The 118,179-nt window shown below is 54.2% G+C and overlaps 3 protein-coding genes across 6 annotated transcripts; 1 reads left to right on the top strand and 2 right to left on the bottom strand.

The window, feature by feature from the left end:
• Positions 1-2,483: 2,483 nt before the first annotated feature.
• Positions 2,484-77,863, bottom strand: PEBP4 (phosphatidylethanolamine binding protein 4). The gene is made up of 6 exons (XM_036396857.2): positions 77,313-77,863; positions 75,158-75,285; positions 72,800-72,932; positions 38,089-38,187; positions 3,627-3,672; positions 2,484-2,734 (listed from the first exon to the last, which is right to left on the bottom strand). Exons 2-6 carry the CDS (start codon positions 75,277-75,279, stop codon positions 2,499-2,501), a joined length of 636 nt encoding a protein of 211 aa, XP_036252750.1. The 5' UTR covers positions 75,280-75,285; positions 77,313-77,863; the 3' UTR covers positions 2,484-2,498.
• A 12,775-nt stretch (positions 77,864-90,638) lies between these two features.
• RHOBTB2 (Rho related BTB domain containing 2) lies at positions 90,639-102,433 on the top strand. 4 transcript variants are annotated; one of them, XM_036396635.2, is made up of 10 exons: positions 90,643-90,774; positions 95,479-95,680; positions 95,838-95,941; positions 96,031-96,216; positions 96,916-97,940; positions 98,757-98,875; positions 98,949-99,099; positions 99,184-99,272; positions 100,008-100,113; positions 100,192-102,433. In XM_036396635.2, the coding sequence occupies exons 1-10, from the start codon at positions 90,743-90,745 to the stop codon at positions 100,428-100,430; spliced, it is 2,253 nt and encodes a 750-aa protein (XP_036252528.1). In that variant the 5' UTR covers positions 90,643-90,742; the 3' UTR covers positions 100,431-102,433. The 4 variants fall into 4 exon arrangements, with proteins under 4 accessions (XP_054373473.1, XP_036252528.1, XP_054373472.1 ...); XM_036396634.2 differs by lacking the exon at positions 90,643-90,774 and adding an exon at positions 92,089-92,301; XM_054517498.1 differs by having other exon boundaries at positions 90,639-90,774; positions 98,949-99,272.
• Positions 102,245-113,705, bottom strand: LOC118695198 (tumor necrosis factor receptor superfamily member 10A-like). The gene is made up of 10 exons (XM_036396636.2): positions 113,500-113,705; positions 108,278-108,410; positions 107,470-107,598; positions 107,019-107,133; positions 106,849-106,934; positions 106,654-106,749; positions 106,241-106,278; positions 105,026-105,121; positions 104,201-104,273; positions 102,245-104,115 (listed from the first exon to the last, which is right to left on the bottom strand). Exons 1-10 carry the CDS (start codon positions 113,554-113,556, stop codon positions 103,838-103,840), a joined length of 1,101 nt encoding a protein of 366 aa, XP_036252529.1. The 5' UTR covers positions 113,557-113,705; the 3' UTR covers positions 102,245-103,837.
• Between the last annotated feature and the right edge of the window lie 4,474 nt (positions 113,706-118,179).

The following is a 118,179-nucleotide window of genomic DNA, read 5'->3' as shown; positions in this document are numbered from 1 at the left end:
GGGTGAGGGGCAGGAAGAGCTGTGGGGACACCCCAAACGTCCCCACCTTTGGTACTGAGCGGGGACGGAGCTGCTGCGTCGGTGACAATTTATTTGTGGTACAGCCAAAAACTGAAGTGAATCAGACTCCAGAGGAGAAACTGAGGCTCTGAGTTTTTTGCCTGAGGTCACACGGAGCTGGCTGGTGCCGGGATTGATCAGAAACACTCACAGGGAAGGACCAGAGTGGTTTTTACCCTGGTGAAACAAGATTTCTGCTCAAGAGTCACCCCGGAGAAAACACCCGGCCATAAACAACAGATTTCCACCTTGTCACGAGTGACAGGGGGACGTGTCCAGGTCCTGCAGCCCTCCCAGCACCCACCTGTGCCCGTCAGTGCCACCCCAACCGGGACACCCCCGCGGCAGGGTGGAAATGTCCCCACTCCCTCTGCACAGCCAGGCAAGGAGGGAGAAGAAGCCGGGATTTGTTTTCCACGCTCGCTGTTGCCCCTCGCGTTTTCAGTTCCCAGGGATCTTTTCCAGGAGCAGGGACAGGCGACGCGGGCAGGTCCTGGTTTAGTGCCCTCTTCTGGAGGCTCCGGCCGAGCTCCTGCCATCCCGCCTGGCACTGTCACCTCCCTGGCTCGGCCTTGCCTGGCCCGGCCGCCTGAACAGGCCCAGTGCCAGCAGGGAATTGAATTTTACTGGGAGCTCAACAGAAACACTCTGGTGGGGCTCAGCTCTGCCAGGGGATGAGCTGCCAGAGGGAGGGATGCCCAGCACGGGATGCAGCACTGGAGGCTGGACACATCCCGAGGCTGGCATGGGCCAGCGCCACTCCCTGTGCCTGGCTAGGACGCGTCCCTGTCCAGGGCTGGGGATGAAGGGTGTCCCCAGCCTCGGTGAGACACAGATGTCGCTGTCACCAGATGCAGGACGGAGTGAAAGCAGCAAGAAGGGGTTCATTTGAGGCCAAATAAGATGGGAAATTCTGAGCAAGGATGCAAACTGTGCCTGCGGCATCACCAGGAGAACCTGCATCGCTTCTGCTGCAGGAGAGGAGCCAGGCAGAGCCCGGGCTGGGCTCTCATCCTTTGGGATCCTTTGGGATTGGGGTCACCCCCTCCTTGTTCCCACCTTCTGCCAAGGTGTCTGCTCCTCCTCCCTGTGTGCTGCCTGTGCACCACAGGGCTGGAGGCGCACAGCAGATCCATCGGCGTTCATCCCACTGCCTTGGGGATGGATTTATTTAAAACCCTTGAGACACAAAAATCTCATCCTTTGGCTGCTTTTAGGGCTCATTCCCTGGGAATAAAGATGATGGGCTGTTGGTGTCTGAATCCAGCAGCATCCCCCGGCCAGCCGAGGATGTGATGCAGCAGTGCAAGGGTTAAAAATAACCTTTAACCGAGTCTCCCTGCCAGACCCCCACAGCTGCCTGACAAACGATGCTGAGGCATCGGATCCCGTGGAAAAATATCCAAAATATCCTCTGGGTCTTTCCCAGGAAGTGCGGGAAGGGCTGGGAAGCACAGATGGGATGGGGACAGCGGCAGCTGGGGAATGCCCGGCCACCCCCGCCCTGGGGACAGCGGGGGGACGCCGGGGGGACATCTGGGGGGCTGGAGCCGCAAATCCTGCTGAAAAGAGGATTTATCTGGAAAAAGCCTTGGTGGTGTCTCTGCTTCCCTTCCCAGCTCCGGTGGGAACGTGGGGACAACGCGCAGCCCCCTCCTCCCAGCGGGAATGAGGGGCTGGCAGGGGGGTGTGACATCGGCGGGGTCATTAAGAAGCGGAGCTAATGAGCCAGAAAACCAAGCCAAGGGCAGGGACAAACCGCAGGGAGCCTCGTGGCAGCCTCATCCCGCTCCGGCCATGGGCTGAGCACCGCGGCTCAGTGCCGGGGAGGGGGCAGGGGCTGTGTGAGAGCCCCCCGGGGCAGCCCCCGCTCCGGGCGGCCGCTGTGCGTTACCAGGCACGGGCTGAGTCAGGCAGAGCAGCCCAGACGCACCGACCTGACCTGCCCGTCGAGCCCTGCTCATGTGGTCCCAGCTGGGAAAGTTTTGAAATTTCCCTTGTGGAGGCCACGTGAGGCACAGAGCGCCGAGTTCCAGGCAGGGCAGGGAGGAACCCACGCCTGGCACAGGGCGCGATGGATCCCTGCCCATCCCGGGCTCCCGCAGCCCCAGCATGGAGCAGCAGCAACGGTTCCCTTGGCATTTCGGGGGTCTCGGCTGCTCCATCCCTTCCGTGAAAGGTTTTGGGAGGAGCTGGGAGTTGGCGAGCGTTGTGTCAGCCCGGTTTGAGCAATCCCTTGCTAAAGCTTCTCCGCCGCTGATCCTTATCCGCCCGCTCCGAGGAGCCGCTGATGCAACTGCCGCGGCTGGGGCTGGGGGGGATGTGCCAGCAAGGGCTGCATTTCACAGCCCACATCTCTCCCTGCTGCCGGTCCCGCTAGCCAGGCCGTTACCAGACGTTTTCCAAGGGTTTCTGCTGCCTGGCAAGGATTTAACACCTCACCCACGTCCCCTGGGAGGATCCCTTTGCACCGAGCCGGGCATCCCCAGCCCGCGGCGTTGCCCACAGCCCTGGAACAGCCCCTCGGGGCGGGGATCAGGGCCAGGCGGGTCCTTACCCAGCGATTGCTGCTCCTCGGAGCTCAGGGAGATGGTCTGGTGCTGCGACTGCCGGTACAGGCGGAACTGGTAGCGGTGGTAGCCGCTGTAGCGGGAGGGCTTGGGCCGGCTGTAATCTGGGGTGCACAAGAGAAGGGCTGAGTGTCCCTCTGAGCTCAAACTCCCACCAGAACCAGTCTTCCACCACCCTCCTGCAGGCTGGGATCAGCTCTCCCATGCAGATCCCTGCCGTGGATCAGCTCAGGGGTTCCCCCAAAACAATTCCTCACCACATCCTGGACCACCCTGACCCCTCCTCCATCCATCCCCTTCCCCTGTCTGCGCCCTCCCCTGGGCAGGGGGATGAACCTGGGCCCCCCAGCCCCCAGCAGGGCATGGCCAGCACCCCTTGGGCTGCCCCAGGGGGATTTTGGGGTCCACGCTGTGCTCCAGGCTGGGAGGGAGCAGGGCACAGCTGCCCAGATGTGGGGCCCACAGCTGGCTCAGGGCATGTCCAGCTGCTGAGGACAGAGGTTGTCCCTGGCAAAGGGACATCCATGGGATGCACAGCACAGCCACCCTTGGTCTCTATCAGGGACAGGAGGATGTGGCACCAAGGGGCTGAAGCTCCAGCAGGAGCCAGGGGAGCTCCCAGCCCCTCTCCCCTGGGCTGTGACCTCCCCGAGCCACGTCTGGCCCGTTTTGAACTGAAAGTCTTTGTTCCTGCAACATCACAGCAGTTGTTGGGATTCACCCACTTTTATCTTGTGTTTTTCTTTTGGGTTTTATCCCTCCCCCCTCTTTTTACCCTGGTTTGGAGCCTTTCCAGCCACTGGGGAGTTTTTAAACCACTTTTGCCTCTAGAAAAAGTTAGAGAAAAAGTGGCTCCTCTTTCAGACAGTGCCCAGCTGTGCCCTAGGGAGCTCCTTGTGTTCTCCCCTTGTGTCCCTCCCTCGTGTTGTGGTGTGCCCACCCCAGCCAGCACTGCCACCCTGAGACCCCGTCCCCCCATTTGGGGTCTGCACTCACCTGTCAGGACCTTCCCTTTGATCTTCCCAACCCTCAGATCCGAACCCTGAAAGGACAAAAAGAGGTTGGTTAGGTGAAACTGGCATCTTCAGGAGAAACACACAGAGGGTGCCCCCACAGCTGTGCCCACTTCTCCCCAGGGATTCATTTCCCAACCTTTTGCGTGTTTGCCTTGTAAAGATCATTCTCTCATCACTTCCTTGTAAAGAGAATTTTCTTCAGGTGGGTGGGAAGGAGCGTGCCAGGGCTTTTCTTTGGCTATTTGGGATTTAGGGCTTGATCCACAATGCCCTGGCACAGGTGACACTGCTGTCACCTGCACACAGAGACTGCTCACAGTCGGGAGACCCAGGGAATGTGACACCCTGGGAAAGCCACAATAATTCCCTTAAAATCCTCAGTGCTGCTCAGCACACCAGCATTTGGGAGAGCTGGCCCATTCCAGGTGGAATTGTGCTGATTTCCAGCATCATTCCCATAACAAAGCTCTGGCTTTGCTCTCCTGCTCACAGAGCTTGTCCCACTGCAGGCTTGGCTCTCCACTCCTGCCATGGCTCCCAGGAGCAGGGAGCCTTTCCTGGGACACCCAGCATCCTGTGGGGACTGCATGGGTGACAAAGGGACAACACCAGGAGCTGCATGCACATCCTGGCCCTGCACATCCCACCTCACCCCTGACCTGCTGTGCTATTCCCGGCCATTCCCAACCTCCCAGCGCTGGTGAATCCTCTCCTACAGCACCCGTTATTCCAGTCCTGCCCACACACGCTCCTCTGCCAGGCCTCCTCCGTCCTAACCTGCCCTGGGAGTTATTATCCCAAAAAAAAAAAGATGCCTCAGATAACTCCCAGCAAAGGTGCACGTGGGGAGCAGGGTTTGGTGCCTCGGCTCCCTGCGATCAAAGCTTCCCTTTCCCTCCAAAGGAAACTGCTCTGCCCTGAGTCACGGCTGGGGACAGCCTCCTGCCAGCTGCCCCTGGCACACCAAAGGTCACCAGGGATCCTGGGGTTTCGGCTCCCTGACTCTGGCTCGGCTGCAGCTGAAATCTGCCCGTGACAGGGAGGAGATGAGTGAGGACCTGGGCAGGTCCGGGTGCCTGGGATGGCAGCGGGAGGGGAAAGCAGGGCAGGATGTGAGGAGAGAAACACCCGGGGGGCGCCTGAGGGGACGCACGGGGCCGTGGGGCTGCTGTGGCCCTGCCCAGATGTGCAGAGCAGCGCCATCCAGATGTGCAGACCCCTGCCATCCAGATGTGCACACCGGCTCCGCCCAGATGCTCGGCAGCGCCCATCCAGATGTGCCCCGCCAGCCCCAAACGGGCTCGCCCCTCCTCCGCCCAGATGTGCGCACGTGCCCGAGCCCTCCAGCTGTGCCTGCTCCCCCAGATGTGCTGCTGCCCACAGGGGCGGGGGGGAAGCTGCCGGCGCATCCCGAGCTCATCCCGAGCCCACCCCGAGCTCATTCCAAACTCATCCCGAGCTCATTCCAAGCTCATCCCGAGCTCATTCCAAACTCATCCCGAGCTCATTCCAAACTCATCCCGAGCTCATTCCAAACTCATCCTGAGCCCGTTCCAAGCTCATTCCAAACTCATCCTGAGCCCTTTCCAAGCTCATCCCGAGCCCATCCCGAGCCCATCCCGAGCTCTCCGTGCAGCCGGGCCGGCTGCCAGCCCCAGCTCTTCAAAGGCACGGACTGCGGGTTTCTCTCCGCTCCGGGCAGCATCGCTGCCGTGCGGGGACCGCGCTGCTATTCCTGGCTTTGCCAGGGGCTTATCAGGCCGGGCAGGGCCTCCTCCCCGTGCCCTGCCCGCTGCTGTGGGCTGCCGGCTCGCCCCGAGATGCTGCGGCTTCCTTGCTAGCCCCGGGCATGGGAGAGTCAAAGGATAAAACTCCTTTTTAAGAGGCAAGAACAGGAAGAGGGCGGGAGGAGGGAGAAAGTCGGGATGAGCGCTCCAAACCCTACCTGCCACTTTTTTTTTTTTTTTTTTTCTCTTTGATAGTAAACAGCTATCCTGGGAGCAAGGAGCAAGCTCTGGGCACGGCTGCCGGGATACGGGAGGGATTGGAGAGGTGGGGTGTGACGCCCTGTGACATTTTCTCCTTGTTTTTTGCTCGGGGAATGGTTTGTCGGAGGAATAACTCCCCCCTCCAGCTCCTTTCCCCTTTGCTGACACGCCGGTGAGGGCGAGGGGAGCATCACACTCCGGCAGCTCCCAAAGATCCCTGCCACGAGCCGAGCTAATGGACACTGATGAGCTGCCGCGTTTATTAATGCCCTTTTATGAGAGCATTAATAGTTCCTAATGACACCATTTGAGCTTCCCAGCCTTTTAACTCCTCTTTCTCTCTTTCCCCTGCCGAGGACACGGTGTAGGAGGTGGAATTAGATATTCCCACCCTCCGGTCTGCGGCGGGGCACGGGATGCTCGTGCAGAGACCTGGGAAAGCTGAAAAATCTGTGCCACGCAGTTCGAGCGCCAGGAGCTGCTCTCCGCGATCTTTTCCTCGGCCAAAGGAGTGGGGGATTTTATCTCGGTCGTTTCTGGTGCCCTGGGCACCGAGCGAGGCTCCCTGGGCAGCCCTCGCTGCTGCCTGCACGTCGCAGCCGAGGGTGGGGGGAATAAATAAATAAACACAAATAAATTAAAGGCGGTGAGTCACCTTGTGTTTTCCTCTTGATCTTTTTTGTTTTCTTTTCACCCCCTTCCCTTTCTTCCCCCTCTCCAGAACGTGTCTGATCCCATCGGAGAGGAGGGGAAAGGGATGGGTGGCGAGCTCTCGCCAGCGATTCGCCCGGGCGAGGACGGAGGGTTTATGGAAAGTGGGTGTGGGAATCGGCACAATCGCTGGCAGGGGACCAGGACAAACAGATGACGGATGGGACCCGGGGAAGTGCAGCCGAGCAGGGCTGGGCTGCTCCTGCCTCGCCGGGAGCGCGTCCCAACCCGGCCCCGGGGACCTCGGGACACCGGGGGGGCTCAGCCAGGTGCGGGGGCTGCATCCCATGGGAAGGGCCCGGCCCGGCATTAACCAACGATTATCCGAGGGGAAGCTGATCCCCGACAGCCGCGGTTCCTCCCGCACTGCTCCTCACGAGCGGGAGTTTGATGGGGCTGAGCGGCTTCACAGCCGGCCCAGCGGGAGCCCAGGTTTGTTCTCCTCAGTTGCTGTGATCTTTGCAATGAGGTCAGGATGGAGGAATTGGCTCAGCATCCCGGGAAAGGCAGAGCCGCTGGGATGGCAACCCAGCTTCCCTGCGAGGCTGGAACGGGGAATGAAAGGATGAGATGCTAATTGCAGGTGGATCTGGATCTGTTCCACCGTGTCCTTGCAGAGGAAGGTGAAGGGTTTGGGGTTTCCTCCTCCCCACCAAAGCCAGCAGGACTGGGGAGGACCAATCCTCCCCCAGCTCCCAGAAACATCCAGGCTCGTCCTGCTTTCCAACAAGAAGCATGTGAGCAAAGAGCCATCCAAGAGAAACTCTCCCTCCAATTATCCCCGTGCTCAGGGAGGCCAGGACAGAGCAGGGCAGGGCCTGGGCAGCTCCCAGCACTCCCAAACTCTGGCATTTCCCATCTCAGCTGCCTGTTTGAGCAGCAGCTCACTTCTAGTGGGATTCTAGTGCTGCATCTGGGGCAGGGGATGCTCCCAGAGGGCTCTGGCTCGCCCACGACCCTCTCGCTCTCAGCCCAGCCTCGCTTTTCCTGTCAGCCTCAAGCCGGGGTTTGGTGCCTGAAGGAGCCTGTCAGCCCCGAGCCTGAGAGTCCTTTTGTGATGAGAAATGTCACATCCCATTATGCCAGCCCTGCTGTGCCGCTGGATTGGCGTGGGCTCTCCGTCGGGAAAGAAATTGGGAGAAAGAGGAAAAAATACGGAGAAACACAGAAATAGTTTTCATGCAAGAACCAGCATGGGAATGGTTTCATTGGGAATGGCCTCTCCTGGCTGCTCTATCACTCCAAAGCGTTTTGACAGCATTCCCAGGGCAGGGATGAGACCCCGCAGAGGTCGGATCCCATCACACCCCAGCTCCAGAGAAACCTCCCCTTCCTGCTGGAGCCAGCCCAGCTTCCCCAGCCCAAAGCTTCTCCTCAGCCTCCTGCTCTGGTGCTTCCCCAGAGCCCCAGTTCCTGGATCTGGCATGACTCAGGGCCTGGCTTCGTGCTTTGAGCTGGTTTCACTCGCTGGGCACAGCTGGAGACGTGGTCAGGCCGCCCCAGGCCTGAGGCAGGAACGGTTCCCAGAATTTCCCTGCGCGCCACGTCTCCATCCAAACTTCCCACCTGGATCCTCACTGCCCAGACTTTGCTTTGTAAGGAACAGGACTCAATGCTCTCTCCAGAGCCTCCTGCTCCTCTCACAGGCTCCAGGGATGTCCAGTCCAGCCCTGTGGTCCCCAAGGAGGGTGGGACACATGGAATCACCCCATCTCCAGCTGCCAACCCCCTTACCAGAGCCCATTGTTCTAATTTATTACATTTTATGTTCATGGAATTTCACCATTCCAAGTGATATTTGACTTGTTCCCCTGTCACTCTGCACCTGAAACATTGAGAAACCACTGTGATCTGAGCCCCATCCAGGCAGAAAAAGAGTGGAGAAGGCACTTTTCCTTCTACAGGGAACTTCTTTCCAGGGCAGATCCAGAACCTCAGGAAAGCTACACCTGGGTGGGTTGGATTTGTGTTTGAGGACTGACACAACCACAAGCACCAACAGTGGGTGATTTTAACCCCCAAATCATGCTAGGACACCCTGTCCCAGCAGGCACTGACCAACACTGACTGCACACCCTCATCCCAAAAAATTCTCTGAGGCTCATCACAACTCCTGGGAAAATGTGCTGAGGGTCCCCAAGGAGCAGGAGGGGTCCCATTGTCACCCTTGGGAGGCTCAGGTTGGAGCAGGCCCAGGAACGTCACCTCTCCAACACAGATCTGAAGAGCCTCTCCCACTTTTCCAGGGTCTGAACTCCAAGGATTTGCCCCTCCAGCCTTTAGGATCCTTAGGCAGCTCTTGGCACGGCCTGGACGTTTTTCTAGCTCACGATAAATGGGGAAGGCGACCATAAAAATATATTAAAAAATAAATATCGGGCACGGTTGTAATTTAAATGCAGCTTTGTCTGATCCACCCTAACGCCCCAGGGGAGGACGTGCCACAGGTTATTAACTGAGCAAAATAAACATAAATCACCTCTGTGCCTGGCTTTTGCAAGCTTTTCTTAATCTAGAAATAAACCCCTGCACTCCATAACCTGAACCATCCCTGGCAGGGACCTTCCCAGGCTCCTGGCTCCCTCCTGGCAGCCCCAGGATGGCATTCCCAGTGCCAGCATCTCCCTGTGCAATGAGGGAGGCTCTGCTGGGTGCCTTTCCAGCCAGACACTGATCCCTGCCCAGCTTAGGCTGCTGTGCCCATCTGCACCTTTCCTGCAGGATATAGGTGAGGGGTCTGAGCCAGAGGGGAGGAGGAGGCTGTGATGACACCAGGAGCGTTTTGAAACCTCAGACAAAACATTTGTGTTGGAAAAGGAGAGGGATTTTGTTGTTTTGGTTGTTTTTTTTTTTTTTTTACAAAACACCTGCAGGATTGTGGAGGCAGCTGGGGGTGGGGATGGGATGCAGGATGCTGGGCTCCCTTCCCAAAAATGCAGCAGGGCTGATGTGGGAGGGCAGGGGAGATGTGGCTTTGCCAGGACACTCCTGGCATGGGTTGGAACGCTGGATTTGGGAGTTGAGGCTGGTGGCTTTGCCAAGAAACTTCATGGAGGAGTTTCCCTGCTACCCCTTCCTCTGCATCCCTGCAGGGAAGCACCAGGGGTTTGCTGAAGTGAGAAAGTTGAGTGAGATGGAGGTTGAATAAAATCTAAGTTAAATAAAAGGGAAGTGGAATAAAATGAAGGTTGAATCAACCATGGCTGAATAAAATGGAAGTTGAATAAAATGGAAGTTGAATAAAATGGAAGTTGAATAAAATGATGGTTGAACAAACAATGGTGGAATAAAACGGAAGTTGAATAAAATGGAAGTTGAATAAAATGATGGTTGAACAAACGATGGTGGAATAAAATGGAAGTTGAATAAAATGGAAGTTGAATAAAATGATGGTTGAACCAATGATGGTGGAATAAAATGGAAGTTGAATAAAATGGAAGTTGAATAAAATGAAGGTTGAACCAATGATGGTTGCTCCAGGTTGTGGCCATGGTTGTTCACTCCCTGCTTGCCACGCTCTGGACCCCGGGGATTGGGGGGTGGCTGCACCCCAAGCCCTGCACGGTCCCACCCCGGCCCCTGGGCAGCTGCTGTAAAGCCGGGATGATAAACGAGGGATGCGATTGCTAAGAACAACAGGGATGTTGATAGCAACCCCAGGGGTGTGTTAGAGGCTGCCTGGATGCCGGGCTCGGCGCTGGCTGCCTTGAACAGCCCCGCGGTGTCGCAATGAGCTCCCGGCGGAGCTGGCTGCCGCATGAATCACCCTGACCCGCTGGCCCGGGGCTGGCCCCGCCAGGGCAGGGCTGGGCTGGGATTTGTCCGGCTCAGGATCCGGCCAGGACCCCCCTGGAGCATCCCCCACCTCCTCAGTGGGATGCTGCTCTGCTGGGGTGGGAAACGGTGCTGGATCTGGAGGAGGAGGAGGAGGGGGGGATGAGGATGGCTCAGGCACAAAGACAAGGGTACTGTGCGCCCATCAGTGTTCAAATGCCACTTGTGACACCCAGGTGAGACCACGCCTGCATTTGGTGCCCTGGGCTTTGTCACCAGCCCAGCCCTTCCCAGGAGCTCCACCAGTGTTGGGAAGGATGAAAGTTTGACAGGAAAGTCTCACAGATTTGTGTGCTTGGCAGAAAGATTTTTAAATGTAGAATCTGAAGAAGGAATAGAAATGGAAGCAAGTTTTGATATAGAAGAAAAGAATTGCTGAGCCAGTCTCACTGGATAACCAAGGAGCAAAGGGTGTGTGAGTTAGAAGGGGTTTTTATGACTTAGAGCAAAGGATAAACCCACCCCAAACAAGAAGATGTTTTCACCAAGCAGAAAGAGAGCACAGGCAAACAAGGCAGCAAATGTGGCAAATAGAAAAAACTCTCAGAATTTTCCACTGCAAGAAAACTGAAAAACAACTTCTGGCTTAAACTGCAATGTACTGACTGTGAGTGACTGGAGAACAGTACCATGAATATGGAAATTACAGCAGCTATGATAGGCTATAGGTAATAGTTAAGGTATAGATTGGTTCTATTGTATGAAGATGCTCAGCAAAGAAAAGTAAATAATGCATTGTAACCAAAACCAAAGGGTCTCCAGGCCTGCCTGCAGCTGGAGCTGACAGCTGTGGGCACAGCTCTGTCACCCACCAGCCTGGACTGCTGTAACCTCTTGGATGGAATAAACTGCATTTTGTGTACAATAAACTGCATTCTGGATACAATAAACTGCATTTTGTGTACAATAAACTGCATTTTGGATACAATAAACTGCATTTTGTGTACAATAAACTGCATTTTGGGTACAATAAACTGCATTTTGGATACAATAAGCTGCATTTTGGAGAGCTGCCTGGAGTCCCACATCCCTCATTTCGGCTCTTACACACCAGGACCTCCCTTCATCCACCCCATGGATCTGGGGTCCCTTGGGTCTCCCCCATCACCCCCAGTTCTGATGGGACATCCCCAAAATGCCACAAGAGCTCCCAAGAAAGGTGAACTACAAGAGGTCTCCACAAAGCCCCTGAGATTCCAGCAGGAGGAACAAGCTTGACCTGGCCAGAAAAAAGGGCTGGGTAGGACTGGGAAGGTCTTTTCCATCCCACTCCCTGAGAGTGGAAAACTTGCTCGCCCTGTGTGCGTGTAGCTTTAAGATGAGTTTGCTTTTCCAGCAGCAGATTTCCGGAGGATTCTTGGAGAAACACCAAATTTTGCCTAATTCAGTCAGTTAAAGGCCCGTAGCCTGAATTCTGTGTGCATGAGAGCGGAGCCTGCACTGGAACCTTCCCTTGGGATGCATCCCTGGGGAGGCTCTGCTGCTGTGTCACCTTTGGGGACAGGGATGGTTTCCTGTGCTGCTTGGGAAGCGCTGGCACATTCCCAGTGCCAGGCTGTGGTCACCAGCAACAACCACGGCCCTGGGGCACGAGGGCCTCCCCTCTGAGCCACTCATGCCTCTGTGAGGCACAGCCAGCCTGGAATCCCAGAATGGTTTGGTGGGAAGGGATTTAAACCCATCCAGTGCCACCCCTGCCATGCCCAGGGACACCTCCCAGTGTCCCAGGGGGCTCCAGCCTGGCCTTGGGCACTGCCAGGGGCAGCCACAGCTGCTCTGGGAATTCCATCCCAGCCCCTCCCCGCCCCCACAGCCAGGAATTCCCAATTCCCAGTATCCCATCCAGCCCTGCCCTGTGGCACTGGGAGCCATTCCCTGTGTCCTGTCCCTCCATCCCTTGTCCCCAGCCCCTCTCCAGCTCTCCTGGAGCCCCTTCAGGCCCTGCAAGGGGCTCTGAGCTCTCCCTGGAACTTTCCCTTCTCCCTTGGGTACTCCCAGGGATCCAGGGGCAGCCCCGGCTGCTCTGGGAATTCCATCCCAGCCCCTCCCCACACCCATTCCTTCCAAAAATCCCACCCCAATCTCACGTTTCCCAGTTTGAAGCCATTGCCTGTGTCCCCAGTCCCTCTGCAGCTCTCCTGAAGCCCCTTCAGGCCCTGCAAGGGTCTCTGAGCTCTCCCTGGAGCCTTCCCTGCTCCAGGTGAGCATTCCCAGCTCTCCCAGCCTGGCTCCAGCCCTGGAGCAGCTCCGTGTTCCCCTCTGGGCTCATTCCAGCAGCTCCACGTCCTTGTGACGTTGGGGACCCCGAGCTGCAGCTGGGGTGTCCCCAGAGTGGGGCAGAGAGGGAAGAACCCCCCCCCCGCCCTTTCTGGCTGTGCTGGGCTGATTTTGGGGCTTGCACCCAGCCCTGACCACCAACAGATCTCGGTGGTGTTTGGGATTTGGGATTTGGGGCCGGACCCTGAGCCCATCCCTGCCCCAGACCCCACACGGCACCGAACCCACCCCACAGCGGCCTGGGGGGGCTGTGGGGGCTGGGGCTGCTCCCAGAGCCCTCCCCTGCAAATTCCTCCTGCCTGGGGTGTCTGATCCCCGTCCCAGGCCCCGTCCCGGGCGCGGGGGAGGATCAAAGCCCGCGCGTGCCAGTCCTGCTCCCGCTCTGGGCCAATTTGGCTATTTCGGCTTCCTAATCTGATGGGAGCGAGAGCTTGGGCTTGGGGGGGCTCATTTATTCCTCTGACGCTTTTTTGGGGTGTTTTTGTGGGTTTGGTTTGTTTTGTTTTTTTGTTTTGTTTTTATTTTGGGGGGGATTTTTTGGGTTTTTGTTTTTTTTTTTTTTGTTTGCTTTGGGTTTTTTGTTTTGTTTTGGTTTTTTTTGCTTTTGTTGTTTGTTTTTTGGTTTTTTGTGTTTGTTTTTGGTTTTTTTTTAATGGGTTTTTTGTTTGGTTTTTTTGGGTTTTTTGGGGGGTTTTTTGTTTGTTTGTTTTTTGGTTTTTTTTGTTGTTGTTGTTGTTGTTTTTGGGGGTTTTTTGTGTTTTTTTATTTGTTTGTTTGTTTTAGTTTTTTGGGGTTTTTTTTGGTTTTTTTTTTTTGTTTGTTTGTGGTTTTTTTTGGTTTTTTTTTTTTGTTTTTTTTTGCTTTTCACTTCCTTCCGCTGGCCAAAAATTCAAATTTCTCCCTTTCGCCCCCGCTGACGAAAGCCCCGGCCGGGAGGGGACGGCGCTGCCCGGCCCCCGCCAGCGCATCCGGGCGGGCTCGGCCTCTCCTCTCCCCCAAAACCCCCCCAAAGCCGCTTCCTGACCGCTGGAATTGGCAGCACTCGGAGGGAGAGTCCAGAGCTGCCCTTGGGACGGCACAAACTCCAACCGGAAACTTTCTCTGGAGCTGCACAAGTTTTTCCTCACTTTTCCCTCCCGCCTGGGGTGGGGGTGCTCGGGAAGCATGGGATGCTCAGGAGCGCTTTGCGCGGATTTGTTTAATGAAGAGGAGCCAAACGCAGCTTTATTTGGAGTTTTTTGGCTGCTGAGCATCCCACGGCCCGCAGGTTCTTGGCGGAGCTGCTGATCCCCCCTCAAAAATGCAGCAGCAGCAGCAGGAGGAGGAGGATGAGGGGTTAACGGGAGCGCTGCTGCCGCTGCTCGCCTGCCAAAGCCGCTCCGCCGGTGCCACGGACTTCCCTTTCTTCCATAAAAGTCCAACGGATCCGGGCTCCCGTGGGATGCTCGAGGAGGGGGCAGAGCCGCCCTACCTGGGGCTCGTGTAAGCGCCGGGGGCTGTTTGTGCAGCGCCTCCCAAAAAATAAAACCCAAAAAACCACCTCGGGAGCGGGGAGCCAGCGCTCGCCCCGCTCCCTGCCCTGGCTCGGGCTCCGGAGAGTGAAACAACTCAAAAAAACTCCTTTTTTTTTTTCTTTTTTTTTTTTTTTAACGTATTTTGGGGGCGGCCCCGTTCCAGCCGGGCTGGGAAGGGGTGCGGGGAAAAGCCGGGAAGGGATGGCCGGGTTGGAGCAGCACGTGCTGCTCATCACGGAGCTCCAGCATCGCTCCAACAGCCCTGCGCCCCTCCGGGAGACCCAGAGCCCCTTCCCCAGCCTGGTGGGAAGCAGGGAGAGGAGAAACACAAGGGGTGTCCCCCACATGGAGCCTCCTCCTGCTCCATCCCCTTCCCAAACCAAGCTTGGACCTCCCTGCACCCCAAAACAGCCCCCTCAACTCCAGCCCGGATTATTTTGGGGTGCTTGAGGATAGTGGTGGAAATATAAAGAGCAAGAGGTCTTTCCCCAGCCCTGATCCCAAACCAAGGGGTGTCCCAGAGAAGCTGTGGCTGCCCCAGCCTAGGCAGTGTCCAAGGCCAGGTCGGATGGGGTTTGGAGCACCCTGGTCTGGTGGAATGGAATGAGATGAGTTTTAAGGTCCCTTCCAACCCAAACCACTCCAGGATCCTGTGAAACTGCATTTTCCCAGGAATTTGGATGGAGCAGAACCGTAAAAGCAGAAACATCAACAGGAGCTGAGATGCTCAAACTCCCCCCACACCACTCTGAGCTCAAACCCCACAGATTTAGGATTTACACCCCAGTTCCCCCCCGGGACTGGACCCAGTGTTCGGGTGAGTGTCCCCAAGGCAGGACAAGTGGGGGGGTCCTCCCTGGACCCCCCTCCCTGGCAGGCAGCTCGCCCGAGCCCCGGCTCAGTTACAGCAGCAGACGAGATGTCATCACACCGAGAGCCCGGGGCTTGCATCACAAGTGTCTTGCAACGAAGAAAGCCAAATTTTTTACAGGAGGAGCAGCACACACGCTCTCTCTCTCTCACACACACAGCCTCGGTAATTAACTTAATAGGTTTCTTACAGAATGCCCCGTGAGTGATGCTCAACATATTCAAGTGTTGACAAGACGGCGCTGAACCCGACGCCTACACAACGGGCAAACGAGGCTCGGAGCGCAGACACACCTTCATTGTCTGAAACTTGTAGTAAAACTCCGAACCCGCCCTTGTGAAATGGGGAGCTGAGCAGATGGGGCTGAGTAACCCTTCAGCTGCCAGGACCTGGCACAGGACCTGGCAGGACACAGGTGAGGTGGTGGCGGGTGGTGCCCAAGACCCCCCAAATTAATTTATGAGTGGGTTGGGCAAGAGATCACAACAGATGCTTCCAGATATATTTGGGATATGTAATTAATTAAGAGTTTTTAGCCCACTGGGATCATTGCCCTTGATCCTTGTGGGTCCCTTCCAGCTCAGGCTATTCCACATTTCTCTGGTTTGCTGGGCACTTAAATAAATCAGCAACTTCTCACTCCTCTATAAAAATATTCACCCTTCAGAAATCATCTGTAGATCCAAGGGGATGAACGTGGTGCTGTCCTCTGGGTTTGTTCCAGATCAATATTTGGGACACCAATATTAACAAAAAGGCTGCTGGACGGTCCCTCCCTGTGTGTCACCTGCCCAGTTCCAAGAGAAATCATTCCCTTCCCTCCTGCCTCAGGAATTGTGTCCTAAAAGACACAATTTTGGCTCATCTGTGCTGCTGGGCTCAGATCCCCATCCAAGGAAAACCAGCACCAAACACCCTCCTAAAGAGCCAACAGCACCCACAGTCACCAAAAAAAATAAAAATGGGGAAAAAAATCACTGGAGAAAGGATTAATTAATGGGAAAACCAGTTTGGATGGAGTTGTGTTGCAAGAGGCAGCAGAGATCCATCTCCTGCTGATTTGGGATGGGATCTTGAGTCAGGAAAATTGCCTAAGACAGGGTGGTCGTCTGTACAGGTTTCTCCAGGTTGGGAAATGTCCTGCCAGCGGCGGGGACCCGCGTGGAGCAATCCCAATCCCAGCCTGGCTGTCATCACTGAGGAGCTCCCAAACCCGTTGGGCTCCTTGGTGTCCCCTCCACCTGCACGGGGCCCCACAGCTGCGCCCTGTCCCGGGATCTGATCTGGTTGGATCAGGGGCAAAGTCTGTCAGCAGCTGTGGTGCCACCCCAGCAGCACTGGGATCATCCCCATGTTGCCACGTGTCACAGCCAATGTCCTTCAGAAGGGCTGGAACCCCAAACTGGGGCCTTTTCCCCATCCTCCTCATCCTCCTGCTCGTTGTGACCTCGGGGCAGGCACCGGCCACTGCAGGGATGCAGGATCCCTCATTATTCCCAATCTTAAGAGTTGTAAGAGCATTTCAGAGGTTTTGATCAACAGAGCAAAACCCCTAGAACCTTGGGCACACTTCTGGGGGATTTTTCCAGCACCAGAAACTTGGGCACAATGATTTTTGGGGTGTTTTTTCCAGCACAAGAACTTTGGGCACAGCAATTTTGGGGGAGATTTTTCCAGCACCAGAAACCTTGAGCACATTTTGGCAGGGGGGGAGGGGTGGGATTTTTCCAGCACCAGAACCTTGGGCACAGCAATTTTGGAGGGATTTTTCCAGCACTAGAACCTTGGGCACACCAATTTTGAAGGATTTTTCCAGCACCAGAACCTTGGGCACATTTTTGGGGTGTTTTTTCCAGCATCAGAACCCAGGGCACAGCAATTTTGTAGGGATTTTTTCCAGCACCACAACTTTGGCACAACTATTTTTGGGGGGATTTTTCTGGCACCACAACTTTGGGCACAGCAATTTTTGGAGGGATTTTTCCAGCACCAGAACCTTGGGCACAGCAATTTTGGAGGGATTTTTCCAGCACTAGAACCTTGGGCACACCAATTTTGAAGGATTTTTCTAGCACCAGAACCTTGGGCACATTTTTGGGGTGTTTTTTCCAGCACCAGAACCTTGGTAACAGATTTTTTGGGGGATTTTTCCAGCACCAGAACCTTGGGCACATCAATTTTGGGAATTTTTTTCCAGCACCACAACTTTGGGCACAGCAATTCTGGGGAGATTTTTCCAGCACCAGAACCTTGGGCACATTTTTGAGGGTTTTTCTGGCACCAGAACCTTGGGCACAGAAATTTTGGGAGATTTTTTCCAGCACCACAACTTTGGGCACAGCAATATTTGGGGAATTCTTTTCCAGCACCAGAACCTTGGGCACAGCAATTTTGGGGAGATTTTTTCAGCACCACAACTTTGGGCACAGCAATTTTGGGGGATTTTTCCACACCCAAAGATGGATGCTACAGACAAGACCTGGGCTGCAGACAGGCAGAAGAATCCACAGAACTAAGGTGCACGGGAATTAAGGATTTAGCAGGGAGTTAGCTCGGTATTGTCAGGGAATTAAAGGTTTACCTGCGCGTTGCAGACGGAGGCTTAAAGATTTTACAAACACACGAGATTTACAACTCTCCCAAATTTCGACACCCTTGGGTTTACCCCGCCAGGGAGGATTTTGACCAGCTCTGGATGGTTTTCCTGATGAAACCTGGTGGCAAAGATGGTGGGAATTGGGGCTGAGGTTTAACCCACGGCCACGTGGCACCCGAAATCAGCCCAAAAGCCTGGAGCTGTCTGGGCTCTTGCAGAGATGGAGCCAAGTGGGATCAAACCCTAAAGCTGCATGAGGTAAAGCATTGCCTCAGAAGGAATCTTTGCATTAAAATCTCTTTTCTCTCCTCAAAAATCACAGCGACATCCCAGATTTTTGGGAATTGGAGCATCCCTTCCACCAGCACCTCCAGCAGAGATGGCTGGACCTTAAACCACACAACCAAGGTGAGCTGCCTGATACTGACACTTTGTAGACGTCGTATGATTATTCCTCTACATTTCTATCTACTGATGAGGATCTTACTCTTCTAGTATATTAATTACAATCGACTTCCAATCCTTAGAATCTGGTTTAAGCCCAGAGAAGAGTAATAAACATAATCCTATTCATACTGACCCTAAGCATCCTCCTAACTGCACTCAACTTTTGACTCGCCCAAATAACCCCTGACTCCAGAAAACTATCCCCATACAAATGCAGATTCAACCCCCTGGGATCTGCTCCACTCCCCTTCTCAATCTGCTTCTTCCTAGTAGCCATTCTCTTCCTCCTATTCAACCTAGAAATCGCTCTACTCCTCCCGCTACCATTTGCGGGGCAGCAAATCCTGCACATCCAACAGCCCCTTCCCAAGCATTCCCAAAGATAAATCCTGATGGAGTGTGAGGGAAACACATCCCAAACACCCAACAAATCCAGGGCTGGCAGCCTGGCCCGATATCAGCTGCCCATCAGGAATTGCAGCTGCTTGCATGTGTGGAGCAAGGCAGAGGTGCATTCCAGATTTTTGGGAATTAGAGCGTCCCTTCCACCAGCACCTCCAGCTGTGATGGCTGGACCTTAAACCACACAACCAAGGTGAGGCTGCGGGGCAGCCAATCCTGTGCATCCAACAACCCCTTCCCAAGCATAAATCCTGATGGAGTGTGAGGGAAACACATCCCAAACACCCAACAAATCCAGGGCTGGCAGCCTGGCCTGCTATCAGCTGCCCATCAGGAATTGCAGCCCTTGCATGCGTGGAGCAAGGCAGAGGTGCAGGAGCTGTGCAATTCCCAGCCTGGGGCGAGTGGCTCACCCACACACTGGGAACAGGAGCTGCAGGCCGGGCCCCGATGGAGGGAGGATAAAGCTGCCCTTACGTAAGGCCTGGGGTTGCATGGAGGAGCCCTGGCGGGAGCAGACTTGCTCTGGGCTCAGCCCAGACCGTGCTGGAACATCCTGAGATGGATCCGGGCTGGGATATCCTGGGATGTGAGGAGGAAACCTCACCCTGCTGCCCCCCACGCTGGAGGTTCTGTCCCCATCCCAACCCCTTCCCAAAAAATAGGTGTGAAATAGGTTGTTGTTCACCAGGGTGGTTATTAATAATAACTCGTGGTGCTCCAGTTTTCCCGAGCTCCCTGGCAGCGTTCCGCCAGGCCCGGTGATTTAGTGCAACTTAATTATTCCTGGCGTTTCATCACCTCTTGTTTTTGATGTCTGTGTCTCTGTCAGGGCCTCACCTTCGTGACTAAGAGAGCCAGGGAAACAAACTGCTGGAAAAGGGAGGGAAAAGGGGAAAAACCCTGAGCTGGAGGGTGCTTGGAGGCTGGGAAGGCTCTGGAAGGGGTCTCACAGGGATGCTCCATGCTGCAGGATGGGATGTGCATGGGGATGGAGCCCCTCATGGGCTGTGGGGGCTCTCACCCAAACCCACCCCAAGTTTCAAACCTTGGCTGTCATTCCCAGGAGCAGAGGGAGCAGCTTCTATGTCTGCTCCTTCCCAGAGGGAAAAGATGGTGCTGGGGCCCCTTAAACCCCTCAGCGAGGAGCTTGTGGCTCCCTCGGTCCTGGGAAGTGTTGGATTTGCTGGATTTGGCTCCCAAAAACCTGGGAGCTGCCAGGTGGGGGCTGGTAATGGAATTCCTGTGATTCCAAACCCTCCATGCCAACCACGGAGCCCAAAGGAGCCACGAGCAGAGCCAGGAGCAGCTCCTGGGACCGTGCCTTGAATCCACCTTGTACCCTCGAGGGGACACTGGGAATGCTCAGGGGGACACGGGAAGGACTCAGGGATGCACACAGGGAAGGAGCTGCTCCAGGGAAGGAGGAATTCCAGCTTCAGGGCGGGCAGGGGGAGCATCCTGCAGGGATGGTGCTGGACAGGGATGAGCACTGCCCCAGACCTGCTGGGTTTTCCTGAGAAGTGAAAACCAGGAGCATCTGGGATGAGGTGACCACGTAATCCAACATTTTACACACAATGGAAAGAGGGAAGAGTCTGTTGGAATGGCTAAAGAGCCACTTTGGGCTGCAAAAAGGGGATGTAGGGCTGGGATGCAGGACTGGGATTGGGATGTAGCATTGGGATGCAGGGTTGGGATGCAATGTTGGGATGCAGGGCCGGGATTTAGCACTGGGATGCAGGGTGGAGATGAAATATTGGGATGTAGCATTGGGATGCAGGGCTGGGATGCATTATTGGGATGAGGGGCCAGGATGCAGGGGTGGATATAGCACAGGGACACGGGGTGGGATGAAGGGCTGGGATCCAGGTTTGGGATGTAGGGCTGGGATGTTGTACTGGGGCACAGGTCTGGGAGGCAGGGCTGCCATATGGCACTGGGATATGATCTGGGGATATAGCAGAGGGGTATGGGACTGGGACATGGGACTGGGACATGGAACTGGGATATGGAATGGGGAATTGGCATTGGGATATAGCAGTGGGATACAGCACTGGGATGTGGCACTGGGATAAGGCACTGGGATATGGAATTGGGATATGGCACTGGGATTTGGCACTGGGATACAGCACTGGGATGTGGCACTGGGATGTGGAACTGGGATGTGGCACTGGGATATGGAACTGGGATACAGCACTGGGATGTGGCACTGGGGTACAGCTCTGGGATATGGAGCTGGAATGTTGCCTGGGATGTGGCACTGGGATGTGGCACTGGGATATGGAACTGGGATGTGGCACTGGGATGTGGCACTGGGCCATGGAATTGGAATAGAGCACTGGGATATGGCATTGGGATAGAGCAGTGGGATTTGGCACTGGGATACAGGTCTGGGATGTGGCACTGGGATGTGGCACTGGGATGTGGAATTGGGATATGGCACTGGGATATGGCACTGGGATACAGCACTGGGATGTGGCACTGGGATGTGGCACTGGGATGTGGCACTGGGATGTGGCACTGGGATGTGGAATTGGGATATGGCACTGGGATGTGGCACTGGGATGTGGCACTGGGATGTTGCCTGGGATGTTCCCACTCTGGGCCACAGCAGGGCAGCTCAGCAGGTGCTCCTGCATCTGTTTGGGATGTGCCAGCACCTCTCTGGCAGTGCCAGCCTGGCTCAGCATCCCAAGGATTTCACCCAGCCCTGGGAAAACCCAGGCTCCACTCCAGGCCGTGCCAAACTCTGCGAAGCCGGGGGAGAAAGCCAGGAATTTTCACAAAAAGGAGGAGAGAGAGAGAGAGAGAGAGAGGATGAAAAAAAAAAAAATCCCAGAGCATTCCCAGTATTTCCCTGTGTGTCTGTGGCCTGGCGCAGCCCTTCTGCTCACTGCTCTGTTTATCCATGACAGACAACTAATTAACATCAGAGCCTCTTGAAAGGTCTTTTCAGAGGTAATGTTCTGACAGAGGATGTCAGTGAGGAGCAGTGATTTGTCTAAGCAGTGATCACATTGTTTCAGACTGAATGAGGTGAATATTAAACTGCTTTAAATGCACTCTTCATAAAGCACTAATTACATACTCCCGGGGGAGTACGGGCAAGGAATACTAAACAGCCGAAAAGTCAACAGAGTGCTTTTTATAGTATGTTGCTGGGTTCTGTGTTTTTCTGTCTTTCTTTCTCTCTCTCTCTCTTACAGTAAAATCACAGCATGCTGAAGAATACACATTTATAGCACAATGCTTCACATCTAATTATATGGCAATCATTAGTTTTAACCTGGGTGTATTATATTTTCTTTGATATATCGTGCCCCCCGGCATCTCTTTGCATAGAACACTTCCAAAAGCATTTTCTCCCCTCCCTGGAAAAAAATGTGGTTTTTTTTTCTCCTTTCCAGCGTTAACATTTGCTTATAATTTTTTTTCTTCCCCCTAAACAATTTTTTTTTTTTTTTTAAATTGGCAGGAATAAAAAGGGGTAAAAAGAGGGGAGGAGGAGAAATCCGTTTAATCCAAATAAGAACCTGTTCCCTCCCTCCTGGAATCATGCACTTTATTATTACCAAGGTAACTCCACTGGGGTTTTAAAGGGGAAAGGAAACACAGAATGGGCCATTAATGAATTCCTGCAGATCCTGCTGCACTCCTGGTCTGGCTCGGCCAGAATTCCTGATGGGGGGAACAACTACTCCATGAATTATTTATTTTTTTAATAGCACAACTTGGGCGGAGGGGGGAGATTGAAGTAACCACAAATAAATCCTCAAACCTCGCGATCTTCTCATCCAAGAAGTGGAAAAATAAAAGAGCAGCGTGTGACAGGCCTGGGTGTCCTCAAGGAACCTGCTGCTTCCTCCTGGGAAACCATGGGAAAGCTGGGAAGAGCTGCTGGGGACACAGGTGAGGGGCACGAGGGCTGTTGGACCATAAATATTCCCCCAAATGCTCAAGGTCTGGCTCAAAAGCACGAGGTGTGGCTGAAATTTGTGAGAAACGGCTCAAACACAGAGGATCTGCCTCAAAGAGCAACTTTGCTGCCACCCAGAACATTCCGGGGGGTCTGAAGGGGCTCCAAGGAAGAGGGAGATGGACTTTTCATCCGGAATTTTAGTGCCAGGACAAGGAATAATGGATTGAAATGGAAAGAGGGGAAATTTATCTCAGATACATGGAAGGAATTCCTCCCTGGGAGGATGGGGAGGCCCTGGGATGGAATTCCCAGAGGAGCTGTGGCTGCTCCATTCCTGGAAGTGCCCAAGGCCAGGCTGGAGCCCCCTGGGATGGTGGGAGGTGTCCCTGCCATGGCAGGGGTGGATGGGATGGGATTGAAGGTCCCTTCCAACCCAAACCATTCTGGGATTGAAGGATTCTAAATGCCCTGGGCTGGCTCCATAAATGTGGGGCCTGGCCCAAAAGCGCAGGGTGGGAGTCACAAACAGGAGTTATGGCTCCAATAAATGGAGCTGGGTTCACATGCTCAGGTCACAGCTCAAAAGCAGAGGCCATAGAATCACAGAATCATGGAATTGTTCTGCTTGGAAAAACCCTCCAAGGTCACTGAGTCCAACCTGTGCCCACTCCCCACCTTGGCACTGAGTGCCATGTCCAGCCCTTCCTGGGGCACCTCCAGGGATGGGCACTCCAACCCCCCTGGGCATTGCCAAGCCCTGAGCCCCCTTTCCATGGGGAAATTCCTGCAGTGCCCACCCTGAGCCTGCCCTGGCCCAGCCTGAGGCCGTTCCCTCTGCTCCTGTCCCTGTCCCCTGGAGCACAGCCCGACCCCCCCGGCTGTGCCCTCCTGGCAGGAGCTGTGCAGAGCCACAAGGGCCCCTGAGCCTCCTTTGCTCCAGGCTGAGCCCCTGCCCAGCTCCCTCAGCCCCTCCTGGGGCTCCATTCCCTTCCCATTCCCTGCCCAGCTCCCTCAGCCCCTCCTGGGGCTCCAGACCCTTCCCAGCTCCCTCAGCCTCTCCTGGGGCTCCAGACCCTTCCCAGCTCCCTCAGCCTCTCCTGGGGCTCCAGACCCTTCCCAGCTCTGTTCCCATCCCTGGATTCAGCCCCAGGACCGTCCCTCTGTCCATCCCGAGGGCGCAGCTCCTCCTGCCACGGACACTTTGTCACTGCTGTGTCACTCCAGTGCCACCCCCCTGCCCTGCTAAAGCTCCCCACGAGGCTGTGGGTGCCCTGTCCATGCCCACACCCCCCATTCCCAGGGTCAGTCCTGCTCCATGTGGCACCAGGTGCCCAGAGATCCGGGCAGGAACATCGGGAACATCGGGAATGTCGGGAACGTCGCTTGGAGCCGGCGCTGGCTGGGCCCTTCCTTCAAGGTGCAAACTTCCTCGGAAAGGAAGAGTCATGCAGCCTTTAGAGTTTTTTCTTTTTTTTTTTTTTTTTTTTCCCTCTTCCTTTAAAGAACATGAAAGAATCTGATAATTACTTCTATCTACCACCCAACTGTACTAATTACCAACCTATTTCTTCACAGTATGACAGACACAGGCTCTCCAAAACACATAGAGATAAATTAGCACTAATTGGTTTTCCTCTGGCTGTTTGAATTAGTATTTAAAGCTCCAATTACAAAGCAGAATAATTACTATTAATGTCCTGTCGCAGTACAAAAGGCAGATATCTCGCGAGCGGGTCCAGGTGTATTATTACACCGATTACAGAATATTTAACCTGGCTCGTTAAGACAAAGACATGGGAAACTTTAAAAAGAGGGGGGAAAATAAAAGGGAAAAGAAAAACCACAGATGGTGGCAGGTCCCTGCAGGGGATGGGTGGGGGGGGGGGTCTTTGAAACCTGGGATGAGAGAGGTACGAGAAGGAGAGAGGGAAGAAGAGCAGAAAAGGAAAAGAGGGGGATGAGAAAAGAGCAGTTCTTTGGGAAAGCAAAGGAAATTTGGGGGGGTGAGGGGGATGCAAGTGCTGCTCTCCCAGGCAGGGTCCAGAGCACAAAAGGCAGAGTGTGGTGCTGGAGTGTCCCAGGGGTCATGACCCAATGCCTTCCTCCTCCTCCTCCTCCTCCTCCTCCTCCTCCTCCTCCTCCTCCTCTGGGAGATTCCACATCCCTCAAAAGAGGAGCTCCTGCCCAGGGACGCTCTGGAGCCAGAACTGCCCCACAGGATGGAGGTGGGAAGGGGCAGGGGCAGGACAGGCAGGGCCATTCCAGCAGCTCCTCCATCCTGGTGATCCCAAGGGTCAGGAAGGATCAGGATGGAGCATCCCCGTCCCCACACTGCCATCATCCCACCCCAAATCCTGTAGGCCTGGGCTGTGCATCCAGCTGGGAGCACACAGCCCCATCCCCGACCTTCCCAGAGATAAGGGGAGGGTCTGGCTGTGCCGTGCCATCCCAGGGACAGTGCCACCATGGGCACAGTGCCACCAGGGGGACAGTGCCACCAGGGGGACAGTACAGCCACAGGGATGGCACCATGCTCTGCCTGGCACTGGGTGGTCCCTCCTGGTGCAGGGGGGGACACAGGGTGGCTCCTTCCTCCTCCCACTTCATCCATCCCTGGAAAATCTGAACTGGGGGATTCCTCTGGGCTGGGTTACCCCCACCTGCAGCCCCAAGGGAGACTCCAGAACCTGCCCCAAAAGGGGAACCGGGAGGTCCTGCATTCCATGGCAGTGCTCCCACATGGATCACATCCCACAGCAGCCAGGCCAGCATGGGGACAGGAAGCAAAGTCATTCTGGGGAATGAAAGCTGTGCTTTTACCACCCCCAAGGCTGGCAAACAGGGAACTCCACATCCCCCTGGCAGCCACCACCCTCTCCGTGCTCCCCAGGGCTGGGATTTGCTTCTCCCAGCGCTCTGGGCTGGCAGGGATGGCACAGCCCGGCAGTGCCCTCTGGTGCTCCCCATCCCCTGCCACCAGTCCCCAATTTCCATGGGGGGCTCTGCCATGGGGCTGCACCCAGCAGGGGATGACACCGGAGTCTCCTCCTGGCAGGACCTGGGCGCTGCCCGGGCATCCCCATCCCAGGGAGGGATCCCGGGAGCTGGGGCAGCTCCTGCGTGGCCGGGGGGTGCTGTGGGTGTGTGGGAAAGAGGGGAGGACGGGGAGGGATTTCTTTTTCCGAGCGAAGGTGGGTGGCGTGCGGGGATGCCAGCTGGCGATGGGCTCTATTTCTACTGACAAGGCTTTACCCTGTAGGTGTGAGGAATTCCAATTAAATATTCAGCCTATTTGTCTGTGTGTGGGAGAGGGTTTGCTGTGCAGGAGGAAAGCCTCACATTCAGCTCCGGAGCTAACCATTAAGAGAGAAATTAGCTCAGTTCATCAAGGGAAGCCAGCGGAGGGTTTTCCCTCGCTCTCCTACCTTGTTCCATCCCTCTCGTTGAACGAACCCGTCGCGTTCGGCAGGGGAGCCCTGAGCCGGCCGCTGCTCCTGCACACCGAGAGCCAGCAGCACTTCCCAGGCCGGGAAAAGTCATTTTTCCCCCGTGCCTGGGGGATTCGATCCCGGCTCAGCCCAGCCCAGAGGCGGCCGAGGGGGATCGATGCGAGGGCTCGGAGGCGTTGGGGCACTGCGGATTTAATTGCTCTCGCATTTACCGGCCACCTCCTTTCCCAGCCGCTTACAAGCCACTAATTAATCACTGGGAAGCGAAAGCTCTCGCTTCTAGATGATCTTTTTAAGGTGGGAATGCCCCGTGAGAGCCGATGCCTTATCGATAAGGGGCCCTTTAGCCAGATCGATGGGGCTGCAACGATCGTCCCTCGCCACCCCCGCGGGTTTGAGGTCGGGTTCAAGGCTCTGGAGGGAGGAAAATCCCTCAGGAATACACCCAGGGCATCAGCTGAGTGAGAGATTGGGGTGAAAAATGGCATTTTGGTACCAGGATGCTCCTTGAGCAGCACTGGGACAAATGCAGGAAATGCAGGATCCTGCACTGGGGGAGTTTGAGGGAGAACTGTGCTTCCAAAAAAACCATAAAAAAATTTTAAAAAAAGCCACCATGGAGCTGATTTCACCGTTTTCTGGAGCTTGACGTGTTTTTGCCCTTTTGAAATAACTTTCCATCTCAGAATACCCAAATTTTAAATAGAACCTAAAGTGACGAGAATAAAAAAAAAAAAGCAGAAGAAGAAGATGACTTTTTCATGAAACCACAAACGATATCCTGTTTTCCTGCTCTGTTTTGAGGAAAATAAGTTGTTCCTGACGGGAATGAAGCCGTAATTTCCCTCTCCTGAGGGAAGGCAAACGTCCAGGCTCCCCCAGGTGAGGGGCACTGGGGGGGACTCAGGTCCTGGGACCCCACTCTCCACATTTTAAATAAAAAAACCACCTGCAAGTTGAAGCCAAACATATTTTGGAGGAAGATGAAGCGATGGGCTGCTATGAGAGGGGGATGGGACATTTAGGGGGGTCCCAGTGCTGCTCTGTCCCCTTGGCTGATCAAACCAGAATGTGGTGCTTGGCCCTACTGGGAGGAGGAACTGGTTTTAAAGGCCTTCAAATCCTCACTGGGAATTTCAGGGAGGAAAATGAATCCTTTGGTCCAACTCCAGCCCTGCTGCCTCCTCCAGATCCAGGCTGTGTGGAGACTTGTCCTGCCACCCCTGGGACAGACATCCCACCCCCAGGACAGACATCCCAACCCCAGGACAGACATCCCAACCCCAGGACAGACATCCCACCCCAGGACAGACATCCCACCCCAGGACAGACATCCCAACCCCAGGACAGACATCCCAACCCCAGGACAGACATCCCAACCCCAGGACAGACATCCCAACCCCAGGACAGACATCCCAACCCCAGGACTCGGTCACCAGGGGCTTTCCTGATGCATCTGAGAGTTCCAAAGTTCATTGGGAAGGAAAAGCCTTGCCTGGATCCCGTGGGATGCTCCCAGCCATGCTGAGCTTCCCAAGCTCCTCCCCCGCACAGGATGCAGGGATCCCTACCCCCTTCCCAGCCTGCAGAGTGAAGGAAGGAGTTTTCCTACCCCCTCCCATCCACAGGATGCAGGGATGAGCTTCCCTCCTCCCTTCCCATACTTCAGAGTGAAGGAAGGAGTTTTCCTGCTCCTTCCCAAGCATGGGATGCAGGGATCAGCTTTCCTACCCTTTTCCTTGTGCGTGGAAGGCAGAGAGGAGCTTTTCTACCCTTCTCCATGCCCAGGATTCAGGGATGAGCTTCCCTGACCCATTCCCATACTGCAGAATGAAGGAATGAGTTTTCTTACCCCTTCCCACACATGAGATTCAGGGATCTGATTTCCTACCCCATTCCATCCCCAAAGATGGATTCAAAGATGAGTTTCCCTGCCCTGCAATCCCCAGGATTCAGGGATGAGCTTCCCTACCCCTTTCCATCCCCAGAATTCAGGGATGAGTTTCCCTGCCCTGCCATCCCTAGGATGAAGGAATGAGTTTCCCTACCCTTGCCCTACACAGGATTCAGGGATGAGCTTCCCTACCCCTTTCCATCCCCAGAATTTAGGGATGAGCTTTCCTACCCCATTCCATCCCCAGGATTCAGGGATGATCTTCCCTGCCCCACACAGGATTCAGGGCTAGATTTCCCTGCCCTGCCATCCCCAGGATTCAGGGACAAGTTTCCCTGACCCTTTCCATGCCCAGAATTGAGGGATAAGTTTCCCTACCCCTTTCCATGCCCAGAATTCAGGGATAAGTTTCCCTACCCTTTTCCATACCCAGGATTCAAGGATGAGCTTCCCTGCCCTGCCATCCCCAGGATTCAGAAGCCTTACAGAGTTTCCCATCAATCCCAAATCCTGACACATTTATGGGGCACAAGACACCTTTTTGGGGCCGAGCATTCCCTCAAGGAGCCGAACCCCTCAGGGATGAGCCCTGCACCTTCCCCATCCCACGGGATCACCCTGGCAGCATCCTCCCATCGGGACCACCACCCATCCACCCATCCACACAATTCCTTTCCTTTCCTCCTAAAATCCAAACCCGGGGACTCCATAGCAACCCGCAGCTCTGGGGTCTGACTCCAGCACTTCTCTCGGCGCTGTCACTTCAGTTTCAGGCTACCCCCGGGTAGGTGTGAGGAACTCCAATTAAGCATTCCGCTGGCTCCCTGTGTGGGGGGACAGGCTCTGCTGTGGAGGAGGGAAGCCTCGGCGGTGACTAATCGCTCAGACACCGGGTGTCTGTGGCACCAGGGGAGGGCAGGCAGAGGGTTTTCCTTCACCGTGCAGCTGCCTCTGCATTCCCTTTTCGGGAGCGATCGCGGCTCCCCGCCGGGCTCGGGGGCTCCCGGGCGGAAGCTGGAAAGATCCCAAGCATCTTTCCGGCGATGCCGCCGCTGCTGCTGCGGATCTCTCTGCTGCCGCAGCCTTCGCTGCTCTGCCTTGCACAGCCCCAGGGGAACTTTTTTTTTTCCCAGGGAAAAGCACATTCCTGGGGTTTGAAGGTGCCCCGCGCATCCCCTGCCTGGAGAGGCGGTTGGTGCCCTTTGGATGAGCATCCTCAAATTTGGGCGAGCACTGTTAAATTTGGATGCTCAGACCCCAAAATGAGTATTTGGCTGAGCATCCTCAAATTTGGGCGAGCACCGTTAAATTTGGATGCTCAGACCCCAAAATGAGTATTTGGCTGAGCATCCTCAAATTTGGGTGAGCACTGTTAAATTTGGGTGCTGAGCCCCAAAATGAGTATTTGGCTGAGCATCCTCAAATTTGGGCGAGCACCGTTAAATTTGGGTGCTGAGCCCCAAAATGAGTATTTGGCTGAGCATCCTCAAATTTGGGCGAGCACTGTTAAATTTGGATGCTCAGACCCCAAAATGAGTATTTGGCTGAGCATCCTCAAATTTGGGCGAGCACCGTTAAATTTGGATGCTCAGACCCCAAAATGAGTATTTGGCTGAGCATCCTCAAATTTGGGTGAGCACTGTTAAATTTGGGTGCTGAGCCCCAAAATGAGTATTTGGCTGAGCATCCTCAAATTTGGGCGAGCACTGTTAAATCTGGGTGCTGAGCCCCAAAATGAGTATTTGGCCCTTGTCCGGGGAGCAGAGCAGAGGATCCCACCCTCGGCCACCGCTCCAGTCCTGACTGAGATGTGACAAATTGGCCACGGCGAGGTCATCACCATGAGCCCCATGCAAACATCGCTTCCCACATCCATTCCCTATGGAAAATCCCAAATCCACGCACCCAGGTGAAAGAGGGGCCCCAAGCACCCCAAAACTGCCCAGGAGAGCAGGACACCTCCCTGGGGACAGCGACAGAGGGTGACACCGAGGGTGGAGCCCACCCTCAGCCACCGCTCCAGTCCTGACTGAGATGTGACAAATTGGCCACGGCGAGGTCATCACCATGAGCTCCATGCAAACATCGCTTCCCACATCCATTCCCTATGGAAAACCCCAGCTGCACGCACCAGAGGGGTCCCGAGCACCCCAAAACTGCCCAGGGGGGTAGGACCCCTCCCTGGGGACAGCGACACAGGGTGACACCGAGCGTGGCACACGCGTGGCGGTCCCAGCCTGGCGACACTGCCCCACTCCAGGGGGACCCCGAGGCTCTTCCCCAGCCTTGGCAAGCGGCCCTGAGCCAGGGCGAGAGGCGGGAGCGGGCCCGGCCCAGCCGCGGCTTCGCCCCCGCTCCCCGGGGAGGCGAGAAGGGGCCGGCGGCCGCCCCCCGCCACCGCCGTGGGCAGCGGCAGGATGTGCTGTCCCTCCCCTGCACTTCCCAGCGAGCACTTTACATAACTTCTGCTGCTTAGTCACAGCTTCGACTCTTTTTTTTTTCTTTTTTTTTTTTTTTTTTCCCTTCCCTTTCCCTTTTTTTTTTTTTTTTTTTGGAGCGATTTTCTCAGCCGCATCAGAGCGCGAGTCATTTCGGCAAGGGAAGTCCCTTCCTTTCTTCCGTTCCCTTGGTAACTGCACAAATTTGCTCTTCAAATGATTCATGACCGGGGTGCTGTAGGAGTTCCCTCCTCCAACACAAATCGCTCCCACACAACCACACATGCCCGATTAATCATTGATCAGTGTCTCTTCCGCGAGGTACGCCCGGCCCCAGCGCTCTCCTCCGGCCACCAGGACGCTGCCGAGGTCCCTGGATGCTCACAAGTGTCCCCAGATAGGGGACACAGGCAGGAGTTTGTAAGGAATCCCATCCCCGGACAGGTTTTGCAGGCTGTAAATGGAATTTTCCCGTGGTGGTGGGACGGGTTGGTGACAGGAGCCAGCCATGGGGTCGGAGCTCGGCGCTGCTAATGGTGACGGATGAACCTTCCCTGAACTCCCAACTGCATCAACTTTATTCAGGATCTGAGTTTTGATTCCATCCCAAACTTCCTCAGGTTAAACAGAGGGAAAACTGAAATGGCAGAGGGTCACCCCAAACCGTGTCCATGTTGGAGGGATCGAACCCAACAGCAGAAAAGAGCCAGAAAAGAGCCAGAAAAGTCCTTTTTGTACCCCTGGTAAGCGAGGCCAAGAATCATCCCAGGGCCTCACACACCTGCACCCGCACAGGGAAGCAGCTTGGGATGGAAGTGGGAGCTTGGCTGCCAGGAATACCTCAGCTGGAAAATAAAATTAATCTGCAAAATCTCTCCCTGCCGTTTTTTTTTTGGTAGGTTTTATCTGATTTATTCTCTCCTCGTCATAAGGCGCTAATTAACAAACCATCGTTTAAATAAACAGCAGCCAGGGTGTTTGTAACCTTGGCTTTATTGAATTGTGACAAATTAGTAGCCTCTGCATGTTAAATGAAACAGAAGCATCAAGGGAAAAAAAACCTGAATTCCCATCTGGATAACGATCCTTGCTGTGGACACAGAGCAGAGGGAGTAACTCCTGGCCATTGTGGAAAAATCCCAAATAACCCCAAAACCTGGCAGGTGCTGTGGCTTCACCCTGAATTCATCCCTAGGGAACGGCAGGGTCAGGACAAGGCTGGGCTGTGGATAAATCCGAGCAGCCCCGGGAGCCTCCCTGAGCCTCGTTAACACCCCGTTCATCAGGGATCCATGACAATAATCCTAAAAGGCTCCTCTGTGCCCAGCCTGGCTCCGGGAGCAGGGAGCAGCATTCCCAAGGGATGAGCCAGGGAATGAAGCCCTGGCTGCTGTCCCAGGCCAGCCCTACCCTCCCTCCCAGAAGGAAGGGAGATTTTGGGCTGCTTTCCCCCTTTTTCCTACTCCCCAAAGGGTGCAAGCAACGCTCTCCATCCTCCCTGGCCCTGCTCTGGGATGGCCATTCCCAAAATTCAGCAAAGCCATTGCTGGTCCCACGGGTGCTTCCAGCTCCTGCCGTGCCAGTGGGAATTGCTCGGTGACAGCTCTCTCAGGGGTTTTGGGAGTGCAATTACCTGGCAGTGTTAATTACACTCCAGGTGAGCACAAAGCCGAGCAGGGGAGCTGAGCCAGCAGCTCCTGTGGGGTGGGAATGCTGGGATTTGCAGGGGTGCAGCACTGGGATCAACCCTCAGCATCCCAGGACAGAACTTCCCTCTGGACAGAGAACCCCAGCAGAGATGGAATCATGGAATTGTTTGGGTTGGAAAAGCCCTCTAAGATCACAGAGTCCAATCCCCCAACACTACCAGGGCCAGCACCAAACCATGTCCCCAACTGCCACATCCACATGGCTTTAAAATCCCTGCTGGAACAGTGACCCCACACTGCCCTGGGCTGGACAACTTTCACAGGGAAAAAATCTTCCCAAAAGCCAACCTAAACCTCTCCTAGCACAACTTTTGTCCTGTCATTTGATACCTGGGAGAAGAAACTGGTCCCTGCCAGTCCACAACCTCCTTCCAGGCACACAATCTCCTTCCAAACATCTCTCAGGATGAGAAATTCATTAAATCAAGAGTGGTTTGGGTGGGAAGGGACCTGAAATCTCATCCATTCCATAGGCAGGGACATCTTTCACCATCCCAGGTTGCTCCAAATCCTGTCCAACCTGGCCTTGGACACTTCCAAGGATCCAGGGCCAGCCACAGCTTCTCTGGGAAATCCATCCCAGGGCCTCACCACCCTCACAGGGAAGAATTCCTTCCACAGGAGCTTGGAGAGCAAAGAAAACTTCCCCCTGAGCTGCACTCTCTTTACTTACTTTGTGTTGGTTTTTTTTTTCTTTAATTTCTTTTATTAATAAAGGCTTCATTAACGAGCAGCGACAGAAACTCACACCAGGGAACTGAGTATTCTGAGGAGCCAAGTCATCAATTAAACCAACATTTCCCTCTGTTCTTTCCCTTTCAAACCCTCGGTTTCATCACCAAAAAGCAGAGTCGAGAGGGCTCCAGCGAGGAGGAACAATAGCAAGGCACCAACTCCTACATCTGCCCCTTCTCCCCCCCAGTGAGGTGAGGATCAGCGATCCCACAATTCCAGATATCTGTGGGAACCATGGATGCTGCACAGCACAGCCAAGGAAAGCTGCCCCAGCGCCTCCAGCAGCTCCCAAAATGTGGAACCCCTCTGTCTGCAGGGCTCCCAAAAGCTGATATTCCCCCCCCCCTAGTATCAATTAATGATTAAAATCATTCCTTGCCCTGACTTTTTTCTCCTGCTGAGATGGTGAACGCACCTGGACCACGAGTGCTTGGCAAAAGTGTCCCCAAGGTGTCCCTACAACTCTTCACCCAGTAGCTGAGGAGCTGGAACGGCAGCAGCCAGCAATTAACAGCTGATCTCTCTGATTTTTGATAAATCCAGCACTCTGGAGAAGCTGGAGCTGAGTTCCATGTGCTACAGAGGAAAAGTTTCCTGCAGAGCACGCGTCCCTTTGGGATGGGGACAGAGCCAGGGGACAGGGCCACGGGCACAGGCGAGCAGCCTGCGCCCTGCAGCTCCATTTCCATCCTTCCCTCGTGCAAAAACCCCATAATTTTTAAGGTTAATAAAGCCCTTGTTTGCTTAAGACAGCACCTGTTTCTATGGTGACACTTGCAACCTGGAGCCTGTTTATCAACGGCGCCGCCGCGCGCGGTGACAGCGCGGACACGGCGGGGAAGGCCAGCGGTGCTGCCAGCACTTCTGGGGACAGCGGTGCCACCATCCCTCAGCCCCCAAATGTGCCAGTGCCCATCCCTGGCATCCCCACTCTGCCCTACGAAGCCACAGAAGGGGCTGGAGCAGCGGGAGCTGCACCCACGGTGGGGGGAAGGCCGGGCTGAGCCATGGGTGGGAATGGCTCCACTTCAAAACCATTGGATGCGCTTCCTCTGTGCCACCCCAGAGCTGCCTGTGGCAGCTCCGTGCCTCAGTTTCCCCAGTGCCCTGCCCTGGGAAGGGGTTCAGGGCTGATCCAAGCGGTGCTGGTGGCAGCAGCGCCCGGCGGGTCCCGCTCGGTTCCATCCTGGCGCAGGATTTCTCCCGGCTGGCAGAACCCGTTTCCATAACGACTTTCTGTTACAAACATATTTTGATAAAAATAAAGTTAAAGCGGCGAGGCTTTAGTGGAGTACAAATTCGCTGCTCTCGCCCTCCCCCTTCCTCCTCCCCAAGGAGGGGGAATAAAGATGGAAAGCTTTCCATTTGAAGGGCAGTATTTTCTCCCTTCTTTTTCTTTCCCCACTGAATACAAAATGGAAAACCTTGTTTACTGGGGATTCGCTGTAAACCGGTTCCGACTCTGCCTGGTTACCTGATGCTCTACAGTATGTACAGGATAATGTGATAAATTCATTTCCAATTCACTGCATTATCCTTTGAATATTTTAATGACTCATTGAATGGAGTAAAAAAAAAAAAAAAGAGAGAAAAAAAAGCTATTTCAAATGAACAATTATGCTGCATTAGAGTAAAGGCTGATTATATTTAAACACTGCTTCCATGGATAACGGGACATATCGACCTCCGCCTATAAGAGCTAATTTGGCTCTTATCTCTAAATAATTTTACACTGCAAATTACCATGAAAACCTAAAGGGCTTTAAAAACATTCATCAAAAGATATTATTCCACTTTGTAGCAACATTTTTATTTAAATTATTTTGAATAGGAGTGAAAGCATCTCTCGTGTTTGACAATCGGAGCGGCGACGGAGCAGCGGCTGATAAGGAATGGCGAGCCAAGGGGATGGGATGGTTCCATCCCAAAAACCCACCTGGGAGAGCAAATCCCGAGCCAAACCCCAAACTTGGTGACGTGCCAAAGTACTGCAGCACCCAGGAGTGGCATTTAGTGCTGCTGGAGCTGCTTCCCTCCAAACTGGGGGATGGCAAAGCCTGGGTGATGCCGGAGGGATGCCAGGGCAATACGCAAGTGATGCTGGGGGGAGGCTGGGGTCACACCCAAGGGATGCTGGGGTGGCACCCAAGGGATGCCAGAGTGATATTCAAGGGATATCACCCAAGAGATGCTGGGGTGATACCCAAGGGATGCTGGGGTGATACCCATGAGATGCCAGGGTGATATCAAAGGGATGCCAGGGTGGTACCCAAGGGATGCTGGGCTGATACCCAAGAGATGCTGGGGTAGTACCCAAGGGATGCTGGGGTGATGCTGGGACAATATCCAAGTGATGCTGGTGAGAGACTGGAGTGATACCAAAGGGGTGCTGGGGTGGTACCCAAGGGATGCCAGGGTGGTACCCAAGGGATGCCAGAGTGATACCAAAGGGGTGCTGGGGTGATACCAAAGGGATGCTGGGGTAATGCTGGGCTGATACCCAAGGGATGCTGGGGGGATGCCAGAGTGACACCCATGTGATTCCTGGGGTGATGCTGGGGCAAAGCCAGGGCAATACCCAGGTGATGCTGGGTGATACTGGGATGATACCCAAGGGATGCTGGGTGATGCTGGGTGATGCTGGGGTGATACCCTCATGGTGCTGGGCAACACTGGCGTGACACTGGGGTGGTACCAAGCACTGCTGGGTAATGCTGGGCAATGCTGGAGTGACACTGGGTGATACTGGGGTGGTACCAAGCACTGCTGGGTGATGCTGGGTGATACTGGGTGATACTCGGGTGACACTGGGTGATACTGGTGGGGTACCAAGCACTGCTGGGTGATGCTGGGGGGGAACCCAAGCACTGCTGTCCACACTGGAGTGACACTGGATGATACTGGGGGGGTACCCAAGCACTACTGGGTGATACTGGGGTGACACTGGGTGATACTGGGGTGATGCTGGCTCGGTGCTGGGGTGACACTGGGTGATACTGGGTGATACTGGGGTGGTACCCAAGCACTGCTGGGCACCCTGTGATGACACTGGGTGATACTGGGGTGACACTGGGCGACGCTGGGGTGACACTGGCTGATACTGGGGTGACACTGGGCGACGCTGGGGTGACACTGGGTGATACTGGGGTGACACTGGGTGACGCTGGGGTGACACTGGCTGATACTGGGGTGACACTGGCTGATACTGGGGTGGCACTGGCTGATACTGGGGTGACACTGGGTGATGCTGGGGTGACACTGGGTGATGCTGGGGTGACACTGGGCAATGGTGGGGTGACACTGGGTGATACTGGGGTGACACTGGGTGACGCTGGGGTGGCACTGGGTGATACTGGGGTGACACTGGGTGACGCTGGGGTGACACTGGGCGACGCTGGGGTGACACTGGGCGACGCTGGGGTGACACTGGGTGACGCTGGGGTGACACTGGGCGATGCTGGGGTGACACTGGGTGATGCTGGGGTGACACTGGGCAATGGTGGGGTGACACTGGCTGATACTGGGGTGACACTGGCTGATACTGGGGTGACACTGGGTGATACTGGGGTGACACTGGGCGATGCTGGGGTGACACCGGGGCACCGGCGGGCGCGGGGGCTCCTCCAGCCCCCCGGCACGGCACCGGCCGCCCCATCCCTCCCGGAGAAAGGCACTTGCAAGCCCCTCTCTGCACCAAAGCAACAGAAGGTGTCATGTAAAGCCTACACGGTTATTTTAGAGCCAGTGTGCAAATAAGGCTGTCAGCTGAAGCTCCTCGGAGCCAAGACTTCCATATCCCCCCAAGGATCTGCATCTCAACGAGACACCATGTGGCTGAGCCCGCCGGCTCCACACCCGGATTTGGGGCTGGGGGATCGGGAAAACTCCTCCCAGCCACGCCAGGACCCCCCCACTGCACCCCCAGCCACGGGCACCGAGCTGACGGGGTTTGGTCCCCGCGTCCTCATGGGATAGGGGAGGATTTTTTGGTGGTTTATTGGGCATTTGTGGGATTTGGGGGATTTATACGCGTTTCTGTGTGTGTAGAGGAGAGATACATATACACACACCCACGGGAGATAGAGGGGATATATTTATCCCATCATTATAGGGATCATATCAATATATAGGTTTTATATAGAATATTGCATGGAATCAGTGAATGTCTCACGTTGGAAGGGACCATCAGGAGCACCGAGGCCAAATCCCTGCTCGGATATGTGTGTTTATATTTATAAATGTATTTATCTCGTGATAAGAAAGCTTAAGGAATTGTTGGGGCTGGGATCCACCCCATCCCTGGCAGATAGGGAAAAACCCTTTTCCCTCCCAAAAATCTCCTTTTTCCTGCCCTCTTTCATGGCCTAACACAAAATTTTTGACCTTAGAGATCACAAATGGCATCACTCAAATGCTGGGGAAAAAATCCCACCTCCCATTTGTGCTGGAGGTTTGAATCCCACATTTCCCTTCTTTGCTTAAAGGATTTTACAGTCCAAAGGAAAAAAAAAAAAAAGGAAAACCACAATAATTAGCAAGAGGGAACGGCTCCGAAGGATCTGTGTACAGAAGGAAACACAGGAGCTTGGGCTCCTTTGCGTTTGGTAAATATTAAAATTAATGAGAGACTTTCAGGACCCTGTTGTTAGAAATGCAGAAGGGTTTCTGTGAAGGATAAAAACACAAAACAACATGAAAAAAAACCCCCAAGCCCTGTACACAAATTCCTGCAATTATTCCCGATGCTTCCTATTTTTCAGCCAATTATGGAATCCATGGAAAGTATTAATATCCTGTTTTAATTTGCTTAATATGCCCATTAACAATAAAAAGTCTAATTAAGGTATCTGTACAAAGAGCCCTCAGCAGTAATTTCAGAGAATAATAGAGGAGAACGACGCAATATTTCTTGTTAAATGCGTGCTGCAAATTAATTGATATCTTAATTAGGCTTTAGTACCCAGATTATCAGTTAGATTGATTTAGGGCTGCAACATCTCATTTTTTGAAACATAAAAACAAGCAGGAAGGGAAAAAACTGCTTTTCCAAGATATTTCTGGGAGCAAAGCCATGACACACTGGGACAGGGAGAAGGACTCATCCCATGGACACAGTGCTGGGAAGTGCCACAGTTCATCCCAAACTCATTTCCCCCCTTGTTTTCTCACTGAGTTCAAACCATTTTAAATCAAAAAAAAAAAAAAATTCAAAAACTAGAAAACTAATTGAGATTTTCACCAAACCCACTTTTTTAAGCCTAAAACTCAACCAGCAGCAGGAGCTGTTTGGAAGGACGCGTTGTCTCCGCAGAGAAAACCGGTGGTGGGGAGTTGGCAAAGTGTTTTTTGGGTTTTTTTTCCAGCATTTCCTTAGGAGAAGGAGGGAAAAAAAAACCCCAAAAACCCAAGCAGCAATATTTTTGGACCAGCCTGGCTCTTTATAGCCTGAGGAAGCACTTCCCTACCTACACGCCCAGCACCATTTACATTTCTCTGGCAAACACTCGTCCTCCCCTCCGGGGTTTCTCCAGGAGGAGTTTGCATCCCATGGGATTCCAGCCCTCCCCGGATGCTTGGGAATGATCCCAGGAGGAGTTTGCATCCCATGGGATTCCAGCCCTCCCTGGATGTTGGGAATGGTCCCCATGGACTCACCGGGATGTCGGTGACCAGCCAGTGCCTCCAGAAGCGGAGCCGGGGGTTCTCTCTGTTGGGAGCATCGGGGTCCACCATCACCAGGACGTATTTCTTGTTCTGCAAGAGAGGAGAGGGGGATGCTGTGGCCATGGGGTGACAGCAAAAAGCCCCCAAACCCACATTTTTTCACTCTTCCCCAGCTCTGGTGGTATCACCCCAGAGGTGAGCGAGGAATGGGCACCAGGGGAGGCCACAAATCACCTGGGGATGATTTAATCCCAAATCTTTCCAGAGGAAAAATGTAGGTTCTGCCTCCTCCAAAGAAAAGGCACCAAGGAGAATTCCCTCTGCTTCTCACCACATCCCACTGAGGCACAGAATTGCAGCCCCTCTGGTATTTTTGGGATACAGAACTGGTTGGGGACAAGCTGGGTACCCTCCATAGGGGTGGCTGTGGGGAGCCAAACTCTACCCCAAACGTCCCAAAGTAACCAAGAGCTGTTCCTGGGATGCTGCAATGAGCAGCACCTGGGGGTCAGGTACCACTCCTGGGTGATGGAATTGGGCAAAGAGAGCTGGGATTTATGGATAACACAGGTTTAGCCCCCAGGAAACCCTCCCAGCCCAGCCCAGGCCCCCACTGAGGGTACCCAGCACCCAAAGGTGCCACCAGCACAGAGCCCACGTGGGTATTTTGGTCTGCTGAGGACGGAGCTGGGTTGGAAGTGACCTCTGAAAGGAAAACCTGCTGATCTCCAGGGATTTGGCAGGACCTCAGGCACCAGATTATCCCTCAAGCACGCAGATTAAGGGATCTATATCCGAATGAAATCTCCAGGTGCGTCTGTCAGGGAGCCAGGCTCCGCTCCAGCCGCCCCGGGGGCTGGGCTGTCACCAGCAGCCCTGGGATTTAGCCCTGCAATTCCCACTGGAATTAGCTGGAGCTCTGTGGCTGCGTCCCCTGTCCTGTGAAACCTGGCAGGGATTTGCACAGTGAGGTTCCTGGGGCTGACTCAATATTTTTGCTCCATTTCCCAACCTCTGGTTGGGGTAAAGAGGCAAAAACCCCCTGGGGTGTTGCCACAACCTGCACCCCCCTCCCTTGGCATCCCACACGTCCCATAAACCTCTTGAAGACCGCAGGGAGCACCACTTTTAACCAGAAAATGCAGATTTCAACCCCTTTAGCTTGCAACAGTCACAGAGAAAATCCCAAACTCGCTCGAAGCGCCCCGCCCGGGAGCGCCGCTGCCCCGCTCCACAAAGCCCAGCCTGGCATCACCCAGGGTGGGGGAATTACACCAAGCCTGCAGATGTGAGCGTGAGAAAGGGGCCGTGCTGATGTCACCACGTGAGGCTGAAGGTCAGGACCTCGAGGCTGAGCCGCCACCACCATCCCCACCACGCTCCCAGCTGCAGAAGGCTGAGAGAGAAAAAAAAAGAAGGGAAGAAGCAGCAAAATTCCTTAACAGCGCCGAAATCAGCGTTTAATAGGAAGGAGGAGGAGGGGAGGGGGAGAAGAAGCCCGACAACCCAAAAACCCTACGCTGGAAGTGTGAAGGAATTTGAGCTCTAACTTTGGGGAGGGTGCGGAGCCGAGCTCGGCGTTTCTGAATCTCTCGGCTCCGCTCGGAGCCCAGCTGGTGGGAACAGAACGTGTAGTCATGGGACTGTCATCGTGTGCTGTCCAGGTTAACATGTAGCATTTCTATTACTATTAACAGACTTTCTGCTCCTCACTCCATCTGTTCTTCGAAATAATTGCAGTTGTACAGACCATGCCTTCGCTCCAGGCAGGCTCTGGGGAGAGGATAGTGTTTTTATGCAAAAAAAAAAAAAAAAAAAAAAAAAAAAATTATTAAAAAAAAAGAAAAGGAAAAAAATGGGGAGGAAAAAAAAAGTGTTAAAAAATAACAGCAAACACGAGAATAGAGTGCAAGTGAAGCTAACAGCAGGCTTGGAATTGGGGACAGATTGTGGCCTAGAAAGGTGACAGCGCACGCGGCCGGGGGCCGGCAGGGCAGACCCCGGTGGGGACGGGAGCTGGGGTCAGAGCCCTGAGCAGGGCTGGCCCTGGGGGATTTTTCTCTCTCCTCACCTGCCGGCCACCCTAAGAGCCACAATCCCTCACCTTCCACCTAAAGATAGCAAAGCCCTCCCCGAGCCGAGTTAATCCAGGCTGCTCATCCTGCGCCGCTCCTGAGGCTGCAGCAGCCCCCAAAGGCACCCCAAAACCCCCTGTGTGACCTCCCAGGGCCATGCCAGGCACCCCAAACACGGGGGGATGGTTTAGAACTGCTTGCAAGCAGCAGAGCAGCAGAGTGTGGTGATTTTGGGGGTTTTTGATGCTGAAATCCCTCCTCGACACAGGCTAACAGCATTAGCTGCTGTCAGGGCTGCAGACGGGAGCCAGCCCCAAGTGACACGGGAGCTGCTCAGCTTTACAAACATGAGCCACCCCCAGGGATTTTGGGAGAGGAGGAAAATGGCTTTAGATCAGAAAATTCCTCCAGTGCACGAGAACAGGAGGCATCTTGCTGTGCAAAGGGAAGGGAGGAAGGGGGAGAGGGAAGAAAAAGCCACTTTGAATGAAAATTTGGGGGAGAAAAACACCCCTAAAGCTTTGTCTCTCATTCCTGCTTGGCCCAAGCCGTGGAGGAGCTGCTGGAGTGCAGCACCCAGTGTGTCCTATCGGTGTCATGGGATCATGGAATGGTTTGGCTGGGAAGAGAACTTGAATTCCATCCAGTTCCATCCCCTGGGCAGGGACACCTCCCACTGTCCCAGGCTGCTCCAACCTGGCCTTGGACAGTCCCAGGGATCCAGGGGCAGCCACAGCTCCTCTGGGAATTCCATCCCAGCCCTTTCTTGTCCTCCTAGCCAGGAATTCCTTCCCGATATCCCATCTCTCTGGCAATGGGAGCCATTCCCTGGGTCCTGTCCCTCCATCCCTTGTCCCCAGTCCCTCTCCAGCTTCCCTGGAGCCCCTTCAGGCCCTGCAAGGGGCTCTGAGCTCTCCCTTGATCCTTCCCTTCTCCAGGCTGTGTGACACCAACTGGGTCACCCTTCCATGGCCACCCTAGGACACTTTAAATTCAACATTTAACCAGCTGCTGCCTTCCCAAGACTCAAAGCCACACCTGCACCGCCCAGCTTTGCCCCCCACACCCCTGGGAAGGGGCGTCCTTGCCCTGCTCCTCCACCTGACACAAAGCTGGAGCAGCAGAGCTGGTGGCAGGTGACAAGAGCCCTGCATTCCGTGTTTTCCCTGCTAATTGTTTCTAGAGGGGGAAGCAGCAGCAAAATATCCAGTTTTTCCTGCAGAAAGCATTAGCTGCTCCAATTAGGCACAGGTTTAGGAAACTCGCTCCGAGCAGGCAGCGACTTTTCCAAGAGGCAGGTGGGCAGGAGAGGGATTTTGTGCGCTGAGGATACACACGGAGCTCAACAGATCCCGCCGAGCCGGGGCTGCTCAGGAATTAAAGACTTATCCAAATGAAAGCAAATAGGGTGTTAAGTGACACACATGTAGAGCGAGCGGTTTCCTTGGAAACCAGCGCACATGGAAGCAGCACACATGCAGTGCTCGGGTGTTTTCGGCAGCCCTGGGGCTCTGCCCTGCCAGGGATACCCAACTTGGGCTGGGCCTGGAGCTGGGTGAGCCCAGGGGTGACTGTGCTGGTGTGTCCATCCCGTTGGCATCCCTTTATCCAGGGCATGGAGGAAAAATGGATTAAAATGGGCTTTATTCTGTGGAGGGGAGATGGATGGTGGCCAAGCTTTGCTGTAGGAATTCCATCCCAAAACTGGGCCAAGCCCCAACCAGCCATTCCCCACCATGGGAATGGAGAGGTTTGGATGGATCCAGTCTGGATCCTCCCAGCTCACCCATCCCTCAGAGCTGTGCACACCCCACAGCACAGGATGTTCCCTGCACCAGCCCTTCACCACTCAAGGGATGAGGTGAAATTTCCAGCTGCCCCATTGCCACCACATCCTTGACAGCTCCTAAGGAATTTCCCTGGGTGCTGAAGGAAATCATGGAAATCACAGACAGGTTGTGATGGTATCTGAGCCAAAAAACCTTTCACCTTCCTGGGAGCTGCAGCCTGGCATTGCCCCAGCCTGGATTATCCTGCTGGGAGGGATTTTGATGGCATGAGATGATCCAGGCTGGTCCCACTGGTGCGGAGATGGGACGGGGGATGGAGCCAGGGAAGAGCTGGGTTTGTGCAATTACAAACAAAAACCCCTCAATTTATCCCAAAATCACTTTCCAGAGCTGGGCAGGGAGCTGGGAAGAGTACCCAGAACACTGGGAAACATCCCAGCTCTCCTCAGGGATGCTTGGAGGGTCCAGCTCACGTCCCACCAGAGCAGGAGTCGGAGGTGGAAGCGCCGCCAGCACCAGCTGAGATTTGAGATCAATCTGGGCTTTTTTCTTGGCTTGTCCCCAGTACTAAAAAGTTTCTATAACAGGCACCGGCTTTGCAATTCTGCTGCTGCTGCCTCGCCAGAGAGAAATTCCAGCTCCTTCCTCGGCGGCAGAGAAATTGTTTGTGACCGAGTTGTGCTGTGGCTTGGGGAAGGAGCTGCCGAGCGCGGCAGGATTTCACCTCCTCCCCTTCCACCTGCACCTCGCCACTTCCACGGGCAAAGAAACAGGTCAGCAAAATTAACCCTGCTCCGCAGGACTTGCCCAAGGGGACAAGTGGCACCGGCTGAAGGCTTGACCCAGCTCTCCCAGGCCTGGCTCCCGCTGCCCAAGGGAACTTCATTGAATTTCCAACTGCAACTCTCCCCATCCCTCTGCTCTCCCTTGGGGCTCCCTCACCGGCCAAATATTTATGCAGCCTAATGTCCTAATGAGGATTGATTCATCCAGGGTGGTTAAGGAGTGTGTGTGAAAGGTCTGTTCCCAGATTAAGGGCTTGGGATGCTTTAAGGAATGGATTATTTGCTCTAAAAGAACAGTTTGTTTTCCCTCATAGCAGCAATAAAACAGCAGTGGGGGTGTTACACACCCAACACAACCAGGCAGAAAGTGGGATAAATATTCCAAAGTGTCCATGGTGCTAGGAATGCAGGTGATGGTGCCTCTGGAGCACTTCTGGGGAGGGAGAGGAGCAACAGGCTGTGATTCCTCAATCAGAGACCCCGCTGTGGCTCTGCTTTGGCTTCCCCAAATCGAGGCGATTCCACCAAAACCCTCAAGGGGAAAACACCAGGCAATGGGGCCACACGTCCCAAACCCAGGAGGGAACCAACACCCCGAGAACGGCTCCAGCCCGCTCCAGCTGCCGCCCCGCGCCCCCCTTTTCCCCGGGAGCTGTTTGTCACCACTGCAGCCTAATGAGCACCGCGCACTCGTCCCCGGGCTGGGGACACCGCGGCCGGGCGGGGCAGCCGGGACGGACTCGGGAAGCGACATCTCCCGAGCCGAGAGTGAGGAGGAGGAGGAGGAGGAGGCGGCCAGCGGCCGCGGTGGCAGAGCGCAGCCTTCCAGCCCAATTACTATCACGCGGGGGGACACATGGATTGGTGACATTTGACATTTTCTACACAATATTTTGATGCAGAATGGCACATCCGTCACAAATTATTTTGCAAAACTTGGCTTGGGTTCTGATGGGTTTTTAAATTTTTTTTTTTTCTTTTTCTGGGGGAAAAATATAAGAAAATAAAAGCGTTGCACAGGGGTGGCATTTGCAGGCCAGCAAAGGGAAGGGTCATGGTGTCCCCTCCGTGAGCTGTGCCACCAAGTGGGAAAACAAAGGGGAAACTGCACCCAGAAATTCCAGGCTTTGCTCCCATGCACCCACAAGGCCCTTGGGGACCCTCAAAAGCTTTTTCCCTGCTCCCTCCCATGATTCCTGAGATGTCTCAGCTCGGGAGCATCGGGGGCCCAGACCCCTCCTGGCAAGGCAGGGGTTCTCAGCGCTGGGAATTGCTGAACTCGGTGCTACCAGACACCTCGGCGAAGCTGAAATGACTTTAAATGCCTAAACATTTTAAAACAAACCCTGGAACAATTCAGCTCCGAACTCCTCGCCTGCTTTCTCTCCCTCCTCGCTCTCTCTCTCCCATTTTTACGGTTTCCAGAGCTGTTTTACGCCTCATTACCTGCACACTGTGAGTGATGTCTGTCGGTCCTAGAGCTGTAAATACCTTAAATCATGCTTCATTAAGAATATCTCTGGTGCTATTAAAGAGCTATAATAGACAACGAGTTAACAGATGATTAAATATGAACTCCATTTGTGTCACTCACCGCGGGCAGGAAGAGGCTTTAAGTTTTTTAAACTCGCTCTCATTATCTGGGGAAGTGGCGGGGATGGAGGGGGATGGAGGGAGGCTCGATGGGATGAAGGGATGCTGGCTTGGAAATGTGAGGATGAGGATGGAGGGGGGCTGGAATGGGGTGGAAGGAGGTTGTAATGGGATGGAGGGAGATTGGAATGGGATGGAAGGAGGTTGGAATGGGACGGAGAGAGGCTGGAATGGGATGGAGAGAGGCTGGAATGGGATGGAGGGAGATTGGAATAGAATTGAGAGGCTGGAATGAGATGGAGGGAGGCTGGAATGGGATGGAAGGAGGCTGGAATGGGATCAAAGGAGGTTGGAATGGGATGGAGGGAGGCTGGAAGGGGATGGAGGGAGGTTGGAATGGGATGGAAGGAGCTTGGAAGGGGATGGAGGGAGGCTGGAAGGGGATGGAAGGAGGCTGGAATGGGATGGAAGGAGGCTGGAATGGGATGGAGAGAGGCTGGAATGGGATGGAGAGAGGCTGGAATGGGATGGAGAGAGGCTGGAAGGGGATGGAAGGAGGCTGGAATGAGATGGAGGGAGGCTGGAAGGGGATGGAGGGATGGGCACCTGGAAATGGAGAGATGGGGATGGAGAGGTTTTTGCATATGATGCAGGGATGCTCACACAGAAATTGAGGGGTTGGGGGCGGAGGGATGCTCCTATGGAGCTGGAATGATGGGAATGGAGGGGAATGGAGGGGAAAAGAGGGGAAGGGAGGGAGCCTTGCCTGGGATGAATATGTGTGCACATGGAAATGGAGAAGATGAAAGGATGTTCACATGGAAAAGGAGAGATGCTGGCATGGAGATGAAGGGATGCTCCTGTGGAGCTGGAGGGATGGGGATGGAGGAATGTTCACATGGAGATGGAGGGATGGGAATGGAGGAATCCTCACATGGAGATGGAGGGATGGGAATGGAGGAATCCTCACATGGAGATGGAGGGATGGGAATGGAGGAATCCTCACATGGAGATGGAGGGATGGGAATGGAGGAATCCTCACATGGAGATGGATGAATTCTTCTGTGGACATGGAGTGATGCTCATGAGGAGCTGGAGGGACAGGAATGGAGGATGCTCTGTGTGGAGATGGAAGGATTCTCTCATGGGGATGGAGGGCTGGAAGGATGCTGTCAGTGGAAGAACGGAATGGAAGAATATTGTGGAATGTGGATGGAAGAATGTTTTGGAATGTGTGGAGATGGAAAGGGGGGAATTAAGAGATGGATGCTCATAGAGGTAGAGGGATGGGGATTTAGGGATCCTCACATGGAAGTGAAGGATGGAGATTTATGGATGCTTGAGAGGGGTTAGAGGGATGTTTCCATGGAGACAGGGGAGGGGGGTTCTGCACCAAGAACCCCCAGGAGGCACCAGCTCCCCCAAGCTGTGACTCCAAGCTGATGATCCTTGCTGGGACTTTCCCAGCTGGGGTCTGGTAGCTGGAGATTATAAAGAAAATCAGATAAAGGGAGAGGTGGACAATGAGGAGATGCTTTGGATGGGACAGGATGAGTACTTGGAAGAAAGGTGGGACTGAGGGAGGCATGGATACCTGGGAAGAAGAGCTGGAGAGCAGCAGCATGAATGGAGATGCAAAAGGGATTGAGCATCGCTGGCTCTCAAATACAAGAATAGCTCAGCACAAATGAATTGCCAAAGTGCAAATTAAATAATAATTAATACCATTAAAATCCCATGAGCACACAAAAATACTGGGGAAAATTAAATAATGAGTGTTTTCTTCTTTTTCTGGATTAGATTCTGCTCTGTGAAAAGAAAGAGCATTTTCACAGGCTCCAGCACAAGTGGAATTATCCCAGTGTCACAATCCTGGCTGGGATCGGGGCTGTGCATGGTGCCAAACACCCAGCACACGTGTCCCAGACTGTCCCAGACGGAGAAACGGAGCTGGGGAAGGGGCTGGAGCCCCAGGAGAGGCTGAGGGAGCTGGGCAGGGGCTGGGGCTGGAGCAAAGGAGGCTCAGGGGGCCCTTGTGGCTCTGCACAGCTCCTGCCAGGAGGGCACAGCCAGGGGGGCCGGGCTGTGCTCCAGGGAACAGGGACAGGAGCAGAGGGAACGGCCTCAGGCTGGGCCAGGGCAGCTCAGGGTGGGCACTGCAGGAATTTCCCCATGGAAAGGGGGCTCAGGCCTTGGCACTGCCCAGGGAGGGTTGGAGTGCCCAGCCCTGGAGGTGCCCCAGGAATTCCTGGAGGTGGCTCTCCAGGTGGGGAGTGGGCACAGGTTGGACTCAGTGATCCCAGAGGCCTTTTCCAACCTCAACCATTCCGTGGTTCTGAGGGAGGAGGATCTGGGGATGAGGACAGACCCTGGCTGTGGGAAATCCAGGTGACCTGAGCATGGCCCATGTCAGGAACGGGGCCACTGTCCCAGCAGATGTCCCTGTGCTCCTTGTGAGGGATCTCACAGCAGAGCCTGGCACTGAGAGGAGCCTCCCTGGCTTCTCCCCAGCCTCTCTCCCATCCCCTCCTCCACTGGGATCAGCCTTAAAATCATCCAGACATGGAGAGGGCCCTATGGCTCTGCCCATGCCCTGTGTGGAGAGGGGGACATGGGACCATGCTCAGGGTAACAAACCCCAGCTCTGCTCCAAGAGAAAATCCACGGCCTGATTCCTTACAGGGGTAAATTCCCATTCCTACAATCTCCTGTCACCATGATATTTTATGAAAAATCCCTTCATCGGGATTTCTTCTCCTGGGAAGCTGGGAAGCTTCAGCTTCTCCCTGTTTTGCTGCTTTGGAATGCGATTCGGAGAATTGTTTACCCAGCATGTGAATTGTTTGAGTTTAATGACCAATCCCAATCCAGCTGTGCTGAGATTCTGGTCAATCACGGGTTTTTATTATTCATTCTTTTGTAGCCTTCTGATGTCTCCTGTCTCTTTCTTTAGTGTAGTTTTAGTATATAATTTTATAATATAATATAATATAATATAATATAATATAATATAATATAATATAATATAATATAATATAATATAATATAATATATATGATATGATAATATAATGAGATATATAAAATAATATAGATTGATATAATGAAATATAATATAATATAATATAATGAAATAAAATAATAAAGTATTAAATGAAATAATGAAATAAAATAATAAATCAGCCTTCTGAGAACATGAAGTCAAATTCTCATCTCCCACCTCGTCCTGGGGAGCTCACAGCACCACAACCCCCCGTTGCTGTCCCCCTGCTCATTGCTCATTCCCCAGCACACCCCGACCCCTCCGCAGGGACCCGAGGCCGCCCCCGAGGCCAGCGGGGGTCCCGGGCTGGCGGGGGGACGGTGACACTGCTGTCCCCGGGGACGGTGCTGCCGGGGCCGCTAATTGAATCCGGGCTCGGCGGGGCCGCTGCGGGCTCGGATGAGGTGGAAATGCCATTTCCGCGCTGTCCAAAGCGCGGAGCGCCCCCAGCTCCTGATGGGCGGCCGCGGGTCCCCTCCGCTCCCTCCCGCGACCCCTCGGGCAGGGGTCAGGCGGCTGCGGCCCCCAGGGTCACCCCAGGAAATTAATCCCGGGGCCCCTTGGGAGCACAGCCACGGAGGGAAAAAACACATCTCGGTTCCATTTGGGGGGAAATTAAAGCGTTTCAGGAGCGGCCGGAGCTGCTCGGTCCGGCTCCATCCCTGGGGATGCGGCACCGACCCGCCCACGGCATCATTTACCTGCTGGAACCCCCTCGCAGTGCTGCGAGTTTGCTGCTGCTGAGTTGTGAGCATCCAAAAGAACAGACAAGGCCTTTCTCCCACCCCTATGCACCAAATAAAATAACTTATAAAATAGATATAATATACATAATATTATATATACAATATTATATATAATAATATATATAATATATAATATATAATATATAATATATAATATATAATATATAATATATAATATATAATATATAATATATAATATATAATATATAATATATAATATATAATATATAATATATAATATATATAACACATTATACATAATATATGCATATTATATAATACGTAATATAATATATATTTGGAATAAATATTATATATTATATATTTCCATATATAATATATATTTGTATATTTTAATATATATTTCTAGAATTTTAAAATATATTCTACATGGAAATATAGACTCTATTCTCTATATATTCTCTGTATATTCTCTATGTATCAGCTATATAATGTTTACATATTCTATATATGTGCTGCATGGAAATATAGATTATATTCCAGATAGATGGAGATACATTGGAAGATATATTCTCAATATTACTTAGGAATAGGATGCTGCCTTAGGATCTCATTAAAAAGCTGTTTAAATCTAGGAATAATGGGAGAAATCTACACCCAGCTACCCCCAGAAAGAGCTTCGGGAAAACAACCAAGAGCTCACCCTCCCTCCACACAAACTGCTCTTGCCAGGAACAGGAGGGAAAAGATGCTCAGCTCAGAACTTCCCTCCCTGGTAAAATATTTAATAATAAACTCAGAGGAGAAGCCAACTGTCTCCCTTGGATGTGGTTTTCATTTGGAAGTTAATGGGAGTTTTATTTCCAATCCAATTTTTTTTTAATTTTTTTTTTTTTAAATTTTAATTCCTGATGTGTGTTTTGTTCTGATAAATCCATCCTGTCAGGGCGAATAAATTCCAGCCGGGATGGACGGAGGGATGACACCCGTGTCACGCTCCACTCCCCTCCAGCCACCCTCTCCCGAGGCTCCTGATCCCCGGCACTTTGTTAATGGATCCCGGGAACAACATTTGGAAACACCCCGAGCCCCACAGCAGCCGCGTTAACGCGGTGATTCCCACCATGCCTCGGCGCTTTGAAATCCCGGGGAAAAAAAAAAAAACCAAAAAAAACCCAAAACAAAAAACAAACCAAAGCCAAAACCAAAGAAAAAACCGGGGGAAAGCTGAAATGAGTCCTGTGAAAAGGAACAGGGCATCATTAACGCAGCCGGATCCGTATCACAGGCTGCAGCAATTATTCCCGGGTGGAACACGGCAAGCTGTGAAGAGCTTTCATTACCAGGGGTGTTACAGGTCCCTCACCTCTGGCCAATCTCCCGCTAAAACGGGCATTTTCTGCACCACGGATTCCAGCTCCATTTAAATCCATAATTGCTCTGATTGGGGGGCATCTGGAGCACGGGGAATTCATGACTGAGAAATCTATTAGGCAATAAGTTGATTACTTTTAGGCACCTTGAAGTCAGCTGGCCTCAATTGCTGCCCGGCTCAGGGGGGTGCCTGGAGGTGCTGATTTCCAGGGGGTGCCATCTGCCCCGGCTCCCCTGAGCCTCAATTACCTTCCCGGGTCACCAAGGGGGAATTCAATCAGGGAAGCAGCCCATGGGATGCTGCTCCTGCCTCGGAAATGCAATTCCCCTCCCCAAGCCACCCACGATGGATATCGGGTGGGGTTTCATCGTTCCCCAGGCCAAGCAGGAGGTGTTTGCTCCAGGGATGCTCAGGTGTGCATCAGGAATGGTCCTTCCATAATAATTTTCCTTCTTGTATCTCTCATTCTGTACAGGGATGCTCAGGTGTGCATCAGACATGATCCCTCCATCCCTATTTCCCTTCTCCTGTATCTGTGTTTGGTCTAGAGATGCTCAGGTGTGGATCAGATCTGATCCCTCCATCCTTATTTTCCCCTCTCCTGTGTCCAATTCTAGTCCAGGGACGTTCAGGTGTGGATCAGATCTGACCCCTCCATCCCTATTTCCACCTCTTCTCTATTACCTGTTTTCTCCAGGGATGCCCAGGTGTGGATCAGACATGATCCCTCCATCCCTATTTCCTTTCTCCTGTATCCATGTTTGCTCCAGGGGTGCTCAGGTATGGATCAGATGTGATCCCTCCATCCCTATTTCCTCCTCTCCTGTATTCCCTGTGTACCCCAGGGATGTTCAGTGTGGATCAGGTGCAATCCTCATTTTCCCTTCTCCTCTACCTTCCTGTTTACTCCAGGGATGTTCAGGTGTGGGTCAGGTGAGATCCCTCCATCATTATTTTTCCCTCTCCTGTACCCATGTTTGGCCCAGGCTGTGGATCAGAAGTGATCCCACCATCCCTATTTCCCATCTCCTGTATTCCCTGCTTGCTCCAGGGATGCCCAGCAATGGATCAGAAGTGATCCTTATTTTCCCTTCTACATTCCCTGTTTGCTCCAGGGATTTTCAGGTGTGGATCAGGTGTGATTCCTCCATCCCCATTTCTCCTCTCCTGTATCCCCTGCTTGCTCCAGGGATGTTCAGGTGTGATTCCTCCATCCTTATTTCCCCTCTCCTGTATTCCCTGCTTGCTCCAGGGATGTTCAGGTTGGATCAGGTGTGATTCCTCCATCCCCATTTCCCCTCTCCTGTATCCCATGCTTACTCCAGGGATGTTCAGGTGTGATTCCTCCATCCCCATTTCCCCTCTCCTGTATCCTCTGTTTTCTCCAGGGATGTTCAGGTGTGATTCCTCCATCCCCATTTCCCCTCTCCTGTATCCCCTGCTTGCTCCAGGGATGTTCAGGTTGGATCAGGTGTGATTCCTCCATCCCCATTTCCCCTCTCCTGTATCCTCTGTTTTCTCCAGGGATGTTCAGGTGTGATTCCTCCATCCCCATTTCCCCTCTCCTGTATCTCCTGTTTTCTCCAGGCATGCTCAGGTGTGGGCCAGCCACGATCCCTGAATCCCCATTTTTCCCTCTCCTGTAACCATGTTTGGTCCATCCAGGCTGTGGATCAGAAGTGATCCCACCATCCCAATTTCACCCTCTCCACTTTCCCCCCCCAGAGAGCCCTTTGGAAACCAAAACCAAACAGATTTCTCTGCCTTTTTTATCACTCTGTTGTACCGAAAGGGGCGCATTCACCAGAAAACTCCCGAATTTCCTCGCTGCCATTCCCACCTCCCTCACTCCCCTGGGTGAGCTGTGCATCCTGGGGTTATCCATTCCCGGGGGATGCTGCAGGAAATGGGAGACAATGCTCCATTCTCCTGCTCCTCCCCATCCCTGTATCCAAGTGCCTTCCAGGAGTGCATTAAATGATGCGATTAACATCTGTCACATGCGCTTCAGTCTCTCTTTCAGCCTCTCCCGGGGGAAGCAGCCACACGTGCAGGGAAAGGGTTTGTTTTGGTGCATTCAGCTCCTTTCTCCAAGCTCCTGGAGCATGGGGGGAGTTGGATCTCTGTGGGTGGAGTGTCCCAGGATGGGGGGGATGGCAGTTTTCAGCCGAATCCCGCTTTTTGGGATGATGGGTTCAGCCAAAAGCTGCTCCTGGGGTGAGAGGGGGTTTGGGGAGGATGCTGAGGGGTTGGAGCAGAGGCAACAGCAGCATTCCAAGATTCCTGCAGTGGGATGGCCCTTCCCTTTTTATACTAAACCCAAAGCCCTTTCTAGGGATAGATGGGTGTAGATTTCTCCCATTGTCCCTAAACATTTTTTAATGAGATTTTACAGCAGGGTCCTGTTCCTAAGGGCTGATCTCCTTTCCCTGTTTATACCCAAACCCTAAAAAATCCTAAAGCCACTTCTGGGGACAGATGGGTGTAGATTTCCCTCATTATCCCTAAGTATTTTTTACTGAGATCTCACAGCAGGGGCCTCTTCCTAAGAGCTGATGTCCCTTCCCTGTTTATACCCCAAAATTCAAACCCTGCTGGAAAAAATGCCCATTTCCTGCACCTTTCTCCTGGCAGGAGCTGAACCAAGTGCTTTTTACCCAACCATCCAACCTGTGGCTGCTCCCAAAAAAACCCCACATCCCATGTGGACATTGGGGACACACTCAGGGCACCCCCTCCACTCCCAAAATCCACCAAAATCAACACCAGCAACGAGGCTGGGACACCACAGGGCAGGGATGCTCCAGCATCCAGGAGATTGGGAGGAAAAATCCCCATTTAGGGCGATTTCAGGGGGATTTTTTTGGGGGCTGGAGGGAAAGGATGAAGCAGCATCTTAGCAGGACAGGCAGGAGGGCTGGGATTCTGCTCCCACAGGCAGGATTCCTTTTAATTGATTTCTCATGGTTTGGTGGCTCCTGGCTTTAATTACAACACAAATGTTTGCTGGTGCAATTACGGTGCACACGCCATAAAGCTGTTAGAGGGTGTCACCAGGTCGTGGCTCTTCATTTATTTATGGCCTCGAGAGGGAAAAAGAGAGATCCTGCTTCCTGCCCAGATCCCCAGGGATCAATCCTAATCCCAAATTGGGTTTCTTTGTGGCAGGGCGGACTGGTTGGGATTTTTTTTTCTCTTTTGGTTTAATATATTTAAAGGAAAAAAAAAAAAGGACCTTGCAGCAGCTCGTCTGGGGGTGAAATAATCCACTCAACATTCCGATTATCTGCTAATGCACATTTGCATTAGAATGGGTTAGAAGAGCTCCCAGGATGGAGCAAGATCCCCACGGATCAGCCACTGGCCTTACACAGAAAAGCCAGGGATCCTTGCCCTGAGCACAAAAACACTCAGGGATGCAGGGCCAGATACAGCATTAAATAGATGGAATACAAAATAAATGTATAGGAAAGCTGTGTAATATAAAATATATTGGGAATAGAAATATTATATATAATAAATTGGGGAAATACATAATATATATAATATATTGGGAATATAAATATTATATATTAAAAATGGGGGAATACATAATATATAATACGTATAATATATTTGGAATATAAATAATATCTATAAATTGGGGAAATATATAATATATAATATATTGGGAAAATACATAATATATATATTATATATATGGAATACTAGGAAAATACATTATATATATATACTATATTGGGAATATATATAATATAGATATAATATATTGGGAATATACATTATACATATTATATATTTGGAATATTGGGAAAATACATTATATATATAATAGATTGGGAATATACATAATATATATTTAATATATTTGGAATATTAGGAAAATACATAATATAAATAATGTATATATATTAGGAATATATATAATATGTATAAAAATATTTGGGAATATATGTAATGTATGAAAGATTATTTTGAATATATTCACAATATTTGAAATTAAGACCATGCCGTGAGATTTCATTACAAAATGTTTGCATTTAGGAATAATGGGGGGAAAAAAACAGAATTGGCCAGAATTAGCCAGGGCAGCTGGTCCTGAGCCATGGGGTTCTCCTAAAGGTTGGGAAGTGCCTCACACTGGGATGGCAGTGCCAACCCCATGGAATCATGGAAACCAGCAGCACCCCTGGGCTCTGGGTCTGTGCCCATCTCAGCTTTAACCCCCCAGGAAATTCGGGAGCAGCGGCCTCAGGTGAGGGAAGAAGCCGGGAGGAAACTCCAGGTTCCCGGAGCTGCCGAAGGAACGCAGCCCCCGGAGCTGCCCGAGCCCTGACGCTGCACCTTTCCCACCTCAGCTGTCAAAATGAAGCCCTTGCCCCCCCTGGAGCCTCGTTAAAAATGTGATGCTTCCCTAAGGCGAGCGAGGGAGACATGGCCAAATTAATGAGGATGTGACAGAGTTTACAGGGCGGATTAGACTCCTCTTCCCCCGGAATAAACCTGGGGATTGAGGGAGAAGAAGGGAAGGCGAGGCTGAGGGATGGCCGGGGGTTTGGGGAGCATGTGCGCTCACCAAAAGAGCAATCCTGTCCTTGTCACTGTTAATCAAGCGCAGGGACAGGCGGGAAATGCTCGGCCCTGCTGGGGAAGGATGGGAATTAAACGTCCCTGCCCCACGGATCCGGATCCGGCCTCCTCTGGATGAGCTGTGCCAGGAGCAGGTTTGCAAATATGTCCTTGCAGCTCTCCCACTTCATTTCCCCACTGGAAAATAAATAAACATCATTGTTTGGGTTGTTTTTTCTTTTTTTTTTTTTTTAAATCTCTCTTTTTCTGCTTTTATTTGTCCAATCTGGAAAGCAACAAATTTCCAGCAAGGAATTGGGATAGGCTGGAGGCATCTCCAGCTGGGCAAGGGGCATCTTGTCTGTGTGATGAGGAAGGATTTGTACCCCAAAACCCCACAGTGCCTAAAACACGGACCATCCATGGTGCCAGCCCAATAAACTGGGATTTGCTACCTCTGGAAGAATCTAGCTGATCCCACTGGAAATGCTGCTTCCAAAATGCCCACCCCCTATAGATATAACCCTAAAGCCATGTCTGGAGGGGAGAGGACACCTGTGATCCCCTCTCCTGTCATCAACAGCATTTGATGGGATCGGGATTTTGGGAAAGCACTGAGAGGGTCCTGTTTGAGGGCACCTCTTTAATCCCAACTCCATGAAACCGAAATAAAGCTCGAAACAATCCTGAACCAACCCCTCGAGCCCAAACAGCAGCGAGATTTGGGAGCCAGTCCAAGCTCTGCAGCTTAGGCCCATCTCCAAATATCTCCCAACAAGTTTATTTATGGAAAATAAAATCAGTCCAAGATGTTCACAGCTCAGGAATATTTAATGCTATTTGGTGAGAAAGTATTTCCAACGAGGAGGGAAGCGCGCGGTTCCCTGAGCCCGGCTCACGGCATCAGGATGTTCAGGGATCAGGATGTTCAGGGATCAGGATGTTCAGGGGTGGGGATGCCCAAGGATCAGGGTTCTCAGAGATCAGGATGGCCAAGGATCAGGATGCTCAGGGATCAGGATGGCCAAGGATCAGGATGCTCAGGGATCAAGGTGCTCAGGGATCAGGATGCTCAGAGATCAGGATGGCCAAGGATCAGGATGCTCAGGGATCAGGATGCTCAGGGATCAGGTTGCCCAAGGATCAGGATGTTCAGGTGTTGGGATGCCTAAGGATAGGGATGCCCAAGGATCAGGATGGCCAAGGATCAGGATGTTTAGGGATCAGGATGCCCAAGGATCAGGATGTTTAGGGATCAGGATGCCCAAGGATCAGGATGTTCAGGGGTTGGGATGCCCAAGGATCAGGTGCTCAGGGATCAAGTTGCCCAAGGATCAGGATGCTCAGGGATCAAGGTGCTCAGGGATCAGGACCCTCATCTATCAGGATGCTCAGGGATCAGGACCCTTGCATGTCAGAATGCTCAGGCGCTGCTGTGATGCTCACATTCCCCAACACCCCAATCCCTCCAGACAGCGACAGCACCCACAGGAACCCAGAGCCCTGAACTGGTCTGACTGGATCAAATGCCTCCCTAAATTCATTCCTGCTTAATTAATTGGCTCTGGAGGCCGGGATTAGGTGAGCTGTGGGAAGAGGAGGTGCTGAGGAATCTCTGAAGAGAGCGCTGCCCCTCAGTGCCACCGCATCCCTGAGGGGGGGACACCTCATAGACCTGCCCCTTTCCCATCATCCAGGAGCAGGAGGGAAACTTCCCTGCATGGGAAGGGGAGGGAAGGGCAGCAGAGTGAACCCTGATGATGCTCAGACACAGATCCCCCCTTCTGGCAGCCAAAATCCCGGGAGCCGTGGCCACCTCAGTGCTGAGGTCACCCACGGGGGTCACGCGTGACACGGAGCTGTCTGCTGGGCCAGCCCCGGGTCAAGGGCAGGCCTGAGGCAGCGGTGATGGGAGTCACTTTAATAGACACCTGCCACCTGATGGGGAGTGTTAATGCATCCCCCTGATCCCACAGAATGTCCCCCTGATCCTGCAGGACACAGAGGAGCATCCTCAGCCACATCCCGGCTGCCACCACATGCTGGGCTGTCACCTTGGCCAAGGGGGGGACACCGAGCAGCCAGGGAGGGAGGGACAGCGCCAGGGCAACGCCTGGACTTTACAAACAGCTCTAATATCCCTGGAAGACGTCTCCGAGTCATGCACAGGGTTGGAAATGTCTCCCATTATAATTCTGAGTCATTCGTGACTCAGTGACATTTCTGGAATGGAAAAGCAGTGGCTGGCCCAGCCCTGTGCTGGGGCCACACCACAACTCCAGGGCTTATTTCTGATCCTGTTTCCCAAACAAACAACCCCCCAGAGCCGTCACTCCCCAGCCCGGATGTGCAGCCACTCGTGGATGGTCCTCTGGGATGGCAAGTTTAGGATTCGCAGCCCCAGAGGTTTTGTTTTGTGTGGGAAAAGCTGGGATCTGAGCCCAGCTTTGCCACTCGGGACACAGCCAGGTATGGTGGCAGTGGCTGGAGCTGCCCCAGGGATGTGATGAGAAGTGTGGGATTTCCTAAATCTTTATGTTTAAACATAAAATCCTTAAAAAGAAATTAAAACAACCATAAAACAAATAAAAATAATTTCCAACAGCCCAGGACTGACACACACAAAGCCAGGGTCATGCTGCTGCTGCAAATTCCTGCAGGAAAAAGGGGTTCAGGAGCACTCGGACACAACAGGGTTAGAATGGTCACACTGGTGTCTCCTAGGGACAGGCATTTTCATTAAGGCAGCCCTCATCACTCAGTTTTATCCTGGGAATGGCCAAATCCAGGCCAGGAAACGCTTGGTGAACTGATAACCCTGAATCACACAATTATTTCCCCCCTCTCTCCATGGTCCTTTTACAGCCTGTTATTAAAGCACTTGATTTTAGAGGCTGGGAGGAAGCTGCCCCTGAGGAAGGCATGGGGCCAGGATGCTCGGGGCCAGGGAGGCTTGGAGGCAGGATGCTGGAGGGGCAGGATGTTCAACAGCTGGGGGACTTGGAGGATGGAATGCTTGGGAGTTAGGATGCTCAGAGGTCAGGATGCTCAGAGGCTGGGATGATTGGGGGTTGGGATGCTCAGAGGTCAGGATGCTTGGAGAGAGGGATGCTCAGAGCCAGGGTGCTCAGGGGTCACGATGCTCAGAGGATTGGATGCTTGGAAATCAGGATGTTCAAGGGTCGGGATATTCGGGGGTCAGGATGCCCAAGTATCATGATGCCCAGGGGCCAAGTGTTCAGGGATCAGGATGTTCAGGGATCAGGATGTTCAGGGGTGGGGATGCCCAAGGATCAGGATGGCCGAGGATCAGGATGGCCAAGGATCAGGGTGCCCAGGGATCAAGGTGCTCAGGGATCAGGATGCTCAGAGATCAGGTTGCCCAAGGATCAGGATGTTCAGGTGTTGGGATGCCTAAGGATAGGGATGCCCAAGGATCAGGATGTTCAGGGATCAGGTTGTCCAAGGATCAGGTTGCCCAAGGATCAGGATGCTCAGGGATCAGGTTGCCCAAGGATCAGGATGCCCAAGGATCAGTATGCTCAGGGATCAGGTTGCCCAAGGATCAGGTTGCTCAGAGATCAGGATGCCCAAGGATCAGGATGCCCAAGGATCAGGATGCTCAGGGATCAGGATGCTCAGGGATCAGGATGGCCAAGGATCAGGATGTTCAGGGATCAGGTTGTCCAAGGATCAGGATGGCCAAGGATCAGGATGTTCAGGGATCAAGGTGCTCAGGGATCAGGACCCTCAGCGATCAGGATGCTCAGGGATCAGGACCCTTGCATGTCAGAATGCTCAGGCGCTGCTGTGACGCTCACATTCCCCAACACCCCAATCCCTCCAGACAGCGACAGCACCCACAGGAACCCAGCACGGCTGCAGCAGGACAGAACCCAAAACAGGCCCCAAAACAGAACCAACCCCCAGAGCCAGGGACTTTGGAACACCAGGAAAACCCAGCTTGGTGCAGAAGCCTTCCCTGCACATCCCTCTTTGCCACCTGCAGCCGGTGATCACCAGCACAGCTCAGCACCCGGGGAAGGCTCCGGTGGCGCCAGGACACATCAGAGCAGAAATAGACCCGGAGCCGTCGCCCCCCTCCCATCCCTGCCGCCCCCTGTTTTACTATTATGTCTGAGAGGAGACGTCTCTCCTGGGTTTTTTCCCGCTGATTTAATCGCTTGGTGGTGAGGGCTGCCTGGCTGGGATACAACTGCGCTCTGGGCATCGCCAAAAGAAATGGGGGAATCTCAAACAAGGAGGAAGCATCAGTAGCAGCGACGCTGATTGACAGCGAATGAAATGGAGCGGCCAAATTCCATTGGCGTGGTTTGAAATTCCCAGGACGCTGCAGAGAGCTGATGGCTCCTTTCCTAGGGTTTTGCCAGAGCTGGCATTTGCCTTTCATCCTCGTTTAATTCACTGTTTGGAGGCTGCCACGGGTTTGTGTGTGCGCGTAGTGGGGTTTTAATTGCACGCTTGGCCTCGTGGAGGAGGTTTTTTGGTGTGTTGAGGTGTGCAAAGAGGAGGCTGAGACTTTCCTTGGCCACAGCTCTGCCTTGTGGCCTCAAGCCCTTGGGAAAAGTGCAATTCCTGCCGTGGCTGTAGGTGGTTACATGGTTTATAAAGGATTTTCCTGGAAAGATGGTGTCTGTTGGGGTTTAAACTCTGGGTGCCTGGGTGGGGTATGGGTGGCATTGCTCAGGTGGGGACCCCACAGGGATTCTCCCATCCTCCTGCAGGTATCCCTATCCCAAATACTGGATTTTGCTGGGAAAACTGCGTGTGTGAAGGCTGCAGTCACTGCAGGGGCCAGAGTGGCTTTGCTCATCTCTCCTCTGTCCCTACAGTGACATGCCAACAAGAGAAGACCAAAAGGTAACAAAAGTCCACTTTGCCAAATATTCCTTCACTTTCCAAAGGGAAAGGTGCCAGACAGCAGCTCCCTCTGCCAGCAGCCTCTTGTGGACCAGCTCATCTCATGGATACCCCATGGAAAAGGGAAAGGGAAAGGGAAAGGGAAAGGGAAAGGGAAAGGGAAAGGGAAAGGGAAAGGAAAAGGAAAAGGAAAAGGAAAAGGAAAAGGAAAAGGAAAAGGAAAAGGAAAAGGAAAAGGAAAAGGAAAAGGAAAAGGAAAAGGAAAAGGAAAAGGAAAAGGAAAAGGAAAAGGAAAGGAAAAGGAAAAGGCCAAACTGACCACAACCCAGCAGCCAAGCTGCTCCTGTTCCCAGCCACCAGGAGCCCTGATCTCCCTCATGGCCAGCTCTCCACCCAAATTCCCAGGCTTTTCACTCCAGCTGGAAGAAATCTGGCAAATCCCAAGGCTGCTGTGACCTGCCCCTCTGTGAGGAGGGAGAACTCCTGGGAGCAGCGAGGAGGGGACGAGGTCCAGCAGCTGCCGCACAAACCAGGGCAAAGTCCCAACTCAATCCTGACTCCAGGGCCCAGCACGTGCCCCCTGTTCCCATCCAGGATTATCCCCCCAAAACAGCCGGGTCCAGACAGGAATTTAACAGTTTAAGTGGAGAAAAACTCTGATTTTGCAAATCTGGTGGGTGCAAGACACTGCTGCCACCTCAGGGTAATCCCAGCTCTGTCATTGTCCTCCTCTGGGCTGTGAGTGATGCCTCTTAAGGGATGCAGAATTTTTGGGGGTGCAGAATTTGGGGGGGCTGGGGCATCTTGGGGGGGCTGAGCATCCTAAGGGATTGCAGCATTTTGGGGGCTGAAGTATCTCAAGGAGCTGCAGCATTTTGGGCTCCGTAGAATTTTGGAGGGCTCAGCATTTTGGGGAGCTGCAGCATTTTGTGGGGGGCTCAGCAATTTGGGGGAGTGCAGCATTTGGGGGCTCAACATTTTGGGGAGTTCAGCATTTTGAGGAGGGAGTGCAGCATTTTGTGGGGCTCATCATTTGGGGGGCCTCAGCAATTGGTGGGCTGAGCATTTTTGGGGTCTGCAGTATTTTGTGGGGCTCAGCATTTTGGGGATGTCAGAATTTTTGGAGGGCTCAGCATTTTGGGGGGGGTGCAGCATTTTGGAGGACTCAGCATTTTGGGGCAGTGCAGCATTTTGGGGGTCTCAGCATTTGGGGATAGTGCACCATTTTGGGGGGCCCATTATTTTGGGGGGAGTGCAGCATTTTTGGGGGCTCAGCATTTTGGGTGGCTCAGCATTTGGGGGCAGTGCAGCATTTTGGGTGGCTCAGCATTTTGGTGGGCTCAGCATTTTGGGGGCTCAGCATTTTGGGGGCTCAGCATTTTGGGGCAGTGCAGCATTTTGGGGGCTCAGCATTTGGGGATAGTGCAGCATTTTGGGGGTTCAGCATTTTGGTGGGCTCAGCATTTTGGGGGCTCAGCATTTTGGGGGCTCAGCATTTTGGGGGCTCAGCATTTTGGGGCAGTGCAGCATTTTAGGGGCTCAGCATTTTGGGGCAGTGCAGCATTTTAGGGGCTCAGCATTTTGGGGCAGTGCAGCATTTTGGGGGGCTCAGCATTTTAGGGGCTCAGCATTTTGGGGCAGTGCAGCATTTTGGGGCAGTGCAGCATTTTGGGGGGGCTCAGTATTTTGGGAACCCGGCATTTTGAGGGTCTCAGCAGCGCTGCTGCCTCCCCTCCTCTCCCCGCTCACCAAATATTTGTTTAACGAGGGAATTCCCATCCTTGCGTGAAGCGCGGCTGCCTCCAGCATCCCCAAACCCTGGAAAACCCCTGGAGCCAGAGAGCCACGAGCCCCTGGAGCCCCGGCCACAGGAGGTGACCCCCCCTCTTGTCACGGCGCTTGGCCCCGTGTGCCCGGGCTGTGCTGGGTGGCAGCAGCCACCCGGCCGTGTCCCCCGTGTCCCCTCGGTGCCACCACAGCGCGTCCCCGCCCGGCCACCGCCGCGCTCCGCTCCCCACGCTTTGATCCGCTGCTTAATTCCTGCTTCCCATTCATTCCCGATCAGGCTCTGAACCTTCTCGCGGAGATGCCGAGATCAAATGCGTAGTTAAGAGACAGTCGGGCCGAGGGGAACATGAAAGGGAGAAGTTTTGTTTCAGGATTTTTTCATCCCGGCGAGGCGGCGCCGGGAAAAGCGGCGGAGTCGCGAGCCGAGAGCTCCCTCTGCTCCCAGAAAAAACCTTCCAGGATTCCGAACGCTGCCAGCCTCCTTCCCCAGCCCGCAATCCAGGCCCTGCACACTCGTCACACCCCCAGGGGACAAGCACAAGCTGCTGCACAGGGAAATGTTTGCTCCAGGGGATGGATTGTTGATTAAAAAGTGGCAGGAAAAGGATAAAATTGTCACAAAGCCCGTGGCACCCCAAAAATGCAACAGCAAGGGAGACCCCAGGATGTAAAATATCCTCTATAAATCACAAATATCTGATTTATTGATTGATTAGAGACAGCCCGAGGCAAATGGCAGCACTTGGAGCTCCCCCGGGATGGGGGGAAATGAGGGAATTTTTGTTTCCATCGTTTGGGAAGGGAAATGAATAAATACCAGGCCAGCAAGGGGATTTGGGGCAAAGAAGAGCTCAACACCCAGAATACAGGGGAAAATCAGGGTGTAGAAAACTATTTCAATCCCAATGAAAACGTATTTTATAAGAGGAAGCAGATTCATCTTTGATCCTGGATCCCAAGAAAAGCAATATCCAGGGCTGTGATATCCCATCTCACAGGGAGAATGAGTTATTAAAGCACAAGATGAATGGCTTGCAGTGCAGCTAAGTGCTCCAGTTAAGAGAAAAATAGTTCTAAACTTACTCTTTGCCCCAAAACACATTCCTCCCCCTCATCCCCGGGCCTCGGCTCTCCCCTCAGGTGAAGCTCTCTCATGTGCCTCATTTTTTTCTGGCTTATCAAAATTCCAGAGGGGAAATTTTAATAGAAGTAAAAATAAGGTGAATTTAGACGGGTGGTGATGCTTGGGTTTTTGGGTTTTTTTTTTTTTTCTTTTCTCCTCCCCTTCCCCCAATCTTTTTTTTTTTTTTTTAATGGAAAAAAAAATACACATGAGGAATAAAAATAACTGGGATAAGTTCAGTTGTGGGGAAGGAGGGAGGATGTAAATGAAGGAGCATTCTCATGGAGAGCAGAGCTCCCGAGCAGGGCGCCTCGCCCCGCGCCTCGGCTCTGCATGAATAAATAGGGATAAAAATGTAACACACGCAGCTCCCATCCCAGCACCTCGAGAGGGCTCCTCTCCTCACGGGCTGGAGCAGCACAAGCCACCAGCATTCCCGGATTTTTGGGATTTAGGGAAAAAAGCATTGAAATGGTGATTTTGGTGGGGTGCAGAGCTGGTTTGGAGCCTCTCCCTCGGGTTTTGAGGCTGGTGGTGCAGATCCACTGGGGACAGTGGGAAAGGAGGGATCTTTTCCCAAATCCTTGGATCATTCAGGTTGGAAAAGAGCTCCAGGATCACCGAGTCCCAGCTGTGCCCCATCCCCACTTTGTCACTGAGTGCCACATCTGGGTGTTCCTTGCACACCCCCAGGGATGGGGACTCCAAACCTCCCCTTCCAAGGTTGAACAACCCTTCCCATAGGGAAATTCCTGCTGAAATCCAACCTGAACCTCCCCTTGGGACGATCCAGGAGCGCTCAGGATCAGGCCACCTCCTCCACCAAACCATCGCTGATGTTTTCTTCTACTCCAACACTGAATCTCATCACAAAAATCCCTTTCCTCCCAAGATCCAAAGGAAACAGGGATGCTGGGAAGTCACCCAGTGACTCAATTAATTCCAGATCTGTGCTGAGAGGTGAGAGCAGCCCAGAGCACCCCAAAACCTCCTGCTGAGGCACCGCAGCACATCCCAGCAGCCGCATTTTCCCCGGCACCGCGGACTTTTCCCACTCCTTCCAACGCAGCCATCCCTGCTTTCCCCCCTCCCCAGGCAGGATCTCCCGACCCCCCCCCGACCCCCCCCGGCTGCCTGGCTCCCCGTTACACAACCCTGCTCGGGAGATCCTACGTGGGCAGCCGTGGGTTTTCCTGGGAATCGACAACAGCTCTCGCTGCAGCTCAGCAGAACATGAGCATCTTACATAAACAGCCCCGCGAGTTCCCCTGCGTGGGGGCTGCCCGCAGCCCCCCGGGCTGGGAGCCGCCTTTTCCCCCCTCCCCATCCCCATCCCCATCCCCATCCCCATCCCCATCCCCATCCCCATCCCCATCCCCATCCTGCTTTTTTCTTTCTTTTTTTTTTTTTTTTTTCCCTCCATTTAAACCAACCCAAACCCTTGTGGGGGAAAAAGGCAACGCGCGCGAGAGAGAGAGAGAGAGAGAAATGACTCAAGTGTTTTGTAACTTGTCACATTCGGAGCTGCAATTTGGAGGCAGGAAGGAGGGATCCAAAATAGTCGCCCCAACCCCGGATTGTATAACCGAGATCCCCCCCCTCCCCTCCTCCCAGCCCCTCCCCTTCTGCCGGGGAAAAAAAAGAAAAAAAAAAGAAAAAAAAGGGGGAATTTCTGCTGGAGATGGCAGCTGGAAAAAGAAAAAGGCAGGCGAGCTCGGGGTTGTTACAGCGCAGGAAGGAGCCCCCAAATTGGGAAGAATTACTCATCCATGGAAAAAAGGCTCCTGTGCTGGCGGGGAGGCACCGGGGAAGAGGCTGCAGGGGAGGAGGGAAGGCTCCCGGGAATGATGCTCCGAGCCCAGGGCTGGGGCTGAGCTCCCCGGGATGCTCCCTGCAGTGGGAGGTGATGTTTGGGAAGTGCAGCTGGAGCGGCAGAGCAGGACAGAGCAGGATTTCCTGCCAGGAAGGGACCTGGCAAGGGCTGCTCGGGGGCATCTGCTGCCAAAATTCGGGCTCGGAGCAGGCTCGAGGCATCCCAGATGCCAGAGCCGGGCTGGGAGATGCTTGGATAATCCCACGGGAGGGTGGCAGCAGGGTCAGGGTGTGTTTGCCAGGCAAACACCTCTCCCACACCTCGCTGCCCTCCACCCAGCACCTGGCAATTCCCAATTCCCAGATTTTTCAGCCGTGTATCCAGCAGCTCGTCACATCCCAGGGAAAGCCAGGAGAGCCTGGCCGCTCCCAGAGCCCTCTGAAAATCAGGGAGAGCAACACCTGCCTGGAGTGGGGAGAGTGACGGAGCAAAGACCCCCCCAGCACACCCAGCCCAGAGTTCCAGAGGTCCTGGAGCCTTTCCCAGCCCAAAAAATGTCCAAGGCCAGAGCAGAGAAGCTCCACAGAATCAGGAGGAGCTGGGAGAATGAGGAGGATGCCAGGAAGATGAAGGGGAGCCATACCCAGCTCCCCCATAATTAAAGACAATTCCAAACCCCGCAAATTCCATTTTCAAGCGCCAGGAGCATCGGGAGGAACCTGCCTGCTGCTGTAAACCCTCCTGCCCACCCAAAATGCCATTAATTCCTTCTGAAACAGCCCAGGCGGGTCCGGGGCATGTCAGGAGACACCACGAGGGTGACAGGTCCCCTTGGGGCTCATTGATCTGCCATCGATCACCCCGTGGAGGCTCTGAAACCCAGATGGGCTCCAGCCTCTGCGGGGGCAGCACTTCCTAAGGGTCTCCTCAAAAATAAATCCTGGAGAGGGGATGAGGGGAGGGATCTTTGCAGCTTTTTCTCCAGTGTCACCTTGGCTAAAGGCTCTGAAATGCCAAGTGCCCCACGACACCCACACTGGCACATCACAGGCTGGGCATGCCGGGAAAATCCAAAGATGGGGCAAGGGGAAAGAAAAATCATATTGTTTTCAACAGACTTATCTGTTTCTATAACTCAGTTTGGCTCTGCAATTAATAAAATTCACGTAAAATCTATATTTTTTATGCCAGACCCACCTGACAGGTGCATCCGTGCGGTTTTGGGATTTGCAGGTGAAAATGAATTGGATCTAAAGCACCTGCCTGTGCAATAAACTGAGACAAAAAGCAAAATTCCCAACAAATTCCCAACCAGAGCATGATCACACCTTCCCCAGGATGTTCCACTGGAATCCTGGGCAGCCCCTGGCACATCCCATCCCCTCAGACACAGCAGCACCAATTCCCACTGGTTAATTCCATACAAAACATCCATCTGCGGGAGCCACACAATTATCTCCGGGAGCAAAGCGTTGATGGATGGAAGTTTTAATTACCAAACCTTCTCATCCTCCCCCATGCACAAAAAGTGCATTTTCTGGCATGTTTATTTAATAATAAAATATGGCCAAATTCCACATTGGTGGAACACGTGCGCGGGGCACGGGAAGGACGAGACGAGCTGAAATCTGTTTTGTCACCAGAGCTGGGAATTTTAAGTTCCTTTGATCTCTCTGGAAGGAAGGAGAGAGGAGAGAGCAGCACACAGAGAATGTTATCCCGGGGTGTGGAGGGGCTCAGGGATGGATCCCAGCTCCTGCCTCCGCATGTGCCAGGGCTGTGGAGATTGACAGCTCCACTCCCGCACACGTCCCCATCCCTCCATGTCCCCACAGAGAAGAGAAAGCACAAGCCTTAATTGCCATGGACAGGGCTAAAGGGTGCCCCTGTCACCCATCAGTATCATTTAAGGCTTGGGAAGTGCCCAATTCCCGTCGGGAACGCCCGGTGGAGCTCCGTGCTCATATCAATCCTCATTTCATTTGGTCCTTCACACCGGTGTCTGCTCGGTGCATCCCCCGCAGGACGAGCCCGGACCCGCCCTCTGCTCCCAAGCCTGGCTGGCATCCGGCAACAGTTCCAGCCTGTTGGAGCCCAGTGTGATCGAGGTTACTCATTCCCAGCGTAAAGACGTGCGGAGGTTGAAGTTCCCCCCCTCCCCTTCCTTCCTTTCGCGAGTAAATCCTCCAGCAGGAATTTTCCCCCCTTCCTTGGAAATTCACAGCCAACCTGCTAATGAGTCTTTGTGAAACTTGTGCCTTCTTACCTCTAATTTTACAGCCTGTTCGGATTTGAGCTCTGTGGACAGCCTCACATTTGGTTGGGAATTATAGGCTGAGTGGCTGTTCTCTCCTATTATTGTGCTGTCAATCTCCTATTAGCACATTATAATATGCTACACTGAATGCATCTGTTCTGTAGATCACAAGTCCTAATTGTCATTTGTTGAATCACTTTGTCTTATATGATTGTTAAGCAATTATTTCACCCAAAGCAGCTTAAACTTTGATTACTGTATAGTGTTTACAGGGATCAAAGGGAAAAATCAGCGGCGCCTTCAAACATTTTTTTTTTTTTTTGCTGCGGAAAACGAGGAGCGAGCAGGGGATGCCGAGGCATGGGATGACCTGGAGGTGCTGCCCAGCCTCCCCCTTCGGGGCAATGGTGTTTGTCCGGGGTGGTTAAAGGTCCAGAGGACGGGCAGGTCAGGAGATGGATGTGAAGTGACGTTCCTGCCAGGATTGCTCATGGAACCAGGCTCTCCTGGCGTGTGGCACCAGCTGCCCCCCGGTCCCCTCCGGTGGCACCAGGGCCCAGTGGGGGACAACACCCCTGTGATGTTGGTGAACCACTCCAGCCGTTCCCATCAAGGGGAAAAACCTTCCTGCTCCCCTAAAGGATGGGAATTTGAGCAGTGCTTGGCTCGGAGGGATCACATCCCAATAAATCCCCCGTGGAACGGTGGCACGGGGTCAGCAGAGGACAGGGCTGAGGCAGCACGCAGAGCCCTCAGCACACACATTCATTTTGGCTTTGCCACCCCGCTCCAAAGCCCTCAAAGAGGCCCTGTGGAAGCCGAGATCCCTCACACCATTCCCCCTGTGAATTCGGGGGTGCTGGAATGCCACGGAGCCATCCCAGGGCATGGGAACCCAACCCAGCAGGGAGGGGCTCATCACCGGGGGCCTGGGCTCATCCCGGGAATCTCGGCTGACAGCAGCGGCGAGGAATGTTGGGCCATTGTTTCTGAGGAGCCCAGACAGGATTGAGAGAGGGAGAAAACCACGCTGGTGGCTCCTCAGCTCCAGACGGCTCCATGAGCCAGCAGGGATACACAAACTGTCAGAAATCTTCTGCTTCCAACCATCTTCTCCAGCAAGGCGGGCATGGAACCTGAGTGCCACAAAAAGGTCCCTCCCCAGCCAGCTGCACGTCCCCTCCTGCCACCCCTGCAGCACATCCCGGGAGGAGATGGAACAAAGCTGCCCTTGCCTTTGTTAAAAGAAATGAATTTCTTCACACAAATGAGTGCCCAAATAATGGGAACACAAAACTCTTTATGAATCAGGCTTGTCCCAAGCCAGGCCTGTCCCCAGCCAGGCCACCAAGTGCTTCACAAAAGGGGGAGGAGAATCAGGGGAAAAGAACCAGAGTGGATTTTCTGAGGGTTCTTGGGAGAAACTCCTCCTCCTGCTCTTCCCTCCCTGGGCTCCCATTCCCAGGGGCACAGCTCCAATTCCCAGGACCTCTCCAGCCCCACAGCCCCAGCCCTGGGTGCTGGTCACAGGTTTAGGCACAGAAAGCTCAAAGGCAGCCCTGAGGGTCCCAGCCCATGGGTCACACAGCTGGGGGGGATTTTCCAGCTGCCTCCCCGGCCCCATTTCATCCCAGCTTGGAAATGTCTTTATCCCAGAGAGCTGAGGAGCAGCAGGAAGGAGCTGAGCTCAGGGATGTGCAAATTGGCTGCTTGCAAAAACAAGTTTTAAAAAGTTGAGTTTGGGGTAGAAACCCTGAGAAAAACACTTTATTTCTAGATTTTGTTGTGAAAAAAAAAAAAAATCCAATTCCTTCCTGTATCCTAAAAAAGTGATGGCACGGCCTAAAGAAGCCTCTAAGGAAGTTGTCAAAGCTTGGGATGAAAACAAATCTGGAGGAGCAGGTAAAAGGTAGCAGCTCCAGCACAGGTAAATTGCTTTTTAACAAGGAGACAAGGCCCATCCCTGGCATCTGCCGTATGTTTTTATAAAGCCCAGAAATATGTTTTTAAAAGGCCAGTAAATAAAGTTCCTATCGATTTGATCTCCAGTGTAATCTGTTTTTCTGTCTGCCACCACGAGTGGTAATAAAAGGGAATCAGGGGACGCAGCTTTGGGTTAATGCAGCGATCCATCACCGTCGGGGGCTTTGCCACGCTGCACAATCGAGAAACTGCCCCAAATTGCTGCAAGGGCCAATTTTCTTTTCCAATTTATTTTTGCTTGAGCAAAGCAATATCGAGGCAGGACAAGGAGGCCGCGTTTCCCGTCCTCCCAGATGCTCTCCTGCTTCCCTGGGCTGGGAAAGGGCCCCCAGCAGCTCCCGGGTTGGGGATTTTGGGAAGGTGCTCTGGGTACTGGAGTGTTTGGGGTTTGGAGGTCAGGTCTGTGCAGTGGGACCCAAAGGAGGATTGGGATGTGCTCAGGAGAGTTTTGCAGTGAGGATTGGACATTCCAGGGCTGATCTCCCATGGATTGAACATCCCAGGGTTGCATCTCCCATGGATCAAACATTCTAAACAACTCAGGGCTGATCTCCCACAGATTGAACATCCTGAACATCCCAGGGCTGATCTCCCATGGACTGAACATCCTGAACATCCCAGGGTTGCATCTCCCATGGACTGAACATCCTCAACATCCCAGGGCTGATCTCCCATGGACTGAACATCCTGAACATCCCAGGGCTGATCTCCCATGGATTGAACATCCTGAACATCCCAGGGCTGATCTCCCATGGATTGAACATCCTGAACATCCCAGGGCTGATCTCCCACGGATTGAACATCCTCAACATCCCAGGGTTGATCTCCCATGGATTGAACATCCTGAACATCCCAGGGCTGATCTCCCATGGACTGAACATCCTGAACATCCCAGGGTTGCATCTCCCATGGACTGAACATCCTGAACATCCCAGGGCTGATCTCTCCCATGGATTGAACATCCTGAACATCCCAGGGCTGATCTCCCATGGACTGAACATCCTGAACATCCCAGGGCTGATCTCCCATGGATTGAACATCCTGAACATCCCAGGGCTGATCTCCCATGGATTCAGCATCCTGAACATCCCAGAGATGATCTCCCATGGATTGAACATCCTGAACATCCCAGGGCTGATCTCCCATGGATTCAGCATCCTCAACATCCCAGAGATGATCTCCCATGGATTGAACATCCTGAACATCCCAGGGTTGCATCTCCCATGGATTGAACATCCTGAACATCCCAGAGCTGATCTCTCCCATGGACTGAACATCCCGAACATCCCAAGGCTGCATTCTCCATGGATTGAACATCCTCAACATCCCAGGGCTGATCTCCCATGGATTGAACATCCTCAACATCCCAGGGCTGATCTCCCATGGATTGAACATCCTGAACATCCCAGGGCTGATCTCCTGAGAGATATTCCCAGATCTTTGCCCACCAGGACAGGGCAGTTCAAGGTTTTCCAGGGTCTCCATCCATCCAGAACCCCTCTCCTGTCCCTGGCAGTGCATCCCTGGCTCCCTTCCCTGAGCCTATTGCTCACCAAGATGCCCCCACACACAACAGGTGCCCTCATGGCACTAAAAATTGCCCCAAAATGGGTTTTTTTTGGGCAGTAAATCGATGTTTGATAAAGCTGGGTTTGACAGCTCAGTGTTTAAACATGACAAAATATTCAAATCCACCCTAAAGTGATGCATTGAAGTCCCCCAGGCCAGATTTTGCTGCCGTCAGAGCTCAAATTTGCAAGATGCCACCCCACTTCCAGCTCCTCACCCCAAACCATCGATGTTCCCTTCCCTGAGGAGCTGCAGGGACAGACCTTGGGCACAAAGGTGACCCCAAACACATCCCAAATATGTGGGACAAGAATGGGAAACCTCCCATTCCCCCCCCCCACTTTTCAGAAAACTGATAAATATTTCTAGAGAGAAAAACAAACACTCCGCATTTGGCTTTTTTGGTGGTTGTTTTTCTTGAAGAGACAAAGTGTTCCACAGAGAGCCGACACTTCCTACACAAGTTTGCATCCTCAAACCCCGAGATTTTCTGCCACGGATTTGGATGGGAAAAGCATCTCCAGCCCTTCAGCCAGCCCTCCCCACCCCATCCAGGATCACTGAGCTGGAGCATCCCACTGGAGCACCACAGGGAGATGGAGATCTCCTCGCTTTGCCAAATTTTCCCACTCCCATTTGGGAATAAATTAGGAATAATCAAATTTCCTGGGTTTAGAAATACCCACATAAAGCATAAAAACAACTCTCATGCCACAGCTCTTGTTCCCACTCAATTTAGGGTGAGCTTAAGAGGGAAAAAGATTATCCCAAAGCATCCTTAGGGGTTCAGGAGTAAAAAAATTGCATATTCCTATCAAAAAAACCCCCAAAACTGAGGAGGTTTAAGGCCGTGCAGAATGAACTCTGGGCACAGCAGCTGGATCATTCCCAGCTGTGCAGAGCTGGGGAGGCATTTTTGGGGAAGGCCAGAGGAGAAACCCACCCCAAAGCTCGGGAGGCAGCGGGGCCCCGTGTCCTCAGATGCCGCCTCAGCGCAAGATGTGCCGAGATGTCTCGGAAGGAAACGGTGCCAAATCCTCAGCGGAGCCGCTCCCGGTGCCAGCGGGAGCCGCCGCCCGTGCCAGGGGCTCCCTGGGGACCTGCCACCCCCGAGGCACAGCTGGAATTCCATCCCGAAATAAACAGGTGCCACCCCCGAGCTCCCGGCTCAGCCTTCCCTGCTTTTTGTGGATTCTGGGATGCTCAGCCCGCATCCCACTGGCACAGCCTGGCAGGGTCTGGCTCTGCTCCCCAAAATCCTTCCCACAGCCGCCGGCAGCCGCGTTCCATCCCCGGAGAGTCCCCTCCCTTCTCCCGGCCCTGCTTTGCTTTCCAGGAGTAAAATTAAAGGAAAAACAACTGCCCACATCCATGCCTGGGAAACTTCAAACTCCTGGAAAGCCGGGGATGGGTCTGCGTGCAGCAGCCACTGCCAGGAAGGGGGATTTTTGTTTTGTTTTGCTTTTTTTGGAGAATCAGACATCTTTAGGGAAAAGTTCTCCTTCCAACCGAGTGATCCGCAGGGGGAAGAGACTTCCCAGACTGGGGGGGAAGAGCTGGAAAAACGGATTGTTCACCCTCCGAGGTAACGCCAGCAGAGCTGACTTCTCCCTGAGCAGCTCCCAGGGCTGGAGCTGGCCATGGGAATTACAGAAATTATTGGGATAGGGCGGGTTTTGGGGTGCCAGCGAGGACTCCGCCGGGATTTGGGAACGCTACGAGACGATGCTGCATCCTGGGACAGGTTTGGGATCACAGCAGGGCACGGCGCGGGGTGTCCCCTAAAATACCCCATAGTCACCCCATTTATTGTCCCCTCCCAGTGCCCGCGGCACGCTCAGCACAGATCCCGGCGCTCCCAGTTCATCCCAGTTCATCCCAGTTCCTCCCAGTCCGGGAGGCGCTGGAGCTCGGGCAGTTCAATGCTGCCACCTGGTGGTGGCGAGAGGGAACAGCAGCACCGGGATTCCCCCCCACCCGCGATCCCAAATCCCAAATCCCAACGCCGATCCCATCCCAAATCCCAAATCCCAACGCCGATCCCATCCCAAATCGCAAATCCCAATTCCCAACGCCGATCCCATCGCAAATCCCAAATCCCATCGGCGATCCCAAATTCCATGTCAAATCCCATCGCGGATCCCAAATTCCATGTCAAATCCCAAATCCCACCCGCGATACCAAATCCCATCGCGGATCCCAAATCCCACCCCGAAGCCAGGAGGGCTTTGAAAAGTTGACTAAAAAAAATTTGTAAAATTAAAATCCGCCGTGGAAAATTTCAGACTGAATTTTTTAGGTTTTTTGATTTTTTTTTTTTTTTTTTTTGGCTGAGTTGTGGCAACAAAATGAAACCGCCACAATGGACTGCAAAAAAAATCCAGTGGTCAGAATATACCAAAAATTAAATGGTCAAAGTAGAGGAAACTAAATTGAAATGGCCAAAATGTAGCAAAAATTATAAATATTCAGTGGCCACAACATAGATATTAAATTAATTAAATTTTTCTCTACTTCTGGCCACTTAATTCCTATTTTTCCTACATTGTGGCCATTTAATTCCTTTTTAAAAATAGCCGTGGTGGAGCACAAAATTAAATCATTAGGAGGCCACAAATAGCAAAAAATTAAATTACAAAGTGGCCACATGTAGCAGGAAAAAATAACTTAATTGCTTTGCTATGCTCTGGCCACTTAAATGGTCACAGTATATTAAAATTTAATTAATTGTTTTAAAAGTGAATGTAGGGGAAATTATAAATTACTGCATTTATAGGAGAAATAATGGTTACAATGCAGCAAATATTCTAAATTGAAATGTGGTGATATGGTGAAAAGAATTCATTAAATGGCTACAACATGGCTGGAATAGCTGTAAAATGGGTATGATGTACGAAAAGATAATTATTTAGTAAATGGCCAAAGGAAAAAATATAAAATAATATAAAATTAAAAATAGAAATGCAAAAATATAAAAATATATAAAAGCATGAAATATATAAACATAATGAAATATAAAAATAATAAGATAGAAATAAAACAGAAATAAAATAGAAATAAAATAGAAATAGAGTATACAAATAATAAAGTATAATATGAACTATAAATATAAATATAAAAATACAAAAGTTTTTTCAGTGTAGTAAAAGAAGTCTGAATGTGAGAAAAGGTAATTTAATGGCCACAGTGTAGGAAAAAAAATTAAAAATAAATTACAAAAAAATCACAAAAAAAAGGCAATTCCATTTATCCACAGCTCAGCCTCCAACCAAACACCTGAATCAATGAAGAAAAGTGGGAAAAAAGCTCCTAAAGTCCCCCTGACCCCAGGAAAAGCAGAATGGGGCCTCACCTTCTTGGCCCAGGGGTAGCGGACGCGGGGCTTGCCCCACTCCTCGCTGAGCTTCTGGCGGTACCCGTGGCACTTGGGGATGTAGGAGCAGCTCACGTCGCCCACCTCGGGGTAGATGATTTCCAAATCCCCCCTGGAAAAAGGGGACAGGGAGCAAAATGAGCCTGGAGGTGGGAATTGCTGCCAGTGCAGGCTTGGGATGGGGTTGGGAATGCCGGCAGGGTGAAAGGGTGGGAGAACGGGAATTATTATAAACTATTATAAATGATTATGATTAGAAATTCCTTCCCTAAATCTGCTGAAGAATATTTGAATTCCTGTGCTCCTGGTGTGCTCTTCAGGAGATTTTGGGAAGGAATTCCTCCCTGGGAGGGTGGGGAGGGGCTGGGATGGGATCCCCAGAGGAGCTCACCCCTGGAAGTGTCCAAGGCCAGCTTGGATCAGCCTGGAATAGTTGGGGTTGGAGCTGGATGGGTTTTAGGGCTGGGATAGTTGGGGTTGGAGCTGGATGGGTTTTAGGGCCTGGGATAGTTGGGGTTGGAGCTGGATGGGTTTTATGGCCTGGGATAGTTGGAGCTGGATGGGTTTTATGGCCTGGGATAGTTGGGTTTGGAGCTGGATGGGTTTTAGGGCCTGGGATAGTTGGGGTTGGAGCTGGATGGGTTTTAGGGCCTGGGATAGTTGGGGTTGGAGCTGGATGGGTTTTAGGGCCTGGGATAGTTGGAGCTGGATGGGTTTTATGGCCTGGGATAGTTGGAGCTGGATGGGTTTTAAGGCCTGGAATAGTCAGGGCTGGAGCTGGATGAGTTTTAGGGCCTAGGATAGTTGGGGTTGGAGCTGGATGGGTTTTAGGGCCTGGGATAGTTGGAGCTGGATGGGTTTTAGGGCCTGGGATAGCTGGAGCTGGATGGGTTTTAGGGCCTGGGATAGTCAGGGCTGGAGCTGGATGGGTTTTAGGGCCTAGGATAGTTGGGGTTGGAGCTGGATGGGTTTTAGGGCCTGGGATAGTTGAGGTTGGAGCTGGATGGGTTTTAGGGCCTGGGATAGTTGGGGTTGGAGCTGGATGGGTTTTATGGCCTGGGATAGTTGGAGCTGGAGCTGGATGGGTTTTAGGGCCTGGGATAGTTGAGGTTGGAGCTGGATGGGTTTTAGGGCCTGGGATATTTGAGGTTGGAGCTGGATGGGTTTTAGGGCCTGGGATAGTTGGAGCTGGAGCTGGATGGGTTTTAGGGCCTGGGATAGTCGGGGTTGGAGCTGGATGGGTTTTAGGGCCTGGGATAGTTGGGGTTGGAGCTGGATGGGTTTTAGGGCCTGGGATAGTTGAGGTTGGAGCTGGATGGGTTTTAGGGCCTGGGATAGTTGGGGTTGGAGCTGGATGGGTTTTAGGACCCCTTCCCACCCGAAGCATTCCAGCATTCCATGGAAAAGCAGCCTCCTTCCTCTGAAGCTTTCCATGGAAAACTTCTGAGATCCCTGCTGCTGCCAAAGCCACTTCCAGAGCCTCTGCACAGCTGGGGAATAACCCCAGAGAATGCCAGACCCAGGGAAAAGGAGGAAAGGAGGAAAAGGAGGAAAAGAGCCAAAACTCACAGCAAGGGGACACTGGGATGAACTGTGCCAGGAGGTGACACAAAGGGAATGGCCGGGCTGGGGAGGTGACAGAGGCCAGGCCAGGCAGGGGAGAGGCAGGAGACAGAGGCCAGGCTGGGCAGGAGGTGACACAAAGGGAATGGCCAGGCTGGGGACACAAAGGGAATGGCCAGGCTGGGGACAGAGGCCAGGCCGGGGACAGGCAGGAGACAGAGGCCAGGCTGGGCAGGAGGTGACCCAAAGGGAATGGCCGGGTTGGGCAGGTGACAGAGGCCAGGCCAGGCCAGGTAGGAGGTGACACAAAGGGAATGGCAGGGGACAGAGGCCAGGCTGGGGACAGGCAGGGGCCAGAGGCCAGGCTGGGTAGGAGGTGACACAAAGGGAATGGTCAGGTTGGGCAGTGACAGAGGCCAGGCCAGGCCAGGCCAGGCCGGGTCGGAGGTGACACAAAGGGAATGGTCAGGTTGGGCAGTGACAGAGGCCAGGCCAGGCCGGGTAGGAGGTGACACAAAGGGAATGGTCGGGTTGGGCAGTGACAGAGGCCAGGCCAGGCCAGGCCAGGCCAGGCTGGGTAGGAGGTGACACAAAGGGAATGGTCAGGTTGGGCAGTGACAGAGGCCAGGCCAGGCCAGGCCAGGCCGGGTCGGAGGTGACACAAAGGGAATGGTCAGGTTGGGCAGTGACAGAGGCCAGGCCAGGCCAGGCCAGGCTGGGTAGGAGGTGACACAAAGGCAGTGGCAGTGACAGAGGCCCCGGAGCGTGGCTCACCTGCAGAACTCGTGGTCGGACTCGCTGAGGGTCTGGAAGATGCAGGTCCGGGAGGCCTCGCTGGCCCAGGCGCCCGGCAGGAGCAGGGACAGCGCCACCAGCACGGCCCCCAGCAGCTTCATCCTGCCCTGGGGACATGGGGACAACAGGGTCAGCCCCGGGGGAGCCAGCACCCCCAGCCCAAACCAGCCCCAGCCCTGCCCTGGTCTGTAGGATCAGGTCCTGTTTTGATTTAGAGATGGGGTAACTGAGAGACACTTCAAAACCTTTTATTCTGTTTGTAGTGTCATGTGAAGGGTGAGGCAATACAGATATAATTCAATTTCTACATACATTTTATTTACATATTTATATTATATATTCATACATATTATATATCTATAATATATATTATTTTTTATATATTATATATATTCAATTGTTATAACTCACACCATTACACTCAGAAGCCAACAATTTTTTAATTACAATTAAAACATACTATATATATATAAATATAAAAATATACAATATATATAAAATAATGAAAATATAATATTATTATAATAATTGTGATATATAATAATATAAAATACGTAATAATATATTATATTTAATAATATAATAATAAAATAATGAAAATATAATATATAATATACTATATTGTATATTATATATACAATATATAACACGTATATATAATATATATAACATATATAATACATATATATGCAAGATACATATTATACAATACATTTTTGGCCTATCAGCTTTTGCCATGCCATACTGTAAATGCTTTCAAGTTCATTATCTAGAATTACTCCTTGTGGCTTTTACTATAATGCATCTTTCACAGTTCTATTTCTCTAAAGTATTTAGTTTTATTTGTGAGGCCATCCTTGAAACTTGTTTCTAGTTATATTTCTCAACAAAGTCTGTCCTATTCCATGGTATTTCTAAGTTTCTTACCTCAAGGCTTACAAGTGAAAAGTGCATATTATATGGCCCTACGCAGATATTTACTATATGTATTATGTTGTATTGATTAGTAGTGCTGTATTAACATTTTAATAGGATGGTAAATGTAGTTTTGTAGTTAAAATGGAACTTTTGTAGTTAAAACAGAAACGATGTATGTGGGATATTTTTTAAAGAGAGGAATGAGGTACCTGCACCAGATAGCAGCCACAGGACACCTGAATCTTTCAGAGAAAGAGAATTAATTGCTCCATTATCAGAAGAAATGAAAATTTCTTCCCGCCTTGCTCAGCCCTGAAGAGCCATCAGGATTCAGAGGAAGAAGCTGACACTGCCCAGACGGAATTCTTTGTTTGAATGGAATTTATGCATCGTGTATGAATATGCAACAGGCTGTTGTTTTTAAGGGTTAATGCTCTGTTAACGTGGCGCCTTTTTCGGGTTTATTTTGCCCAGAAAGAGGTACTGGGACTGTCTGTAACTCTTTGTTTTTATTGTCTTGTATTGTCCCAATCCAAATTGTCCCAATTTTTATTACTCTAATTATATTACTATTTTTATAACCATTTTATTACTATTAAACTTTTAAAATTCTAAAAACAAGTGATTGGCATTTTTCACACAAACAGATGCAAACCTCTCAGTTACCCCATCTCGGAGTCAAAAAAGAACCTAATCCGACACTTGTCCATCATTTTCTCCTGCAGCTCCACAACTTTAATCCCATTTATTCCAGAACTCCTTTTCCTGCTCTTCTTTTCCAGGAGAAATTGATTTTTCCAGGCAATCCCGAGCCCAGCCCAGCTCGGAGGAGCCTTTCCCACAGGGCTGGCGCTTGTTCCCCTCCACGTGGCCCCGGGAATGTCCCCACGTGGTGACACCGCAGCCATCCCGGGGACACCAAGAGGGGACAGAATCCCCATCCCCACCTGCTGCTCTCCCAAACCCGACGGAAAATCGGGATCAGGGCTGGCTGTGGTCCGTGCGAGGACACACACCCAGCCAGGACAGCAGGACATGTCCCCAAGCCAAGGCTGCCCCAGCCACCCCCTCCAGCGCTTTTCCCACCTTCTGGCCACCCCTTTTTAAACCTCGAAGGGGACACGGGGACAGGGGGACAAGGGGGTCGGGTCCCGCACCCCCCTGCCGAGCCCAGCAGCCAAACCTCGCAGCCCCGGGCCACCAGAGAGCCACTTACCGGGGTCCTGGGGACGGCAGAGCAGCTCCGAGGCACAGCCCGGAGGTTTGAGGTTGCCGTGGAGATGGTTTCCTTGGCAGGAAGGGACACAGGGACCGGGAACGAAAGTCAAAGCCCAGGGAAGGGGCAGGCAGCTGCTCCGGCTCTGCCAACGGCTTTTAACCCCCGGCAACCGCCCCAACGGCCCCGAACGGCCCCGGGCGCTGCCCCCCAACCGCACCCGCAGCTCCTCGGGCTGGTCAGGAGCGCTGCGAGCCCCACTCGGGTCTGCCCGGCTCGCCCATTGCCTGATGGGCTCCGGGGAAGAGGCACATGCGAGTAAATGAAATAAAATAATAGTGGGGAAGAGCCCGGTGTGAGTTGGGATTCCAGCAGCGAGGGGATCGTTACATAATGGAGCGGTGGCTGCACGCTCGGAGAACACGAGCGAGCCCGGCGAGGGGAAAGAGGCGGCCGGGTTTAACTAATTAGGAACATTAATGGATTGGGAATGATCGGGAGCTTTTAGGGGCTTAATGGCTCCCGTTCCCACGCTGCCGAGATGGGCACAGCCCGTAATTAAAGCCCTGAGCCGGCAAATGGGGCTCACGTGAGTCAGGCTTTTCCCAGGAATGCCGGGCTGAGTCAGGTTTGGGGTTTGCATCCTCACATGGATGGGGGGGGTTGAAAATCCGGGGTGTCCAGTACCGGGCAAAGCTGGTGATCAGCAGAAAATGCCCAGAAATGTGGTCATGGAATGGTGAGGAAGGCAGGAATTTCCTTGCAGAAATGGGGATGCGGATGGAAGCTGAGCAAGAGGCAGGGCAGGGCACCGGGAGAGGTGGAGATGTGGGCAAGGAACTCCTGGCAAAACATGGAATGGTTTGGGATGGAAATCCCAGAGCAGGGACACCTCCCACTGTCCCAGGGTGCTCCAAACTCACCTTGGACCCTTCAGGGATCCAGGGGCAGCCACAGCTCCCTGGGAATTCCATCCCAGCCCCTCCCCACACTCATTCCTTCCCAATATCCCACCCAAATCTCCCCTTTCCCAGTGGGAGCCATTCCCTGGGTCCTGTCCCTCCATCCCTTGTCCCCAGCCCCTCTCCAGCTCTCCTGGAGCCCCTTCAGGCCCTGCAAGGGGCTCTGAGCTCTCCCTGGATCCTTCCCTTCCCCTCTGAACACCCCCAGCTCCCCCAGGATCCAGAGGGCTTCCAGCCCTGGAGCAGCTCCATGGCCCCAGGTCTGCCTCAGGATCCTCTCCAGACCCTTTGCAGTGTTTTGGGGTTTTTTTTTTGGTTAACCCTCTGCAGAGTCCCCAAACAACAGCAAGAACCCAAAATGGGATGAACTCAGAACAGGGATTTTTTTTTCCCCCCAAGCCCAGATGAGAGAGACACTTTAAAAACTTTTATTCTATTTTTAGTCTCATGTGAAGCCTCTTTCAGTCTCCAGAGGCTGAGAAAAACCCTTTGCAGAGCCAAAATCAGCCCAAAAGGTTTTGCTAATGGAAAAGGTGCATGGGGATCTCCCAGTGATGCTCAGGAAGCAAAACTCATGGGAGCATTTTTTAAAATGTAAAATTTTACAATTTTTCATCTTCCTATGTAAGATGAACCATGGCTTCCTCCCTAATAAAAAAAAAAAATTAAAAAAAAGGTTTTTTAAACAAAGATTGTATTCTCTCCACTCAGGAGAGAGTTTAAAGGGCAGCAGGAAACTTGTCCAGCTTCTACCAGGATGAAAAATCCATGGAAAAATGCCAGGGCCAGACACCCTCTGCTGTGTGATGCTCCCGAGGGGCAGGAAACCACTGGAATATTTAATTTTTAAACCCCTGTGGTCTCCAAACCCAGGCCAGGGTGACTCCAGAGCTGCTGGCTTTGCTGTCCCTGCCACATTTCTGGAAATCTGACCCCAGGGATGGGTGACTTCCACCAGCATCCTCCTCCTCCATCCTCCTCCTCCCCCTGCTTGTGCCTGGGAGAAGCAGGAAAATCCCTGGGAGAGGCTGCAGGCAGCATTTTCCCCTCTGGAGAGGATCCTGCTGTAGGAAAAGGCAGCTTTGGTGTCAAAACGGCTCCTGGGGTGGGGGAAATGATACCTCAGGTTTGAGATTTTGTATTTTTCAGTTTCTGTGCTGCTTGAGTGTGTGGGTCTGGGTTTCATTTTGGGGGATGCTGAGCTCTGGGCACAGAGCAGGGAGAAAAAACAATTCCTGCTCCAGCTGGGGACCAAGGACAACCAATACAGGAACACAAACAAGGTGGGCTGAAGAGACAAAACCAGGATGGGACTTGGTAACACAAACCTGGAATTGGACCATGGACTCCAATGTGCTGATGGACCAAAACTTAGAAAAGTGAGAGACCCCATGGCCTGTTGTGCATTTTGGGACCATTTTGGTTCATCCTGGGTTCGTTTTGGGACCATTTTGGTTCATCCTGGGTTCGTTTTGGGACCATTTTAGTTCACTTTGGGTTCATTTTGGGACCATTTTGGTTCATCTTGTGTTCATTTTGGGACCATTTTTGTTCACTTTGGGTTCATTTTGGGACCACTTTAGTTCACTTTGGGTTCATTTTGGGACCATTTTGGTTCATCTTGGGTTCATTTTGGGACCATTTTGGTTCATCCTGGGTTCATTTTGGGACCATTTTGGTTCATCTTGGGTTCATTTTGGGACCATTTTGGTTCATCTTGGGTTCATTTTGGGACCATTTTGGTTCATCTTGGGTTCATTTTGGGACCATTTTGGTTCATTTTGGGTGCAGCCCTGGCTGGGCTCTTGTGCTGCCCAAGGTGGACCCATTGAGGAGATCCTTTTAATAAATCCCTGCTTTATTCTTTAGCTCTGCCCAGTCTCTGTTCCAGGTCAGCCTTTCCAGGGCATGAGACCCAAGCTCAGCTCCTGTCCCGGCCACCCCAGGGTGTTCCCAGGTTCCCTGTCCTGACTAAACCCTGTGGGACTGCAGGAATCTGGTTTTTCCAGCTGGGAAGCCTCTGGCACTGTGCTGGGTGTGATGTTCAGAGCCCAGGGAAGTCCAGGAATTCCCCCCTCATTCCAGGCTGGGATGAGTAACAAAGAGAATGCTGCCTTGTGCTTCAAAATTTGGGTAAAAAACACCATTGAAAACCTGTTCAAAACCCCTCAGTTCTCCCAGCTTTCATGAGGGATATTTCCCAATATTCTGGAAAAAAAAATTAAAAAACCCAAACCAAACAAAATTATATAATAAAGAAATAAATAATAAATAAATAATAAATAATAAATAATATAGAGCTTTCAAAGTAATCAGCACAAAATTAATTTAATTAATCAAATGAAGGAATCAACGGAATAAAATTACTGCAGTCCCAACATCAATTCATTTGGGAGCGGATATCTAAATACAGATACAAAAATAAATATATTTTGCATTTGCATCCCCAGCAAACAGCTCCAAAAGCTGCTCAAAAGCCTCTCAGAGCTGACAAAACAGAGAGGTAGCCGAGGAAATTATTTTCCTGTTAATATCAAAGATTAAAAAGCTCTTAATAAAAGGCAACCACCTGAAGGCAGGGAAGGGAGGGAGAAGTCTGGGGCTTGTTTTAACAGCAACAAAGCACCCGTGGAAGCCAAATCAGCCGAGCTGGGAGCCAAGTTCCACCTGGGCTGAGCCATGGGGCCACAAATGGGGCTTTGAGAGGGAAAGGAAGGGGCAGAGGAGGCAAAAACCCCCAGCACATCCCACATGGGCGCTCTCCCATCGCTGCCAAGGGGCCACAATATTCCTCAGAGGAGCTTTAACATCCAGCTGAGGCAAAAATAGAAAATTGTCGAGGTTCCCCATGACCATCAGCTGAGAGTGAGGAGCTCTCAGAGCTCCCCCACACGTGCAAAGCCTCCAGCTCTTTGTTTATTTAATGCAGAACCGTCACTTCCCGAGCAGAGTTTCACTTAAAAGTTCATTGAAATCTTGTTTTCACTTCCCAGGAAAGCATTGTTTGGAACTTCCCCCCCTCCAGCCGGGGCTGGCTTCCTGTTGATGTGAAACCCAGATAAACCAGCGCCCACCCCGGTGTTTCTGCTCTCCCTGCTCCATAAAAAAGCCATTTTGTCATTTTCTTGGAATTTTCAGCTTGCTCCCATCCCGTTTTGTTGATGTCTCAGCTGTCCCCAGGCGTGAATGGCCTGTAGGGACAGGGAGGTGACACCGTGCCCTGGTGTCCCCAGTCCCGTGGGGGTTTCTTTGCTCCCAGTTTCAGGCTGGACAAAATTTTTAAGTCACCACTGAAGCCATTAAAACCTCAAATCCTTCCTCACCAGCGAGCCAAAGCTCTGGAAAACAAGGACTTATTTTGCTGTTCACAAGCAAAATTATTTCTGAGCAATAAAAATGCTCCTTGGGCTACCAACACGACCCACAAGCATCAGATCTTCCTTCAATAATCCAGCACTTTATTCTCATTTGGGAAGAAATCTGAATTTTTCCAGGTGGCACCTCCATGCCCCAGAGTCCACTGAGCAAATCATCCGAGCAACTCCAAAAAAAACCAACACCTACAGGCTGAAAAATCACTAAAAAAATGTATTTACACTGCTGATACCAAGCAGCAAGGCAGCACCAAGCCAAGAGCCTCGTGGCCGGGGGAATTCCCTCAATTTGGGCCTTGCAGGAAGCCCAGCAATCAGAAAAGGAAACAAAACCCACATCCTCTCTCCTCACTCAGCAGCTCCAGCTGTGCCCCGGCTCCCTGTGCCTCTTATCTCCCTTCTCCATGGGTTGTCCTCACATTTCCCTCCTTCTCTGGCCAAGAACTCGGTCCCTGCTCCAAGCCAACCACCCCAAGGTCGCCTTCACCTTGTCCTGGCCAACCCCTGGGCAAGAGCTTTGTGAATCAAAAACCCCACTTGGCCCAGGCCACGCCATAAATTTGCTCCATGTGGCATTTTCAGCTGCCATAAATTTGCATCTGAAGCCATTTGCGGGGCTGGCTCTGCTCCTTGGGGAATTTTGAAGTGGATTTCAGGGATGTGACAGATTTATGGGGCTGGGAGTTCCCCTGGGTTTGTCCAGAGCCACTTTAGGGGCAGGGGTTAAAGACCCCACAGCATAAAACGGCTGAGCCACGTGTTAAAGGGAATTTTGGGTTTTTCCAGCATTCATAAGATGCTGGGGCAAAATCTGGAGTGAGGGGGTTGAATTTATCCGCCCAAACCCCTCCTGTGAGCCGCAGGCTGGAACAGCAGAGCTTTAGACACCGAATGCAGATCCCTGGCGCAGCCTGAGATTAAGAGGGGAGGATTTCTGGCTTTTCCCTTGACACCTGCCAAAGCTCCAGCGCTGAACTCTCAGCCCCTCCTGGCCCATTTTCCTGGCTGGCAGCTGTGCCTGGTTGAGCTGGATTAAACCTTGTCACCAGGAAGGTCAGGAGTGACCGCAGGGGACAGCTCAGAGCCCCCAGAGATCCCACAGGAATCTCAGTGGGATCAGGGAAGGGATCCAGGATGCTTTTTGCCTTTGGAGCTGGCAGCAGCTCGGCTGCTGCACGGATCCCGACAGGAGGAGCTGCCAGTGCAGCACAAACCCAGCAGCAGAGCAGCCCTGGGGCTGCTGTGACCCCCAAACCCTTCCCTGGCATCGCCCTCCCTCCTCTGACACAGCCGGGTATTCCAGCAGCAGAAGAGGAATGTCTGATATTTCTGGGGAACAGCACACAGCTGAGCGAGCCCCCCGAGCCTGGCTGCAACCCCCAGAGCCGCCCCCTTCCCATCCCAAACCCCAGGTCCAGCAGGAGCAGGAATGATCCCAATCCCATCCCATCCCCTGCAGCACCCTGGGATCACAGGATTTGGGGATGCGGCCCCCACCCCATGACCCCCGCACCCCACCCCAATCCCAGCCCAAATTCCCATCCCTGAACTCCTCTGGCAGTCGGGGGAGGGCCGGGGGGAGCTGCAGCCGGGGGAGGTGACCTTGGGGACAGCGGGGAGGGGATGTGCAGCGCGGCACACCTGGCACAGCCCCTGCGCCTCGGCAGGTACCTTGTGACTGCTCCTGCCGGAGCTGCGGCGCTTTCTGGGGAAGGGCTTCTATTTTGGGCAGAATGTTTTCACTTGGCCTATATTAAGCACATTCATTTCGCAGTCACAAGGCAGCGCAGAGCGGTGCGGGAGCCGCTTCTCCTCCGGCAGCAGCTCCGCAGCCTGGCAGCTCCCGATTCTCATCCCCGGGCCCGGCCCGGCCCGGCCCGCCCCAATCCCCGTCCCATCCCTCGGTTCCCACACGCTGAGCCCCTCTGGAACTTCCCGAATTCCTGCATTAAGGAACGTTCCTGCATTAAGCACTCCCCACTCCCGGCTCCTGCAGCCGGGAAAAGCCTCCGGGAATCGCTGCAACACCGACACGCGACAGCAGCTCGGAGGGAAAGCATTGAGAAACCCTCAGGTGTGACCTCTGCCAACCCCGCCGCTCTCCCCAGGGATCGGCAGAGAAGCGTTTCCACCTCTTCCCTCTTTCCCTCCCACTCTCCTGAGCACGGCGGCCTTGGAAAGGAGATGAATCTCTGCCCCGTGCCTCGTGGACGCTCTAATTGTGATTACAGCCCTTCAGCGATGACAGCAAAAAATAAACAAACACCTCCCGCAGGTGCCAGGGCCCGGCTGGATGAGGCTCGTGGGAAAGCCCTGGGGCAGCGGGATAATGAGGAGCCGGGATGAGGAAGGAGCATCCTCATCCTGAGCTCTGACTCAGCTCGGGCTCAGCCCGGTCCCACGAGCTGGGCTGGCCTGGGAGGGTCGCAGTGCCCACCCTGCTGCTCCCCTGTGCCAGCTGGGCACCGCTGGAGCCCGGCTGGGCTACGAACGGCAGCGTTCCACGCTCAGCCTCCAGCAGGCTCTTCCCTTCCGTCCCTGGTTTGTTTTCTCCCTCTTCCCAAGGCTCTCTGCAGGAAGGGCAGCACAGGCTGGGCGCTTCCCCAAATCCTGCAGGGAAAACCTGGAGCTGGAACAGTTAAATTGGTTCAAATCCCCGCTGTTGATGCACTTATACCAGATTAACCTTTGCATCAATGGGCTCCCAAATCACTCTGAACTGGCTTAACCCTTCCCTAAATGGGTTTAACTGGTTTGCAGCAGGGGCTGGTGGAGCTTTAACGAGCTCACAGCTGAGTCCCAGCAGTGGTGCTTTCCTGGGAAGCCCTGAGCCCCCTCATGATGCCCCAAAACCAGTTTGGGGGCTGGAAGGAGGTGAGGGCACTTCCCATATCCTTCAGCGTGAGCATCTTTTCCAGAACATTTTCCAGCTTCTCCCCTGCCCAAATGTTTTATCGCAGCCCCTTGGCCCCCTGGCTCTGAAGGGGACCCCAAAATCTCCCCTATTTACAGTTCCCCACACCAGCAGGGTCACAGAGTCGCTGCCTCTACACCCCAAAAACCCCTGAGCTGCAAAGCGACAGAAAACAGCCTGGGCTCCCCAGCACAGCCAGCCGGGCCTCCCTTTTCCACCCACCCCTCTTTCCAGCACCAGTATCCCCAATGCCAGGGCTGAGCCTGTGCCCAGCCGGCTCTGGCAGAGCCCCAGGGCTGGGATCCCCCCAGGGCGACCATTTGGGAACAATTTGGGCGAGACTGGGGCCATTTGCAGATGCTCCGAGACGGGGCTGCAAACCCGCCCTTGCTCCGGGCTGGGAACGCTTCCCTCGCTCTGTGACCCTGCAAAACGGGGCCTTTTAGTGCCTGCCACCAGATTAGGCGGAAAAATCCCCCCGAGTTCCCTGCCCAAGCCGAGCCGGAGCAAAGCTGTGCCTGCAGCGAGGCCAGAACACCCTGGAGGTGCGGGTGGAGGTGAGGCAAGCGCTGGCCCCGTGTGTGCCGAGCTGCACGTTCCTGCTCTTATCAAATCCATCGGGATCAGCTCCAGCCCTGGCTCCCGTGCCAGCGCTCTCCAGCGAGAGGATCGCGTTCGAGGGGCCCCTCCTGCCCCATTATCCCATTTGGTGCTGCCCCATTATCCCATGGGCTCCCTCCTTTCCCACGGAGTCACCGCTCGGTCCCACTGAGTCACGCTCGTGCCTCCTTTCCGTGGCCCGTGGCCATTTCCCCGCTGCTGCCTCGGTTCCCATTGACTCACCCGTTCAGAGCTCACCCTCTCTTTCCCAGTTCCCATCCCGGCCGTTTCTGGTCACTCGGACTCACCTGGGACCTGATTCCTTCCCTGCATCCCTGAGGAACATCTCAGAGCAGGGGGCTCAGGCTGGGCAGCTCCAAAATCACCTTCCAACCTGTGCAGGAGTGCTATTCCCAGGCCAGTTTCCTTTTCCAGGAGCAAAGGATTCTCCCCATTTCTCACCCTAGCTGCCATCTGCTGCTGTGGGGGCTTTTTGTTTGTTTGTTTGTTTGTTTGTTTTTTCCCACAGATCATGGGAAAATTAAAAGCTTTGCAGAATTTAGATGCAATCAGTGCCTCAAACATATTCCTTCACATTTCCCATCCATCCCTTCCTCCGTGGAACCATCCCATGGTTCGTTTTCTCCAGCTGTAGTAGAGGAAACAATTAGGAACGAGTCTGAAAGACTTGGGAACTGCAGGGGGAAAAAATGGGATTTTTTTTGGGGGGGTAGCAGGGAGACGCAGGCCCCGGCGCAGCCAGAGCCGGCCTGAACGGCTCCGAGTGGAAAATTCCTGTCCGTTGAGCTGGGATTGTGGTCCAACAGGTTTTTAGTCCCAGCCCCTTGAGTTGTGTCAGTGCAAAAACTCATCCCTAGGGCATTTGTTTGGATCACATGGGCGAGCGTATAAAAATGGGTGCTGCCTGTCCGGGCTAGTTTGCACCTGGAAAGGGAAGGCGGCTGCTGGAGCAGGAGGGAAGGAAGAGCCGCGGGACAGAGCAGAGCAGAGCAGAGCAGGGCGCTGCGCTCAGGTAACCCCGGAGACCCGGAGCGAATCATCCCCCATTGCCCCGGGAGCGCCCTTGGGGCATGGAGAGGGCGCCGGAATTTGTGGGGGAACGCAAAGCCTCAGAGAGTTGGGAGATGGGGGAATTGTGTGGGAGAAGGGCTGGATCCTGCCCTAGGAACGGCTCCAAGCGCCCCCGAGGCTTTTCCCGGTGCCCAGGGGCGATGCAGGCGGCTCCCGCAGCTCCTCCTTCCCCCACGACCCCTTGGAGCTGTCGGGAATTGGGGTGTGGGATCTGTGGGGTGCCCTGGTGGCCCTCAGGGCAGAGAAGAGGCTGCTCAGGCAGAGCCACGTGTGAGGAGACACCGAGATGTGCGGGCAAGGAGTTTTCCAGCGTGGAATTTGGCCCCGCTCTCCCACTGGAAGGGAGATAAAACCGAGATAAAGCTGAGATGAAGCCAGCGGCTCTCCCTGGGCGCTGCTTGCTGTTTTGGTCAGGGCTGTTGGTGGCTCCTGGCAGGCGATCAGCACGGCCATGAAGGCACTCAGGGCTGTCCTGGCAGGTCACCAGCAGGGCCATGCAGCCAGTCCAAGTTGTTGGCAGCTCCTGGCAGGCGAGCAGCACGGCCATGGGCACTCAGGGCTCTCCTGGCAGGTCACCAGCACGGCCATGCAGCCACCTAGGTCTGGGTCACCTCCCCACCTTTGTGCCCTGCGGGGCAGGGGCAGGGGCAGCGCTGCCTCCCTCACCCTCGGGGTGTGGAAGTGCCTTTGGGAACCCGGAGCTGTTTCACAAGCCAGGGCTTGGATGAGGAAAGAGGGAGATCCTCCTGCCCCAGGGCTCCTGCCTGCTCCTCAGTGCTCTCACCCCCACGTCCCTCTTTTCCTGCTCTTCCCTCCCTCTCTCCCTCCCTCCCTCTCTCCAGAAGTTTTCTCCCCACTCAGCTTCTCCTTCTCTGCTCTCCATCCCTACTTGGAGACAGTTGCTTGGAGACAGACTCCTGGTTCTTTGATGTTTTAATCCCTTTTATTTTTTAATGGGGGAATAGTGGGAGATCGGTGCCACCACACTGGCTGGGAGCAGACTGGGGAGGAGAGTCCAGGAAAGATCTGACACCAGAGGGAAAGGTCTAAACCAAGCAAAACCAGCATTTTCCCCTCATCAGGAAATATCCAACCCCCACCAAGCCTTGTCACACTCTGTGCCCAAAAACAAGTCCCAGGAGGGTCCCATTTTCTCCCTTCTCGCCCCAGGTCCCCACCCAGGTGCGGCATGAGAATGAATTCCTTGGCTGGGGGTGGCCTGGAGGGTTATTTTCCTTTTCTGACGAAGAGCCCAGGCTGGTTGGCAACATTATCCTCCTATTTTCTGCTCTGCTCTCCGTAGCAAGAGAAACCAGGAGAAAAAGGGAAACAGAGAAGCCACAGGATGCACCGTTATAAGAGGAACTTTCCCCAAAATAGAAGCTTTTCACAGTTTTTTCACGAGGCGTCAGCAGCTCTTGATGCTGTATGAAACTGTGAATCCTGCCTGGAGCAGCCTGTCAGTGCTCCAGGCTGCAGCTGCAGCCTCTCCCAGAGCGTGGGGCCGGCTGTGCCCCCCAAAACCTGCCTGGAGTGTCGGGAACGAACAGCTGGAAGCGCAACCTCGGCTGTGATTCCACCCCAGCAGCTCTTTCTGCACCCCTGGGGTGGTAAATGCAGCATATCCCAGCTGGAGGGTGCAGAAATCCTGCACGGATGGAGCAAGACCTTGAGTTTCGCCCTGACCTGGTTTTTAGCTGCAAAAGATCCGTCTGGAGAGCCCCAAATGTTGATTAGCTCAGCGCTGGGGCGAAGGGATCTGGGCTTGTGCAAGGAGTTGCGTTTTACAGGAGTACACGGCTCCTTCTGGGTTTAAATATTTATAAGCTGAGTGATGCCTCCCTGGAGCTCTGCAGCCCTATGGATGGCAGGGAGAGCTGTCACCCTGGCCGTGTCTGGTGGCTGATTCCAGGGCTGGGAGATGGGATCCAGCTGGGGCAGAGAATTCCTGCATGCAGGGAATTTCCAGAGCCCCCCACACTCCCGGCTCTCAGACAGCCCCTGCTGCTTTGGCAGGGCAGGGATGGAAGGTGCAAAAATGTTCTTTTTTGCTCGTTTTAGACCCTTCCTTCTGGTATCAGCTGTGGTGGCACATCCCAATGTGTCCTTTTGTCCCCACTGTTCCCCCACCAAGGTTGGGTTCTGCCATCTTTGCAAAGTTCTGGTTGAAGATTTCTCTTGGCTCCAGTTGGATACTGTAAATTTACCCTGTAAATGCCATTTTTTTTGGAGCTGCCCCTTCCTCCCTGGCTGCTGATGGGCCTGGGGGGCCCATGGGGTGCTTGGAGCAGCTGTCCTGAGCAAGGAGGCTCCTTGTAGCCTCATCCAGGCAGCAAAACTGCAGCATTTGGGATTTTAGAGAAGCAAAACAGAGGGGTGACCCTTGCTGCTCCTCCTGGTGAATCCATGGATGGATCCAGCACCGTGGTGGGTGCCTGGAGCCCACTCCCTGCCAGGAGCCAGCACTCTGCTGGCTTTGCCAGGAGCAAATCCCTGGCTGGACTCTGCTCCTGACGTGTGCAGGATGCAGTGACGGGGAAGGAGGGACAGCCCCTTGCCCTGCCTCGCTCCAGAGCCTTGGCCAAAGCCACCATGCCAGGGGACTCGGTGGCCTGCTGGCCACCCCAGGGAGCCAGGCACTGCCCAGGGAGCTCAGATCCACAGGGAAGGCTCTTGCCAAGGGTGAGGTGCCTGGACAGGGGGTGGGAGCTGGGAGAGCCCCGCTGGGGCTGAGGGGAGGTTGTCCCTGTGGAACCTCCAGAGCAGGGGACAGGTCTGTGTATGTTCCATGTTCTGGCTGATTTGTAGGGTGGCAGGAGGAGGGCAGAGCTGGCACCAAGACATGGGGACAATGGGGAGATGAGGGACAGCTCTGTCCCCACACCAGGACGCTGCTTGGCCAGCCCAGACCTCGCCTTCCCAAAACCTTTCTGTCTCCAGGGTGGGGAGGTGACACCGAGTGGGGAGGGGGTGGCTTTAGGATGTGAGTCTGTGTTTGGGGTGGTCCCACAGATCCCTGTGCCCTCTCCTTGCAGAGCCTGCCAAGAGAAAGCGATGGAAAGCCCAGGGAAGGGCAGCCCTGCTGGGAAGATGACAGCCATGGCTCACAGCCTGTAAGTATCTGCTGCTGCCTCCTCCCGCCCCTGCTCCTGGCACTTCTCCTCCGGTCACTTTCTCCGGGGACTTTGCTCTTTGCTCCCATCCCACCCACGCCACAGCAACGCCTCCGTTCCCCGTGGATGAGGTGGAAACAGCAGAGAAAAGGCAAAGGCGGGGTCCTGGTGCTGGGGGCTTTGGGAATGTGTGGTCCAGGGTTTTTGGGGTGTCCCCCTGTCCTAAATCCGCTTTGTCCAGTGAGGGATGCATTGCCTTGGTCTGTGCCAGCCTTTCAGCCCCTTGCAAGGTGAATGATGCTGGATTTGGGGGGCAGGATGGGGGGCAGAGCCAGGAAAGCTGCAGTGGTTGCAGAGCATCCAAGGAGCATGAGGAAAATTGGGTTTGGGTTTGGATTGCTGAATCCTGTCCCCAGCCAGGCTGGGCAGGGTCCTGGCATTCCCCACCTGGGAGGGGTGGAAATGCCCCTGGCTTTAAACTGGAGCGTCATAAATTTTACTGGGGCTGGAGCAATGTCCACTCATATCTTGGATATCCTGAGGGCTTCTTCATTCCTGGCTGGGGAGGAGGAGGAGGAGGGAGGATGCTGTGGGGTAAAAAGGAGGTTTGGTGTGACCCCCAGGGCTCAGCCTTGGCTGTGGAGTCAGGATCGTGGAGCTGGACTGATGGAATTCCTTGGGGACGGGTTCAAGGGGCTTAAATTGGAGAGATGGGAGCGGGAAGCAAAGGTCTTTTAACCACAGCCCTGGTGGGGATCACTGCGGGAGGGGGATGGCACTGGGCAGCTGTGCCATGCCATGGGCAGCTGTGCTGTGCCACACTGTGCCATTCCATGCCAAGCCACGCCACAGCACGGGCTCGCTGGGGAACAGTCAGCTGAGACTTGTCCTCCTCCCTGGGAGGAGAGGGGCTGTGAGCAGCACCCACGCTTTCCACAGCTGCTCCCGACCCCTTTCCCCGGCCCGTGCCCTCCTCGGTGCCTCGGTAACCTTTTCTGCCGGGAGGGAGGCCCGTGCGAGCTCCGCAGCCGGAGCGTTCCGCCTGCGGGTGACAATCGTGCTTTTGTTTTGCCTGGCTGCGAGAGGGGCAGGCGGGAATTTGGCTGCCCAGAAAGCCGCCGGGAACCCTTTCTTCCACAATTAAGCACCTGCTACAAGAGAGCAAATAAGCCAAATCATGCGGCTGGCAAACAAGCTTTACGTGTTCCTTCCCCGTGACCCACTCCAAGAAGCAGAAAGCTCCAGGCTCTGCGGCTCGGCTGCTCGCAGCTCCCGGGGCAGCGATTCCACAGCAATCCCGGGAGCTGCCTCTGCCGCCTCCAAACCCAAAAAGGGCTTTCCCCTCCCCACATTAGCGGCTCCATCTCCTTCTGCTATGGAGAGACAGATCCCCGTGCTGCGAGTTCGGTGAGGCTGGCGCCGGGCTGGGGGGGCCGTGCCGGGCCGGGCCGGGCCAGGCGAGCGCTGCGCTCTGCGCCGTTCGCTGCGGCGCCGCATCAGTGCCGGGGCCTGATCCGAGCGCAGGGAGCAGGGCAGGCAGGGGGCCGAGCCTAGCGCGGCTCGGCGGCGGGGATGGGCAGGGAGAGGCGGCTGCAAGGCTCGGCCAGGGATGGCGAGGATCACATGATGCGGATATGCGGGGTCAGAGCGGTGCCCGCCGCCTTCCCGGCAGCCGCGCTGCAAAGATGACTCGGAGGTTTTTTGGTGCCCCGAGGGTTCAGATTTCGGGGAGATGCCCTGGGGGTGAGGAGGGGCTGCAATAAACCCCGTGGAGAAGGGGAAAAAGGCAGGACTGCAGCGTGTGGCCTGTGCTCGAAGGGCACGGAGGGATGGAGCAGCTTCGCCCTCCCCTCCCTGCGAGAAGCCCTGCGAGGGTTTGGGGGTGCTCCGGGGGGGCTGTGGGGCTTGTGAGGGGTCTCTTCCACCCCCAGCACCACACATGGCCCAGCTGGCAGCTGGCACCTCCCGAAATTTGGGGACAGGGAAAGGTCTCAGAGGGATGCAGGAGAGGGTGCATGCCCCCCCAATACAGATCAGGATTGGGGGGCACGAGGGGAGGGGGATCGTATGCAGAAGAAAGATGGAGGTGAGATATAGCGGGGGTGGGAGTGTCATCCCCCCCTATGGATGTCACAGAGGATGGAGGGCAGGGTGGGGGTCTCATGCAGAGGGGGCATAGGGATCCCTGGAGTGCAGGATTGGGGGCCAGGATGGGAGGATTTTAGGGCCAGGATGGGGGTCCCAAGGCAGAATTGGGGCCACAACAGAGCCCCCTGAGAGGGAGGTTTAGGGGCAGGATGGGGCTGCATGGAAGGCAGGATTGGGGGGCACAGAGGAGTCCCCTGAGAGGGAGAATTAGGGACACGATGGACACGGGGGGGTCCGAGGCAGAATTGACGGAGCCCCCTGCAAGGGAGGGTGAGAGGACATTACGGGGTCTCAAGGCGGATTTAGGGGGAGGTGACAAAGCAGGGGTAGGACTTAGGGACAGGATGGGGATCCCAGGGCAGGAGTGGGGGCCACAACGGAGCCTCCTGCAAGGGCCGTGCCGAGGGTCCCCATGCGCGGCAGGACGGGCCCGTACCCCCCCCGGGACCCCCCCGTGTCTCTCCGAGCCAATGCGCGGCCGCGGGGGGGGCTCGGGGCGGGGCCCGGCCGGGGCCGCTTGTTTTTTGTGAATGAAAGGCGGGGCGGGCGCGACTGCAGCGCGCAGGGCGGTGCGCGCAGGGCCGCGATCCGCGCAGGGCTCCGCGCAGCGCAGCGGGCCGCGGATGCGGAGATCGGGGCGGCCGAGGCGCCGCCATGGGCCCCCGCGGGCCCGGCCCTGAGCCGCGCAGCCGTGCCCAGCCGAGCCGCGCCAGCCGCGCCGTGGCCATGTCCGGAGGGGCGAGCCCGGCCCCGGCCCCTGGGAGCCGCCGCTTCGTCTGTGTTGGTGTGAGTACCGGGGCACCCCCCGCGCTTCCGCCCCGCGCCCCGCTCCGCCTCCGCGCATCCTGCCCGGCCCGGCCCGGCTCCCGGACGGGGCACGGCGAGGGCCCGGCCCCTCCGGCCCACCCGCACCCCGATCCGGGTGGCTCGGGTTCCTCTCGCCGTGCCATCCACGCCGGCTCCCGGTGCTCTCCAGTCCCCTCGCCGTGTCCCGTACCCCCTCCCAGTGCTTCCCGTCCGCCTCGCGATGCCCCGCACCCCCGATCCAGGTGCTCCGAACACCCCCAAGCTCCTCGCGGTGCCCCGCAGTCCCGATCGGGCGCTCCGAGCTCTCCCGAGCCTCCTTGCGGTGCCCCACATCCCCGGCCTAGGTCCTCCCCAGTCTCCTTGCCATGTCCCGCATCCCCGAACTGGGTGCTGCGAGCACCCCCAACCTCCTCGTGATGCCCCGCACGCCTGGCCTGGGTCCTCCCCGACCTCCTCGCCATACCCCGCACCCTCTCCCTGTGCTTCCTGTCCCTTTTCCAATGCCCCACAGCCCCGGTTCGGGTGCTCGGAACACCCCCGAGACCCCTTGCGATGCCCGCACCCTCTCCGGATCCTCCCGAGCCCCTTTGCGATGCCCGCACCCGCTCCCGGTGTTCCCCGACCCCTCTGCGATGCCCCGCAGACGCTCCGAGCACCCCCGAGACCCCTCGCAATTCCCCGCGCCCCCAATCCGGCTGCTCCCCGCTCCCTCCCCAAACTCCCGCACCCTCTCCCGGTGCTCCCCGTGCCCTTTGCGGCGCCCCCGACCCCGGTGCCCGCCGCATCCCCCGGCCCCGGCCGTGCTGCAGCCCCGCTCGGGGCCCCGTTCCTCCCGCACCGCCTCCCGCCGCGGCCTCCACAGCCCCGGCTGCTTCCGCGGGGCCGCCGGGCCCCGCTCCTCCCGCACCCCGCGGCTGCCCCGGGCGCCCCGTTATTTTTGGGCATCGCCGCCGTTTCGGGGCGGTTTCGCCCCGGTTTGGGGGTTCTCCTCCCCTGGCGAGGTGCGGGATGGAGGATTTGGAGCCTGGGAGTTGCTAAGCGACGGCTCCCGGGGTGATGGTGCAGTTGCCTTGGCAACCGCGGGCTGGGAGCCTGGAAGGAGCAATTTTGGGGTTCTCCTTGGGGGGTGTGGGTGTGAACTGGGTGCCCGTGGTTTGGGTGGGGGGCTGCTGGCTCCAGCCCTGCTCCTCTGGGAAGAGCTTTTCCTTTGGGGGGAACTCCAACCTCTTGGCATCTGGGGTTATTTTTACTCTGCGGTGGATTTTGGAGCTGTTCTCAGGAGAAAAGTGATGGTGGGGAAGGCGAGGAGGGGGCTTGAGAAGGTTCAGCCCCTCCTGGGATGGTGTGGGTGAGGGGCTGTGACCCCCCCACTGTGGGGCCAGCAGAGCTCCCCAATGAGGTTCTGCTTTATTGAGATCCCCTTTTTATCCGTGCTGCTGTCCCCCTCTTCCCCTCCTCACGGCAGGCACTGATCCCACAAGGATTTAGCCCTTAATTCCCATGAGGCACCAGACTTTCCGAGCTGGCTGGGCTGGGGGTGGGCTGAGCTCCCCACGAGGGACAAACATCCCAAGTGCCAGCTGCGGTTGTCATTCCTGTGCCTTCCCCCTCCATCCCAACCAGCTCGGCTGACTCGGGAGCACGGCTGGGCCTAAAAATAACCTCAGCAAAGCTCGCCGAGCACTCACAGCCCCCAACCCCGGAGATCTCCCGGTCCTACAGAGCCCAGCTGATCCCTGGGAGGAGCAGGGGACAGGGGGTGGCAGCAGAGGGGGACGGAAATGGATTTTGAGGGGCTAATGGGGAAGGAGCCCACCTGCCCTGCTGCTGCTCCTGGTTTGCAATGCCCTTCGGGATGAATTCCCTGCATCCCAAAGGAGGAGGGGGCGTGGAATGCGGTGACAACCACTCAGAGAAGTTTTGCCTCGGGACCAGCCCGGTGTGGAAGCGCTGGCACCCGAAGTGACCTGGATTTGTGCCACCTGCCTTTGCCTCCAGCTGCCCTCGGGTCCCAGGTGTGCCCAGGGAGGCTGTGCACGGAGGGAGGCGCTAACATTGGGAAGTCCTTGCCAGGCTGCCGGTTTGGGGAGCTGTGGTCCCACGTGCAGGGCTCGGTTGCCATCGTTACCGGGTATTTTCGCTCACTGCGCTGGTGGTTTATTATAGCAGCTCAGGAGGCCGCTGCCAGGAGGGAGCAAGAGGGGGAAGAGATCCCTGGCCTTGGGAAGTTCAGAGAAATTGGGATCTGGGGGTTTTTGTCCTTCTTGCTATCCCAAGATGGGGAAGAGATCTTTGCCATTGGGGAGTTCAGAGAAATTGGGATCTGGGGGTTTTTGTCCTTCTTGTTATCCCAAGGGGGAAGAGATCCCTGGCCTTGGGAAGTTCAGAGAAATTGGGATGTGGGTTTTTTTGTCCTTTTTGCTATCCCTCAATCCCTCAGTGCTTTTCCCCCTGGAAACCACATAAACCCTCGTGTTCGTGCTGTGATGAGTTAATTCTGGCTGATTTAGGCTCTGGCTTTGAGCAGGGAATGGGTGACACACCTGGGCACACCTGGGTGCTGCTCATCAGCTTTGCAGCACCCACAGCACCGACATCTCTCTCAGGAGGGCTCCTGGGAGCTCTCCCAATCCCTGTGGCTTCTGAGCCTCTGGGAAACCTAAGGAGTTTCTTCTTGCTGCTCTTAGCTGAGAGCAAATGTCCCCTTGGGAATGGGATGGGAAAAGGGGGCCAGGTCAGTGTCCCCTGCCAGACAGCAGAGCCAGGCAGTGCCTGTGTGTGCACTCAGTCAGGCGGCTCTGGAAGCTTCTCTTGCAAATGCTGGAGATGGAGAAAAGGAAGAGGAGGAAGGGAGAGGAAAAAAAAAAGCCTCATCTCACATGAACAGGCATGAGCCTGAGAGCTGGGAGGGAGGAGGGCGCAATCCAACGCAGGCCATGTGTCTGACGTGGCACAGCAGCCACACTGCCACCAGAACATGAAATTTTAAAGGGGACTGGCGGGCACAGCGAGCTGGGAAGGGCTGGGCAGCTGCTGCAGAGCTTCCCCGAGCTGCCAGGGAGTGTCAGCATCCTCCTGCTTGTGCCCCTGTGCTGCCCTGGAGACAGCCCCTGGCTGGTCCTGGCTGTGTTTGCCGAGCCCTCGTTCCCCCCGCAGGTCCCAATTAATGGATTCTGACATGGATTATGAGAGGCCAAACGTAGAAACCATCAAGTGCGTCGTGGTCGGGGACAACGCGGTGGGCAAGACCCGGCTCATCTGTGCCCGTGCCTGCAACGCCACCTTGACCCAGTACCAGCTCCTCGCCACCCACGTGCCCACGGTGTGGGCCATCGACCAGTACCGCGTCTGCCAGGAGGTGAGGGCTGCCCAGGAGGCTGGGGGGGCTCATGGAGGCCCTGTGGGGATCCCGAGGAGGTGGGGCTGTGGCTGACTGCCCGCGGTGGGGACAGCCCTGCTGTTGTCCTTGTGAGGCGCAGGGACTGAGGAGAGCTGGATGGTTTCTGTTCCCCCAGGTGCTGGAGCGCTCCCGGGATGTGGTAGATGATGTCAGCGTGTCCTTGCGCCTCTGGGACACCTTTGGTGACCACCACAAGGACAGGCGCTTTGCCTACGGCAGGTAGGGACAGGCAGAGCCCGGCGCTACCCTGGGCAGGGAGGGAGGGAGTCCCCAAACCGGACCTTGACCCCTGCCTTGTCCCCTCACAGGTCCGACGTTGTGGTTTTGTGCTTCTCCATCGCCAACCCCAACTCCCTGCACCATGTGAAGACCATGTGGTACCCGGAGATCAAACACTTCTGCCCCCGCGCCCCCGTCATCCTGGTGGGCTGCCAGCTCGACCTGCGCTACGCCGACCTGGAGGCCGTCAACCGGGCACGCCGACCCCTGGCCAGGTGGGACCCGCGTGCCCCAGAGACCTCCCTGCCTGCCCTCCTTATCTCAAGAGCTCTCTCCTGTCGGAGCATCGGGGGGTAGGACGGTTGGGATGGATGGAGATGAGAGATCTCTGCAGCCAGGTGGGGAATTTGGGGTTTATTGCAAAGGGCCTGGGGGCAGGGCCCTGCTGGGAGCTGCCAGGCACAGCTGAGAGCAGGACTGAGAGAAGAGAGGGGGAGAGAGGATGAGAGGGTGAGAGAGTAAAAGGGGTAAGAGAGCGAGGTTCCCATTCCAATACAATAAATCTTCTTCTGTGTTGAATATTCTGATTCCCACTAACCAATCCAGTACAAGATACAAATCCTACAGCATTTACATACAGCCTATAGAATCAGTACATCACCACACTGTGTTCCATTTTAAACCCTACAAACTCCTCTTTGGGCCCCTTCTGCCAAGCTGGCAGGGTCTGCTCTGACCCTTGGAGCTGCCTGCAAGCAGAGGGTGTTGTTCCATCAAAAGGGGATCACCTTCAGCCAGCCACACCATTGTTTTCCAGTTGTTCAGTAACTGAGGGATCTCAAAGCTTGCTTTCATTTCAATCTCGCTTATAGTTCCCATATTCTCAAAATCTTTTGCCAGACAATCACATTGATAAGGCTTTCCTGTTTCATCTTCCCCAACACTCTTCATTAATTATCTCCTGTCTATTTCAGGCCAATTAAACCTAACGAGATCCTTCCCCCGGAGAAGGGCAGGGAGGTGGCCAAGGAGCTGGGGATCCCTTATTACGAGACGAGCGTGGTGGCCCAGTTTGGTGTCAAGGACGTCTTTGACAATGCCATCCGTGCCGCCCTCATCTCCCGCCGCCACCTGCAGTTCTGGAAGTCCCACCTGCGCAACGTGCAGCGGCCCCTGCTCCAAGCCCCCTTCCTGCCCCCCAAGCCCCCTCCTCCCATCATCATCGTCCCGGACCCCCCTTCCAACAACGAGGAGCGTCCGGCCCACCTCCTGGAGGACCCCCTGTGCGCGGACGTCATCCTGGTGCTGCAAGAGAAGATCAAAATCTACGCACACAAGATCTACCTCTCCACCTCCTCCTCCAAGTTTTACGACCTGTTCCTCATGGACCTGAGCGAGGAGGACCAGCAGAGCAGCGCGGGGCACGGCTTCGGGGCGGCCGTCACGGCGGCCGCCGAGCGGATGCTGCACCAGGAGGAGAGGCACCACGGGCGGGATTTCCTCCTCAGGGCCGCCAGCTTCGACATCTGCGAGAGCGCCGAGGAGGCCGGACCCGGCCAGCGCAAACCGTGCCTTAGAGCCTCCACCAGTGACGGGATCCTGCGGGGCGACCGCTACGAGAACGGCGAGCGCGGGCTGCGGCGCGGCCGGAACCTCTCCTCGTGGAGCAGGGCCTTCACCAGCATCCAGGAGGAGATGGCCGAGGACCCGCTGACCTACAAGTCCAAGCTGATGGTGGTGGTGAAGATGGACGCGTCCATCCAGCCGGGGCCTTTCCGGGCCGTGCTGAAGTACCTGTACACGGGCGAGCTGGACGAGAACGAGCGGGACCTGATGCACATCGCTCACATCGCCGAGCTGCTGGAGGTGTTCGACCTGCGCATGATGGTGGCCAACATCCTCAACAACGAGGCGTTCATGAACCAGGAGATCACCAAAGCCTTCCACGTCCGGAGGACCAACCGGGTGAAGGAATGCCTGGCCAAGGGGACTTTCTCGGGTATGGCCCCAGGAGCAGCAGCCTGGTCCTTTTTGGGGGCTCACAGGGCGGGTGGGGGCTCAGAGCTCCTGGCTTTGCTCCATGTGTGAGGGGGTGGCTGTGCCTCCCCCAGGGTTTTTGGTCACACTTTGCTGTGTGGGGATTTTTATCGCCTTTTTTTTTCCCTGAGAAAGTGAGTGTGAAGCCCTTCCCCAGGGTTTCCTGCTCCCCAGTTGGTCCAGCAGCTCTGTTTATTTATGGAAGAGCTGCAAAGGCGACTTCCTCCTCTCCCGGCCCGGATTTCACAGGGTCATCCTGATTTATGAGGGGCAAGTGCCCTTAGTACGATTTCCCCAGCTTTCCAGCGAGCGCCACGAGCCACCAGCACGAGGTGACATCCCAGGGGGACGTGAATGTCCCAGCCGCCCTCTGGCTGGATTTGTTTCATGGAGATGGATCCTAATATGGTCAGGCTGTCCCTGTCAGGGACAGATGTGTGCTGGCCCTTGCACACCCCTGGGAGAAGCTGCAGAGAGCGAGGCAGGAGATCCCCAGCCTCCTTCCCAGCTCTCCAAGGACCCAAATTTAGGTGTGACATTTCCTTCCTAGCAAATGTGGCAAATGTGCTGTGGGGTGACCTGGAACACCCTTGGAACAGGCAGAGCACTGCTGAGGCTCTCCCCTGAGCTCCTCTGGGCTGGCAGGGAATGCTGGATAAAAATGAGCGATATTTTAGGGAAAAATACAGGATTTGTCCCCTTCCCTCTGCTTTCCTTGGGGTGAGGTGTTTTGTGGCTGAGCCCCAGGTCCCAGCAGCGCCCCTGTGCTTGTCCCCAGATGTCACCTTCGTGCTGGATGATGGTGCTATCAGTGCCCACAAGCCCCTGCTCATCTCCAGCTGCGACTGGATGGCCGCGATGTTCGGCGGCCCCTTCGTGGAGAGCTCCACCAACGAGGTGAGGAGAGCCCCCTGGGAGGGTGGCAGGGCTGGGGACACGGCCAGGAGGTGACAATGTGTGCGTCTGGCAGGTGGCACTCCCTCACACCAGCAAGAGCTGCATGCGGGCGGTGCTGGAGTACCTGTACACGGGGCAGTTCAGCTCCAGCCCCGACCTGGACGACATGAAGCTCATCATCCTCGCCAACCGCCTCTGCCTGCCGCACCTGGTGGCTCTCACAGGTGAGTCTGGGTGGCTGCAGCACGGCAGGGTGGCTGTCACCCCGTCCCAGCCACCCCTGAGCCCGTGTGTCCCCCCCTGTGCAGAGCAGTACACGGTCACCGGGCTGATGGAGGCGGCGCAGATGATGGTGGACATCGATGGGGACGTGCTCGTGTTCCTGGAGCTGGCTCAGGTAGGACAGGAGCCGGTGCTGCAGGGCTGGGGGTGCTCCAGGTGACACTCAGAGGGGTCTGGCAGGGCTGGGGGTGACACACAGAGGGGTCTGGAAGGGCTGGGGGTGCTCCAGGTGACACAGAGGGGTCTGGCAGGGCAGGAGGTGACACACAGAGGGGTCTGGCAGGGCTTGGGGTGACACAGAGAGGGGTCTAACAGGGTGAGAGGTGCTCCAGGTGACACAGAGGGGTCTGGCAGGGCTGGGGGTGATACAGAGAAGGGTCTGGAAGAGCAGGAGGTGACACAGAGAGGAGTTTGACAGGGCAAGAGGTGCTCCAGGTGGCACACAGAGGGGTCTGGCAGGGCAGGAGGTGACACAGAGAAGGGTCTGGCAGGGTAAGAGGTGCTCCAGGTGACACAGAGGGGTCTGGCAGGGCAGGAGGTGACACTCAGAGGGGTCTGTCAGGGCAAGGAGTGACACACAGAGGGGTCTGGCAGGGCTGGGGGTGCTCAAGGTGACACACAGAGGGGTCTGGAAGAGCAGGAGGTGACACAGAGAGGGGTTTGACAGGGCAAGAGGTGCTCCAGGTGGCACACAGAGGGGTCTGGCAGGGCAGGAGGTGACACAGAGGGGTCTGGCAGCTCCAGGAGCTGGACAGCCAGGTCTGGCCTTGGATGTCCATGGAGCAATGAGGTGAAGCCCTGGTGCTGGCCGTTCCCGGTGGCCCTGAGCTGGTGTCCCGTCCCTCCCCAGTTCCACTGCGCCTACCAGCTCGCCGACTGGTGCCTGCACCACATCTGCACCAACTACAACAACGTCTGCCGCAAGTTCCCCCGCGACATGAAGGCCATGTCGGGAGGTGAGTGGCAGCCAGGGGGAGGTGACAGGGGGGTCCCTGCGGTCCCGGCACCGCCCTCACGCCCCCGTGTGCCCGCAGAGAACCAGGAGTACTTCGAGAAGCACCGCTGGCCGCCGGTGTGGTACCTGAAGGAGGAGGATCACTACCAGCGGGCGAAGAAGGAGCGGGAGAAGGAAGACTACCTCCACCTCAAACGGCAGCCCAAGAGGCGCTGGCTCTTCTGGAACGCCTCCTCCTCCCCTTCTTCCTCTCCTTCATCGTCGGCAGCCACAGCCTCCTCTTCCTCCTCCTCCTCCTCCTCCTCGGCTGTGGTTTGAAAGCCCCGTCCTTGCCCTGGGAGGAGACGGGGAGGAGGAGGAGGAGGAGGAGGAGGAAGGGTGGGATGCCCTGCCCCAGCGGCGGAGCAGCGGCAGCGGCCCCGCAGCAGAGCAGAGGGGCGGCCGCTGGGGAGGGGCTCAGCCCTGCTCCCCCCGCGGCGGGACCGGCAGAGCCCGAGCAGCAGGAGGAACTCGCGTTTACAGGAGCACCAGGGCTGTGCTGTGGTTTCATTTCGTGTGGAATTTTCGTTGGAAATTGGTTTTGTTTTTCGGAACATCATCAGCATGAGGAAGAAGAAGATGAAGAAGAAGAAGAAACACATCCAGCTTCCACTTGGGATTTGGAACCAGAAGCTCTGGGATGTGGTTTGGGTGTCTGATGGCATCTCACCACCTGGAGCCACCGTGGGGGTCCTGCCACCCCCTTGGACTCGCAGCAGGGTCAGGCACAGGGCAGGGGACCCTGGCCCCCAAATGCCTCCAGGCACTGCAGGATTTCCCCTACAAGTGGGGTTTGTCCTAATTCAGGGCATGGAGAGGACCAGAGTCCTCTCCTCCCTGTTCTTAACTCTTCAGTTTTGTTTAGACAGAAACTTAAAGCAAAAAAAAAGCCCCAAACCCAAACCCAGTCCCTCAATCTGCCACACCAGAAACCAACCCTGAGCCCTGGGCTGGGGATTTTAGCCTGGAAGGCTCCATTGTAATAAATGGTATTTTAAAAGCCCGGCGTGGTCCCTGTGTGTGTGGGAGGAGCAGCTGGACAGGCACATCCCTGTGCCAGGCTGGGGTGATGCCATCCCCCCCTTCCAGCGCTCCTGGGACGGGCAGGGACAGCCAGGCCTGGCAGGACCCACCCCTGCTACAACACCAGGTGGCTTTTCCATCGGACTGACTCTGCCTGTCCCACTGTGTCCCTGCAGGGCTGCCAGGCAGGGCAGGAGGCACCCGAACCTCCTCACCCTCCCCAGCTGGGATGGGGAAAGCTCCTTGGAGCCCATCCCTGCAGAGGCTGCTGCTGGAGGAGCACCCAGGGATGCTCCTGGTGGCTCCCACCCCACACTGCTCCTCTGGCCCCTGCAGCACCTTGGAGCCTCCCCCTGTGCATGGCCGCCCTCAGCCTCGCTGCAGGAGCCAGGTGGCTCCTCACCCTCGGTGTTGTGTCCCTCGGCAGCCCCAGTGAGCAGGTAGGACCACGACTTCCTCTCCTTTTCACACAACCTGGGCACTCACCGCTGCTTCTGAGTCCTGTTTGCCTTGCCCAGGCCAGGACCCGAGCCCTGGCACTGAAGCCTGCGTGTGCCCAGGCCTGCATGCTCAGGGGGCACAGGGCAATGCCCAGGAGGGGCCCCTGGGCACGAACCCTCCGGGCAGCTCAACAGCAGCTCCTGCTTTTCACCCCAGCCCCACGCTCCTGGGGAGCAGCTGCAGGGGCGTTTTGGGGGGCTGAGCAGAGCCCTTTTGTCACTAAGCACTGCATGGATTTGCAACACAGCTACTGCAACACACAGAGCCCTGGCTGGTGGAGCCGGAGCCCCTTGATGGCACAGGGACGGTGGCACCCCCTGCTCTGGCATGGGGCTCTGGTCTGGGGTAAAGAGAGGCCAGGATGGCTGCTGAGGGCTTTCCCTGGCACGAAGGACCCTTGGGGACTGGTGGGGACCATTCCTGGTGGGGTGGCTGAGCATTAATTCCATGGGCTGAGTCCTCAGTGCCACGTGGAGCAACTGGTGTCCACTGGGACCCTGGACCTTGGTGGCCATTGAGACCCCTCACCAGAGTTCTGGGGGGAAAACAAATCAAACCAGACGAGAAAATCAGGAAGATTTTTTTTTTTTTAAATTAACCCTTCATAAACAGAAACGTAAAAAACTGGAGAAGTAGACTGGCTGGGCCAGAGCTCTGTATAAAACACACAACCATGCATAACAAAAACAATATTTTTATAAAGCTTTTAAGTTAATATATGTAAAGTTTACGATTACTAAATAAATACGTACAAAAGTTCTGCTTGTCTTATTGGAGGGTGGGGGAATGGGAGCAGCAGGGAGGGTGCTCAGCACCCTCCCACCATACATGTAATGTACTGGGTTGGACTGGGGTGGCAGCTCAAGTAAAGCAGTAGTTTTCCCAGCTGTTTTCCCAGCTAGGTTGTCCCTGAGCTTTGTGTGAGGTGCAGTGCTTGAGAAATTGCCCTGGGATGGGCAGGAGGTATCACAGTCACACACACACACTCTGTGCATTCACCCCTCCATGCTGAGGGACAGCAGAGCCACCCCACGGCCATGGGCTAACCTGGATTTTCCCCTTCTCCTCAGCTCTGGGGAGACCCCACCTGCAGCTCTGGGGCCTCCACAAGGATGTGGAAGTCCTGGAGCAAATCCAGAGGAGGCCATGGAGCTGGTCCGAGGGCTGGAACCCCTCTGGAGCCAGGCTGGAAGAGCTGGGATTGTCCAGCCTGGAGAAGAGAAGGCTCTGGGACACCTTCAAGCCCCTTCCAGTACCTAAAAGGGCTCCAGGAGAGCTGGACAAGGGCCTGGAGTGCCAGGACATGGGACTAGCTTTAAACCAAATGAAATTCACATTATATTAGATTATACAAAAAAGCTCTTCAAAATAAGAGTGAGTAAAGGCTGCCCAGATAAGCTGCCCCATCCTGGCAATCACTCAAGGTCAGGCTGGACGGGGCTTGGAGCAGCCTCATAGGGAGGAAGATGTCCTTGGTCCTGGCAGGGGGCTGGGCTGGGTGACCCCTGCATTGTCCCTTTCCCCAGGCAACCCCAGTGTCCATTGTGCAAATCAATCATTCCCTCTGTCCCCTCCAAGTGCAGTTTTAAACTGGCTCCTAAGAACAAGCAGAACCATGTAAACAAAAAACAAAAATAAAAACATAACAAAACAAAATCCAAAAACAAAACCTAAAAATTTAGGTCACCATCAGCAGCCCAAGACCCCAGCTGAGCTTGCAGAACCACCAAGCATGCAGAATGAAGCTTACTTAGAGATGTTCTAGAAGCAGAAGCCATTTCTTGATGCCAGGAATCCTTTGAAAATCAAGGATGATCCAGTTCAAAAGCACAGGGTTTGCCAAAAACCCTTCTCTGCACCCAAAGAAATCTGGGTAGTACCAATACTTCCAAGATAGCTGGTCCAAGGCAGATTGAAATTATTTAAATCTCTTGGTGTTGACCCAGTGAAATCAAGAAACCAGCTTGGATTCCACGAGAACATCGAACCTGTAACTCCAGCAGAGAGGAGCCTGAGGCTTGTGCTTCACATGAGGACCAGCTCCTCCTGGCTCAGCTGAACTCGTGATGGCTTCAAAAGCAGAGGAGCACAGGACAGCTACAAACAGCTACAAGCCAACTGTTCTGAGTCTTTCACATGTGCAGAGCGTGTGCCCTGCTCCTTCAGCTCGTTTCGTACTGAAAACGTCCCTCCTGGACCAGCGTCTCACTGAGGGCCTCTGCCACCCCCCTGAGGCTGAGGCGCACCAGGGTCTCCAGCAGGGTGTTCACAGAGGCCTTGGAGCCCTCCTTGTTCTGCCACCTGCACATCATGTTGTAAAATTCATCCAGGGACTCGTCCATGGTGATGTCATTGTCCTCCAGGTTCAGGCTGCGGCCAAATCTCTTCCAGTAGGCTTTGGGCACCTTCTGCCCAAAGGTGTAAAAGTAGCTCTGCAGCGCTGGAGGGGCAAAGGGACAGCTCAGAGCATGGGCAGCAGGGACAGCAATCCCAGCCCCAGCATTTCCCCAGGCCCCAGCACTCACCACGACTGGGATCAGTCCCTGGTACTGGAACCAGAGTCCTCCAGGGTCTCCCACTCTGACTTGGCAGCATCACCTGCAACGACAATGTCACTGCTGCAATGACAGTGTCCTACAGCACCCACCAAGCCCCAGCAGCAATGTGTGACTAATGGGGATTGGAGACCCTCTCCCTCTGTCCCAGGGCTGTTGGGGCAGGAGATCACTACCCATGCCCAGGACATCCATGTCTGATCAGCCCCAGGACATCCATGTCTGATCACACCCAGGACATCCATGTCTGATTACAACCAGCCCCAGGACAGCCATGTCTGATCAGCCCTGGGACATTCATGTCTGATCACACCCAGGACATCCATGTCTGATCAGCCCTGGGACATCCATGTCTGATCACACCCAGGACATCCATGTCTGATCAGCCCTGGGACATCCATGTCTGATCAGCCCCAGGACATCCATGTCTGATCACAACCAGGACATCCATGTCTGATCACACCCAGCCCCAGGACATCCATGTCTGATCAGCCCCAGGACATCCATGTCTGATCACACCCAGGACATCCATGTCTGATCACACCCAGCCCCAGGACATCCATGTTTCCTCTCTGCAATGGCAGCAGTCCCTGAAATGGGGAGACCAGAGCTGTGTTTGCTCAGCATCAGCATTAAATCCTCCGAGGACTCTCTCGACTGCCACGAGCAGATTTTGCCATCCTGACCCCACAAAGAGACCCTTCACCATCTCCCTGAGCAGCCCAGCCCTGGAAGCCCCCCAGGATGTTCAGATCTTGGCCTGGCACGCTGGGGCAGGGGGTGCCACTCACGTACCTGTCTCTCTGCTGCCCTGTCCCTCTCTGTCTGTGTGTTGGTGATGTTGTCACCTGTCTCCACGTTCTCTGTCTTGCACCACAGCAGCTTCTGAAACTGGAGTTCAGCGGCAAGGGAGAAACACAAACTGTGGTGGTTTGGGAAGGCAGGAACCTGCCATGGATCCCAGGGCACGGATCCTGAGCTTGGAGGAGCTCTGGGCGAGCACAGCCCACCCCTACCCTGGGATCTCCATTGTGGACCCTGGATGTGCCAGCACTGCCACCAGGAAAGTGTTAATGGCACTGAGGAAGGGGCTGGAAGCACCCAGAGCACCACCAGAGAGCCTCCTCTGCTTGGCCCAGCTCTAGCACAGCCCTGCAGGGATGACCCTCGTCCCCTGCTCCTCCAGCCTTCCCAGGAACTGCTGGGTGAGACTCATCCCCTGCTCCTCCAGCCTTCCCAGGAACTGCTGGGTGAGACTCATCCCCTGCTCCTCCAGCCTTTCCAACCAGATGAAACTCATCTCCCTGGCCCTCCAGCTGGATGAAACTCATCCCTCTGCTCATCCAGCCTTCCCAGGAACTGCTGGGTGAGACTCATCCCCTGCTCCTCCAGCCTTTCCAACCAGATGAAACTCATCCCCAGCTTCTCCAGCCTTCCAGAAACTTCTGGGAGAGACTCATCCCCTGCTCCTCCAGCCTTCCCATCCGGATGAAACTCATCCCCTGCTCCTCTGGCCTACCAGAAACTGCTGGGTGAGACTCATCCCCTGCTCCTCCAGCCTTCCCAGGAACTGCTGGGTGAGACTCATCTCCTGCTCCTCCAGCCTTCCCAGGAACTGCTGGGTGAGACTCATCCCCTGCTCCTCCAGCCTTCCCATCTGGACGAAACTCATCCCCTGCTCCTCTGGCCTTCCAGAAACTTCTGGATGAAACTCATCCCTCTGCTCTTCCAGCCTTCCAGTAATTTCTGGGTGAGACTCATCTCCCTGCTCCTCCAGCCTTTCCAACCAGATGAAACTCATCCCCTGCTCCTCCAGCCTTCCAGAAACTTCTAGATGAAACTCATCCCCTGCTTCTCCAGCCTTCCCATCCGGATGAAACTCATGCCCTGCTCCTCCAGCCTTCCCAGAAGCTGCTGGCCAAGTGGGGAGCAGTGGGGAGCAGAGGGAATGGGGGACATTACCCCAGCCCACAAACAGAGCCATTCCCCCCTGCCATCCCAGGAACTCACAATTTCATAGGGCTTCTGGCTCGAGGATCTCCCATCCCCTGGAAGATGGAAAGAGCGCTGTGATCCCTCTTCCCCCAGGCAGGACCCTCTTCCCACTCTGCCCACACCAGGTGGGTGTTCCTGGGGTCTCTCTTCCCACTCTGCCCACACCAGGTGGGTGCTCCCGGGGTCTCCCCACCCAGCCCACCCCAGGTGGGTGTTCCTCGGGTTTCTCTTCCCACCCAGCCCACACCAGGTGGGTGCTCCTGGGGTTTCCGTTCCCACCCAGCCCACACCAGGCGGGTGCTCCTGGGGTCTCTCTTCCCACCCAGCCCACACCAGGCGGGTGCTCCTGGGGTCTCTCTTCCCACCCAGCCCACACCAGTGTAGAGCCCCTGGCCAAGGTGGGTGCTCCAGGGGTCCTCTGCACTCACCTGGGGAGCTGCAGTGGCGTTTGCAGCAGCAGAAAGCAATCCCACTCATGATCCCAACTATCACAACAATCCCTGCAATGGTGCTGCCCACGAGGTCTGAAGCAGATAAAACAAGGTATGAGCAGCTGCTCCTGCTTCAGCCTCAGCAGCAGCTCCCACCCCACCCGTCAGCCCTCCAACAGCTGCTCCACTCACGGGAGGGGAACGTGGCCGTGTTAGGACCGCACTGGAGGTCACTGTAAGGCGTGCAGGGTTTCAGCATCACTTGGCTCTCGGGACACCTGGGAGAGGGGACACAGGGCGGGCTCAGCAGCTGTGGCTCAGCAGCACAAACCCCACAGGAGCCACCACGGCCCCAGACCCACCTGGGCTTGCACTTCTGGCACATCTCACAGGGGTGCTCCGGGGGGCAGAAGGTGCCGTTCCTGCAGGCACACACCGTGTTCCTCTGGGGCTGGCAGGGACTCAGCTCCACCTGATCTGTGGGACAGAGGGGACACAGCTCCACCCTGGCTCCTCCTCTCCCAGCCGCGGGCAGGACCAGGTCCCTCCCTGCTGTTGAGTGCCACCTTTTCCTGCCCCACAAGGGAAAAGCAGTGCCTGGATCAAACTCCACCAGCAGCTGCCAGTGCTGCTGGGAGCCTCATCCTCCTGCTCTGTGTGGAGTCTCAGCCCAAGCTTTGCATGAGGGATGTGGCCTTTAACAGATGTGGCAGCCCCAGCCACTCTCTGGGGACACTGCAGGTGACACTGAGCTCTGAGAGAGCTCAGCTGGGCCCAGCCTGAGCCACCAGCCCTGCTCCCCCCAGCTCGTACCTTCCCTGCACTTGGAGCACTCCTGGCACGACTGGAAGACGTTGGGATATTCCATGTATTCCCCAAGTCCACAGGGCTCACACGTGCTGGAGCCTCCCTGCTCCTCACACTCCTTGGTAAGGTAGGTGCCTGAAGAGAAAGGGAAACTCTGAACACACAGGGAAGGGTCTGGAGCCCCAGGAGGGGCTGAGGGAGCTGGGCAGGGGCTGGAGCCCCAGGAGAGGCTGAGGGAGCTGGGAAGGGGCTGGAGCCCCAGGAGAGGCTGAGGGAGCTGGGCAGGGGCTGAGCCTGGAGCAAAGGAGGCTCAGGGGCCCTTGTGGCTCTGCACAGCTCCTGCCAGGAGGGCACAGCCGGGGGGACCGGGCTGTGCTCCAGGGAACAGGGACAGGAGCAGAGGGAACGGCCTCAGGCTGGGCCAGGGCAGGCTCAGGGTGGGCACAGCAGGAATTTCCCCATGGAAAGGGGGCTCAGGGCTTGGCACTGCCCAGGGAGGGTTGGAGTGCCCATCCCTGGAGGTGCCCCAGGAAGGGCTGGACATGGCACTCAGTGCCAAGGTGGGGAGTGGGCACAGGTTGGATTTGGTGGCCTTGGAGGGCTTTTCCAACCTGAAGGATTCTGTGATTCCACCATCAGCGAAGCTCAGAGGCAAATGAGCCAAGAAAAGGAAAATATTCCCAAAATGAGTGCTTAGATCCATGATAGTGGAGCAGGGCAGAGCTGGAGCCCTGCTGCCCCTCAGGAGGAGCGAGGACAGGAACAGGAGCACGGAGAGGCTGCAGAGGTGGGATCAGTGCTGAGACCAGCTCACCTGCAGGGCACTTCTTGCAATAGACACCATTGCTTTTCCTGTAGTAATCATCTTCCCCTCTCCAGACTAGATCCAGGGAATCAAAGCTGTCCCTCTTCCTCAGGGTGACAGCACTGGCTTCCCAAGGGGCTGCCTGTTAAAAAGTACAGAAAACCTCGGGTTAAAAACCACCCCAATCCATTGGGCAAGGGGAGAAAGAGCAAGGTGAGAGTTGCTGTGCCCAGTGAAGCAGGAGACGAGCTTTGGGATGGCTCAGAGCCACCTCAGCCAAAGGCACTCCCCACAAAACAGGACCAGTTTTTCCTTGGCAAAACCAAGAAGAGATCTGGAGGTTTGCAGGGGAATTCTGCCTGCCAGGTTATCAGCTGGGCAAAGAGTCGCTAACGACCCCTTTCCTTCCCAATTTCTGATAAGGACCCTTTCCTTCCCAATTTCTGAGAACGACCCTTTTCTTCACCAATTTCTGAGAACGACCCTTTTCTTCACCAATTTCTGAGAACGACCCCTTTCCTTCCCAATTTCTGAGAACGACCCTTTTCATCCCCCAATTTCTGAGAAGGACCCCTTTCCTTCCCAATTTCTGAGAACGACCCTTTTCCTCCCCCAATCTCTGAGAAGGACCCTTTTCCTTCCCAATTGCTGAGGACCCCTTTCCTTCCCAATTTCTGAGAACGACCCCTTTCCTTCCTAATTTCTGAGAACAACCCTTTTCCTCCCCCAGTTTCTGAGAACGACCCTTTTCTTCCCCAATTTCTGAGAACGACCCTTTTCTTCCCCAATTTCTGAGAACGATCCTTTTCTTCCCCAGTCTCTGAGAACGACCCTTTTCCTCCCCCAGTTTCTGAGTGCATCAAGAGCCCCAGTGGAAGGGAAGAGTCGGGAAGAGGAAGGGTTTGTGGCAGGAAACAGCCCCATGTCAAGGCTGGAAGGCGGCGCCAGATCCCAGCATTAACCCCTGGGCTGTCACTCTGGGCTCCCAGGGACAGCCTGGCCTCGTGTTTTCCCTGTTATTCTGCTGAGGATCGGGAAGAAAAGTCACATTTCCCTCAGCTCTCCACACCCTTTTTGTGCTGCCTCAGGGTCGATGCTCAGCAGGAATGGCCGTTTGTCCCCTTAGGCTTTGGGGGCTTTTGGGCACCTCAATGTCCCCAATGGGGACAACCCCATCGGCCTCTGAGCCAGCACAGAGCTGCTCCATGGATATCCATGGATAAAAAGCTGCATATCCATGGATATAAAGCTGCCCCTAGCTCACCGGGGCGGCAGGGACAAACATGTCACAGCCTCACGGGCTGCAGGAGACACTTCCCTCCCATCCCCTCCCCAACACGAAGGGTGAAGTTAAAGCAAATATCTCTGCCATGAGTCAGAAGCTGCCTAGAACACCAAAACAATGGAGTTTGCAAACTGGTTCCTGCCCCCTCCTCCTCCGGAGCTTCCCGCCACAGGAAAAGGCAGAAGTGGCTCCAGCAGATCAGGAAAGGTCACGGGGCTGCGTGATGGGGACACCAGCCAGGCCCGTGCCTTGGGAAGGCTGGCCTAGAGCACAGGCTGGACAGAAAAATAAAGCAGGGATTTATAAAAAGGATCTCCTCAATGGATCCACCTTGGGCAACACAAGAGCCCAGCCAGGGCTGCACCCAAGATGAAGCAAAATGGTCACAAAATGGACGGCCAGTCACGAGGTCTCTCACTTTTATAAGTTTTGGTCCATTAGCATAGTGGAGTTAATTGTCCAATTATATCTTTACGTTAAAAAGTCCCATCCTTCCTGTTTTTCTCTCAGTTCACCATTGTTTATGCTTTTGGGCCTGCAACTTGTATCGGTTGTCCTTGGCCCCAGGCTAGAAAAGGAATTGTTTTGTCTAGCTGCTCTGTGGAGAGAGCTCACCACACTGAATATGAAGCTCAGAGCTGCACACCTAGGCAGCGCAGAATCTGAAAAATATGAAAGCTAAAACTTAAGGCATCAGGGCCATGGCAAGGACAAACACCCACCACGACCAGGCCACAGAACCCCCAAGCCCTGGCCAGGAACGGGGCCAGATCCTGACCCTGACTCAGAGGGATCAAATCCATGTCCCTCCAACACCTTCTGGCTCTACTGGATCTGCCTTTGCTCCCCTTTTCTCCAGCTAGGAACGGCTGCAAGTTTGTAAAATCTTTTATCCACTTGAGGAGCTCCAGCCACAACAGCTTCACCCATTCTGGTCTTGGAAGTCCTGGAAGAGAAGGGACAATTTGTCCCCCTTCCATGGGGGAAAAAAAATCCACATTTCTTCCCCACCTGAACTCTGCCATGCTGTGAGGGTGATCACAGCGACACCACAGCATTTTCTGCAGTTTGGGAGGGCCCCTCAGCCACAGGATTTCATTTCTTTACTGTGAAAAATGCGCATTTTATGATTGGCTTTTCGCAAATATTATAATGAATATGATATGTGTTGTGTTAGAAAGTAATGCTATGTTAATTCTCTTAAGTAGTGTGTTCAATATAGTTTTAGGTTATAAAAAATGTTAAAATAGAAACTGTGCTATGGGATAGTTTTTTAAAAGAAAAAAATAATTCTTTTTAAAGAAAAGATAGTAGGATACTTTTTTTAAAGAAAGGACTTGCAGCAAAATAGCAGCCACAGGACACCTAAATCTTTCAGAGAAAAAGAATTTATTGCCCTCTTATCAGAAGAAACGAACTTCTTCCTGCCTAGAAGACGCCACCATTAGGATTAAGAGAAAGAAGATGACGATGACCAGAAAGAATCCTGTGTTCGAATGGAATTTAAGCATCATGTATGGGGTGTATGAATAAGCAACAGGCTGTTGTTTTTAAGGCTTAATCCTTTGTTAACGTGGGTCCTTTTTCCCCAGAAAAAGGTACCTGGACTGTCCATAACTTTGTCTCTATTGTCTCATATTGTCCTAATTCAAATTGTCCAAATTATTATCACTCTAATTGTATTACTGTTTTTATAACCATTTTATTACTATTAAACTTTTAAAATTCCAAAAACAAGAGATTGGCGTTTTTCACATTTACAGAGAACACAACACGTGCACGATAAGGTTATCAGCCCACAGCACCCTGCTGCCATCCCTGACCCAACTATCAGTTGGAGAACCCAGCACGGTGGGTTTGAGGAGTTTTCACCCACAGCAAACAACTGGAGAAAGCCTGGAGGCAGAAGAATTAGAGGCACAGAAATCCTTCATCAGCTCTTCCTCTTTGGGGGATCAAGTCTGGAGAAAAAGCTCGGGAAAGCATCAAACTTTGAACTTCCCCTGCTTCCATCCCCGATTTGTTTTTCTCCTGAGGTGATCCCAAAAAGAGTTGGACCCTGCAGCCCTGGCTGAACTGCGGAGATGAAAGAGGATGAAACACACCCACAGCCTCTGAAGGCAGCAAGAAAACCGGGATAAAAGCGGTGCCAGGCAGGCACCTGAGTCACCTGCTCCAAGGACACAGGGTGGGATTTCCCCCTGGAATTCCCGCAAAGCCAGCAGAATGTGAGCTCCATCCTCAGAAATGGCCTGTGTCCAGCCATGAGGCAAGAGAGAGGACATGACGCAATATCGGACCATGCCATGTGAATCACCATTGAGCAGCTCCCCATCCCTCATAGGAAAAATGGGATAAAAAAATAAAAAAATCCCTGAGGCCTTTACCGGAGTGCCCTTAGGCAGTGGGTTTAAGGCTTGACTTTACCAGGCCAGTCTAAATAAACTCTGCTGAGCAATGTAGGGAATGAATTGGATGAGAAGCTCTCTCTGAAAACCTGTTTGGGGCAGCGCTGATGTAATTCCAGCCTGGGAGCAGCGCCCATGTGCTCCTCCGCTGCCGTGGCTTACGGGCCAGCCCTGGCATACAAGTCAGGGCAGGATCTCTGGGATAAAACTCAGGATCCTCCTGACTTCAAGTGACAACAGAGTTCAGGTATCCTCCAACTCTACAACATCCAATCCACGGGGAAATATGATATGCCCAGGTGGAATTTTGTGTCCTAAATCCCTGTGCTGAGGGTTTGGACATCGTTTGGGCAAGTTGCATTCCTGCTCCGGGAGCATTCCTTGTGTTAAAACATCCCAAAGGGGTGTAGGCGCTGTCACCAGATGCCAGCACGGAATGGCAAACACGGCTTGGGAGCGAAGGGAGTGGAAATCCCCTTCCCTGCCTCGGCAGTCAGAGTCAGGTCCAGTTTGCCGCCTTTTATCACCGTCACAGTCCCCCCGGGGCCATGTGCTCGGAGCCGGGACGCTGAGATCGCTTTTCGCACCGAAAAAATTCCCCGTCCAAGCTCTGGCATCCCCCCCTCACCCCACTCCCGGCCGCAGCCTCGCGTCCTCCCGGTACCCCGAACCCGCTGTGCCGTGCCCAGGTGAAGGCCCTGCTCCGCCGGTCCATCCGAACCCCCCGGGTCCGCCTGTCCGTCCGAACCCCCCGGGTCCGCCTGTCCGTCCGAACCCTCCTGCTCCGCCTGTCTATCCGAACCCTCCTGGTCCGCCTGTCCATCCGAACCCCCCTCGTCTGCCGGTCCATCCGAACCCTCCTCGTCCTCGCCGACCCATCTGAACCCCCCTGGTCCGCCTGTCCGTCCGAACCCTCCTGGTCCGCCGGCCCATCCGAACCCTCCTGCTCCGCCTGTCCATCCGAACCCTCTTGCTCCGCCTGTCCATCCGAACCCTCTTCGTCCTCTCCGGCCCATCCGAACCCCCCTGTTCTTCCCCTGCCCATCCGAACCCCCCTGGCCCCATGGCTTCCACCCCTCCATCCCCCGGGCCAGGTGAGCCCCACCGCCCCCGTTTTCCCCGCCGCCTCCAGACCAGGTGAGCGGCCCAGCCCCCCCCACGGCCCCCGGAGCAGCTGAGCCCCTCCGTGCCTCAGTTTCCCCGACTCACACGAGCCCTTCCCCCGCAATCGCAGGTAAAGGCGCGGCCCATTCGCCGCTCTCCGCAGGCAACCCCACCCCTCTCACCTCCATCCAGGGGCACCCCCCGTCCACACAGCCCCCGCCGCTCGGCCGAGCCTCACCAGGGCAGCCCCCCGAACACCCCCATGCCCCCTTCCCACCCGGACCCCGTCCCACTCCGCCGCTCCGAGCCCCCCGACAGCGCGGCAAGTCTGGGCATGTCGCGACAGCACCGCGCAGCCCCGACAGGGGTCCGGACCCCCACCGGCCGCGCTCCCGGAGGGTCCCCACAGCCCCACGAGCCCCGTCCCCACTGACCGTGAGCAGCAGCAGCAGCAGGGCCAGCCAGAGCCGGCCCCGTCGGGGCCAGCGCATGGTGAGCGGAGCGCCCTTCTCCTCACGGCGGGCACGGAGAGGGCACGGAGAGGGAAAGGAGAGGGAACGGAGAGGGAACGGAGAGGGAACGCAGCGGGCACGGAGAGGGAACGGAGCAGGCACGGAGAGGGAACGGAGCAGGCACGGAGAGGGCACGGAGAGGGCAAGGTCCGGACGCCACTCTGGGACAACCGCCTCTCCCCACGCCGCCGAGGAAAATGAATTAATGGGGCCGAGCTTGAGCCTTTATAGGACTGGGCGGGACGAGGCGCACGAAGGGGCTGACCTGGGGCTGTCCCACCCAGCGCTGGTCTGCGAACTTCGCGTGTTCGTTCCATCGAAAACCGCTTAAACTCTCGTGTGCGGTTTGGTTTGCCCGAGAAGCCGAATTGGCTTTCGCTGTTCCCCTTCTTTTCAGTTTTTAGCCACTCGTTATTTTCGCTCACCGCTCAAGCGACCAAAGAAGTTTCGAAACAGCCGAATGGCACGGGAGCGCTCGGGAATGATTTCTCCGGGTGTTGCTTAAACTCCGGAATTTTTTCCCGATCACTCACCGGACTGGAGCGAGCAGAGCCGCGGGGTTTTGTGCTCTGACAAAAGGGTGTTAAGTGGATAATCCCGTGGGATTCCGGTGAGGTTCAAGGCGCAGAGGCACGGCAGCCTTGCAAAAAAGTCGCCATCTGACCCCAGAGCTGGGAAGTTCTCGTAGTTGGTATTTTTCCATTGTGTGGTGTTTTTTCGTTGTTTTTTTTTTTTTGTTTGTTTGTTTGTTTTTTGGGTTTTGGGGTTTGGTTGGTTGGTTGGTTGGTTTTGGTGTTTTTTGGTTTGGTTTGGTTTGGTTTTGGGGTTTTTTTTGGTTTTTTTTTTTTCTTTTTGGCTGGAGAGAACTCGAGGTGAAAGGGAAAAAAACCGTAAAAGTCAAATCTTTGGACTTTCTGTTCTTACACAAACGGCTCTGGTGCTGCACGCAATCAGGGGAGTGTGTGTGAGAAAAAATAATTTCAAGAAAAGTGATTTTACTGAGATTCCAAGAAAAGTCTGATTTTACTGGGATGGTGGAGCTGTGGTGGCAGTGTTGGAATGGAGCAGTAGAGGAGCTTTAGGAAGGACAGGAACCAGAGACTTCAGAACCCTTTCCAGTACCTAAAGGGTCTCCAAGAGAGCTTTTCCAGGTCTCTTCCAACCCAAATCGTTCCAGAATCAGGATTTTGGGACAGAGAACTCTCTCTCGTTAATGTTTTGCTAGTACTGAACTGAATTCCTGTAACCTTCCTGTCACCTCCCCGGTGACTCATCGGAGGGTGTAGAAAAGCAGGTTTGGGTTTGCTTTAAGTGCCTGAAGGCAGGGAAAATCTGCAGGAGATAGCCTGAAAAACGCACCCAGCACCAAGGCATGAAAGAAATACCGCTCGGCAAACAAAATGCTCAGTGCTTCCATCACGCCAAGGAGCTCTGAGCGCCCCCGGCCTGGGAGGAGGGCAGGAAGGCTCCTTGCGTTCAGCTGGATGAGGGGGATCACAGCTAATCCGCTCTGGATGTGGATATTTGGGAAGCACCTCCTCCTTGGTGGCTGTGCTCATGGCAGGACATGGCCACCTGGTTGGCTCCTCACATGGGGAGTTATTCAGCCTGGCTGTGCCACAGTTAATGAAGCTGAAATGGGATTTTGAGGAGAAAAAACTTCCTGCTCGTTTCCTGGGTGGGTGCTTCTATTACAAGTCCCAAAAAGTATGTGTGCCTTTTGTTTAACCAAAACCATGTGTTCTGTGCTCTGGGCACCGCTGACTGCAGCTGAAGTCATTGGAGTCCTCGGGGAATGATTCATTTCTCAGTTGGAGAAGAACTAGAACGAGGTTTAAGTCTAGGACTACAGCTAAATGCTAATCCATGTGCAAATGGGATGGGGAGGGATTCATCCTCTCTGAAAAATCAACCTGATGCTCTTTAGGGAATTGCTGTGCCTGAATTCAGCCAGGAAAAATTGGGATGTGTTCCACACGGAAGTGGAACGTGCCAGTTTGCTCCACAGCCATCCCAGCAGGGACAGGCCACCCTCAGCATCCAGAGCCTGGGATCCCATCCTCCTCCCACCAAACACTGCTGGGAAGCCACAGGGTTTTATCTTTCTGTCTCAGTCTCCCCATTTATAACCCATCCCCGAGTTATCTGTGCTGACAAACCACAGGGAGAATATTTGTCCAAAGGCAGCTCAGTGGGATTAAAGCTGTGGAGAGAGGTCAGGGTGGTCACCCTGTCCCAGTCCCCAGCCCTCCCCAGGAGTGGGACACTGGGCAGACACATCATTCCCTCTCCCTGCAAGAATTCCCATCCCATCCCAAATGAAAACCACTGTGGTTTTCATTTAAGGTGGGTTTTTGGGCAGGCTCTGGCCACAAGTGAGAAAGGGATGTGTGTTTATCTCCCAGGGCCAGACCTCCAGCCTTTATCACCCCCAGCCTGTTCATCCCACAGCTCTTCTGCACCCAGGGTCCCCTGGAGCCAGGAGGCTGCACCCCAGCACAGCACTGGGGGGAAATTGAGCACGTTGAGAAGAAGAGGGGACCCTCCAGTTTTGGGATCTTAAATCCTCCCCTGGCTTGCTCAGTTCTGCTGCAAGTGGAGAATAAAACCAGCGTGAGGGTTGGAGCAGGAGCTTGGCTGAACTCCTGCCCTCTGGGCGGGGAGAGAAGGGAGTCTGGAGCATGAAATTCCCACAGGCAATGAGCAGTAAATGGGTGACTGGGCAATCTGAGCCTTATCAGCCTCGGTTAATGGGTAACCTCCTCCTCTGGCTCACCTGACAGCCAGACCCTCAAAACGTTTCTATCCCATCTGACTCAGCTTTCCTTTGTTGATCCAGCTCTCCCAAAGACTGGGGCTGTGGGAGGCTCTAATCTCCCCTTCCAGAGTGTCTCTGTCAGGGCTGTCACCCTCAGCACAGCCCAGGGAGCTGCTTGGCTACGTGACCATTCGTGCTTTATTTTTGAACATCACCATCCAGTTTTACCTTCAGTTCTGTGCTGCCTCCTGTTTGGTGCCTGGGAGGACTCTGAGGCCATATGATAATTTTTACCATCCCCCCCCTTCCTCCTGACCAACGAATTATTTGGCTCATAAATTCCAAGTTCCTCTTTGAAACAGAAAAAAAAAAAAAAAAAAAAGGCTCTGGCAAGCTGTGAACTTCATGAGAACAAAGCTCAATTCCCCGCTGCACCTTCCTTGGGCAAGCCTGGGCAAGCCACTCTGCCCCTCTGTGCCTCAGTTTCCCCTCTGCGGTGAGAGGTGCTCTGATTTCTGTCCTCACTCCCTTTGCCTGCTTTATTTTTGGGGTTTGTGGGGTACTCAGGGCAAGCAGGTGGATTTTTCACCCTTTCTCCCTTTCCTGAGGCAGCCTCTGAGCAGGCAGCCTCTGGCCAGGGGAAAGGTCAAATCAACCCTTCTCCTTCCCTGCCGGCCCAGTGCCCTAAAAACAAAGGAAAATTAACAGTAAATGCAGAGTCTGAACTCAGAGCTCTCCTCTCCCTTTGTCTCCCCTCCTCCCTTCCCTCCCCTCGAACCACAACTTAAAAGGAGCTGTGGGACGGAGGAGAGAGCGAGGGTTTTGCAAAAATCCACATCCCAAACAAACTGCTCCACGTCACATCCCCAGGAAACTGCTCTACATCCCAAACAAACTGCTCCACATCACATCCCCAAACTGCTCCACATCCCAAACAAACTGCTCCACATCACATCCCCAAACTGCTCCACATCCCAAACAAACTGCTCCACATCACATCCCAAACTGCTCCACATTACATCCCAAACTCCTCCCTATCCAAACTTCTCCATATCCAAACTCCTCCATATCCAAGCTCCTCCATATCCAAACTCCCTATCCAAACTCCCTTTCCAAACTTCTCCATATCCTAACTCCCTTTCCAAACTCCCAATCCAAACTCTTCCCTATCCAAACTCCCAATCCAAACTCCTCCATATCCTAACTCCCTTTCCAAACTCCATATCCAAACTCCTCCATATCCAAACTCTCCATATCCAAACTCCCTCATATCCAAACTTCTCCATATCCAAACTCCCTTTCCAAACTCCCTTTCCAAACTCCCTGTCCAAACTCCACGTCCAAACTCCCTATCCAAACTCCTCCATATCCAAATTCCACATCCAAACTCCTCCATATCCAAACTCCTCCCTCCAAACTCCCTTTCCAAACTCCCTATCCGATCTCCTCCATATCCAAACTCCTCCATATCCAAACTCCCTATCCAAACTCCATATCCAACCCTGTATCCTAATTCCATATCCAAACTCCCTTTCCAAACTTCTTATCCAAACTCCTCCATATCCTAATTCCATATCCAAACTCCATATCCAAACCCTGTATCCTAATTCCATATCCAAACTCCCTATCCAAACTCCATATCCAAACCCTGTATCCTAATTCCATATCCAAATTCCATATCCAAACCCTGTATCCTAATTCCAGATCCAAACTCCACATCCAAACCCTGTATCCTAATTCCATATCCAAACTCCCTATCCAAACTCCCTTTCCAAACTCCTCCATATCCAAACTCCCTATCCAAACTTCTTATCCAAACTCCTCCATATCCAAACTCCCTATCC

This window comes from Molothrus ater, chromosome 28 (genome assembly GCF_012460135.2).
Source record: "Molothrus ater isolate BHLD 08-10-18 breed brown headed cowbird chromosome 28, BPBGC_Mater_1.1, whole genome shotgun sequence".
In the NCBI taxonomy this organism is placed as follows: Eukaryota; Metazoa; Chordata; class Aves; order Passeriformes; family Icteridae; genus Molothrus; species Molothrus ater.
The sequence above is the reverse complement of the archived record's forward strand: the minus strand, read 5'-3'. Positions and strand labels throughout refer to the sequence as shown.

What these genes read in the sequence shown, in the direction of transcription:
- PEBP4 (XM_036396857.2), bottom strand. Translation starts at nt 75,279, where the DNA reads ATGAAGCTGCTGGGGGCCGTGCTGGTGGCGCTGTCCCTGCTCCTGCCG. An exon ending in TCCGACCACGAGTTCTGCAG is followed by an intron (nt 72,933 to 75,157) that starts GTGAGCCACGCT and finishes CCCTTTTTCCAG; the next exon opens with GGGGGATTTGGAAATCATCT. An exon ending in GCTACCCCTGGGCCAAGAAG is followed by an intron (nt 38,188 to 72,799) that starts GTGAGGCCCCAT and finishes CCTCTCTTGCAG; the next exon opens with AACAAGAAATACGTCCTGGT.
- RHOBTB2 (XM_054517498.1), top strand. Translation starts at nt 90,743, where the DNA reads ATGGAGAGACAGATCCCCGTGCTGCGAGTTCG. An exon ending in ATCCCCGTGCTGCGAGTTCG is followed by an intron (nt 90,775 to 95,478) that starts GTGAGGCTGGCG and finishes TTCCCCCCGCAG; the next exon opens with GTCCCAATTAATGGATTCTG. An exon ending in GCACGCCGACCCCTGGCCAG is followed by an intron (nt 96,217 to 96,915) that starts GTGGGACCCGCG and finishes TGTCTATTTCAG; the next exon opens with GCCAATTAAACCTAACGAGA.
- LOC118695198 (XM_036396636.2), bottom strand. Translation starts at nt 113,556, where the DNA reads ATGCGCTGGCCCCGACGGGGCCGGCTCTGGCTGGCCCTGCTGCTGCTG. An exon ending in TGCTGCTGCTGCTGCTCACG is followed by an intron (nt 108,411 to 113,499) that starts GTCAGTGGGGAC and finishes ACTTTTTAACAG; the next exon opens with GCAGCCCCTTGGGAAGCCAG. An exon ending in GTGCTCCAAGTGCAGGGAAG is followed by an intron (nt 107,134 to 107,469) that starts GTACGAGCTGGG and finishes TCTGTCCCACAG; the next exon opens with ATCAGGTGGAGCTGAGTCCC.